The 142,500-nt window shown below is 35.5% G+C and overlaps 4 protein-coding genes and 2 long non-coding RNA genes across 8 annotated transcripts in view; 2 read left to right on the top strand and 4 right to left on the bottom strand.

Annotated features, from left to right (window-relative positions):
• The window catches only part of LOC127831400 (inositol 1,4,5-trisphosphate receptor type 3-like), a 103,014-nt gene extending 77,127 nt beyond the window's left edge, over positions 1-25,887 (bottom strand). The window contains exons 1-18 of the mRNA XM_052356386.1: positions 25,787-25,887; positions 24,064-24,137; positions 23,464-23,588; positions 21,639-21,725; positions 20,788-20,865; positions 19,379-19,459; positions 18,812-18,909; positions 18,306-18,396; positions 17,428-17,515; positions 16,788-16,895; positions 14,746-14,891; positions 12,357-12,435; positions 11,069-11,163; positions 7,778-7,903; positions 6,721-6,771; positions 1,203-1,286; positions 247-432; positions 28-150 (exon numbers count right to left, since the gene is read on the bottom strand). Coding sequence (XP_052212346.1) covers positions 28-150; positions 247-432; positions 1,203-1,286; positions 6,721-6,771; positions 7,778-7,903; positions 11,069-11,163; positions 12,357-12,435; positions 14,746-14,891; positions 16,788-16,895; positions 17,428-17,515; positions 18,306-18,396; positions 18,812-18,909; positions 19,379-19,459; positions 20,788-20,865; positions 21,639-21,725; positions 23,464-23,588; positions 24,064-24,137; positions 25,787-25,887 — 1,821 coding nt within the window. The remainder of the gene's footprint in view (positions 1-27; positions 151-246; positions 433-1,202; positions 1,287-6,720; positions 6,772-7,777; positions 7,904-11,068; positions 11,164-12,356; positions 12,436-14,745; positions 14,892-16,787; positions 16,896-17,427; positions 17,516-18,305; positions 18,397-18,811; positions 18,910-19,378; positions 19,460-20,787; positions 20,866-21,638; positions 21,726-23,463; positions 23,589-24,063; positions 24,138-25,786) is intronic.
• A 30,269-nt stretch (positions 25,888-56,156) lies between these two features.
• Positions 56,157-56,733, bottom strand: LOC127882093 (uncharacterized). Its single transcript, XR_008050402.1, has 2 exons — positions 56,577-56,733; positions 56,157-56,417 (listed from the first exon to the last, which is right to left on the bottom strand). It is a non-coding gene; the product is annotated as an uncharacterized LOC127882093 (long non-coding RNA).
• On the bottom strand, positions 56,734-70,054 carry LOC127882083 (acyl-coenzyme A thioesterase 8-like). The gene is made up of 6 exons (XM_052430521.1): positions 69,919-70,054; positions 69,006-69,151; positions 66,395-66,620; positions 59,126-59,283; positions 57,623-57,814; positions 56,734-57,202 (listed from the first exon to the last, which is right to left on the bottom strand). The coding sequence occupies exons 1-6, from the start codon at positions 70,014-70,016 to the stop codon at positions 57,090-57,092; spliced, it is 933 nt and encodes a 310-aa protein (XP_052286481.1). The 5' UTR covers positions 70,017-70,054; the 3' UTR covers positions 56,734-57,089.
• An 8,389-nt stretch (positions 70,055-78,443) lies between these two features.
• LOC127882084 (ganglioside-induced differentiation-associated protein 1-like) lies at positions 78,444-98,446 on the top strand. The gene is made up of 5 exons (XM_052430522.1): positions 78,444-78,776; positions 79,698-79,896; positions 81,779-81,952; positions 89,220-89,420; positions 91,632-98,446. Exons 1-5 carry the CDS (start codon positions 78,711-78,713, stop codon positions 91,964-91,966), a joined length of 975 nt encoding a protein of 324 aa, XP_052286482.1. The 5' UTR covers positions 78,444-78,710; the 3' UTR covers positions 91,967-98,446.
• Positions 86,811-89,210, top strand: LOC127882091 (uncharacterized). The gene is made up of 3 exons (XR_008050399.1): positions 86,811-87,204; positions 88,273-88,768; positions 88,815-89,210. It is a non-coding gene; the product is annotated as an uncharacterized LOC127882091 (long non-coding RNA).
• A 640-nt stretch (positions 98,447-99,086) lies between the features above and the next one.
• On the bottom strand, positions 99,087-110,085 carry LOC127882078 (transcription intermediary factor 1-alpha-like). 3 transcript variants are annotated; one of them, XM_052430505.1, is made up of 2 exons: positions 109,806-110,085; positions 99,087-102,072 (listed from the first exon to the last, which is right to left on the bottom strand). In XM_052430505.1, the coding sequence occupies exon 2, from the start codon at positions 101,727-101,729 to the stop codon at positions 99,516-99,518; it is 2,214 nt and encodes a 737-aa protein (XP_052286465.1). In that variant the 5' UTR covers positions 101,730-102,072; positions 109,806-110,085; the 3' UTR covers positions 99,087-99,515. The 3 variants fall into 3 exon arrangements, with proteins under 3 accessions (XP_052286465.1, XP_052286467.1, XP_052286466.1); XM_052430507.1 differs by lacking the exon at positions 109,806-110,085 and adding an exon at positions 108,964-108,985; XM_052430506.1 differs by lacking the exon at positions 109,806-110,085 and adding an exon at positions 104,210-104,330.
• Between the last annotated feature and the right edge of the window lie 32,415 nt (positions 110,086-142,500).

The raw sequence follows: 142,500 nt of genomic DNA, 5'->3' as shown, positions 1-142,500 counted from the left end.
GTCGATCTGCGACAGCGAGATACCTACCTGACTGCATTGTAGTAGGCGTACAAACTCGTCGATCTGCGAGTGCGAGATTCTGTCCACAATCTTCCTCTTGTCTCGTATCAGCTCCACTATCATCTGAGCCACGTTCAGACCGATACCTCCCTAGAACACACACGGGTGAGCAATTTGAACAATGTAATACATGTAATGAAAAGACGTCATAGTAGACATAGTAATAAATATTATTCTTCAACTGACTTTTTGCGTGAACTGTGTCTGGAAGAATTCGATGTACTTGGCGAAGTAGAGCGCGTTCTTCCGGCTCTTGCCGATCATGTACGTGTACAGGATCTCGTACGCCTCCTTGAATACGAGGATGATGTTCTGTTCGTCCGGGACGCCCTCTAGCGGGAACTGCAGGATGCGCACCAGAAGGTCGATCACCTGTAAAAACGGGGGTTAAATGTACAGTTAAATGGGACTAAACGTAAAAAACAAGCAGACATGACATAAACGTCATTCAGAACATGCTAAATTAAGAAAAAAGATTCGATTCAAACATGCTTGAAAACACACGATTACCTGGTAAACATTGGTAAAAATCCAACAAAACATACACCATCATAGTAAAGCACATTATTAAACTAAACATCCCTGTATAATATTTTACTGAATAAATAGAACCAACAGGTTCAAATATTTATATTCTGTTATACATTTGATGTATATAATTGAAAGTCTAACTGGAACAAAAGACATCGCTCATCAAAATGAAACAATGGCGTGGGTGTAGCACATGAAATATGTATATAATATACACATTCCCAAAATAAAGGTTATTTATAATGAAGAAAACATACTTTCTCGGTCATCTGTGCTCATACTAAGTCCGATGTATTTTATACTTATAATATATATAAGCAACCTTTGTAGTTTCACAAAATATAACGACAACAAAAGAACTCTCCAAATTATTCAATCGTTTCGCGTTGCAACGCTTTATAATTTTCAGGTTTTTAAATCGTCAAAAGATGCATAATATGGCTATTTTAGAGCATGGTTAATGTTCAGTATTACTGTTTCCTCACACATATCATAACTAGAACGAAAATTTGCGAATCTGAAACAACTTTTTTTTTAATTTTGTCAATTTACCAAAACGTGAAAAGGCCCCTTTAAGTGAACTAATTTAAACAAAACCATCTCAATTATACCTTCAGATTCCGCATGAGCTTCTGGCGGTTCTTGCTGGGCAGTCCGGACTTCATCAGCATGTACTTTCTTAGTTCCTCCATCGCCTTCAACGAGACACAACCGTCACAAACTCGAAACTTGTAAAATGTAATTTTTGACATTTGAAGTATGGAGCTTTTGTTGACGTTTTACCACAAAACCTGTTGAGTAAAGTAAATCTCCTGTTTGACTATTTGGGGAAAGGTTATCGTCAACATGGGGCTATTTATTCAAGAATATGTATCAAATACTTAATGATAAGACTAAGTGATTGTTTTAACTATTGTAAAGTAGTAAATTTAACTCAGAAGATTTGAGGTGTTGTCCATCATGTAAATATCACAGCAGTAATCCGACCTGTTTCTCAATAAATTATTGGGCAGGGAAATCAATCAACTATTGGACAGGGAAATCTATCAACTATTGGACAGGGAAATGTCGAAACTGATGGCGTTTCTTCTATTATTATTTTTCGATATTGATACTTTATTTACCTCGTCCATAGGTATGTGCAGGTCGAAGTTATCCTGCTCCATGCCGTACATACATTTTTGTGTTAGTATGAGTAAACAGTAAACAGTGTTGTAATCAATTGTTAGAATATAATATCCTTATACATACATAAACACTATACCAATTACAAATGTTTAAAATCTTAAAAAAACAAATAAAGTTGATCATAAAAAAATGAAGAGCAAATGTAGTGTTATGTAAAGCAGATGCACAAACTATTGTCATTGTTTAAGTATAAAAAGCTTCGGATTAGTGACAATTTTTACTGGTACTTGAGATCTTTCAAATGGTTGATTGTGGAATTTTTAAAGGATAAATAATATTCATATTATAATATTGGTTCAGCAAACAAACTAACAATTGCCCAACATAGTAGTTCTGTTTAATGACACTTAACATTGTTTTGGATTTTAAAAGACATAGTCAGGCTCATTGTTAGCCCTTGTTTGAATGAAACTATCCCCTTTCTCTGACATAGGTTTATACATTTCTTCAATTATACTAGTAGCATATGAATATTCTTTTGTCTGAGTGTTTTTGCACATTATGTGCACATAAAAATTCAACAACAGAATTCACAATTCTCTGTGTAAAACAGAAATCCCAAAACAGATGTTTTATAGTTTCCTCGTTTCCTTAACAAAAAGTGCACAGGTTATCCTTCAAAATGTTCATTTTATACAATAGAGATTTGATTCCTAGGATTCTATGTACTATTCTTGTTTGAAACCATTGAGTGTAAGTATTTTTTTTTAATATTAAAAAACGAGACTATGTACTTTTTCCATTCAATGTTGTTGAAAAAAGTATTCCACTTTGTTTGGCAAGTCGGTATATCAGAATTGATAATACACGTTGTAATAAATGCACATTCTGTGTTTGGCTTTTTAATAACTTAGAAGACAGAAAGACTGGGAAAATTCTTAAAAGTTCTAATCAATCCTTCATAAAATAAGAAGTTGATCCTTGTGCCAATATAATTCTCTAAAATAGATTGTTGTAAAAATTTTCCAGAGGTGTTTACAATATCCCTAACAAATCGAATTCCATTGTCATACATGCATTAATTATATATACTACTAAGACCTATTTTAAAATTGTGATTATAAAATAACGGCATGTTAAGTATATCTTAACATTTGCAAACAACTTTCTTACTGATATACATAATGTGGCATGTAAGAACATCTTTCCAAAAACTATTCTTTAATACTTTACAAATTTTCTCAGCATAATCTTTTCCTACATTCATCATTTTGTTAACATAAAATATTGAATAAACACGTTGAAAACATTTTCCAGTGCATAAGACAATTTTTCTTAACCTCCTCAAAAGATTGAATAGCAATACTATGCTTGATTTACGCAGGGCCATTCCAGACGAAATTATGGAACATGGTGTTAATTTGTTTCGATATTGTCTCTCCTGGGCTATGCAAGGAGATAAATAAGTGTGTAAATAGGGAAAGTTATAATGTTTTAATGACAGTTATTTTCCCTAGGGGAGTTAAATTTCTTCTATTCCAAAAATGAGTATTGTGTAATTTAGTTATTTTATTTACAAAGTTGATATCTAGCATTCTATTTAATCAACATCAAATAGAATACATAGAACTTTAACTTGAGTTGTACCCCAAACTAGTTTGTATTTTGTTTTTATGGATTGTGTACTGTACTTTTTGGAGCCAATCCATATGAAATTTATCTTGTCGTAATTTATTTTCAATGCAGAATACAATGCAAAGTCATTTAAAAGATCAAGAATAGCATTGAGTGAAGTTTCTTTGCCATCTAAAATAGTGATGTATCATCAGCAATCTGAGAGATTTTATATTCAGTGCTATTAATTTCAATTCCTTTGATAGTATTAGAATGCCGTATTTTAATTGCTAAGATTTCAGCGCATAGAATAAAAATGTATGAGCTGATGGGTTCCCATTGTCTGCAACCTCTTTCTATTGTAATGAAGTCTGAAAAGAAGCCATTAATTTGAATTGATGTTTTGGTGTTGTTGAGGAAGAGGGAAATCTATGTTTTTAATGTTTCTCTAAAATTGAAATAGTCAAGGGATTTTTCAATAAAATCAAACTCTAGAGTATCGAACGCCTTTTCAAAATCAATGGTCATCAAGAGCCCAGGGATGTTGTTATCTTCTGTATATTTCATTATGTCATATAATAATCTAGTGTTTTCCCCAATATTCCGGGTCTTTTATGAATCCCGTTTGATCGTCAGATATAAGAGTATCAAGAACAGTTTACAATTTGTTGGCAATTGTGCCATATGCTATTTTATATATAACATTAATACGTGTTAAAGGTCTTAAATTTTTAGGAAGTGTCTGGGTTAATCTTCCTTGGGTATATATGTAATAATTCCTTGTTTTTGGGTTACTGACATAGATCCACATATAAAAGCATAATTAAGGCTCCTTGCAACAAAATGACCTAAATCCTTCTAAAATTTTTAAAAAGAATTATGCAATATTAAAACCCATCTGATCCCGGGCTTTTATCACTTTTCATATTTTTTTTAAGGTTTTTGAGATTTCTTCTAATGTTAAAAGGCCTTCTCAAGATTTAGATTGCTCATTCCTCAGTTTAACAGTGTGAATATTCTTTAAATTTTCATGTATATTATAATTGACATGAGTATTATTTTTTTATACAAAACTTTGTAAAACTGTGCAGCTTCTTTTAAGATATCATTGTTATCAAATATTTTTTGACCTGCACTATTTTCAATAAAAGGAATTGTTTTATTATACGCATACTGTGTTTCAATGTTGCAGAAATATTAAGTGGGATTTTTACTTTCTTTAATCCATATTGCCCTTGCTATAATAGAAGAGTCTTTCATTTTTACATTACGAATATTTTGGAGTTCCTGGTGTAATAGATTAAGTTCTGCCATATTTTCGAGTGTTACATTTTTTTCAATTTGTTCAATTGAATTCAATAGATCACATTCTCTTTCTTTCTTTATTTATTTTTATGCCCCCTTTCGAAAAAAGGGGGCGTATAGTGATCGGACTGTCCGTCTGTCTGTTCGTCCGTCTGACCGTCTGCGGTCTTTCCTTCACACTTTGAGTTTAGGTTTCGAAAAATGCTCATAACTTCTATGTCCCTTGAGATATAACCTTCATATTTGGTATGCAGGTGTATATGGACAAGGCCTATCCATACGCACAACATTTTTTACCCCTGTGACCTTGACCTTGAACTTAGGGTCCGCGTTTAGGTTTCGAAATCTGCGTTTAGGTTTCGAAAAATGCTCATAATTTCGATCTCCCTTGTGATATAACCTTCATATTTGGTATGCATATGTAAATGGACAAGGCCTTTCCATACGCATAACATTATTTACCACTGTGACCTTTACCTTGAAGTTAGGGTCCGCGTTTAGGTTTCGAAATCTGCGTTTAGGTTTCGAAAAATGCTCATCACCTCTATGTCCCTTAAGATAAAGCCTTCATATTTGGTATGCATGTGTATATGGACAAGGCCTTTCCAAACGCACACAAATTTCGACCCCTGTGACCTTGACCTTGAACTTAGGGTCTGCGTTTAGGTTTCAAATTCTGCGTTTAGGTTTCAAAAAATGCTCATAACTTATTTGTCCCATGAGATATAACCTTCATATTTGCTATGCATGCTAATATGGACAAGGCCTTTCCATACGCATAAAGATTTTGACCCCTGCGACCTTGACCTTGAACTTAGGGTCCGCGTTTAGGTTTCGAAATCTGCGTTTAGGTTTCGAAAAATGCTATAACTTCTATAAAAGCGTTTATAGGGGGCATATGTCATCCTATGGTGACAGCTCTTGTTTGATTTGTAACTTGAATATGAGATGGTTTTGCCTCTTATTTCCATTAATAAGGTTTCAAAGAAGAGTTGGTCGTTTCTTCTATTATGATACATACGAAAGAATCAAAGAGTGACGCCAGTTTAAAATCATACAACAACTTTCAACAACTCATGATGGCATCAGATATATATTTAAATGAAAGACCAAGTCTTTACATGTACGTTAACAAAACACATATTAAATACGATACTCCGCACATAACTTATTCAACCATTTTTTTAGCAGTTTTCAAAATAATCAGACCAACAATTTATCTGTCTTATTATTCAGCATTTACTTAAGGGTTTCGGGCCCTGATTTGGAAATATTTTATTTTACAGGGAACCGATCAAGTTTTTTTTTCCAGCTGATGTGACCAGCAATTTGAAATCATTTAGATACGATATGTGATGATTCAGCTTTTTATGTTCCCCAGGCTATACCGGGGGACATTTTGTGTTTGCCCTGTCTATTTGTTGGTTTGTTTGCGACAAACTTTAACATTAGCCATAACTTTTGCAATATTTAAGATAGCAACTTGATATTTGGAATGCATGTGTATCTCATGGAGCTGAACATTGTGAGTGGTGAAATGTCAATGTCAATGTTCTCCTTCAATGACAGGTAAAATATATTGGGGGTGTGGGACATAGTTTTTCACAAACACGGCTTGTTCACTTTACTTTAAATTGTTTATTGGTTTAGGTACATCATTTTGTTCCAACCGACAGAATGCATTAAAACTTCGCACTTGCACGATTCAATAGATTAACCCATTTATGCCAAGTGGACTCTCCCATCCTTCTAAATTGGATCAATTTATTTCCAAAATTAGGGATGTCTAGTATATTTATTTCTATATTTAGAAAATTTCTTACAGAAATTCCTTTAAGCAAACAGCGCAGACCCAGATCTACGCTGTTTGCCAAGGCCTTTTTTTCTAGACGCTGGGCATAAATGGGTTAAAAACGATTTTGCGCGGAAGTTATTGGTACAGTTTGTACATATTCATTTTGTTTGCATTGCTTAATTTAAACAAAATAAATTGCGAATCTATAGAAGCTAACTTAATATGCTATACTGAAACACAACAAAAAACATTAAAACGTAACATAATTGTTTTGTAAATATCCTTACCGTCAAAAGCTGGTGCGTTTTCTTAGAATTTAATATCACGCCTTGTTGTCTCTGAAAATATACAATATATAGTATTTAAATGTTTGCAATATATTAAAAATATTAAATATTTATGTATTATTTGTAATCAACTTTTTAAAACACTAAACATATGTTTTAAATGAGAATCAATGTAGACACAAAACACCGGAGAATTATATGTTTATGGTAAGTAGTCTTTTAATATATTACATATCGTTAAGAGCAAATATAAAGCATGGTGTTGGTATATTGTCAAAATGAACACATAATATGCATATTATGTGTTAATAAAGAACATACTTTCAGACCAACCCATGCATGGAAGTAGGAGAGTTAACCCATTTATGCCTAGCGTCTAGAAAAAAAAAGGCCTTGGCAAGCAGCGTAGACCCAGATGAGACGCTGCGGCGTCTCATCTGGATCTGCGCTGTTTGCTTAAAGGGATTTCTGTAAGAAATATTCTAACTATAGAAATAAATATACTAGACATCCTTTATTTTGGAAATAAATTGATCCGCTTTAGAAGGATGGGAGTGTCCGCTAGGCATAAATGGGTTAACCAAAACCTGGTCAGATTAGCGAAACGATGAACGTAACGTGTTTAAATGGCATAAATAGACATTTAATGTCAGATCTTGCTTAAAAAACATTAACATACTAGCCTTTGTTTGTACTTATTAAAAGATCTTCACACGTACTGACTTATACGTGTTCGATACCCACTTTTTGGAAGTCCGGGTTCTACCCAGGAAACTGACTCGAGCGCGTTTCAATGAGCCTTAGGATTGCAATCGAGCATAAATAAATAGGTTTAACTCTTTCAGCGCTGGAACCGAATTTTGAAGGCCTTTTCAAACAGTTTGGATCCAAAGGAGACGCCACAAAACGTGGCGTCTCATCAGAATCCAAACTGTTTGCTATTCTTATAGTATTCTTTGAAAAAAAATCGAAGAAAATGCTTATCTAAGAAATTCGGCAGACGACATTTTAGCAGACTTCAAATTTCCCAGCATGCAAAGGGTTAAGGTATACGCACGTCTTTGATCAGATTTCGTAGGAACGGCACCATTCCGGCGACGTAGTTGAACTCGTCCACGTGTTCGTCTTCCACCATCTGGATCGTGAACGCGTCGTCATACTGGCTCTCTCCGCTAGCGGACACCTTCAGCCAAAACAAAAACAATTGATAGAGGAGAACGGAGTTTTGCACAAGTGTGTTAAGTGCCGTCCCAGATTAACCTGTGTAATCCGACACTTTCTGCTTTTTTGTACATTTCGTGTATATTAGGTTTAAAGGAGGTATCTTCTTAGCAAAATCCAGCTCAGGCGGAGAGTTTCGTCCCTGATTGGCCAGTGCGGACTGCACAAGCTTATCTGGGACGACACTTGACGCAAATGCAATTCACACAGTTTTCCCAGAAAAATACTTAAATACAGTTTTAACCTATTTATGCCTAGTGGACTCTCCCATCCTTCCAAATTGGATCAATTTATTTCCAAAATTAGGGATGTCTTGTATATTTATTTCTATATATAGAATATTTCTTACAGAAATTCCTTTAAGCAAACAGCGCAGACCCTGATGAGACGCCGCATCATGCGGCGTCTCATCTTGGTCTACGCTGTTTGCCAAGGCCTTTTCTCTAGACGCTAGGCATTGGGTTAAGGTCATATCCTAAGGGTTGAGGATATACGACATATGAACCATTTAGTTCAAATACATTTAAGTAATAGGTAACTTGTTTTGTACTGTATTGTATAGGCAGTTGGAATCTTGCCTGAAATAAATGACTTGCAGATGATTACAAGATTGTTTTGGATACACGATAAATGAAACATTCAGTTTAAATACATATTAGTAAGAGGTAAGTTGTTTTGTACTGTATTGTATAGACAGAAGGACCCTTGCCTTAAATGAAAGACTTGCAGAAGATAACGATTGTTCTCCTAATTGCTTTTTTTTCTAGAAGTTCATTATTTATATAGTTGATACCAGACAGAAGAACCACTGGAAGAAGTCTAAGACAGACAATATAGCAGTATTGTGCTTTTTTCAAACATTTAAAAATACGCTTTTTATTAAACCTTTTTCATTTACAAGTTATATGACATGTAACTTAACAGAACCGCCAGCGGAAGCCTTCAATAATGTCTGTGAGTTTTTTCCCAATAAGGTTATTATAAAACATGTTTTCGGTTAAACAAGATGTAAATAAAAATGATGTAAAACAGCATAGCTTTATCTGAGGTAGAGGGACCGCTTGCTAAGCATTAGAATAGGGAATTTATTAACAATGGTTATATATGAGCCTTGTTCTGAGAAAACTGGGCTTAATGCATGTGCGTAAAGTGTCGTCCCAGATTAGCCTGTACAGTCCGCACAGGCTAATCAGGGACAACACTTTCCGCTTTAATGACATTTTTTGTTTAAATAAAGTCTTTTCTTATCAAAAATCCAATTAAGGCGGGAAGTGTCGTCCCTGATTAGCCTGTGCGGACTGCACAGGCTATTCTGGGACGATACTTTACGCAAATACATTAAACCCCTTTTTCACAGAGCACGGCTTGCCAAGACAGTAGTAATATCATTATACCCGGAATACATATAGTATAGCCACGAGCTTCCAAACCTGCCCTGACACAAGTGTATGCAAAAAAACATTTACTTAAAATGACATTATTTCGTTAAGGTTTCATGATATGCCATCTTGTTACTAGGCAGCAGCACCGCTAGATGAAGCTTTAAATCAACGCAAAGAAACACAGGGTTTACTTCATCCCCTTCAATATTTTATCATACATATTAGCCATTCAGTATACACAATTTAATTTGAAAGGTCATATTATCTTTGTTGCTTATCTTGGTTAAAAGCAACGCCTCTGTACCGTTAACCAACGCCTTTACATTGTTGCTTTTTCATTCCAAAATATTTCTATAATATTAATATTAATGTAATCAATATATTATGCACTAAAATAGCAGATTGGCATCTTTAACATCCCACATAATGTAAATACCTGAGTTTATAAAGTTTGTCAGAATAACAGGTACATAAATAAATTTTAAATATTCGTTCTGAACATCATTGAAGACATCGCACAAAGGAAGCAATGACGCATGCTTATAAATGAAGTAAAATAGATTATTTAACAAAAAACAAGACAATTAGACCAGCGAATATATGAATGTATAAACATGATAAACGCTGCGTATTTTGTGCACAGCAAAATCACAATAAATCATTTCAACTTTAACAATAAAAAGATCGCATTGAGCCTTTGGAAAAAGCCAGGACAAATAAAGAAATAAACGGCGAAATTCTGCATGCTAATAATATTTACTAAATTATTTCAATTACACATTCATCACATATCTTCCCGCCACTGTTATTCAAATGCAAAATCCCTTAAAGAAATATGAAATACGAGCAAATGAAATAACGTCATCTATGTAACGCATTCGTTGCTTAGCGACTGACCTTCATGTCAGGATCCTGTTGGTAAATAGACAAACAACAAGGGCATAAAACTCAATGAAAGATGCAACCAGACGTTGCTCATTATACGATAAGTCAGATGCCTAATCATTAATATTAATAAGTGAGTTCATAGCGCGCCAAATATAACTATTTCAGACGAGAAGGATTTACATATATGAGTCGCGTTCTGAGAAAACTCGGCATAATGCATGTGCGTAAAGTGTCATCCCAGATTAGCCTGTGCAGTCCGCACAGGCTAATCAGGGACGACACTTTCCGCTTTTATGACATTTTTCGTTTTAATAAATTCTCTTCTTAGCAAAAATCCAATTTAGGCGGAAAGTTTCGTCCCTGATAAGCCTATGCGGACTGCACAGGCTAATCTGGGACGACACTTTACGCACATGCATTATGCCCAGTTTTCTCAGAACACGACTCATATGTAAAACTAGTAAATCTTATATGTAAACGTGTATTTTGCTTACGATTTTTAAACTGCATAAAATATGTGCTACCTCATATTTCGCGTCTGTGTGTGTTCTTCCCACACATCCTACTCTCCGTGGCTACATTCGTCTTCAAATATTCGTGCATTTACTTGTACAAGTCAGTATTTACTTACATCGTTCTCTTATTAGCTGGTCATAAGAGAAATAAATATATAATAATCACGATCCAATGGTCACCGTTGTGCGCGTAAACTACATTACCTTGAAATAACTTTATTTGATTACATTGAGTGGGTGCTATACAAAACATTTAAATGACGATTATTGCGTTGTGATCTTTAACATGTTGTTGCCATGGTGATAAGTACGCTGTTGATATTTGACGCACATGTGACCTACCTGGCGGACCATGGCGCTGTCCCATCGCAAACCTTTCAGAGTTTGGTCATTGACGTTCTCTATATCCCGGAATTTCCGGCGTATGTAGTCCTCGTCTAAAACATACAGCATTTTAATATCCCTATGTTTTGCGACCATTGACTTAAAAATCTCAGTTTTAATCGTGTGTGTGCGCTTGTTGTTTGAGTCATATTTTAGTTATACCTGTACTTTTGAAGCTCATGGTAACGTGCTGTTTACAAAAAAATGTATAGTGTAAGTATTACTTACTCAAATCGATAGCAGGTCTACACCATCACTAGGATCTTAAGTCACCCCATTATGAGTGACACATTTACGAGGTCAATCTCACCAAGGAAGCCAGATCATTCCGGCCAGTATCACATTTACGAGTTCAACCCCATCAAAAAAGCCAGATCATTCCAGGCAGTAATACATTTACGTCGTCAACCGCACCAAGGAAGCCACATCATTTCAGCCAGTAACACATTTATGTAGTCAACCCCACCAAAGAAGCCAGATCATTCCAGCCAGTAACTAATTTACGTGATCAACCCCACCATGGAAGTCTGATTATTCCGGCCAAACCAAAACTCGTATTAAATCGTCCCGTATCCCTTTTGCTCCCAGCGTGGAAAAAGAGACTCGCTATATGAGATCAACTCTCAATCCTCATTAAAGACTTAATGTATTTTAAGCCTATAGTGAATTATACCACTAAGACAGTTATATCAATACTATGTGTTGACAAAGTCCTGAACATGTCCGTTTTTGGGGTCATTAACCTATTATATTGGCGTAGAAGAAAACAAAATTGATCAGTGTCAGAAGGTGATATATTCATTCTCAGTGTCTCAAGTTTTATCTAGATGCAAACTCTTGGAGTAAATGCCACTACATAACATGCCTTCTTCTTTGACAGCGTGTAGTTACTTGTATCTTGACATAATAATTAAACAAAGACAAGACGATAATGAGAAGTTAGAAGCCTGAATTAGAAACACAGTTGCGGCAACGACATTAACATACACCCTGACCACATGCAACTAAGACTGTCATACGAGATTTCATACACCCGCCTATGTTTGTATGCATTATTTCAAACGTTCTGTACGGAATTCACAGCATAGAGAGTTGCTCAACACAATTGCCTTGTGTTTATAATTTGGTACAAGTAATATAAAGATGCCACTTTATTAAAAATGTCTACAATGAGTTTGTATTCCAATATGTTGCAGTATCACATTAAAACAATGTACAAAACGTGTCAACATATATTACAGCGTACCCTTCAGAGCATGAAGCCAAAATCCCGACAATACGTGTTCTATTCGGCAGTAGCTCTCGAACCTTATTTCATCCCTTTCCTGAAAAGATATAGAGGATATTTGTTCATGTCAGTGTAAGATCGTTTGTTATTTCACGAGTGATCATATAAAATATATTTTCACTCGTGGCTGCGCCAGTCGTGAAAATATTATTTTTCTATGATCACGAGTGAAATAACAAACGATCTTACACTGACATGAACACATTTTCTGTTTCTTGTATGCCCCTTGTTCAAGAAAATAATTAACAGCTGTTTCCCTTTCGCTGAAAAGTTACCCTTTCTCCCGTGGCGTCAATACAGGAGACAACATGTGACTCGCTCTAGGAAAACAAAGCTTAAAGCATATAGTAAATCTTGATATGATAATCTAAAATAGAAAAAGTAGTTCCGAAAATTTGTAATTTTCACCGGTGAAAAAAAACAGTTTGTTTATTCTCACTGCTGTTATTTCACTTTAGAAATGTCATATTTTATCATAAGGTATAAAAGAAATGTTTCTAATTCACATAGTTTGTATTATTTCGGTCTTCAAGAATTTATTGAATACTTTATAAGCATGAAATACAAAAAAGTAATTTATTGATATTAAGGTAATATTAACTACGGGCCTTAATGTTTTCGTGCCGAGCTAACCACGTCTATATTTCTCATGGTATAAACAACAATTAACAAAAGTTAATTGCTGAAAAACATTAAATGATTTAATTCAAATAAAAAACGTCATTATAAGTATGTATTGTTTTTCTATTAAATTAATGTTGACATTTAGGAAAGTTTATATCAAGGCATGTTGATTCATCAATGGACGTGTGTGATATGATAGGATACTACTATCAAAGCATGTTGATTCATCAACGGAGGTGTGATAGGATACTACTATCAAAGCATATTGATTCATCAACGGAGGTGTGATAGGATACTACTATCAAAGCATGTTGATTCATCAACGGAGGTGTGATATGATACTACTATCAAAGCATGTTGATTCATCAATGGAGGTGTGTAATAGGATACAACTATCAAAGCATGTTGATTCATCAACGGAGGTATTATAGGATACAGTTACATAACCTCTTCTATACATCGCAAAACTGAATTCATGTCATATTTCTAAAGCCACCATCTAATTAACCATAAACAATGTAGATAATAAGCATTTGCTGTTTTGATTCCATGCAAGTCTTCTTTGAATATATTGTACTGAAAATTTTCTCAAAGATGTAATTTGTTGCGGGTTCATCCAGTCATGATTCCTCCGGTCATGCAATTCTGGCGATTTATAAGCGATGCTGTCAATACTCCATGTGATTGCAAAATAAATGATCACGTGCGTGATCTATAACCTTGTACCTAATTAAGTGATTATCTGGGAAGATAAAAGCTAAAGCAGAAAAGCATAATTACGTTTGGCAATGCAGGCTAAAGCTCTGCAATCCATCAAGGGTTCTAAGTTTTTAGGGGAAATGTTTTTGCGTTGAAGTCATAAGTTAGTAATCATCCAAATAAATGCACTTTTGTCATGAGAGAAATAACGTCTAATAACCAAGTGGATAATATCCTATATTTGTTGTTATTGTATTGCCAAGTTGGATTGTTTGAACTTTCTTACACTGTCTTGTTTTGTTTTCACTCTGTGTAACATCGCTGAATCAATTCGTCTTGCAAAGATCACTTGGAGATTATGAATTAATGTAAAAGGTTCCAAAACAAGATATTCGCAGGCTTTCTAAACAATAAATCTAGAGGTACAATTGATTGATTTCCCTTGTGCCCCGTTAATAGCAGGTTATTCAATGCGTCTGACAAATATCTAACAATGTATAAACATTTTTTCTGGCATTGGGACGTTATCAAAACAGGCCTGTCGCAATTTGATCGTAGAAGCTCTTATATCACACAGGGGTTGGTCGATACAGGATAGATATGGAAAGACCCTCCAGTAAATGCATGGGAAGTCACGAAATTGGGATATTTAGAAAAGGATTGAATGCTCCTGCAACACGTAATGTTTAATTGAATGGTGAATGCATATCAAAAGTCATATATTTATTTCGATCCAGCGCTATTCTATTTGTATAGTTATACCGCATACACCATAGTAATGGTTTAAGTATTAATATACGTAGCTTGAAAGTTAGGAGGTGTCACCAGCATGATTTAAGGAATGGCACTGGTTGATTTGATTGACCACCGTGCAAAAAGTAATGCAGCGCATTAATCATTCACGATACATGACCGGTATACAGACTATTTACTCATCCGAAAGATTATGACAAAACTTTGCACAAATATAAGCGAAACAAACTCATGAAGAACTTATACACGAAAGGGTCATTGATAGACCTACATTTATAACGGAGTGAAGTCGGAACACTGTGCGTGGATCTTCGCAGTCGTCGATTAGAAGAATCTCACGTGAACCATCGATGCACAAGTACTTTCGGGTGGTCATGTGACGTAGGCGCACTTGCTGCTCCCATTGCAGAATATCGCCTTTATGTGGAAACATTTAACGTTGTTGTTTAAGTGGTGTATACATATTTAATAGTTTACACTTAAATGTTCCGGACAGTGTTTAAAAAGGGAAGCGGACAACGACAACGAGCGAGGCATGGTATTGTTTTGCGCATGGGGGGTTAGAGGGTTAGGGTAAGGGTTAGGGTTAGGGTTAGGGGTCGGGCTTGGGTTCGGGTTAGCCTTAACACATACCTTAACCCTAACCCGACCATTAACCCTAACCTAACCATAACCCTGGGTTATCTCCCCTATACCATGCATCGCTCGTTGTAATTGTCCTTTTCCCGTTTAAAAATAATGTATTATACGAATACTGTTGTACGTGTTTTATATAAGAATTTCAATGATGCGGTCGCAAATATAATGATGTTTTCATACCTTTGAAAATAAACTTCTCCGATATATGGTATTGATGCAGACGTATTAAAACATTTAAGTACCCTTCATTCCTCTATTTAAATTCATTCTCTCGATTCGGCCACTTTCATATATGGAGAAACTCTGACATATTTCTGATAAAACTCAAGTTATTTGTCTTTAATTCGAACATTATAGCACATATTTGCTGTCATTTTTGTTAAAACACGTAAATTATATATATTTGTATTTAAAATAATCAAATATGAGTAAAAAAACAACTTTTCTATACATGTTTTAATTTCAATAAATTTGAAAACATCAACTTTGAATTATTATGTTTATGTGTTTATTATTCTTAATTTTAAATAAGAATGATATCAAAATTATTACTGATTGATACGATTGATACGAGAGATATGTACATATCAGGGTTGCTAGGGTGCCCTCTATGTACTTATCAGGGTTGCTAGGGTGCCCTCTATGTACATATCAGGGTCAATAGGTAGCCCTCTTAGAATTCGCCTTTTAATAAATAAATGTCTTTTATGTAAACTACTGTGCACGTACCTTAAACTTTAAAACTTATATACAATGTCTGACTTCTGTTGAAATTGTATTCGTTAAGAATAAAAAGTCTATTTAACCCTTAATTGGACGAATACCGAAAAATATGTTATACATGTATATAACAATAATTAACACTACTACTACTACTACTATAACTACTACTTCTACTACTACTACTACTACTACTACTACTACTACTACTACTACACTACTACTACTACTACTACTACTACTACTACTACTACTACTACTACTACTACTACTACTACTACTACTACTATTTCTACTACTACTACTACTACTACTACTTCTACTACTACTACTACTACTTCTACTACTACTACTACTACTACTACTACTACTACTACTACTACTACTACTACTACTACTACTACTACTACTACTATGACTACTACTACTACTACTAGTATTACTACTTGTACTACTACTACTGCTACTATTACTACTTCTATTACTACTACTACTACTACTACTACTACTACTACTACTACTACTACTACTACTACTACTACTACTACCACTACTACTACTACTACTACTACTACTACTTCTACTAATACTACTAATACTACTACTACTATTACTACTACTTCTACTATTACTACTACTACTACTACTACTACTACTACTACTGCTACTACTACTACTACTACTACTACTACTACTACTACTACTACTACTACTACTACTACTACTACTACTACTACCCCTACTACTACTACTTATAATACTACTTATAATACTACTACTACTACTACTACTACTAATAATAATAATAATAATAATATAATAGTGTTGTTGTTGTTGTTATTATTGTTAATATTTTATTTTATTTTTTATTGTTATTTTCACTATTATTATCAAAATAAACATTAAACAGCCTTTAAAGATATCAATTGATGTATAAATACACTGAGCAGTTACCGTTGAAAATATTATTTTCGGCCTCTATCGTCCAGAACGTATTACCGGAAGTGGGTGGGGAAAGTGTACGTGGTTTATGCTGATCCATAACACGGATCCGGAAATGAACTGAAATCATGCCAGAATTATTATAGAATCTATAAAACTGGATTTGTTTACATAGTGGATATATGCGGACATAAGCTTAAGTCGTTATAGTAACTATGTCAATTGGAAAACGAGCCATGTCTATTTCAAATTTTAACTTGTGGACTTTGCATATAAAATCGGTCTTCATTAATCGTTAATATTTGTTAATTCCTGAACATGTGCATCGATCTAATTGACAACTCATTATAATAATTATTTGATTATTGAGAAACACTTATCTTTTTACAACATGTATTTTGAAGCGAATTGTTGTTAAATGTTTGAACTTTATTTTCCGTACACTTTTTTTTCTGCGAATTGTTATTAGAGATTAAAGTATGGAAGCCCTTTGATGTAGTTTTCAGCTACAGAAGAAGAATATGAGTTCACACTTAAACCATAATTCTTGATGCATGCATTGAGACTTTATTTTGCGAAGAATTGTATTGACGGTAGCGAGAATTTACAGCGTTGTGATACCACATGACCACGTGACCTCAATATCACGTACCGTCTTCTGCTACTTCGTCATCAAACAGTCCCTCCGCCACCATGTACGCCTCAAGTTCCTTGTGAAACAGTCGGATAACACTCCCTCCCTGTAAACAAATTCTTAGTAAAATCTTAATGAGATGAGATATTTTAATATTATTTGAATTGATGTACTAATTTATTTCAATAACGATTTTTAAGAGACTTACAACTGCAATTTTAAAATAAAACCCTGAAATCTGTCAGTGGAGTGAAGCAGTCGACCTTCGGTGCAATTTTTGTAACAAAGATATAGAACTAGTCAGAAGATAAGGTTTCAAATTGTATTTAAATTTAAAGTTTAAGGTTAATTCATATTCTTTGCGGAGTGTTTTGTAATCTTAGGCATGTTTGATAGAAATGGATTTTTTAATATTATTTGGATTTAAAGGACTTATTTACTGTTCCAGTGTTTGGCAAAATGTCAATGACATCTAAATGCCACACATTCAAAAAATAATGTCTTTATTTTAATCAAACAAGCAAATGAAATACCCCTGATAAAGAAACTGTTCAAAATATTATTTTGGATAATCATGAATCAAAGTCAGTAAAATAATTAATCGTTTATATGTTTATTTCAATAACTTGGGAAATATGTATATTATTAACACGGTGTTTAAACTTCTAACTTAATTGCTAATGCATCTACGATACAGTCAGGCGTTAGATTCTGCCATCAAATGTCATGGGTTCGAATCCGGGCTATATTTGTTCTTTTCTTTTTTGCGAATATGATAATGGCAGAATATTATATTCTTGTAATTATAAAAATCAAATGCTTTTTTATTCGAAAATATGTAAACAAGTCCTTTTTAGAGGAGAGTTCATAACCAAAGTGGGGAATAAAATCATTACCCGGACATAAAGAGCCGAGTCCTGTGTCGCCATTTTTCGGAATCGGATAAGAGTGAAACCTGACCTCTCCACACCAAGGTTAATTTCTGACCTGTAAGGTCGCATAAACATTTATAGATATAATGTGCAGAAACAATAATTCTTAATAATGAAAAAGTAGTAAAACAGAATACAGTTTGATAAGGTATGTCCTATAGTTATATTTATAGTTTGTAGAGTCCTTCAATCAATGGCGCATAAGAATTGCAAAAGGTCAATAAGTCATTTTGATGTATTTGGTACTATCAATTTTCTAATTAATGAGCACGTACACGTACAATACATAGCATTCCATGCTCGTATTAAACAGTTAAACTCTAGGTCGCTTAGACGTTTTAAAATGACATATTAAAATAGCAGGGTTCACGAAGATGACACACTTTCAAGTTTAACTCTGTTTTGCTCGATGATTTATTAGTATTGATATCAGCTGAAGTGCATGGCATAAAAGCAGTGGATAAACCCACCCCACTGTGAAGTGGTCAATCTGGAAGGCCGAGCTTGCGTGCAGGAAATGTCCTGGAGACTTGATGCTTTCAAACACGATTTGGTCGTAGATTTGTACCTGGAACAAGGCACATGTACCTAGATTACAATAATCTAGCGGTATGTCATGCAGTTTTTTCTTTCGATGGATTTGAATCATGTTTCGATATGTTCATGCAATACAATATTTAACGTAGCCATTGCAATCATGCAGACAAACTGTGGAAAGTAACAATGTTTTCCAAGTATATGTCATGTATTTTCTTTTAAAGAAGTCTTAAAATAAGCTTCTGCAGACAAAACTGTCCTCATTTTTTTATTTGTATAGACTGTATAAAGGGGTGCAATACATATTTATCAGATTAAATACTGAAAAAAAAATACATTATCACATTATTCATAAGCATAGTTAGATATTAAGTCAGAAAACAATGTTGCTAAGGCACGACTAGAATGATCTGCAATTCTAAAAGAGGCTTATAAGTTTACAAAGAAACGCATTTATATTCTCTTGTTCTATTAATTGTAAGTTATAAGTTATATCCTACCACTTCGCCCTCCGATTTGACCTTGTACTGAGGCAAAATTCGGAACTGCGCATTCTTGGCATTAAACTCTTGAAGTAGTACCTGGAAAAATACATGTTCACTGTTCAACTCATATAAGTTTTTACGGGGTCCATATTTAGATGGCGCGTTTTTCAGTTTAATAATCCATACATGGAACAAGGTTGAAAATGGAACAGGTGACTTACTTTCCATTTTTGCAAGATTTATAAAAAAATTACGAGTTTTTTGGATGTTTGTTACATTGTGTATAAAATACATTCAAAAAACTATCAGAAACTATCGTTTGTCTTTTTGTGCGTTACTTGTGATGTTTGTTTAATTCTAAAAGGCATTATTACCTAACTTAGCTCTTTATGTATTTAATACGGTAATACAATGTATACAATGTAGGTTCATAATGACCTTTTTAATTCAGATTCAATGAATAAAATATCCCAGAATGTCAAAAAACGACGAAATACTATATTATGTTGGTATTATACACGTTATACGTAAACCTTGATTACACATTATATTTGCAGACAACCACTTATGTTATTATACAACCTATTGAAAATATAATTTCGATCGACTGAATTAATACCTATTCTAGACGATGGTTAAAAAAAAAAAAGCTTTGCTTACATCACATAATTACATTTGGAATGACATTTTTACTAATTACACTACTTAAAACGGAAATATTGTCCAAACCAGACATTGATAATAGTGTTTCCCCAAACGTTTTTTTACAAACGTTGCCCCGCTGTGACTTTGACATATCCCTGCCATCATTTCATGTTGTGTTCATGTCAATAATTACTAATTGAATAGGCTTCTGAAAGTTGTTTTCACACATATGTTTCGAGAGATGAGAATGTAACAGTATTATATGCTCTACAGCTACGTATCAGTTAGACGTGTTTTACACTAAACCCTCTTTTTATATTCTGAGTTGGGCTGAAAAAATCGTTTACTGTCACACTAATGGCATTGGTAGTTAATCACATTAACAGTATCTAAGCTGACGCTCATGTTACATCATAAAAAGGGATGCCAGTTCAAACCCCGAGTGTATTGCCAGATCACCCACTCGTGTTACTTGTACTGTTTTGCCTAGGGAAAGCTTTCTGCGGATTAAAGATCAGTTACCATAATATTCAATATTTAACAACCCGATTCTTTAGCGCCGATGTTCTAATTTAGTTAAAAAGCATATCTGAAGCTACGCATTTGCGATTTCATTATATGTTTGAGAGTCCACATAAAGTGGCTTTCTCTACATCGCCGATCAGTCCTTGTTTAATTGACTTTAGATTTCAAATGTAAGCCTGGAAATTTTCGTGTTAGCTGTTTATCTAGAAAATGACCTGATTAATTTACAGTTCCATATGAAAAATATGACATACCAGCATATTGTTCTTGTCAATCTGAGACGTCTGTGAGGTCCACATATGGACGAACTTGTTCGTGAACACATGGCGTAACTGAAAACAGTGATCATGTTAATGCGATTTCGTTCCAATCCTATTCAAACATGATAATTGTATAAATGTTAGATGTAATGCTTTGTAAAACAATGTGTATTGCTTTAAATAGACATGTTTAAACTAATCATGCGAAATATATGTTACCCATAGAACGAATAATCTATGTACTCATTGAACGGTTTTAATATTGCATGTTAAATGCCGATTAATATCATATTAAATGACACGTTTGTTTTATTTGTATGAAGTTGCTGCTGTTAAGCAAATTATTCAAACATACATTAATTATGTATGTATGCTGTATTTATGCCACACATGATGCATTGAACTGAACTATTGCTATTCACAAAAGATGTGTTGACCCCATGGTCCCTGTTTGTTGATGCAAAGACGCCTTAAAACGCTCATATTAGTCTAGTGCGAAAGCTAATTTCAAAACCACATGAGCTTGTTTATATAATGGATATGTACCAATGAGTAATGTATATGGATATTTAAGTAAATTATAAAATAAATCGCCTCTCGATATTTAACAAAGGTGCCCTCTGCGTTTCACAGATAAAGATCTCTTTCGTTCTTAAAGAAAACAAATTCTCATAATTCCTAAAGTATGTTTACTGAACTTAATGGTCTTCCCGTCTTACTTATCTAACACGTTACAAACCTTAAAGATATTTAAATATTGGAACTTCCTACCAACTGATAATTATCTATTTCGACCTATTTTATTCAATAATAAAGTACGTATGCCTGCAAATAAGGTCACCAACCTGAATGATCTCCCCATATCTGACCCTCTTGCCCATCTGTCGCCGCTGCTCCTGTAAGTTGTCCGCATTCTCCGCCTCCGCTGCAAGCTACAAAACAAGAGGTAGCGGGAATAAAAGTGAGTCAATATACGAGATATCAAGGAGAACGTGTATAGTTTCAGCGAAAATACGCTTATGAATGCATGCAGGAAAGCTGTGAGTAGAGATCAAATGTCACGAGGACGCTAGATGAACGTAAGAGAGCAAAGGCTGTCTCCGCAATCTGCTAGATTTTCGAAACCCCGCTAATCAAGTTGGGTTTAAAACACACCTTACCCACTCAATATCATTTCAAAATTACAAAACGTATCATCAGTTATTATTTTTTTAAACGACGATTGATAAATAAATTGGCGTTGTTTGTGCCTAGAGATGTATTAATATAAAAAAAATCAATACGGACCTCGGACTCAAATATCCCATTAATTAATTTGTTTATATTTATTTATTTATTTAATTATCATTAATTTATGTATTTGTTTATTTATTTTTATGTACACAAAATGAATCTAAACATATGTATTTAGATCGAAAAACTAAACAAATTATTAATTAAAATAAGATGATGTCAAGATAAAGTCATTAATTTCAAAACAACGTTCGAAATTACATGTACGGTTATCGAATTCGCAGACAAAGTGTGCAATTTACCCATCAGGCTCGACGTTCCCCTGGCGTATCATCTACTTTACAGCAAACCGTTAATTTGTTGGGAATGCACCAACTGTCGCTTTTATGACTGTTTTATGTTTCTATTTAATCAGCCATGATGGAAAATGCCTTTACACATAAATAAGTTATGAGACCTTGTTGGTCATTTTTCCAAAAGACAGTTTGAGTTAACTTTAACAGATTTTAGTATGATTATTGGTTCGTGGTCGAACAAATTTGATTTTATCTTCACGTTTCTTTTTAAATTGTGATTTGTAACAATCCACAATTAAGAGGTGTATTTTCAAAATAAAACTAAAATTGACCTGCAATTTATAAGGTTTCCTTCAAATAAAATAAATTCCGTTCCATGTTTTCAAGATGGTATACGGGTCGTAATATGTTTGTCAAACAAAATTACATTCCTTTCGATGAGAACGATGTACACTCAATAAACTAAAATAAACACCCAAAAAGTATATGTCAATTGCAACCAGTTCATAACGATTGTGGATACAATTGATTAATAACAATGGTATCGATACGATATGCTATAAAATATTGTTTAATAATACATTTTTCATTTGAAAGACTAATACACAAAATAAGTTAGCTTTTTTGTTTTGATTTACTACGGCTTTTACGACATCATACATATTGATCTCTTCACAATAATAATTACATGTAATTCCGAACGCTTCGCGTGTTTTACAAGATGTGGTTAAGAGAGGAGGGCAATTACAAAGATTGCCAATTTTTGCGCACATTTGATCGAACAAACGGATGTATCAACGAACAAGAAGCAATTCATGCAACCACTGAAAACCAGCTTCATTTTGTTCACCTTTGTAGTTGGCTCGTTAAGTAGTCCCAACTCATACACGTGGCTTAAGTCACGTGATAATAGAATTCCAACGTGTCGCATAATACCATCAAATCATTTTGTCACATCCGTTAATTGATTGCGATTGACCTTGCAAGTTGTTCATAAATAGAATCAAATTATTATATGTATGTCCCTTTCATGATGATTTTAAAACCAGTAGACGTGATTATATGGCTTTGTTCAAAATAAATAACTTTACAATATGGCCAGTGTTCTAATGCAACTATAGCTATATCTGCATCAGGGTACCTTGTGTTGCGGTAAAGCGCCCGTGTCCTCCAACAGGTTACCGGAAGAACTGGCCTGTGCGAGGTACTTCCGGTACTTCTTGTTAAGCTTGTAGCGGTTCTGAATGCTCACTTGGAATACGCATGCTACCGGTGAAGAAAGTATGTTATGAGCGAAGTGCGTTGAAATTATTAACAAAGTAACTATTGGCAGCCATGAAAATATAAAAATGATGGTACATCACAATTGTTATTTTAAAAAGTGGGTTTTAGTATAACAAATACGTTGCTCAGAAGAATATCTTTTAACGTATTTATTACAATACTCATACACACGTATATCACCCAGGATAACAATGCACTGTTTATTTAAGACAATGCAATATATGTGTCCCACTGACAATATAAATGACCATGTAGCGAGCTTTATTAGACATTTTGAATGACAAATATACACAGAAGAATACAAGTGTACGCTTTAACATTGTTCCATAAAAGTAATCTGTATTGTCTATGGTATGCATTTGCAGACAGTATTCTAATTTTAAATAATTTCTCTCAGAATTATCTCTATTATGCACTTGTAGAAAGTAATGCGCCTTAAAGATGAGCCATAACGGACCTTGTGCGCATGGTATCTTGGTTGGTTTGTCCTTCTCTTGGCCTCGGTACAGGTACAGTTGGCTATGCACGGAGCTGTACGATAGAAATATATTACTTTCAACCAGGTCGAAACGACTCATATGTCATTTTGAAATATATAAATTTATTAAATATTTGTGTTGTATTGCGGTTATAACGAGGGATATCAATGACCTTTGTGCCAATAACCCGACATAACAGGTAATATAGTGTGTCTCATGCCAACACTGGCGGGCACTAAATCAAGTTCGGCGACACGACTTTTTTACCAATAAGCATGAGCCGCAAAATATGTATAATTTCTTTAAAACTGTCAAAATGTCATTTAAAGTCAAAGAAGTGTGTTTGTTTGTATTATATTGCTTACTTGTGTATACGTGCTTCAACCAGTTTATGAACATTCAAGTTTTGAAATAGGAATAGTTTCGAGGTTAGAAAACCGAAACGACCGCAATGTCAAACTAGATTTCAATAATTAATAAACCAGCAGACAATTTATTGAAATGTACATTCACAGTGGAATTGTCCAACATGGCAAACTCAATTTACCGACAGGTATTAAACAAGAATCATAATGATGACACGCAAATAAAAAGTGCCGTAAGTAAAATATTTTATACATATCACCGTAAATAATGTGTGACAATTTAATATGGTATACATGCATATGCACTGTCTAAATACGTGTGCTTTACCTATGTTTTATCCTTATTGCAATAATTTAGCTACAATTTAGTTGTTCTTCATGGGTGATGCTTTTCAAATTATTTACTATAAAAATTACACTGCTATTAGTATGGAGAGTGTGCTCCGGTGAACTTGGAACAGTAAAATTGTACACATGATAAACTATAGCAAAGTTATTAACTAACTGTCCAACTGAGGTGTGAATTTGTTACATCTGTACTTCATTAGCAAATAAACACAAAAAGTATTGGTATACTTTAAATTCTGCATTTTTTCCATATAAGTTAAGCATTTCATGAGTGAGATCATTTACAGAGCGAGTTTTTAATTGGTTAATGGGACTGTGTCCTTTAAAAAGAGCTAATGGTCAAACATTTATGATTAGCAATTATCATTTACTTAACATCGGAAAAGGGAGTTTACATGGAATGTTGTTTTAATTATTTTTAAATGGTTTAAAAGCCTTACAACTTTTAGAACGGAACAAAATACCAAACATGAAACAATCTGAGGGAGTTTAACATGAATGACGTTTTAAATGTGTGGTTGGTTATAAATCCTTAAGTGCGATGGGTTTAACAATTTAAAACGAGTCTAATGGATAATAAGACTAGCACGAATAGACATAAAAAGAGCTGACAAGGCTTGCATATTTAAAGAAAGCATGAACATACTTAAGGGGGAGAAATGTATACTACCTTACCAGGTGACTTTATGCGCACCACAAAGTTTCCGATAAATAAATACAGAGTTAATAAAAAAATGATATATTCATTAAAGCTCGAGTGTTTCTATTGTCTATGGCGTCTTTCAAGTCCGTTTCCCGGGAAGAACCAGAATTATGTGTCTTTGGAAAGATCTCGAGAACACGCAGCGAACTGGGATCGAACCGGGGACCTCCCGGTCGCAAGGGTTAATTTGATTTCCACTTAACCATTTTAGTCGAAATTCGCTTGAATATACTGTTGCTAGATACATGAGCTAAAATTATAATGTGAGCAATTATAAATACTCGCCTGCTCTGAAGACTATACGTGTACCCCTCGGTCTCCACGGAGTACAGACATATGTAGTCCCCGACGCACAGGTACTCGCCTGCGTTGGACGAGGCCAGCATCATGTTGCGCGTTCACCTTCCTTACCATGGAAACAACATTTATTAAATTAACAATACGAAAAGAAGTTTGGACAAATTTTAAACGCGCAATGCTTTTCATGTTACGTTCCATGTTGGTGACCCCAGCTTTAATAATGTTTATGTTTAAACAAGTGTTGTATCATGTTTATGTTTAAACAGTTTAAACAAGTGTTGTATAATGTTTATGTTTAAGCATGTGTTGTACAATTTTTATTTTTGTGTTGTATAATGTTTATGTTTAAACATGTGCTGTATGATGTTTATGTTTAAACAAGTGTTGTATAATGTTTATGTTTAAATATGAATTGTATACTGTTTATGTTTAAACAAGTGTTGTATGTATAGGCAATTTGTCACTTGCATACGTCTTGAGTTTCATTTATTCATTATAATATTAACTTTTTAAATATGTTCATAATACTTTAATACATTATTTAATATTATATTGTGAACTTACGTGTGGTTAGTTGACTAGTCTAGAAATGTGTATCAAAGTAATAAATCCAACCACATCATCCACTCAATCTGGATTGTTTTTAAAGACATCCGTCAAACAACACAAATAAATCTAGATTGTCATTTCATACCATTAACCATTAACTACACCATTGTTACTGATGTATAGTGTCCAAACGGTCAATGCCATTCGCCCAAGCGCAATTCTATAAACTCAAGTACACGTTATGTTTACAAGTAATCCAATTTCGATTCAGATAGAGAGTTGTTCATATGGTTCACGCATTCCCAAATTTTAGAACATGTCTTCAAATAACCCCGCCGTGTGTGGAACCCTCATATGAATGTGATTGACGCTGAACGTTTCCTATCTTCAAACCAATAGCAACCAAATACTGGCATGGTACAAGCCAGTGTCCCAATAACGACGTGGCATCATAGAAGGCGTTAAATATACGCGTGGTTTTGTAGTATGCAGGCTTCATTTCCAAAATTGTTTAACCTTTTACCTCCTTTACGTTTTCTTATGGCTGATTTTGTTGTACATTTGATTTAATAATAATACAACTGATATTTGAAAATGACGAAAGCAATAAACAGTGAAATCCATTACATTCGATTTCAAAAGAACAATTGTAAAAATGTATCTTATTTTATTTTAAGCAAAACTTTACTTGATCTCGTGTAACACATGAATTAAAAGTGCTAATTTTTGTCATTCTTAAGTAACAATATATACCGATATTCATAAAACTAGTCAAAATTTAAGATTGTAAATGTTCTATTTAAAATTCAAAACATTTCGTTTGAGATGATAAAAATTATGTACATAAGTAGTATTTAGGATTCATATAAGTTCAGAAAGAAGTAGATATATAACAGTCCAAGTTCTAAGTGTTTCCAGAAATAAAGAAATATTAAGTTTTGTTTAGACGAAGCTCTTATAATGTCCCTATAGTATGTTGCAGTAAACCAAGCAAAAACAACAGAAAAACTTTAGCTTCGTCGGCTTATGATTTTTAACAATTCTCAAATGTTGCACTCAGAAACCATCCATTTGCTGCGTACATATATTTTACAATAAAGCTATTTTAAAACAATATTTGTCCAAATGCAGTAAGATTGCTGCTGCTGTTAGGGTTCATTGTCGCCGTGCGTCTTCATAAGATGAGTCTAGCGGAAAGTTTATGAAAGCAGCAGCAGCATTATTTTTGATATAATAAAATGAAATTAAAAACATCTGTACAGATTTATGATTATAAATATGTAGATTAAAGTAAAAATTTCGTCGAAAAATTATGAATAATAACAGTGCATAATTAAATTTAATGTTATCCCAGTCTTTCATCAACAACGTAACTTTACACGCGTCAGAAAGATCGTTTTAAGTTTGAAGTACACATGTTTTTGATAAATACATTGTTGTTGACGTATAACCCTTTATTCGTGCTATACTAATAATTAAAATGTATCGTCAATGAGGTACGTTCGTGAAAAAGCTTAAGACGTCTTTCAACACGATGGAATAAAAAGTACTTTTGTAAAATGACGTTTCACAAAAAGACAAGCGGTTTATTATGTTAACGGTGCCCATTGACAATATAATCCAATATTTATCAAAATATTAATCCAACTTTACAGAATTTCGTTATATACTTTTACTCGCGCCTTTCCATTATACCCATGTTCATTAATCAACGAGTACTCTTTTTATTGGCACATGTATTTCATAGTTGATATTTCTGCTCCAATTACAGAAGGTCAGCACTCGTATAAGCACGTGCATGAAAGCTCCTTAGTCACATTATGAATTAGATTATTGCAATATGTACATCAATAATATGTTTCGTATAAAAATCGTTGATAGTGCAGGAGTTTTCTTGGCAAAACGCACCATGAGATGATGATCCCAGAGTGGAACGTCGTGTCTAGTGTTTTTCAACACGCTGTTTTTGAGACTGAGATAAGCAGATGGTACACAAGTTGGTACTTACAACGTTATAAAGGTGGACATCTGTGCCACGCTCTTTTAAAATCCTTCATTGAATGGTCGATTTAGAAATAGGACAAGCCCTTTATTGACAAAAAGAGCTATATGTAACATTTGACTTCAAAGTTTGGAAGACATAATCGATATTATGTGTTGCCTTTTGATGACAAAAAGTAACGCAACTGATGTGAATGTTGTCCTGATGATAAGTTTTATTTGGAGCTGTTGTTGATATGATAACTATAAGTATCTCTACTCTTTGGTATGGGGTTCATATGTATACATGCTAATTTTTTCTTGCACTGTGATTCCTTTAATCTTGCTAGCGGGAATAATGTCAAAAAAAAGTATATGACTTTCTTGAAAATGTATACGTAAAATCTGGTTGCGATTGTGTAATTTTATTTTATACTTTCCGGTGGTTTATAGAGAAATATCAGTGAATTCTAACTGATTATTTCACTGTTTCAAACAATGAAAATTATCAGTGAAAATTATCAATAATTTTCACTGTTTACTGTGAAAAGACGTCATTTTTTTACGAAATGACGTCATTATTTCAGCGAAATTCTTAGTTAAACTCTTTAACAATGTAAATAAACTGTGGAACAAAGTTTAAAATAAAAAGAAAATTTGTTGGATTCGGTGGAATATCGATTTTAATTCACTTGTTTTATTTTTTATGATCACTCGTGAATTAAAATCGATAATCCACCGAATCCATCAAATATCCTCTATAGATACCAATAAAATGTATCCAACATTATAATCGAAGCTGCTCGATCATTATTATTCACCAATATTTAATAAATGCAGTATTTGCCAGCATCATTAAAATTAAATAATTTAATTAATTAAACAATTCAAATTGTCCATCATCATTTTCACGTTTCATTTTTACGACGCCATCGACTGCTCTGCATAATATTGCTGTTTTTGCTATTTTGTGTTGTTGTCGTTTACATTTCATCTTAATTTTCAGCGATGTACATGACGTTCACCCCTTGAACAATAATGACTATAAGTTTAAGGACAAAACCAATCAGACGCGCTTTTTCTCGCCAAATAATTATTCTTGCACTGATGGTTTTGTTGTTTTAAGAAAATATTTGACACAAAATAATTTTTGAGTTTTTAAGTTTTTGAAAGACGATGAAGATGTTTGATCACCAATTCCAATATTAACTCCTCCGCATCACTCAGTAGGATAAGTATTGTTTTGTTGATACGTTTGTGGTAACGATGTTAACGTTATTGTGTTTTGATGTTAGGGTAACAACCCAAACGCTCACGCTTGCCAATAAAAACCGTATTAATTTATATTATTTTCTCTCGCAGTGGCTATCAATGTTCCCTCGACTCCCAAACGACCGGTCTTACATTAGCCATAATAGATATACATCCCTTTTGGAGAAACCATTACAAATGCGCTTACCATTATATGAATCACACAAGCTCTGGGGTACTCTTATATTCTTTTATCTGATAAAAATTATATCTCTACAAAGATCAACTCAATCTATAGTAGCATTCGATTCCTATCCAATTAATTTATCTGGCCAACCGATATAGGCCGTGCCTTACCGAATCACTCAGCATGTGTTTTCAGTGGCAAACACAATTGATACAATGTCATGACCGTCTGTCAGTTCATCTCATTTAGACTCATCATTGTGCTCGTGTATAAAGCTTTGACACCTAAACGACAAGTCTAACATTTAACACAATAGATATGCATGACTTTGGGCAATAAAAGCAAACTTCTAGTATTCTGAAATTCACGAAAAATTGCGGTTTAATTAATTAATTAATTAATGTGACACTCACGGTCTTCATCAGCGGTCATTTTTTATTTTCAGATGTTTTATTATGAACGGAAATGACGTTGTGCATTTCCGGCGTCAACCTTGTTTTGGCGCCCTTTCATGACTGTTTATTCCTGCACGTTACTACCATATGGTCGGTATGTCCTTAGTTTTGCCTTCCACAATTACTCCATGGTTTTGCGGTTCTCGTCCGACCCGCTGAGCTTTTCGAGTCCCATTATTTGGAAATCATCCATGGAGTGTCCGTCTGTGTAGAAATGTTCAGCTACCGGGTCACTGTGCTGTGTGCGAATACGCGACAGATTCAATAGATGTCGCTGGTACAGAGTTCCGCCGGTCTCTCCCACATACACGAACCTGCGACAGCGGCGACAGTTGACCGCGTACACAACATTGGATGATTTGCAATCAACATTGTTCCTCACGCTGTACTTCCTGCCGCTGGGATCTGTGAAATAGTCCGCCTTTATCATGTACGAGCAAATGGCGCATCTCTGCGCCCCGCAGGGCCCGCTCATATTGGGCTTCCGGAAGAACATCCTATTGTGTTTTTGTGCACTTGGATGTCTTGCAGGTTGCGTTTCCTTCTGAAGGCTACTAATGGGGGCTCAGGGAATACTTCCTTCATCCGATCTGACGTTTGCAGCGTGTGAAGGTGTCTGCGGATGATACGGCCGATGTTGGGTATTGCGCGCGAAAACGTAATCACGAGCGGAATCCTCGTATTACGCTCCGAGTTTGTCTTTCCGCGTTAAAGGTCCTGTCTATTTTTATTGTCGACCTTTATTAATTCGGTCTCCACAAACGCCCCGTCATATCCACGGTTCACGAGCTGTGTTTTCACCGCCTGTCTGTGCTTCCGGTAGGCAACCTCCTCTGAACAAATTCTTTTCGCACGCACACCCAGACCATATCGTATCGCTTTTTTGTAGAAAAAAAACGTGCAGGAATAAACAGTCACGAAAGGGCGCCAAAACAACGTTGACGCCGGAAATGCACAACATCAAATCCGTACATAAATGAAACATCTTGAAATAAAATATGGCCGCTGATGAAGACCGTGAGGTTGAAAGCTTCGGCATAAAATAAATACATCGTATATATATATATATATATATATATATATATATATATATATATATATATATATATATATATATATATATATATATATGACACCTCTTCCGTGCATAAATACATGTGTTAACGGTATTGAGGTTAAGATTGTGCGACGTATCGCAGTAGAAGACACGCAATACCATTGTTCACATCCTCAATAAGATTCACACTACGTTAACAACACTGAAGTGGAAAATAATCATCATAGATAAAATCTTTAACGCAGGAATATCACCGCTTTGGATAAGGAAACATTATCGAAATGTACTGCCAGCTATTAAGCCACGGTTATCCAAGACGCTTTCTTAAAGGAATTTGAATTTCTGAGACCGGCGTAATTTGATGAGTACTAATTAACAGCCTTGTAAATGTATAATTGGGCGTCTGTTAAATATACAAATCTAGAATGTTTTTCTTAAAAAATGTCTTTAACCTGTAATTATCAAAGTCTACACAATGAGGAATGTACAATCATAACACAAGTATTGTTTTGTTGCCATTGATATTTTTTGTAAGTAAAGATTGCAATATGTTTTCCGTGTTGCTTTCCACAAGAACAAATCGCACCTTATTTATACATGTTATATATCAAGATCTGGCCCTGTCAGAATTAAAGCATACACAAATCGATCAACGTCTGATAGATAGAAGAGTGTACCCAATTAATGACTGTTTATGTTAGACAGCAATTGCTTTTGTCAAATAGCATTTTCTCTGAGAAATAGGACATTCATTCAGTGAACATCCAGTTTTAGCGTGGGATAGCTCTAGTAGTATAATTCTCGTCTCCATCTCACAGAGTTCTTAGCCAAGGAAAGCGTGTTTTTGACCGTTCTGACTTTTTGAGTTGAAATACACTCAAGATTAGTGTGGAGCACACATATTCAGAACTGATTATTAAATAAAGTCATCTGTTAAGTTAAGTTAGCAACCGGCTTTATCCCGAAAATACTATTCTTTCAAAAATAACGGCGTTGAATTAAATATCGAGACATCATGCTCTAAATGAAATACAGTTTGGTCCACTATTCGGTATCAAACGGTAATCGCTTTTAAACAAGGTTTTAAGAAGCCTGTTTCAATTTAAAAAAAATGGTTTTATTCGCTTTATAAATCATATTATTTTGAAAGCGAATGACAGCGTTTACCGTTTTTTTTTAAACTGATGTATGTTCTATCAGCCCACTGAGTACACTTGCAGTGTAACAGGACGTAATCATTGAATAGATAATAAGAAAACATTCGAGAAGCTATTTCATGTTGTACAAACCTGTTGCAGTCTTTAAGCAAACGAGACATTATTTTACTTCTATAATATCTTAATATCTCCACACGTCCATTAAATTGCTTTTTCCAAGAGTCGAAACTGTTAAGAGAAAATATTTCAGAGCGTGGATGTGAACGAGAAAAGAAGAAAGAGAAAATGTAGGAATCACGTTGGTGAAAATAACGATTTAGCAAAACTAAAAAATAAAAGGGGCAGGGAGACTTTTTTCGTGAAAAATCGTTTGATGAAGAATTGTGTACAATTGATAGACTATTCCCCATTTGTAATATGTACCAAAAAGTGTAGGAGATCGAGAAGTATGACAAGCAAGTGGACGTGTAGGAGATATGCGATGTAGTTGAAAACGATAAACAAGTACAGCTCTATAGGAGGATATCGATGTAAGAACTATAGGAGAGGATAGGTATAGGGTCCCAAAATAGCAAGTTAAAATTATATTCAAGTAGACATTTGATAACAGTTTTATTACATGGTACAAACTGTGTGTCAAGTAGGTATTAAATGCAATTAATATAATTCACATCTTCATGTAACATTTTAGTTTTAAAAATAAGATTTTAAGAAGAATCGTACCTTACTTCAGTCAGTATAAATATGACCGTTCAGTTCGTAAGACTCGCAAACAAAGGATTTATGTAAGGCAGAATAGGTTGTAATATGACCGGTTCGCATTGAAATTAAATACCTGTAGACGTGTGCCTGTCGTTTTTCATAAATGCGCATGTGTGGTCTACCTTATTGACTTCGTAACCCAGAGATAGAAAGTTCGTGGCCTCAATTCACTTAGTCATCGTGGATCCAACAGTGCCTCAACAAAAGCTGGGAAATTCGTACACATAACATTTTTTACTTGCAGAAATATTTGCTTGTATTTTAATTATTAAAATATACTGGATAATTTTAAATACTCGAGGAATTCGAATTTATATTAATATTGACATAAAATGTGTACATTCCTAATGTACAAGACATTTTGGGCTTATGATTGCGTGTAAGCTCATGGTAAGCGTGTTTATTCGCACAACGTTACTGTAGTCCGGCAGAAAAGTGGCAATCTTTCACTAAACCCGACATTGGGGTTTATAGTAAATGTTCAAGTGTATTTTGTTAGGGAACATGCTATTGATGAAGAATCCAAATGATTCCGGGCTGGTATCTTTGGGGGTTACGAGAAATTCAAGATGGCGTCCAAGATGGCGGCCATTTTCGGTCTGAATTGTTTAAACAAATATATATGCATTAGTTGGTGTTTTTGCCATTTTGATATAGTTAAACATGTTGCATATGAAAAAAGAAATGCAAACGTGTGGTATATAAACGTAAAATGAAGATGGCGTCCAAAATGGCTGCCAGAATCGATTTTGCTGCTCAAAAATTGCTCTTAAAACTAAGATCATACCCAAATTTTCACATAATAATAATGGATATGAACAAATAAGACAATTTAGTAGCAATCAAGAGTTAAATAAGTGTTCGATTCAATGAAATCCAATGATTCATATGCATAGTATAGTATAACAAGAACATATCGACCTAATCCTGACCATTAGAGAAAAGCTATATTATCCGTGTGTACAGTAACAGCAACTTCGTCAAAGGTATAATTTGTGTTGTGAAAATACACCGGTGTCATTAATGTCATAAACAACATAATATATCAATTGAAACACCATAAAATGTATAACTCCACATTTGTTCACCAAGGTCATGATAAAGGTCACATTTTTCAAACATCATGGTATAACGTAGTATGTATACTAGCTTAGCTTATGTTGGAAGTTGTTGTCTAGCATAGAGTGATGTTCAAATGTAAATATTAGTTCAGTACCAACAATTACATAACGCAATGTACCATTCTTCTCCATCTTTCCTTCCTTATGGACAAAGTAAGTTATCGCATGGGCATGTTATTTCTGATCATTGTTAAATTGTATTTTGTTATCATGAATCTTTTGACAAGCGCATGGTAGTCGCGCTTTTTACACAAGCACCCAAGAACATTGGCTATCGCTTATACACCCGCATTATATTTTTAAGCATATTGAGTGGAAACTTAAAAAAAAATTATGCTACTGTAATTGGTTTAAGGGTGCTAGTTACATGTATTCAGGTCTGGGGCCTGCATCTAATGCATGTTTCCAAAAACACGCCTGTATGTGAACACGCTTAACATTTTCATAGGATGCTGCCGTGGTTGGCGACAATCTTTCTAGCGATGGCATTGCCTTACCTGACTCCCCTACCCTGGTTGCCCAAAGGTTCTGTCTTGTAATATACGTTTCCTCTTATCAGTATTTCCATAGCATTCTGAGACAAATATCCCATCACGTTTTCGGTCATAAAAGCTGGTATATCACCTAACAGTCTGGTGGGGTTGCCTGCGTTAAACATCTGAATAGATGTTCCTTTACCAACACCAAACAATCCAGCCACCTTAATGCATCAAATCAGCTGTTGTTTGTTCTCAGTGACACTTAGTATAATATTCTGAGTAGGTACAGAAATGTCACCCGTTAGATAAACACCCACGAGACATTGTATTGTTTACCTGACCTCGCCACACTCTTGGTGCTGAACCCTATGTATCGGCTAAACATTACGTAGACATCGCATTTTTTCAGATTTTATCTAATATAAGACTTGAAGTTGTCAATATAGTCACGCATCTTTCCGTCTAAGCGTCAATGAATGACACACAGAACACCAGTCATCTATAAATGAAAATGCGATCTGGCTTTTATGTGCCGCTCACACACTTTAATTTATTCTTCAGCCCCTATTTGTTTTTTCTTACTCTGAGTTCCCCTGTTCCAGTAAATAAAGCAGTAGGTACTGGAGCAAATACATGGTTTGGTATATGGTTATTATCGCTTTCCATAGAAGTAGGTCGTAAGCCAATCACGCTTGAATAAATCAGATTGATGTCAAACACTTCGGTGTCTGCACCTCTAATGTGCTTTTAAGACACAACCTGTGATAGAACTTTTTAAATATTGACCCATACAAATTGTTCGATCATGCGTTTTCAAATTCTATCATTTGTGTTTTACCAATATCTTTTGCTTGATCAATATTAGCATACGCATGTGCTATTGTTCCTGTCACAATGTTCGCTAGACTGGGCGGATGCTTGCTTGGATCTAACGGATCAATACATTATGTCAACTTTCTCAGAATACTTGCTTTCTCATAAGCATCTGCATAAATCATTGCCCGATCCTAAGCATCTGCATTAATCATTGCCCGCTTTTCTCTGTTGCGTTGTTCATCAGTGTCCATTAAATTGGCACTGCTCATTTCTCTCAGATCTTCTTCCATCCTGTTGCAAAAATATGCAGGCTCCAACTCAAAGTCCTAAAAATTTCAGGTTGAAGTGATGAACCTATTATTCCCTTCTTGTCATGACTATATCTTATAAAAGTTGTTTCTTTTAACATGTCGCTCCATATGGCATTACATACCCCCGGAAAATGTCTAATGACATGCTCAAGAACTTGCCTTTAGCGCTTTCATACATGTTTTCCATTATACAACAATAATGCTGCATCTTTCAGGTTTTCAAGAATGTCACAAAATAGCATCATTACTGATAATATGGGCCGTATCACCTCGAGTAGTTTGGGTGTGCAGCAGCATGAGGTATCGTAAAATGAACTTAACTGATACCAAGTGCAGCCGCCAAACACTCTTTCTGCTCGAACATACATCATTATAAGAAATCATGCCTTAATCAAATACTCAACCACCATGCTATGCTGTAAAGATACATTTCTAGATCATAAAATGTCAGAAAATTATCTTAGTGAACTATTCCTCTGTCACTATTTGTAATGCCAGTACATTCTGTTGATATTTCTCCCATTTACGAGTTTGGGGATTCCACTAATGTTCACTCATGCGCTCTTCCAATTTCCAATCCATTATTTTCCACAAGCGTTCCCACTGACCCCACAAATAATCTTTTAACACGTTGTTCTCGTCAAATGGAAGTAAACTGTAATGTAATGTCTTCAAATAATATTTTCACTCGTGGCGAAAATATATTTTCTATGATCACTCGTGAAATAACAAACGATCTTACACTGACATGAACAAATATCCTCTATTTGTTTAGGTAAAATAATACATTAAAGGGCTTTTACTGGATAGTATTAAGAGGTCTTTACAAAATACCATTCAGAAATACAATTATTTCAGTTTGAATGGCATAGTATAATAAATCCAACGAAAGCACGTATTTTTCTTCCCTTTGTATCAACGTTTCGGATTACGCCTTCATCGGGATAATACAAATAATAACAGAAAGCGGATGTTACGTCATTGACTTAACGTACATTAAATTGGGGGAAAAGGTACGTCAATAAAATGAACGTCAATTAAATGAATACTCAATATGCTAACAATTTATATATACAAATACTAATAGGAAAAAACAAAAGTAAGCTAAATTAAATTGCAGAGCTCGTTTTTTATGTTAAAAAGAACTTTGTTATTGGCAGCAGACTTGCGTATAATCTGTTATTTGATTTCGATTCATTCACTTTCAAAACATTAACCATCATAACAGCATTTTATTTTAGGCTGAAAAGATCCAAAATAATGGTAATGTCATGCTTATATCTCCATATACGTTAAAATGCTGAAAACCGCGGCCATCTTGGACGTCATCTTGGATATCTCAAAACCCCAAAGTCACCAGCCGGGCATAATTTGGATTCTTCATCCGTAGCATGTTCCCTCACAAAAAAAAGCGTTTATATTTACTATATACCACAATGTCGGGTATATGTCATTTTCTGCCGGACTACTGCTCGCTATTTAAACCAGACTGACTTAACAATTAACTAGGACCCATGTCACGGTGATACAATGAAGAAAGTTGACGGCGACTTAAATATCTAATCGGTTCATTTTGCGCATTAATAAAAAAATACCAGATTATAGTTCTACTATCATTATACAACTTGATACAAGTGAAATTCTTTAAGCATAGTCATTGCTACTATGTACCAAATAAAATAGATATTCATTTTAATGTATGCAAATTTCATTGTTAGCATAAAATAACATGATAATTTATAACTCCTCAATTTTGTTCACGCATTTTGAAGTTGATTCTTTTGATACAAAATTTTAACATGCCTATTTTCTGATTATTTTAGGCGGATATTGCCTTTTTTTCATATTGAATTTACATAATGTGCCTAATTCGCTTTTTGCGCTGCAAAAATCGAAAAATAGGTCAAAACACTAATGCTTAACAATAGTATGTTGGTTTTCTTACTAAATACGGCTAGTTTTATGGGTTTATAGGCAAAATTGCAACACAAAAAATGGACCCAATCGTTCCATGACATCAGCGTAAAGCTGTGTGGTATCAAAACTTGTTTGCCCATATCTGAATTCCCTGCTGTCCGCAAAAGACCAGGTCTCCGAAATCGCCGAAGTATTCATATATTGTCTACTGTTGTATACTGATAACCATTGTATTTTATTTTAATAATCGTATTTGTATTGTGATATGATGTATAAGGTTATAATAGACCACTACCAATTCGAACACTGTCAAGTTATGCCGATTACCTGTATTGCAAGTACATGTGTAGTATCCTTTTCCCATTGTTGTTACCAATTATCCGTCAATACCCAAATCGACCGGGCAAATATTTAATATAATATTATTTGATCTTAACGTCTTTTCATAGCATTTTGAAAATTATATAACACTTATGCATGCTTTCGGACTTGCATCGCCATGTAAAATTTTATATAATAGCATTTTTATTATATCATACCATAATTATCTCGTATTTATTGAATTCGGATCTTATAACTCCGGATCTTCTCATTTGTACCTTAACATATCATGTCTTATTGATAATAGCTCTTATGGTTTACCCGACAATGTAATGAACTTATTTTCAAATAACTAAAAAGAAAGTTATTGCATTATTTGTCGCTATATCCATGCAAGAATCGCATCCTGCGGACCGTGTGCAAAGGTACACTATTCGCCCAGATCATCTTCAGATGGATTTAACAAAAATGGTAAATAAATATTGCCTTTACTATGCAACATTTCGCATCCAATGTGCAGGTTCCCAGATCCAAGGTCAGGGTGACATACCAAGTCAAGCATGTGGGTAAAATATTGTCATGAATACATGAAGTTGTTTGTTATTACTGACAAAAATATAAACAAAACAATCGAATGACAAATAAAATCAATTTTACTGAACAATAATATTTAATCGATCATCATCACACAGTTCGTTATAATTCAGCATATTGGATTTGAGGTATACTAGGAACCAACCAAATCTCTGCGCGGACTCTTGGCTCGACTGGCAAAGACCGTATCGAAAACCAGGACCAAATTGTATCGTGCATTGGTTACAACATACGGCGATTGGTTCAGTTACAAGTGATATATATGCAAGAAAACGATTAATTGGATTGGAATCTAATAGACGCAAGGCTGATCATGATAGAGACATAATTCTATCGGAGTGAAGTGAATAATTACACCCCAGAGGATAAGTGGGTTTCGTATTGTCAAACGCATTGTTCTTTGCCAAACTAAATGTATATCTACTATGTGTAATCATAATTCGACCGTACGAGAGTCGATAAAACAATGATATTCACAGTTATGATAATATAATATTAAATCTATAATGTATTAAATTTGCTGACAGTGGTCATTATTGATTAGTGATCCTGGCTTATTGATACGTAAACAGCATAATATAAAATATCAATCTTTCAAAATTACAATAAAGGTAGCGACGGTAATCATGAGGATCAGGGTGAAAATGCAAACGTGCTTGCAATGAAAACATGTGTTCATTTAATTCAAAAATTTGCAACGGCATAGTCTGAAAATCTTTATCCTCAACACCGAATATATGTAAATACATGTAAGAGTTTGTTACACAAAAATGAAAAATCACGTGATATGTTCTAAGAGCAGTCGTTTAAGACCATCCTTACCTAAATTCAAAACCCCTGTAACGCTAACATAATATATTACTGCTCTTAAAAACACGTTATATGCAATTAAATGTGAATAATTATGAGATATAATCAACTACAACTGCAATTCATCATTTCCTTAGAACAAGATTGTTTGTATTGTTTATGACAGTCATTTACACCTATCCTTTCCAAAATACAACACTCCTGTAATGCAAACATAGTATATTACTGCTCTGGTAATGGCTGGTCGTTAATATCGATGTAGTAGCCTAATATGACGCACCATCTGATACGTCTTCTTATGATGGATGTTGTTCGATCTGCGCGACTAGCATGCATAATCAAACACGCGTTACAATCACACATTTTGGGATCTATGTATCAATCAAAATATAAACTGAGTATGTAAATAATTTTGCAATATCGTCTTATATCGACCTATTAATATTGCAGTGCTTTGAGTTTTATACTGAACAAAATGTTTTGCAGTTTTTAATGAATTAATATTTCATTACCTTTTCAAAGCGGTTTTAAAGCAAAAATGTGTATGTGACAGTTTTGACAATGGTGTAAGTGATTCATACAATTTCGTTCATTGTGTAGAGAAGGGACTTCAAGCGTTGTTTTCTAACCGATGATGCGACTTGCTTTGAATAATCTCGCGTTCGTCTTTATCATAAGCATGTTTTTACATACGTTGGTGGAAACTTTGTCCATTTGCATGTACGTGGCTGCTTAATTCTCACTGCGCGAATGAACCTTAGCCTATTTCGATATTTTAACATATAACTTCTTACCAAAGGTTGCATTAAAAACGTTAGCAAACTATTCAAACCTTATCACTTGGGATGGGGTAATTTATTTTCCAAAAGATGAACTAAATCGTGATTGTCTTTTTATGGTCTTGCGGTTAACAATTAAGCTTAATGAATGATGCATGTTACATGATTGCCTTCAGTTAAACAGGCCCTTTTTGATATAGGCTCAACAAAAGTCACATAAATATTCGCGAGTCAAAACATTGCCGATCGCAAACTGGTAACTATGCCACGAACGATGCAGTTGTTAATGATTATTGGGAAAACATAAAGTCGATGAAAAGCAAATTATTAATTAAATAATAATTGATAGACGTGACGTATGTGAAACAATAATCATAACTTGGTTTGGTATGATGTTGTTTGGCAGCGAACTAATTTGAGCAATGCTAGCAACAAATCAAATCTCTTCGAGGATGTTAGACTAGTTAGACTTACGCTGTATCGAACAGCCGACCCAATTATTTTCAACAAACGCGAATGATTCAGTTAGTCATGCATTCTTAATGTACATAACATAATTTATTGGATTGAAATCTAATAGGAACTTGTTTTATCATGACATATATATTTATATCACGTGGAAGTATATAAGCACATCCCAGGGGTTTTGTTGGTTTCATATAGTCGAACTCTTTGTTGATTGGCCCAAAATATAAGAAGATATACCATGCAACATGTAAGTTTGTCTGAAAGGAAGTCAATTTAATATAGAATATTATTAATTGTTTGATATATCATCGATTTAATGCACGAGGGATCAGAGTGTCACAAGTTGCACATCCACGAATGAAAATATTTATCATCTTTTATCACGAAAATTAAAATCAATAATCTACTAAAGCAATCACATTTCTTTTTATTTTATTATTATAATGGGAATTTCGTGGCGATAACAATAAAAATAACGTCATGACGTTAACAAACTACGTCCTTTTTAACAATACTAAAAGATTGACAATTATCAATCGTTTTCAATATTATTTTTAACCGTTTGAAACAGTGCATTATCGTACTAAAATCATGGATATTTCACAATAAATCACGCAAAAAATGCACACACAAAAAAACATTTTTAGCAATCTGCGGGAAATACATTTGCGCATAAACACTTCAATTTGATTACAGAATGCAATGTTTGGAGGTTGGCTTGGCTTCTTGATAGCTATATAGCAAACTACAAAATAATTATATAAAAAAAATGAAGCGACGCTGACAACAAGGGTAGGATAGAAAAATAATGAGTGACATGAGTGTTGGTGCAAGCGTGTATGGTATAAGGTCACATGCCAATTCTTCAGTGGCTACTGCCGCAATCCAAGTATAAATTAACATCAACACTCGAGCTTATGATTCTTTGTACGCTCACAGATGAATACAAACCATATGAAAAATGTCACTGCTATACAGCTTTCTCGCGACATATCTGATATTGAGTGTACTCAAACATATGATGTTACTTTTTGTCCTTTTGTACTAGTATACATGTAGGCTAACAATGGTTTATTGTCGTACGAAACAAATTAATGTAATTTATTCTACATATTTGACCAAATAAACTCCCCAATAGACTGCATCAAAATGGTTCAAATTAATTTATAAGGTTAATCACTTGGGACGGATTGATATATTTCCCAGAAGATGGACTGTATCATGATTGCCGTTTTATGAAGTCAATGACCATTGAACCGGCTTGCGGTTAACAACGAAGCTTAATGAATGCTGAACTGGAGTATGATTGCCATCAGATAACCGGTTCTTTCTGGAAAAACGCTGACACAAGTCAGTTAAATATTAGCGATTCGCTCCAATATATTCAAACTTTGAATGCAAAAAGTTCATGTCATTATTGCAAATGGTATATTTATACGAACTATGCGACATGGTTCCGAGTTCGTAAATCCCCTGGAATGACAAATCGTGTGTTTTTTTCATGTTTGTGCAATATTTGATAAACTTGGTTATATATACTTAAAAGAAAATGTTTTATATATGTTTCACGCATGTATTGTTCTATGTGAACTTTATCACAATATCTCTACTTTATTATTTTTTTAATTAAAACCTAATTGAATTGTTTGAATATGTCAGATTCGTATCCTAATTAAAGTTTAAAAATTCAATCAATCATCAAACAAACAATGACATTTTTAAACTTCAGACTATCAATCAATTTCTCTACGATTACTAGTTTGCTTCCTCCTGTCCAAATTTTAAATACAAACATCTGAGCCAAACGTGTTTTATATTTACTATTGTTGGCTAGAAGCTTTATAATTAGCTTTATTTCTGAAATATCTTTTTTGTTGTTTTTTTGTTATTGTTGATCATGTGTCGAAGTCTGAGAGTAAAATACGACTTAAAAAGTAATAATACATATTGTTTTAATACACTAACAGGAATTTTTAAATATGTTTCCTGTAAAGTAATACTCTAAAATATATTTTAATCTTTTTAACACGTACAATATAATTATATCATTGATATATACCACAGACAGTTTTACTTGTATATTCAATAAGATCGTATATATTCTATTATGATAATTCTTGATACAAAATGTAGTATGTATTTTACTATCATCATCTAAAGAACACATTCAAATGTGTTTAATGACTGGCTGGCTCACAGACTGGCTCATATATTTGACTCACATTTTCATGACTGTGTGTCCAAGAGTTTTGGTTTTCGGAAGACATATTTAATATTTGACGGTCGAAGGGTATTCTTGCCATTTGACAAAATTATTGATCTAGTTATTTTACACAGCATTTCATTACTCGGGACAATTTAATGTTCCGAACTATGCCAAATCGTTCACTTTTCATAATTCATCTAACATGATTTTCTATACCAAGGGTCGAATTACGTAATCCATGCATATGGCTCGAAGTTATAGTCTTGTTATCAATTTTGTCAATCATTTTTAATAAAATTATTTAAAATTGTATTACTTTTATATTAAAATCATATTAATTTATAAATTTAAATTAAATTAAAAAATATCCAAACAATTTATGTTCAGGATTAATGCATTAAATTAGACGTATGACTCAAAATTGTAAGATTTTCGTTTTATCTAAAGGTCTCTTTAAACCTTTAATTTATATCATTATTAATCCAAGTACTGACAGTACTGATGTGACGATGCTTTTGAAGAGAATGGATATAAAAGCATCAATTTAAGATTATCTACATCACCAAAATTGTGTATGTGGGTACGAACATTTTGGGTACAAAACAAAAATGAGTACGAAATTATGGGTACAAAAATTATGCCCCCCTAAAATGGTTAAAAAAAATTTGTGTAGGAAAAAAATTGGGTAGGAAAAAAAATTGGGTAGGAAAAAAATTTGGGTACGAAAAAAAATTGGTTACGCAAAAAAATTGGGTACGAAAAATTTTGGGTAAGAAAAAAATTTGGGGTACGGGGAAGAAGTACCCGTGGGGAACTTGACCCATTCAGCGAAACTGGGAGGCGGGTTTCATTCTCGATCAAATATAACAAGAAATATCTTTAAAAAGATATTCGACGTGTATTTTCTGTACCACTTATCTTTAAAAAAAAAACGTTATTTTAAAGTAAAACGTTTGTGGGTTATAACATTACGTTTCAGCCGATATATTCAAAACTTGACATGATCTTTAATTACACCATGCTCTTTAATTTCACATGTATATCATACCAAACTTTATATTTACTTGTTTTCTTTCCTAAGTTAATGATGTCATGTGTACGGACGTGATTTCACATAATTTTTCTCTTTTGATTATTGTTTTTTCTTTAACTCAATAAGCTTGGGCATTTTTGTTCGTTAAGTACGGCAATAATTTCATGATGATTCCCGAAAGTAGGTATGAGCACATAGTCGTAACAGTACTTGAATACGTGAGTTCGCCCATGAACACATGGTAAGGTTGACTAAATCTCCGCGATATGTGTTTAAAACAGCAAACAATATCCAACAAACGAATGAATTATCAAACATACTTATGTGCACTGATGTGGCTCTGTAATTACTGTTTGAAAAGTTTATTGAATATGCAAAATGAGAAAGCACGCAGAAGAGCGAGTTTCCTAAATATTACACGGCTATTATGCTGTTTATATGCCATACTCGCTACAACGTTTACAAATGGCAGGTTTGAAATAATTCGTTTTCTTTACACTCATGATCGCGTTAAACGTTAATTATACAAGTTTTCATTCGCAATTTATTTACAGAATCACTACAAATGTCAAATACAATACAGAAAATGCATAATTGTTTCATTGATCTATAAACATATAATGGATTGAATATAACTGATTTAAAATTAACGTTTTCAAACTATTATTAAATCTTTTTTCCAAGAATATGATATGCTATTTATAGCTGAGCTTCTTTTACCTTTATTAATGATAATCAGCGAGGTATGCCGATTAGAAAAATCGAGCCATCTCAATCGGACTGGCTCGGTTCTTTTACATAGGTCGCCATTGTGGAGAATTTTTCGGCATAGCTGTTTAACGTCAAGTTTGACCTTACCTAACCTGTGTAAGTGTCCAATAAAATTCAAATACAATTTTCCGCGGCTAGACACGAATGAATACACTTCATTTATTCCATAGGCTGATTTGAGTATACCACCAGAAGATTGGAAACATGTCCGCGTCTTTGTAACACTGTTTAACTGCATTGTCACATTATGGTAGGAAACAAAGTGCACATATGTACAAATAAGCTTATCGATAAGGGAGAGATTAAAGAATAGTATAGTTGACACAAGGCCGGTATGTTTGTATTGGTCAAACAAAAGTATTTATACAGATAAAACTTGTAAATATGTGGGTGGTTTGTTTATCCCGTTCCCAGGGTTTCATTGATTCAGTATCTTTAGTAATCTAGCCAATCAGCAATAAGCACGCCCAGAACACTGACCAAAGGGATTCATACCCGAGTTTCACGAAGCAAATGTTAGAGGGAAATAGTCAGTTAGCGTTTAGTTCTAGAGGTGAACAGATGGAAAAAGATACAATCATGAAGCAATCACAACGTATTTGTACAACTGAAAATATTAGATATGTCCGACATTAAACTGGATTAGAAACTGATATATGTGTTGTTGAATATTTTATCCTACATTATGCAGAGAAACCAACATTAATAAAGAGGGACGGACTTGTCCCATGCGCGACACAAGAAAATGGTAGTTAATGCAAATCTCGTCATCATGGCAATACGCGCAGGACGAGATATCGAATGATAGGCTACACACCAGTAATTTAAGAGTAATGAACATTGCTAGTAACTATGTGTCGACCATGAATGATGAACGATTACGTGACAGCATGAAACAATGGTATCTCTAATGAAAATGCTTAATAGATAGAACAGTTTTACACTCAACTCTCGACATCAATACAGTTTGTGCGTGCACCTTTTATTTTCAGAGGATTGCCAGCGCAAGAGCGTTTGTACTTAAAGGCTATGTTCTCATATTTAGTACTGACTTCCATATTCCTGTCAACATGTTAACATGTAAAAGTATAAAGAGCAGTGGAAGCGTGGCCTCACTTTAATGCATTGCAATTCAACCCGCGAGGTATCAGGGTCAGTTCGCGGCCAGTATGTGTGAATGTCAGAGTTTATTTACAGGTCATCGCTGCGTCTTCACGACTACCTTGTGTGTTGACCTGAGTTCGCGGCCAGTAAAATAATCGTTATATAATAAAGACGCTATCCGTGAACTAGGTGAACTGGAATTTTCTTTAGACCAGAAATATGTTAAATGAAGATATCCAGCGATATAATAATGGTATGTCAGTAATAGATTCTTAATGTGTTTTCAACAATACCATGATCAATATTATTTTTGATTAATTTAACATGAATTTTTCCACCATATTGACTAATGTATTAAGCATGAGCGCGATGATTCTCGATACTGTTAATAATCAAATCAAATAGCAATGCCTGACAAACCACTAAAACAGGTTTGTTCGAAGAACGCGCGCATAAATATTTAAAATATGTACGGATACTTCGCGTGTGGCCGGTTGACTCATATGTTTTAATTTCACTTCCATTCTTCTTTTGGTTTTCTGTTTTGTATCTATAGGTTTATGACCAGCAATATGTAATAATGTAAAATAAGCCGCGAAAACTCCGCGCAACATCCCGTACTGCGTGTGATGCAGCTAAGAACTGCACAGAAAAAGACATTCGCTATCTTTGATCTCATTCATTGAACTCTTTACCTTTCACAAACTCCAACCACAATCAACGCCGTATATCTTTTTATGCCCCCTTCGAAAAAGAGGGGGTATATTGTTTTGCACATGTCGGTCGGTCGGTCCGTCCACCAGATGGTTTCCGGATGTTAACTCAAGAACGCTTAGGCCTAGGATCATGAAACTTCATAGGTACTTTGATCATGACTGGCAGATGACCCCTATTGATTTTCGGGTCATTTGGTCAAAGGTCAAGGTCACAATGACTCGAAATAGTAAAATGGTTTCCGGATGATAACTCAAGAATGCTTAGGCCTAGGATCATGAAACTTCATAGGTACAGTGATCATGACTGGCAGATGACCCCTATTGATTTTCAGGTCATTAGGTCAAAGATCAAGGTCACAGTGACTCAAAATAGTAAAATGGTTTCCGGATGATAACTCAAGAATGCTTACGCCTAGGATCATGAAACTTCATAGGAACATTGATCATGACTGGCAGATGACCCCTATTGATTTTCAGGTCACTAGGTCAAAGGTCAAGGTCACAGTGACTAAAAACGTATTCACACAATGGCTGCCACAACAACTGACAGCCCATATAGGGGGCATGCATGTTTTACTAACAGCCCTTGTTTAAAGATATTTCTTGTTCCATGGTATGATAACTTAGACGAGCTGCTTCGCAGCATCGTCAAAAATTCTTTTTTGCTGAATTACTTAGCTAAAAATCAGATTGTATGACGATATAAATTGTAGTAATATTCCGTTAGGTAAACATAACGGCATGCAAGATATATTTGTGTTAATACCAGTGTTGGCGAGTAAATAGTGCTGATAATGAGCAGCCTGTTCAAATATGTTGCTTCGACAGCTTACGTCAGCCGAAAGTAGTTATTTAGCAGCTTATTATTCGGTAAAAAAGAAAAGTACAATCCGTTTGATACATTGGCTCTCGCCATATTACAACTTAAGAAAAAGGAAAACTAAGTTCTCCGATGAGTACAAGAGATTGAACTAAATGGATAAAGTACTATATGTGAAAGTTACATTAACAAATATTATATGGCTAAATGTAAAATATCCAAACAATTAGATAGATGTCGATTGACTAGTTTCAAGCGAAACAGCTGCAAAGATGACATTGACTAAAACTTGGTATATCGATTGACATGGTGTTCCGTCTTTTAAAAAAGATGAACAAGATAATTAAAATTGATTTGCAACAGCAGCTGGTAAACATACACCAAAGAACACAACAACGGCTAATGCAGTGAACACTTGTTTGAGCGGTCATCCATCGCTTGAGGTTTGGATCCACACAGAAACTGATTGTTTCGGATTTAATCAAAGTAACGAGACTTTGGAATACACAATTCATTTACAACAGCGTACTGCATTCCCAGAAGAAACCTTTGTTAATAAAGAAGATCAATTGGATATGCCCAAGCCATTGACAAGTGTATGCATGTGTTATAAAATAATAATTATGGTTTACCCCCATTTATTTCCTTTAAGTTGTTTACGTTATTTCACCCCATCGGTGCAAAAAGGTTCCATGTGCCATCTAATTTCAATGTCACATGGTATCTTTATGGAGAGGTTTATGTACGTATGTTTAAATAACTTGCATAGACAGCATCGTCAACTGAAAGCAGTTATTAAAGGGATCTTTTCACGGTTTGGTAAATTGACAAAATTGAAAAAAAGGTTGTTTCAGATTCGCAAATTTTCGGTCTAGTTATGATATTTGTGAGGAAACAGTATTACTGAACATTTGCCATGGTCTAATAAAGCAATTATAAGCATCTTTTGACGATTAAAAAACCTAAAAATTATAAAGCGTTGCAACGCGAAAGGATTGAATAATTTGGAGAGTTCTGTTGTTGTCGTTTAAATTTGTTAAACTACGAAGATTGCTTATATAACGTATAAAATACGCATATTATGTATGCTTGGCAGGATAGCTCAGTTGGCTAATTCGATTTTACTTCAGGATTTCGGGGGTCAATGGTAAGAGCCCTGCTGCGGGCTACTTTTTTTCCTTTTTTAAATTTTATTTTTGATTTTTTACTGGAGCTTTTAAAATTTAATGTTTACATTTATCAATATAAAGCATTTAATGACAAACTTCAAAACATGCAAAAATCTGTGAAAAGGCCCCTTTAAGCAGTTTATTACCAGGCAAACAACAGAAAAGTGTACTTGATTTAAACAATCAGAAGCTCAGCATGAAATGATTTTCAAATAATTATATAATTGAAAATGAATAATTAAGGCCTCTGGATGAAAGGTCCATGTATCTATTTTAAGTCATACGTGTAATTTAATAGATTCATTCTTAACATGATTACTTGTTAAAATAGTTTTAATCAAAGTACGTACATACGATGCAACCAATTAACTACTACACTTTTGGTGCGTTTTAAAGGGATCTTTTCACGTTTTGGTAAATTGACAAAATAAAAAAAAAAACTGTTTCATATTCAAACATTTTCGTTGTAGTTATGATATATGTGAGAAAACAGTAATACTGAACATTTACCATGCTCTAAAATATCCATTATATGCATCTTTTGACGATTTAAAAACCTGAACATTATAAATCGTTGCAACGCGAAACGAGTTAATCATTTGAGGAGTGTTGTTGTTGTTGTTAAATTTTGTGACACTACGAGGATTGCTTTTATAAAGTACAAACACAACAATCATAGTGTGAGCACGGATGGCCAGGTGGTCTAAGCGATAGACTTTTACTTTGAAGGTCAGTGTTTCGAGCCCAGTTGAGAGTTTGTTGTGTTTTTTTCTTTAATTTTATTCTTGTTTTTTATTGGAGCTTTTTGGATCCAATGTTTTTCTTTTACCAATATAAAACATTTAATGACAATCTTCAATACATGCAAAAAAAACTGTGAAAAAGCCCCATTAAGTATTCGTCAAATGACACTCAATTATGAAAATGTTTACATTCCTCAATTGATCCTGTCGATACCACTTCGATACACTGCTTCTGGTTGGTTTTACGGATGTTTTTCTTGCGTATTTCAGCATGTTTGACAGAGGTGAAACTCGTGGAGATCGACATCATCCATCATACGTAGACTTATCAGTTTGTACTTAATATCAGGAGACTACATAACATCGATATTTACTGCTACGGTACGTATTTACACCAATTAATTTACGGTATTTACGCAACAAGCCTTTTTGGTATTGACTTGACGGATATACATTTATGTAAATAAACAGTCTGTTAGGTTGTTGGGCTGCTATAAAGCGATCTACACAACGTGAGAGTTATATGTAATTATTTTACATTTAAAACTAATAAAAGTACGATGATGTAGCTTTAGGTTGTAAGGTTCTGTTATTGTTTAGTTGTTTGTTGTATGCTTTGAATATAAATGAGGAAACGCCCAAATCCCTTCTTTGTTAAAACCGGTCTTTATTGTTGTTATCTTTCCTACTGGTATTCAGAGTTCGGGTTCAAACAAATTGGTCGAATGATTGATACAAAGATAGAAAACGAGTTATGGTTATGACAAAATGGTATTGTCACATCCCTTTTTCAGTGATATATTTGCTATTTTGTGAATTAGAGTGGGAGATGATAGATCTAGTAGAAAAAGGACCTTAATTGATTATATTCCATGTTTGTCTCTTTTTGGATTGCATTACCATTCAAACGCGGTGACACCAGTTTTATTGACTGTATGTTCTTGTTCGTATGTTTAGCCCAGTAACATATAGCCAATGCATATCTTGTCTTATAACAGACTTTTGAGTGTTCAACAAGAATTTCTTGGCAATGTTTATGAAATTTCGTATCCTAATATTTTAGAACTAAACTGAGTTGGAGTAGATTTCGTGTCAGAAATACTGATATACAATGGCCCGAAGGTCGGTCGCATTACACCCGTAGTCTTATTCAGACTTACATTTTTAAGTTTACTGTTTTCACTGATTATGCATAGTAAAATTGATTTTACAATTTTAAAAATATTAGCGGAATCTCAGCTGGTTAGCGAGTTGCTATGATATTAATTAGTGAAAACATCATTTAGAATGAAAAATAATCAAATTATAATAAAAAATCTACTTCTCTGAAAAAATTCACTATCAAATGTGTATTTTTATAACAAGGTATTCAACTCGAAATGACCCGAAAACAGGGTGCAAAGCTTTTAACAGCCATTACTTTATCAATTTTGCAGCGATTTTCACTAATTCGGTCTTATTAAACGCAGAAATTAATTTTCATTCTGGAAATTTACATATCTTGCAGTATTTTACAAATGCTGGGTGTCAAATTTTAAGAAATAGCTCGACGTACAGCTCGCGTAACCTACCCGTCATCGATCAGACCCGATCTCAGACTGAAATCTTCACGAAGTAAATGGCATTTTCTCTGCAAAGTTCATGGACCTCGATACCATAATTCAATAAAACTTTAAAGTTCTTGCAATTACATTATGCATCAAAGCTAACTGTCCAGTGCCTTTTGAAACCTTTATTTACATACATTTCAAGTGGCCGACATGTAAACACACGAGCGATTTCATTGGCCCAACGTGAAGGGGTACCATTACGTTGTGAAGATATCATACTTCAATCGGTGACGAGTAGGTTACGCGAGTAGTGTGTCGTTTTATCTCTTAAAATTTGACCGAGCATTTGTAAAAATATTGCAAGATATGAACATTCCAGAAAAGAAAATCATTTTTGCGTTTAATAAGATCAAGTTCATGGAAATCGCTGCACAATTGATGAAGTAATGGCTATTTAAAACGATGCACCCTGTTTTCGGGTCATTTAAAGTTGAATACCTTGTTATATATAATATATTATATTTGATAGTGTAGTGAAGTATTTTTTTCAGATAAGTTGATTTTTCGTTATAATTTGATTATTTTCAATCAAAATGATGTTTTCACTCATTAATATCATAGACTCACACTAACCACCTGTGAGCGGAATACTAGTGCGCACAATACGCCATGGTTTAATCTAGTACTTTTATAAAAAGAATATGACGACGACTTCGCTATTACAAAATTATTGTTATTGGAACAGTTCTCATATTGACAGAATCATCGATTATGTGTCGCTTTAATAAGGCCTTCATATCACTCAATAAAATTGACTGCATTTGGCAACTGGCCTAATCGATTATAGAGTTCCCGTAAAACACGTGCCAAAACAATAGCCCGGTGGTTTATGCTCATCCCATAAAGAACAAGTGTTGGCTTCCCCGGGGAAATTAATGGAAATGGAGAACGAACCCCAGATGTAAAGCCCCGCCCCCAGTGTCTTCGATTGGACGGCGCGATGAAACGATTGATTTGAACTGCATGTTCTTAATTCGCTTGGGGGACTCTGCCAGTGCGTTTGCTCTTATTCTGTCAATTTAATGTGATATTTCGTATACGAGTCAAGATAGAAAATACACGTTGCATATTCTATAAACATATCGGAATTCAAGAGTACCGTGACATATAAGTCCAATAACAAGTTTCACAATAAAAATAAATAAACATCGTAGGTTCATACGATTCAAGTTCTCAGATTGAATCAAACGATCATACGTCGGTTTTCACTGGTTCTGAAAATGATCAATACATGAAGCAACACTATCTTCTATAGTGCTAATGATTGTCTTACGATCACATTGAATCGACGAAATTAATAACAGAAGATGTTCGATTTCATATAAATTGTATTTTATCTAGCGTATGTTCACACAGACATACTCATAAATTTAACATACTAACTTTACACACAATCAACATGGTAAACAAAGAAAGTGTACCGGGAAAAACATGCAAAATAATACTTGTCCATAACAATAAAAACAAAATATCAGTTAAAATGATAATAAATGAATATATATCATAAACATAAAACATAACAAAACACAAGGCAATGCCATAACAACAGACTTTAAACGTTTTAGTCATACATTTAAGTAACTGAGTAATCCCTGGCTAGGTCTGTATGCAGGCTAACTACACACACAATTTTAACGCTTTACATCATTCTGCTTTTTAAGGGCGATCTTGATTTTCCTCAATTTGGAGGTATGCTGGAATCCATATTAACGCCTGTCCTTCTGTCTGCCTGTATGTCCGTCCGTAAACACAAACTCGTCCATAGACGTTCTCCTACACTTTTCGAGGTGAAACATTCAAAAGTTCAAGAATCGTAATCATTTTACATTGCTTTACAATAACGTGTTAAAGTTCCTTGTGTTCAATGATTATAGACAGTACAATTGATGAAAGAAGGTCGCTGACAAACAAAATTCGTCTCCTCGTTTAATAAAATATGGTATGAAATCATGTCAGTTCATATTCACTTTATGAGTCCTGTTATTTGCGCGTGAGATGCCTTGCAGTATCTTTTGTGAAAGTTCATGTCTTTAATTAATTAACCATGGACAATATAACAGGACAGAGAGAAAGTAGTGAATAAAATCCTGTATGTGTGCAAAGGACTTCAGACGATTATTAAATATGAAATATTTACATAGACAATTATTTCAGCAAGTCTAACGGTTTTCAGCACAACACCTCCCTTCAATAAAACCTATTTACCGATAAAGTATTGAAGCATTATGTTGATACCTCTGAAGGATGCTTTGATGTAAGCAAGGAAATTCTGATTCCATAAATATAACAATTTTCTTTAGCTAGATAATAACAAGATGTTTATGTACATGCAATATGCAACATGCAATATGTTTTTTTCGAAAAGCTGACATATGTATGTTTTTTTTCAAAACCGTTGTATGTAACCTTTCATGTTTTTTAGTGCCTTACAACAAACCTTACAATATAAGGCTATGACAAACAACACAAAACACCCAGAAAGCTATCCTCTACTTGTATTGTACGGTTAAATAATTTTCTAGAAGGTAACTCTAAGTGTCGGTTAAACTTGTGCTTTTCATGCCTACTAGCCTTTATCAGAACGATACTGTCAATGTTGTGATCAAAGGGACATAGAAGACGAATTCCACGCCAAGTAAGGCACAGATATATACAAACTGTTTACTATGTGAAATCCATCAGTTTGTACGTTCCATACTTTATCGAACTCAACTTGTAAAATTGAAATTATAAGTTTGTGTATACATATGAAGGAAGCTCTCGCCGTGAGATATTCTATCAAAAATAATTGTGTCAAAGAAAACTCGAGTAGTTCCATACTGCCAGTGAAATTATAGATATTTTACTACGTACGGTAATATTAAGTTGTACTTATTTCTTAAATATACTTTGTCTCAAATTGTTAGATAACATTTTGTTATAACCCATAAGTTGTAATATATAGAAACATGACAGTATTTTGTGTTATATTGTGTGTTTTAAGACGATGTACATTTGTATAAGTCTTAATAAACTGTCTTTTCTGTTAAACAATGTATTCTGTTTATCAAACTCTTACATGTACACAGCGGACTACTTGTTTGGCGTTTTATTTTCGGTTCAAGGTAAAATGCAATTTGGACTTGATTTAATACGTTTAGTTGTATCAACATCCTCATCCATATGATCTAAACTTTTAATTTATACATTGATACGATATATAAATTATAAATCAGTGTACCGTTTAGGAATAATTGTCGTAAGATATGGAGTCAATACAGCGTTTCTTATAATTTTTTTACTTAATGCAAACAATATCACCCAACTGAACGCGCTTGACTGCTGAGGTAATCATGCACTTGCTTGCATGATTTAATTCAATTAAAGCGAGTGTCTGGGCAATTAGAAACGCAGTCGCATTACAATATAAAGCATTTGTGTGTTTAGGATGGATTCCAGGGCCGTACCCAGGATTTTTTTACTCGGGGGGCCCAACCGGGGAGGGTTTGGGAGGGGTCCCCCCTCCCTCTATATATACTTCTTTTTATTTGGCACTTTGCAAGGTGAATTTTAATGCTTATAAAAAACGTATTTTGTGATATAAATTAATGGAATATAACAAATAAATCAGCACATTTAAGAAGTCTTAAGCTTTAAACATTGGTGTGAATTCACAACAATATTAAAAGCTTTAGATTTCTGAAACTTACAGGTTTAAACTGACGATTATCCACATCAACTCTCGTATTGCTTCCACCATTTTTTTCACAAAACAATAACGTCACAGGTTTTTTTAATCTGATTTTTTTGGGAAAGACCTTGCCATTTTTGAGGAAAAAAAATGCGCGAAACGCCTAATTTTTGGGGGAAATAATGAAAGTCTTAAATAATCAATTTAACACCTTTTACTGTTTTCAAACAAATTCAAGGAAAGAGATAATTTAATTATACAATATTTTTCTACACTGGATCAGGTTAACTTATATAATGGGATCGATTTGTTGTTTCAATTTTCATTTTTTTACCAATGAGCCATTAATAGGTTGATATTACTCAATTCTCGGTACTCAATTATTTTAAATACTGAATTCTGCCAAATTCTTACCTGTTGCTCGGCAAATTTACGAATCTGTTTTTCTTTTAAACAAACATGTTAACCTAATCGTAGTCTTTTTCAGTGATTTCCTTTCAAAAATTATAAATACTCATTTTTAATACCTTTGTCAGTGTTTTTGTTCCGGTTCAAATTCAGGGCCCTATTCTCAATGCAAAAAGTATATATTGGGACCTTAAAATTCCCAATAAAAGTTTTCAAAAAAAACAAACTTTTAGAAGGGAAAAATACGTCTAGGGCCTTCTCAAAGAAGGAAAAAAACTTGCGTCGGCAATTATCAGACCATAGTCTACGAACTCCTGTAGCAGTTGCTTCCATTCGCTGCACGTATCAAAATACATGTTACATCAACCATCGATAGATGAAGCATTCATGATCACAATGGGGGACTGATCGGGGATGTGTTTACAAGGCGATAAGAAAACATTGCCTAGAGGCTTATCTCGATTGGCGAGCGTTAATCCCCTTGTTAATCAGGGACAATGAAACATAGCTGCTCTTTTGTTTTGAGGGAAAGTGTACTGGGGGCCTTGCACGAGAGAAAAAATTGCAGTGGGCCGATTATTAAAAAAAAAATCATAGTTCGACAGCCAGCTGGGGGGGCCCGGGCCCCTGGGCCCATGGCCTGGGTACGGGCCTGCCAATGGATTACTATAATTAAATGTGAATAAGTGTTGGAATCTCTGGCTGGAATGAAAGCTTAAAAAACTTGACCAAGATGAACATGGTGATTATGATCCATTAAAAGAGTGGGGAGCGAGAGTCAATACAGGTTTGAATTGTGTAATGCCAGTGAGCAAAAAAGTGTGTAAATATTAGAGCTGTTTGTAGAATAAAATAAACAATATTGTGGAGATAAATGCTGCAAAACTTAGTATGGAAGCTATTTTATGTTTTCTTATTTTGCTTTGCTGCAACAGTCATTTAATTTTGAACAATACCTTCTGTATTCTCCTTCAGTGTGTAACATTTGGAATGCTGATTTAATTTTAATATAATGCATATCGGTATATTGTTTGTTGTTCTCTGCTTTTGTATAGAAATCTTAGGGACTATTTCAAGCTGCGTAACCGGGAAAGATCACAAACAGTTTTATTTCATATAACTACGCTAAGTACGATTCATTCAATTAGATATGCCTTTGGCTAGCATTTTTAATGCTTTAAGTAAACTATTTTGATTGTATCAGCAAAAAATAAAATAAAACTAGAGCTTTGTCACAGACGTGGCGAATACCCTCACATGTCGCATTGACACGGAATATTTTGCATGTTGTCTTCACAAAAAACAGCGGACACCATGCTCAATGTTTAAAACGCACTAAGTGACCCCGTGACCTAGTTTTTGATCCGGCATGGCACATGTTCGAACTTGGCCTAGACATCATCTAGATACAACAACTGACCAAGTTTGGTGAAGCTCGGATGAAAACTTCTTGAATTAGAGAGCGGACACCATGCTCAATATGTTTAAAACGCACTAAGAGACCCCGTGACCTAGTTTTTGACACGGCATGACCCATATTCGAACTTGACCTAGACATCATCTAGATACAACATCTGACCAAGTTTGGTGAAGATGGGATGAAAACAACTTGAATTAGAGAGCGGACACTTAATACGAACCGACCAACAGACAGACATGCTCACTCCTATATACTTCGTTTGTGGGGGTATAACAATATTGCAGAATGGAATATAAGCCTAAGGTTAGTGTCTTTGTTGACTTGAATTATTCCGACGAAAGGCTTACATTGCTTGGCAAGCTTAGCAGTGCATTTTAACTCATCGTCGGTTAAATTCAAGAACACACAGACACTAACCTAATATCCTCTATATATACACAACTTAAAACCAATGCATAGAAGGGCATTAGATCTGTCTAACCAAGCGCAAACAGCTGGGATCCAGTCTATGACTTGGCAACTGGCTCTAGTTTGATGACACCTTCCTGAGAACCAGTCTATAACTTTGCAACTGGTTCTAGTCTGATGACAGCTTATAACCAGTCTATAACTTGGCGGCAACTGGCTCCAGTCTAATGACACCTTCCTGGGCCACCGACATTGCCAGCGTTCCATCCTGCTTCCACACACGACCGTGACAGAATGCCTTCCCATTGCCTGCAGTCAGAAACAGGCTTATCAAATATGGGACAGAAATGCAACGCTAAAAAAACATCTATGATAACTTCTAGGCCTGTGCTTTGAAAGCTACGTATCCAGTAATTACAATTAAGTCAATAGGTTGATAATAATAACTAGGGTACAAAACATGAAGTCTTCTCTTAGACTTTAATATTTGCAACATATAATAATACATGTAGTTCCTTCATATATATATATATATATATATATATACACATGTACAACATCTATGTCTCTGAGTACATTATAATAAAAACTGAAAACAGACGCTTACCCCACAAAATATTATTCTGTTTAACAATATTTGTTGATAAAATAAATTGGTTGTTTCTTTATCAAAAAATTAGCACACAGAACCATCAACTACAGTATATACCTAATATTAATTGAACCTACCTGCATGTGGACTGAATGCCTCGTACAGCATCCATTCGTCCACACGGAACGGGTTATGGAACCAGATGGTGTGATCCAGAGAGGTCATAAAGTTTATGCGATAGTTCATACCGCCAGGCTGAAGTGCGGTACCCAGCAAGGAGAAATCGGACATGTAGGCAGCCACACACTGGTGCAACTTTGTATCTTCACCTGCAGTATGCAATCACTTTTTTTTATTATTTTTTATATTTTAAACATATCTATTTAACCCATTTATGCCTACTGGACTCTCCCATCCTTCTAAATTGGATCAATCTATTTCCAAAATTAGGAATGTCTAGTATATTTATTTCTATATTTAGAATATTTCTTACAGAAATTCCTTTAAGCAAACAGCGCAGACCCTGATGAGACGCCGCATCATGCGGTGTCTCATCTGGGTCTACGCTGTTTGCCAATGCCTTTTTTCTAGATGCATGGCATACATGGTTTAAACTAGATTGCATTGAAAACCGAAGGCTTAGTGAAACGCTGTTGAGTCCCGGCCGTACCTATGACCTTCTGGTCGCTAGGCGGACACCGTATCTACAAAGCCACGGCAACCTTGTTCATAGTACAAATACAGATACAAATATGTGAAATTTTTACAGCAGTGTCAGCATGGGGCACGCAATCCATCGTCCATGTTATCAATTTGTAATGACTAATTATTGTAAACAGATCGTAGCAATATGTTTTTCCAGGGTTATCCAACAAATGCATAGCCCATTACGCAAACCTAAATACGAGCACATGTCCAAAAAGTAATTAAAAAAGGACTATTCCAATTTTATTTTTTTTATTATTTATGTGTATTGTAATGCAGCAATTGTACACATATTTCAGGCATTTATTTTACACTAGCAGAGACTGCGGACATTTATTGTCCATGCTATCTAGGTTGTCTGGGGCATGCAAAGACATGTAAATATATGATAGAATTTGCTACAGAAAATTTGTAAAAAGCACTTTTTTAAGTATGTAAATTGAAGATTTAGCCCCCTCTTCCTACTGTACATGTTTGACATTCTTACATTATTAGTATAAAAAAACTCGTTTACTCATTCACACACATGCGCACCTTTGTTTTTCTCTGTGTCGGAGATATATTTTTATGAACTAAACTATACAGCAAGTAACCACTCTGAAAAAGTAAGCTTAAAGATATGTCCTCAAGGATCAGTTATAGAGAATTTTATTTGCAATATATTTTTTTTATTAATTTTGAAAATCTCTTTTTTAAACATATTTAGGCCAAACATGTCAACACAAACATAAATAAGTTCAAAATTACTAATCATTCCGCCAGTTTTCATCCACATGACTCGCTTTGTCGTCCCAGATCTTTCTTTAAAGAAGACCATTGGATTTATTTGCCGGATTACAATCTTCAATTCATCCGCTAACACATGCTCCCAGTCTTTCTCACTCCCAGACCTGTAAGACATAACACAGGTCACCATGGGTTACACAGTGCCTTACCTATGTGTCCCGCTGCTTTCATCCATAGAAACCGCTTCGGCTCAGAGATTTTCACCCGGTAGTAACCCTCGGGGTCACATGGTCGAATAATAATCGGAAGATTTTGAGACAGCATTCGGTTTATGAACTCTTTCTCGCGGTCAGAGATTCCTTTGTTTCTGTAACAGGACGATACCTTTTCTCATGGAAAGCTATAACTTAGACTGTTAGTGACATCATATAACCTACCCATTATACAAGCCTATGGAAGATCACATTATTTTACTTTCCATGTTTCTTTTCTGATCATTTCATTTACATCATTTCAATTTATGAAAACTTTAGTAAATAGGATTAAATATATTTGAAAAAGAATACGTTCGGCAGCTTAATCTTACTAGATATAATAATTAATAAGTACATTAATAAATTCTGGATATTTATAATTGATCTTCCATGTAAAAAAAGAGATGTGTTTGTCAGAAACACAAAGCCCAATACTGCGCCGCTTTGATACATGTTTTTTTACGTTTGACCTTGAAGGATGACCTTGACCTTTCACCACTCAAAATGTGCAGCTCCATGAGATACACATGCATGCCAAATATCAAGTTGCTATGTGAAGTTATGAGCATTTTTCGAAACCTTTATGCGAAACTTAAATGCAAAGTGTGACGGAAGGACCGACGGACGGACGGTTTGATCACTATATGCCCTCCTTCGGGGTAATAAAAATGCAAATAAATGGGGAATATCTACAATCACAAATGATAAATGTAAATACATTTTTATTTACACAGTGCTCGCAACTGAGGTTGAAAATCAAGACCATTTTCTATAGAATGTCTTCGTCTTTGTTATTGAAGTTTGAGCGCATATTCGTTCATTTGCACAAATATAATACAATTTCCAAAGCGTGGGGCAGCTGGTGTGTTGGGGGGGGGGGGGGGGGGGGCAAAACCGAAGCAGGTTCATCACATTGATATTCCGTTTTAGATCCTTCCATATAAATTGATAAATGCTGGTCTTGACTATCCCCAAATTGGGAAGTGTGACGACCACGCCCAGACAAGAGGGTCCACTGTTGGCATATAGGGGAAGGACAGCCTTAGATATAGGTGTAGTTGTGCGATAAGCCAGATATGCCTGGATTATGGATTAATAAAATGCGCCTGGCTAACTGTTGCTGTTCCTACAAGAGTGCAGGAGATAATAAATTGGCACAATCATCCCCACATGAAAATACCACATATGTATTACGACAGGAAGTTACAGTAAAAAGGCGATTTTGGATGAGTGTGGCCTATGTGGCCGGGGCCCTGGGGTGGGTAATCTGGACATGGATGGTTGAGATAGACCGTGTTGTCATAAGAGACGTTCAATATTAATTTGAAGTCAATTGGAGAATGAACGAAGAAGTTATGTTAAAACAAAAAATTTCGGTGGGTGTTGTCTATAATGGCAGGGCGCCCCTGGGTTGGTAATGGGGCCATGCATAGTTGAGATTGACTGTATTGTCATAAGAGATGTTCAGTATCAATTTGAAGTAAATCAGTGTAGGAATGAAGAAGTGAATGTAAAATAACCTAAAACAAGAGGGCCCTGAATCGCTGACCTGACTAATCTTGCTACATCAACTTAAATTCTATCAGACTTTGAATTAAGTTGCACAAGTGGTCAAAAATTGAAGGTCATCAAAGTGCATAAGTTCATTTTTTAGGAATTGAGTTAAATTATACATAATCCCAACCCAGATTCAATCAAGATAAACATTCTGACTAAGTTTCATAAAGATCTGATAAACTGTGACCTCTATCATCTACAGGAAGTTTTACTATGATTTGACCAGATAAACTACTTTATGACCTCAGATGACCCATATACAATCCCAAGCCAGATTTCATCAATTAATACAATCTGACAAAATTTCATTAAGACGTGATGAAAACTGTGACCTCCTTCATCTACACAAGGTTTTACTAGAATTGGCCCGGTGACCTAATTTTTGACGCCAGATGACCCATATACGATCTAAAATCAGATATTATCAAGATAAACATTCTGACCATATTTCATTAAGATCAGATTATTACTATAACCTCTATTGTCTACACAAGGTTTTTCTATTATCTGACCTAGTGACCTAGTTTCTGACCCCAGAAGACCAAAATACAATCTCTCTCCAGATTTCATCAAGATAAACATTCTGACAAAATTTCATAATAAAAGCTGCGCCATGAGCGCATGATACGCCCGTCGTTCGCCAATGAAGTAGTAAGGTAATAAATAACCCTTTGAATAATTTTTTTACTTCAGTTTATTTGTATTTGAATACATGGTTTATTTTATAAGTACATGAGCATGGAAATCACGAAATTTTGACGAACAAAGTCCCATAACTCTGGAACGACAATTCAGAATTCCGTCAAAAACGAAAGGGGATCAGGGTTTATCAATATTAAGATTGTGTTGAAATTTGAAAAAAATCCATCGAAGGATATTTGAGCTACAGTAGGACATTCAATGAAATCACGAAATTTTGACGAACAAAGTCCCATAACTCTGGAACGACAATTCAGAATTCCGTCAAAAACGAAAGGGGATCAGGGTTTATCAATATTAAGATTGTGTTAAAATTTGAAGAAAATCTGTCAAAGGATATTTGACGTAGTGTACGACATTAACAGACGGACGGACGGACGGACGGACGGACAGACGGACGCGGGGTATACCATAATACGTCCCGTCATAGACGGGCGTATAAAAAATCCATCGGGGGATATTTGAGCTACGGTAGGATACATGAACAACAATAACATTTAAGGTCACAGTGACCTTGACCTTAGAATGAATGACCTTGAAATGACCAGTGGTCATCTAAGTGTGCTTGCAAACCTTCATGTCAAGTTTGAAGACTCTATGTCCAAGCATACCAAAGTTATAACAATTTTAACATTTTAACATTTAAGGTCACAGTGACCTTGTGTGACCTTGACCTTAGAATGAATGACCTTATAATGACCAGTGGTCATCTAAGTGTGCTTGCAAACCTTCATGTCAAGTTTGAAGACTCTATGTCCAAGCATACCAAAGTTATAACAATTTTAACATTTTAACATTTAAGGTCACAGTGACCTTGACCTTCAAATGAATGACATTGAAATGACCAGTGGTCATCTTCTAGTACTGGCCAATCTTTATTTCAAGTTTGAAGACTCTAGGTACAAGCATACCAAAGTTATAACATGAAATAAGAACTTTAACATTTTTACATTCAAGGTCACAGTGACCTTGACCTTCAAATGAATGACCTTGAAATGTCCAGGGGTTACTTACTAGTTCTGGCCAACCTTCATGTCAAGTTTCAAGACTCTAGGTCCAAGCATACCAAAGTTATAACAACTTTAACATTTTTACATTCAAGGTCACAGTGACCTTGACCTTCAAATGAATGACCTTGAAATGTCCAGTGGTTACTTACTAGTTCTGGCCAACCTTCATGTCAAGTTTCAAGACTCTAGGTCCAAGCATACCAAAGTTATAACAACTTTAACATTTTTATATAGCTACAGTAGGACATTCAATGAAATCACGAAATTTTGACGAACAAAGTCCCATAACTCTGGAACGACAATTCAGAATTCCGTCAAAAACGAAAGGGGATCAGGGTTTATCAATATTAAGATTGTGTTAAAATTTGAAGAAAATCTGTCAAAGGATATTTGACGTAGCGTACGACATTAACAGACATACGGACGGACAGACGGACGGACGGACAGACGGACGCGGGGTATACCATAATACGTCCCGTCATAGACGGGCGTATAAAAATCTGATGGTAACTGTGACCTCTATTGTCTACACAAGGTTTTTCTATGAATTGACCTAGTGACCTAGTTTTTTACCCCAGATAATCCAAATACAATCCCATCCCAGATTTTATCAAGATTAACATTCTGGCCAAATTCTATTAAGATTGGATGAAAACTGTGACCTCTACTGTTTACACGAGTCTTTTTTTTAAACTTTGACCTTGTGACCTAGTTTTTGACCCTTGATGACCTGAATAAGATACCAACCCAGATTTTAACAAGACAAACATTCTGACCATATTTAATTAAGATCTGATGAAAACTGTGACCTCTATTATCTACACAAGATTTTTGTATGATTTGACCTAGTGACCTAGTTTCTGATCCCAGATGACCCAAATAAAATCCCAATCCAGTTTTCATCAAGATAAACATTCTGACCAAATTTCATAAAGATTGGATGAAAACTGTGACCTCTATTGTCTACACAAGGTTTTCTATTATTTGACCTAGTGACCTAGTTTTTTACCCCAGATGACCCAAATACAATCCCAACCAAGATTTCATCAAGATAAACATTCTGACCAAATTTCATAAAGATTGGATGAAAACTGTGACCTCTACTGTCTACACAAACAAATTGTTGACGGACGCACGCACGCACTACGGACGACAGACATCACACAATCACATAAGCTCACTCTGTCACTTCTTGACAGGTGAGCTAAAAATGAGTGAAAATCCCTGACCCGGCCCCATTCTAGCCCCCATAACTTTTGACCAAGGGGTCAGATCAAAATTACAAATAGTGCACTGTCGCACATATTCTCATAGCTAACATTTTTTAACATGTTTTAGTTTCAAGGTTCTAGTGCTAAAAGTGTAGGAGGAGATAGTGGCCAGGACGAATAGACGGACGGACAGACGGCGGAGATAACCACAAAATCCCCCCGCTCCAATTCGGAGCGTGGGGATAATCAATGACAAATAAGAATAAAAGTACTGACAGAACTGTGTGACGAGGCTTTTAAAGAGGATGGATACAAAAAGCATCAATATAAATTTATGAACATCACCACATTTGTGTATGTGGGTACGAAAATTTTGGGTACGAAAATAATTTGGGTACAAAAATTGGGTGTACGAAAAAATTATGGAAAAAAAAAATTAGGTAGGAAAAAAAATTGGGTACAACAAAAATTTGGGTAGGAAAAATAAATTGGGTACTACAAAAAAAAATTGGGAAGGAAAAAAAATTTGAGTACGAAAATAAATTTAGAAAAAAAAAATGGGTACCAAAGAGGAAATTATGTCCTGAATGCAAACTGGGCAAAATCGACTAAATCATAACATGAGATTTCACATCGTGTGGAAGTGTCCAGGTGGAATAGCCAACCAAACGGCTGTAAACATCTTCTTTGAAAGCTATGACTACAAGCCACTGAGAGAATAAGTATGAAAGGAACCTGAGAGCCTGCAGAAGAAACTATATGAGTCGTGTTCTGAAAAAACTGGGCATAATGCATGTGCCTAAAGTGTCGTCCCAGATTAGCCTGTTTAGTCCGCACAGGCTTATCAGGGACGACACTTTCCACCTTTATGACATTTTTTGTTTAAATGAAGTCTCTTCTTAGCAAAAGTCCAATAAAGGCGAAAAGTGTCGTCCCTGATTAGCCTGTTTTCTCAGAATGCGCTAATATGGCCCTCCAGAAGTCAACCTGCTTCACCCTTGCATCCATTTCTGTGATGAATAAGATCGGGTTCATGAAAATCGCTGCACAATTGATGAAGTAATGGCTGTTGAAAGCGATGCACCCCGTCTTCGGGCGATTTCGAGTTGAATACCTTGTTACATATATATTTGATAGTGAAATTATCTTTTTCAGAAAAGTTGATTTTTCGTTATAATATAATTATTAATCATTCAAAATGATGTTTTCACTAATATCATAGCCACACACTAACCACCTGTGGTCCGGACAAACTTTCGGTTTAAAATTACAAATAGTGCACTGTCGCACATATTCTCATAGCTAACATTTTTTAACATGTTTTAGTTTCAAGGTTCTAGTGCTAAAAGTGTAGGAGGAGATAGTGGCCAGGACGAATAGACGGACGGACAGACGGCGGAGATAACCACAAAATCCCCTCGCTCCAATTCGGAGCGTGGGGATAATCAATGACAAATAAGAATAAAAGTACTGACAGAACTGTGTGACGAGGCTTTTAAAGAGGATGGATACAAAAAGCATCAATATAAATTTATGAACATCACCACATTTGTGTATGTGGGTACGAAAATTTTGGGTACGAAAATAATTTGGGTACAAAAATTGGGTGTACGAAAAAAATTATGGAAAAAAAAATTTAGGTAGGAAAAAAAATTGGGTACAACAAAAATTTGGGTAGGAAAAATAAATTGGGTACTAAAAAAAAAAATTGGGAAGGAAAAAAAATTGGAGTACAAAAATAAATTTAGAAAAAAAAAATGGGTACCAAAGAGGAGATTATGTCCTGAATGCAAACTGGGCAAAATCGACTAAATCATAACATGAGATTTCACATCGTGTGGAAGTGTCCAGGTGGAATAGCCAACCAAACGGCTGTAAACATCTTCTTTGAAAGCTATGACTACAAGCCACTGAGAGAATAAGTATGAAAGGAACCTGAGAGCCTGCAGAAGAAACTATATGAGTCGTGTTCTGAAAAAACTGGGCATAATGCATGTGCGTAAAGTGTCGTCCCAGATTAGCCTGTTTAGTCCGCACAGGCTTATCAGGGACGACACTTTCCACCTTTATGACATTTTTTGTTTAAATGAAGTCTCTTCTTAGCAAAAGTCCAATAAAGGCGAAAAGTGTCGTCCCTGATTAGCCTGTTTTCTCAGAATGCGCTAATATGGCCCTCCAGAAGTCAACCTGCTTCACCCTTGCATCCATTTCTGTGATGAATAAGATCGGGTTCATGAAAATCGCTGCACAATTGATGAAGTAATGGCTGTTGAAAGCGATGCACCCCGTCTTCAGGCGATTTCGAGTTGAATACCTTGTTATATATATATTTGATAGTGAAATTATCTTTTTCAGAAAAGTTGATTTTTCGTTATAATATAATTATTAATCATTCAAAATGATGTTTTCACTAATATCATAGCCACACACTAACCACCTGTGGTCCGGACAAACTTTCGGTTTAAAACGCACTAAGTGACCCCATGACCTAGTTTTTGACCCGGCATGACCCATATTCAAACTTGATCTAGACATCATCTAGATACAACTTCTGACCAAGTTTGGTGAAGATCTGATGAAATTTTCAGGACAGACCTACCGACAAAGTGACTCCTATACAGCCCCCATTACCAATGGTAATGGGGGCATAAAAATGGTAACTGGGATCAAGAAGAAGAATTGTTATACGTGTATGTACAGCACTGGAAATGACGATTTGAAGGAATCTCATTTCAAAAATACCCTACTTAAGTCTCAGCCTGAGAAGCTCGTCTGTGCTCATTAGCTTGTCCGGTCCTTCCACTTCAGGCATCTCCATCTGGAAGTGATAGCCCTGGGGCTCATCTTTCTTGAAAGACGTCTGCATCGTGAATATTGCCTTCCCATCTTGAGTAGCCTTCACACTTCGACTAGCGTATGTCTCACCATCTCGAGTTCGATCGACATGGTACAGTATCGGCCAGTTTGAGTTTCCTAAGTAACAAATAATATTTTTTCTTGAGACTTGAGTAACATAAATGAATATAGAAATTAGAAATAGGTTAGTTATGTTAATGAAAATAATGTATTGTTTGACATAAAAAAAACACCTTTCTTCAGTTTCAAAATAAATAAGATTATGTTTATGTAGCGATTTATGTGATCATTTTTCTGTAAGGATAAATGCCCTAAACCAAACATGAAATCATTCAGGGCTTTTTTGCTGTTTTTGTAAAGCGGCCTTGGCCCACACATTTAAAAAAAAAAATGAGTCGAGAATTTTCTCAAATTTTGAAAATAAGAGTAGCGAACTTCGTGAAATTGTGAAAAATTGAGTCGCGAATTTCCTAAAATTGTGAAAAACGGCCATTCACACAGAAGGAAAAAAAGCCCTGTCATTACAGCTGTTATGGAATTAATAAAAGTCAATTTATTCCCAAGATAGCAGTTGTAATATGCCCCGGTTGATTCATTGCATTCTTGTATAATGTACTTCGATCCTTTACAGTGCAACAGAATCTGACCAAGTAATTTAATATATGTATAAATTAACATTCATAGTAAAATAAAGTTGGTTCATTTTCCTCATTTATCGATTATTTGTTATTGACATAAAGCCACTGGCAACCAGTGCTCACGCTGCTGCCAGACATTATCGCCAATGGCGATTATTTTATCCAACTGGCTATTATTTCTTAAAATTGTCTAGAAAAAATGGCGATTATTTTATCCGCCTACATAAAAAACAAATTGCCACTAAATGTTGTCCCGCGATTGCGAAACGCCTGCAAATCGGGCCATCAAGCAGGAAAAATCGATAACGAGATTACCTGTGTACACACTCGACCCTGTGTATTGTCATACACGCGTCAATAACTTCTGCGACATTGTGGCCTAGAGCATTTTTCTCAATCAGTGTCCGACAGCAGTGATATATTTCGGAAAAACGTCTTTAATCTCCCTGTGCTTTACCAATTATCGGTAACTGTAAGATCTTTGTTAATTTTTCGCCAATTATTATTTAATCGTCATTATTGAAAATCGCCGCTAATATTGTTGGCTGGTTTTGTTTTGCACGCCGTTTTTTCTGCAATTAGATTACGTTGAACATTGCTTGATGAAATAATTATTTAATCGCCATCAACTAATTATCCCCGTAATTACCGCTGTTTGTCGTCTGCTTTAACATAATGATTCCAATTTTTAACCAGGTAACCTGGTTTTCCCAATTCAAAGGGACCCGGCATATGCCATGGTCAGCTAATTTTAACGAAACACGTGTTTGGAATAACACTAAGGTGGTGTATTTTAACTCACGCGCTGTGACGTTAATTGATGTAAACATGATCGGCATTGCGAAAGTGTTATTTTTGGAATAAATCATTTACAATTGATATTGGCCTCTGCCTACAATATTGCGGCCGATGGCAAACGCCGTACTAAGAGATAAAGTAGTCGAACGATATGCACATTTTAGATTATGCATATTAATATTTTATATTATGCATATTTCATGTGCAAAACGCGTACAATTTTTCGGATACTGTATTTTTCATTATGATTTATTTTCGAAGTTCATAACAGCAAAAATAGAATGACGAATACACATGCGGTGATACGGAAGATGTGGTTTATAATATTTCGAGTATTCACCAAAAATTGCAATTGGAAAAACTATAAAAAAAAGTATAATTAGTGCTCTGGGTGGGTTGTGGCCTCTGCCCTTAATTCTTATGTGTATGTAACTGTAGCTGAGATCTGGTTTGTTAAGTCACACCCACAACATTGATTGTATTCTTTATTGTAAAGCCATGATAATATTTTATAAGAAAATGACACACTGATATTATGCTTGTTTTTGAGTATATATATATATTATAACTTAAATCAATAGATATACATTTAATAAAACATAGATAAAATGAGATTCATGTTTTTTTCTTTCTTTTTGCCTTCAGTACCGTTTTGCGGAAAAGTCCGCATATGTTTTGGCTATTATTTTTTTAAGGAAAAAAAATATGGCTATTATTTTCTGAAGGCCAGAGTGAGCACTGGGCAACCCATATGTGAAACAAGTAAACAAAAGTAAATGCTTTGGAAAGAAGTGGCTAAATGCATGTGTGTAAAGTACCATCTAAGGCTGTGCTGTCCACACAGGCTAATCAGGGACAACAGTTTACACTTTTATGGAATGTTTTATTGAAAGGAAGTCTGTTCTAAACGAAAATACATTCTAGGGCTCTGGGCAAAAAGTGTTGTCACTTATTAGCCTGTGCATTCTGCAAAGGCTTACCTGGGACAAAACTTTACACACATGCATTACGCATGTTTTTCTTAGTAAGAACGAGGCTTAAATGTTAGTCACAAAGAAACTCAAACCTCCTCGTAAAAAGTAGCAGTGCAGACTATGGGCGTGGTGGTCGTGTGAGACTGTGTTGCATGCGGCAACTAGGGCTTGACCAACGACCTGACCACCAAATATAAACCTGCTGCCTTGAGGGTGCCAGAGGTTTTCATTTGAAGCTCTGAAATTGAACAAGAATTATCTTTTAAAAACAAGATACACAGCATTGATTATGGTTGGGGTTGATGAAGCATAAAGAGTTTTATCCAATTAACAGATGAAAATATATACAAACGGTAATTTAAACTTGAGCTCTATACTATTGCTATACTATTTTAGATCACACTCCAACAATTTGAGAATCTGTTTTTGACAACTACAGAAGAACAAAATCCTCAAAAATGCGTTATTTGATATTTATTAATGGAAAAGAAGGGGGAGGAAATAATAGGATAAATAGGCAAGCCTGCCCTTGCACTTAGTACCATGATTCTAAGCCTTGCATGATAAACTTGATCTTTATACAAAACTCACATAATATTCTGTATATCAACAAGATCAAAGATAGTGAATGGTTACTCGAGTGTAATGGTGCTTACCAGTGCTGACAATTCTAACCTTAATATAACTCTGAAACCGAGAAAATCAGTTTCATGCCTTGGCTAACAAAAAAATTATAACTGATTGTATTTATGACTGTATACATAAACAATCTCTTGAATTATTTAAGTGACTCATTCCCTTATCTATCTATATATACTGCCAAGCGCCCTTTAGAGCATTATAGGCAGAGGGACATTATCGAGTCCGTTTCCTGGGGAGAACCAGTACTAGGTGTCTATGGAGGAGATAATGAGAATGCTCCCCGATTGGAGAGCGAACCCACGAACTCCCGATCGCTAGGCGGACACCTCATCCACTACACCACCGCGATGCTTTAAGGCATACCTGAACATGTTAGGGTCTAGACTTTCTAATGTGAGAAAAGACCGTATCACTTCTCCTTTTAAATTGCTGTCAGTCTGTAATGAAGATCCGTCTGACATGTTGTTATTTAGCTTTAACACATGAGCCGGTGAAAACGTTCTCAATATTGACCTCTGCAAACACTTTGTCAACATAGCGTCAAGATTCAATCACAGAAAGTTTGTTAAATACGTCTACTGAATTTCTTTACAGGTCATTTCATTCTGAAAAAAAATGTTTAAATATTCTTCTTCGGTCTTATTAATCCAAATATTCACGTTTGACATTTACAGTTGCATTTCATCACTTTCAACGTTTCTTTGTCTTTGATAATTTTCTTGCGGCTAATACAGACGATGATTATTATATCTCGGACACAAGACAGTTTGGTTTAAAGCGGGTATATACGATCTTGTAAAATATTTTTTTATTAATATAAAATGTGTAAAAACTTATTATACATATATTTCAATATAAACTAAAATAAAAGTTAAGAAGAACATGTGTCGAAAAATGCTAAATAAGCCAGATATTAAATTCTGAAATCGAAAAAGGCTGTACAGCCGAATTCGCCAGCATGTATATCATGCATGTACGATGTGAATCTAAATTTAGTTTAACGGTTTATTTGAAATTCCTGCAGCGATATCGATTCATACGACACACGAACACTTACTAAAAAGACGAATGCATCGGTTATTGTAGGAAAATAATTACGAATTATCTTCGTCACAATCGGCTCGGGGCGCTTATTTGTATTTGCTGTATTTTATAAAATTCGTCTTAAATGTATCATTTTTCTTGCATATTGTGTGTTATTATAACATATTTGTATCAATATTTTACAATTCAGCACATATAAAAATCGTATATACCCGCTTTAATAGTCGTCTAAACTCCCGTAGAATCACCCTGGCTTGCACACACTGTCACACAACCTTTAACATTTAATTTAAACAAATGAATTCTCCAAATATAAATATTGATATCAAATGATCTTGCAAAGTTTCTCAGAAAATGTCTCTTGTAAAAATAACTTACAGGAATACCAAAATATCTAGCGCCGTACCTTTTTAAATTCAAATGATGTAATCATAAATCAATCGTTTCGCGTTGTAAAGCGTTATAATTTTCAGTTTCTAAATCGTCAAAAGATGCATATAATGGATATTTCAGAGCATGATAAATATTCAGTATTACTGTTTACTTGCAAATATCATAACTACAGCGAAAATTTGTGAATCTGAAACGTTTTTTTTTTTGTTAATTTACCAAAACGTGAAATGGCCCCTTTAAAATAGTTTTGTTATTTAATATAACTTTTTAAACTCTTTATATACACATTACATTTTAAAATGACTTAATATAGATGACTATTTTCTAAGCTGAAGTGAAGCGCATAAAACCAAAAATTGGAAAGGTATTATTATCGATTGTTTAATTAGTGATCTTATCAGAACAGAAATTTAAATAAATCAAGTTAGACATGAAGTGCATTTTACTGGCATGTTGTGGTGCAGTAAATTTCACAATTGGCGTTGGAAAATTATTTATATGAGCGAACAAAGGCCCAAATACTATAGAAAAAAGTTTGAACGTGCTCAAATCCTCCAAACTTCTTTGTTTAACCTCTTGAAAATAATATTTTAAGAAATGCATGTTGTTTTCGAGTTAAAATTATAACAAAACAAAGAAACAAAATATGTGAATTTAAATTTCATTTTCTATTTTCTTTAAAATGGTAAGGATTATGAGCATACACACGGAGCTTTCATCTGCTTTTTTCACTAATTTGATTGTTATTTAAATAAAACTCCAATCATAAAGTGGCGTTATTTCGGTGATCCAAATTTCATTCACTTCTTAATGTCTCTATGATTGTTGCACTGGAGATCGATGCAACTCTTTGGGCATTGAAGTAGAATTTTAACGCAATTTTAAAACCGTAAAATAAAAATAAAATAATACTAAACGCGCACTAAATTGATTGTTTAAAATTGTTAAATGACAATAAAAACATGCCACGGATTAAAAATATACATGTATGCATTTTTTCAAAAAATTCAAATAACATTCCTTATTTAAAATGGGTGTGCGTATGTGTGTTTATGTATGTGTCTGTGTGTCCGTGCGTGCGGGTGTGCATGTGTGTGTGCGCGCGCGTGTGAGTTCCTTAATTAATGGATCAGAATCAGAAAAATGATAATGTATTTGTAACGCTTTTAATCTTTTATAAATAATTCAGTGAATTAACGAGATAGCGTTGAAATTGCCATTCCAACTTTAAAAGCCTGCGCAGTCTAGTGATATAGCGCACGCTTTTATCTTTAGTGGCCACAGGTTCAATCCAAGCTCTGGAATGTTTTTATGCTCCGAAACATTTTCGGGGAACATATAGTTGCCAGTTTTGGGTTCCTTACTTCCTTACTTCCGTTACACTTTTGTTACAGTTTATCATAGCGCCTTCAATAATTCACCGATCTCTTACATATTTGGCATGTAGGTACCTTGCATGGACCTTTACCTTTCGATGATGTTTGAGGTCACTGGGGTCAAGGTCACAAAGGCTAATCATAGATTTTTCCTTCATAATTGTGTTACAGTTTCTCATAGCACCTTCAATATTTGTCCGATCCCTTTCATATTTGGCATGTAGGTACCTCTTATGGACCTCCACCTTTTAATGAGGTTTGAGATCACTGGGGTCATGGTCAAGGTCTCCGAGGCTAATAATAGATTTTTCTGTCACAATTTTGTTACAGTTTCTCATAGCGTCTTCAATATTTTACCGTTCCATTTCATATTTGGCATGCAGGTACCGTGCATAGACCTCTACATTTTGATGAGGTTTGAGGTCACTGGGGTGAAGGTCAAGGTCACCGCGGATAAAGATAGATTTTTCCGTCACAATTTTGTTACAGTTTCTTATAGCGTCTTCAATATTTTACCGATCTCTTAGATATTATGCATGTAGGTACCTTGCATGGACCTCTACCTTTTGATGAGGTTTGAGGTCACTAGGGTCAATGTAAATGTCACCGAGGCTAATAAAAGATTTTAAGGTGGTTATAAGCACATCGATTGACAAAGCGCATCATCGGGGAGCATCCATCAGTTTCACTGATATTCTTGTTTTATTTATGTGTTGCTTTGTTATTATAAAAAAAAATAACTATTCCCATACAACTGTGCATGTGGTGAGAATATTAGTCGAGTTAAAAACAGGATAAAAGCAGAAACATTTGATCTAAGGAAGGAACACTGATGTAGACAGCACTGATTTAAATCCAGGGATCGTAGCAGTGCTGACTACATAAGATGGAAGTGTGTTCCATTGTACAACTGTTCTTGGAAAGAAAGAAAATTTGTGGTAATCAGCTGTACTTGGTGGTAATTTGTATGCCATGTGATGGTGATGGCGTGAGTGTCTAATGTATGGAGTGAGATAGTGAAGGGGATTGAAGTCAACATGATTATATACTATTATATAGAACAAAATGAGTCTAGCTTGTTGTCTTCTTGATTGCAATGTATTTTAATTCAAATCCTTAATTATATTTGTGACCGTGCCCGGTGTCTTGCTGTAATTATTCGTTACAAATCTGGCAGCTTGACGCTGAACATTTTCAATTTTATCAATATCTTTCTGATGGTAAGGGTCCCACAAACTAGAGCATTATTCCAAGAATGGTCTAACAATGCTGTTATATGCCGCTGCCTTAGTTTCCATTTTAGAAGAATGAATGTTTCGTATTAAGAATCCTAAGCTCTGGCTTGCTTTACTACTTATTTTATTTACGTGAGGTGACCAGTTTAAAGTTGAGCTTACTTCAACGCCAAGATAAGTGGCTTGGTTTACAACAGACAGAGGTTGATTGTGAAGAATGTAGGCTGATTTTAATGGTTTACGGTTTCTCGTAACATGCATGATATGACATTTTTCTATGTTAAAAGAGATCTTCCATTTCAGCTCCCACAATGATAGACTATCTAGATCTCTCTGAAACTGAATAGTGTCAGCCAAAGTTTTTATGGATCTGTACATGGCACAATAATCCGCAAATAGACGGACGATTGACTTCACAGACGAAGGTAGATCATTAATGTATAGCAGAAACAGATGAGGCCCAAGAACTGATCCCTGGGGTTCGCCAGAAATTACAGGGGCCATGGTGGAAGTTGCCCCATCTACAACAACCTGTTGACTACGGTTACCAAGAAAAGCTTTAATACAAGAGTGTGTAGTGCCCGTGATGCCATAATGGGCTAGTTTCAGCAACAATCTACCGTGATGTACAACATCGAATTTTTGCTAAAATCCATGTTGGCAACATCCATCTGGTCGCTCTGCATGGTAGAAGCTAAGTCATTGATAAAACCCACAAATTGGGTTTCGCAAGACCGCCGGGCTCGAAAGCAATGATGGTTGTCCAACAGGATATTAAAGTTGTCAAGATGGTCTAAGATGTTACTAACAACGATATGCTCCAGCAATTTACAAGCAATACATGTTAATGAGACTGGTCTATAATTACTAGCTTGGTACTTTTCACCGTTTTAAAAATAGGAGCTATAAAAGCCATAGACCAGTCAGAAGGGACAGAACCAGAAATAAGTGATTTGCTAAAAAGACTTGTTAAAAAAGATGCAATTTCATTTGCACATTCCAGTAAGATTCTGGGTTTGATTTGGTCTGGCCCTGCGGCCTTGTAAGGATTCAGTTTGGGTAGGAGTTTCTTAAAGGGATCTTTTCACGCTTTGGTAAATTGACAAAATTGAAAAAAGTTGTTTCAGATTCGTAAGTTTTCGTTTTAGTTATGATATATGTGAGGAAACAGTAATACTGAACATTAACCATGCTCTAATATAGCCATTATATGCATCTTTTGACGATTTTAAAACCTAAAAATTATAAAGCGTTGCAACGCGAAACGATTGAATAATTTGGAGAGTTCTGTTTTTGTCGTTAAATTTTGTGAAACTACGAAGATTGCTTATATAAGGTATAAAATACGTCAAAAATGTGTACTCGGCGGAATAGCTCAGTAGGCTAAAGCGTTTTTACTTCAGGACTCTGGCAGGACTCCAGGGGTCACTGGTTCGAAACCTGCTCCGGGCCATGTTCTTTTCCTTTTTTAATCTTTTTTCTTGATTTTTTACTGGAGCTTTTATGATCCAATGTTTACATTTATCAATATAAAGCATTTAATGAATAAGTTTAAAAAATGCCAAAATCTGTGAAAAGGCCCCTTTAACACCATTTACCGTAATATTAATTGATGGCATGTTTTTATACGGGCTTTTACCAAGATCTGGAAATGAGCTGTTTGTGTCATTAGTAAAAACAGAAGAAAATTGTTTATTTAAGACTTCAGCTTTTTCCTTGGGGTTAGATTTTAAGATCACATCATCCCTCAAGGGTGCTACACCACACGAGTCTTTTTTAAGCTTTTTATGAACCCCCAAAAACGTTTAGTTGTCCCATGTTTATGTTCTGTTTCATCACATATTATGTTGTTCATGTAGTCCCAGTAAGAGTTACGAATTTTCTTTTGTATTAATGAACTGATCTTCTTAATTTTTGGAAGTAAAGTGTAATTTTTAGTCTTTTTCATTTTGCTGTCACGTTTTTTCATAAGCTTTTTAATGTCAGAATTCAGCCAATGTAGATGCTGCTTGCCAGAAACAGTTTTAGTTGGTATGTATTTTTCAACAAGTGTGTTAAGACAGACCTTAAAATTGTCCCAAAGTTTCTGGACATTCATAACATTAATATTGTTTACATTTATAAAATTTATTAAACCAGTTTTGATTTCCGACCAGTTAGCCTTGTCAAACAGAAGTATTTTCCGTTTCTCTTTCCGATTTATTCTAGCAAAGGATAAAATATCAACAAAGGGATGCAGTGATCACTAAAACCTGGAATGACCTTAACTGTTTCGGCTTAAGAAGGATAAGACAACAAAAACAGGTCAAGACATTTCTTTGTGGTATCAGATAGTCCTGTTTGTTCATCAACTATTTGGTTTAATGAATGAGTATCTGCAAAGTTTAAAATTTTGTTACATTCTGCTGGGTGTGAAGCATTAGAGTCTACAGTTTTATTTTTCCAATTGATTTCCCCCAAGGTTAAAATCGCCCCAAATTAGGGTTGTACTATATAATTTATCAGTCAGACTGATGGTACGATCCAGCTCGTCTATACATGTAAAATTCCTGTCAGGTCGGTATGCACTGCAGACCAGCAGGTCTTTTTTACCATTTTAATTCCATGGGAGCATGACTTCTTAACTTATTTGAAACCATTACAAAAACCCCGCCTCCTGTCCTACCTTTTCGATCATTTCTGTAAACATCGTAATCAGATGGTAACACTTCTGAATTTTTAGCTCATCTATTTTTTGAAAAAAAAAATATGAGCTATTGTCATCACCTTGGCGTCGGCGTCGGTGTTGGCGTTGGCGTCGGCGTCCGGTTAAGTTTTGCGTTTAGGTCCACTTTTCTCAGAAAGTATCAATGCTATTGCATTCAAACTTGGTACACTTACTAACTATCATGAGGGGACTGGGCAGGCAAAGTTAGATAACTCTGGCGTGCATTTTGACAGAATTATGTGCCCTTTTTATAGATAGAAAATTGAAAATTTTGGTTAAGTTTTGCGTTTAGGTCCACTTTTCTCAGAAAGTATCAATGCTATGGCATTCAAACTTGGTACACTTACTAACTATCATAAGGGGACTGGGCAGGCAAAGTTAGATAACTCTGGCGTGCATTTTGACAGAATTATGTGCACTTTTTATACTTAGAAAATTGAAAATTTGGTTAAGTTTTGTGTTTAGGTCCACTTAATTCCTACAGTATCAAAGCTATTGCTTTCATACTTGCAACACTTATTAACTATCATAAGGGGACTGTGCAGGCAAAGTAATGTAACTCTGACTGGCATTTTGACAGAATTATGTGCCCTTTTTATACTTAGAAAATTGAAAATTTTGTTAAGTTTTGTGTTTTGGTCCACTTTACCCCTAAAGTATCATAGATATTGCTTTCATACTTGGAACACTCGCAAACTATCATACGGGTACAGTAAAAGGACAAGTTGCATAACTCTGGTTGTCATTTTTACGGGATTATGGCCCTTTTTTGACTTAGTAACTTTGAATATATGGTTAAATTTTGTGTTTCGATCCACTTTACTTCTTAAGTATCAAGGCCATTGCTTTTTAACAGTTGGTTTTCCGTCTTTAGAAGCTGTTCTGCCAAGGCAAGAGCTGCGCATCACACAAGCCATTCTATCCAGCAAAACTGACAGTGTTGGTTTACAGAAATCAACAAAGGAGGGATTCCTGAACTATCAAAGTTTCCAAGCTATGCAGACAGTTATTAGCTGTGGTGATCTTTATTGGTTCTGTTGGTTTACTTGGATGGAACATGTGTGAACTTTTATAGAACTTTGAAAAGTCTATATCTGTCTATCTATAAACAAAAATCTGCTATGGTATAATAAGTTCAGATGTGCAAACAATGTCAAAGGGTTGTTAAATTAACAATTTGAAGGCAGTTATGCTGAAAAAATATGAAAGTTCTCATGCACATTTAGTTTGTATATCGACAAGTGTCTGCCAATAAATGTCAAACTAGTACTAGTAATACAAAACTGACCACAAGTATGTAAAAGCACTAAGTACATGTTGAGATCATTTTTAGTAAGATAGTGTAATTCTAAACAGTAGCAAATAGCTTGTTTAGTAAATGCATAATGCAATTAATATGATTTCCTTTATATTGTGTAATTAATAAATTGGTTGTTACTTGTTAATCAATGATAAATGTTTTATGGCTAGTACAAAACCAGCATTTTGTAAAAGGGAATAAAATAACACCACTTTGTAATTTCATATACGTAAATATTCGTGTACTGTAGGTTGATGACAGTGTTTTAGTATTACTCATTTTGTAACTATTATTTTATGTGCAAATAAATGATGTGAAGTGTTTTGTATCTCCACACAATACCACATACCTTTTATATATATACTGTGTTATGTGTTATTTGAATGTTTAAATAAAAAAATATGGATGATATAATATGATGCATTCTAATATTTGCATTCAAATTGAAACTATAGAGCTAAGTGTATGCAGTTTAGACTGTGATTTAAGAATTGCTACAAAATGGCTAGTTTTTTAGTGGCGACAAAATTTAAACTATTCAACAATAGTTTGCGAAAGAAAATTAGAATCCTGCCAGATACCTGTCCATGTCCATATATTTATTAAAAATACATGGTTATCAAAAAAACTTAAAAAGCTTTTGCCCGTAAATGAGGTAGCACCTATAATCAAATTATAGATAGATGAAAATTGAATATTACTAAATGGAGTTAAAATTTTCAAGATTACCGTTTTGGCCGAAGGCTGTTTTAAATAAATATATGTTATTACGATAAATGTACCTCCTGTCAAAGAGTATCTGAGCCATTCCAAAACTGTCTTAGTGGTGCACATGTTCACATTTAATATGTGACTTTTGATAAAGAACCTTTTAAATAATATCTTTTAAATTGAACATTTTAAAATATGAATAATATTTTTTCTATTCGTTAGTTTTACCGTTTCACTCTACTGAAAAACATGTTAACGTTTACATAATGACACCCCTGTGGAACCCCACCCCTGTCTGTGAAATGGAACAACCTATATACATGTCAAGTCAATATTTACATTTGGGGCCACACATGTTTTATATTTGAGTGATAATTTAATGCAGGGCAATGAAAAAAGCTTCAAGAGATCGACCCATTTTCTTTTACTTTCCCACATCCTTTTCATCACAAAAGGTGAGAAGCTCTGACTATGATTTTAATATGATTATTACTGCAGTACAAACGAAGTGACCTTCACAAACGTGCAAATATTGCTGACACAAAATCCTTAGCCTGCAACTTCTCACATTAGGGCCTAGCTGAAGGAACTTCACTGAATTGGTTTGATGCCTGATGGTACTGATAAAATCATTGAAAATTATTTTTAAAGCTATTAATTTGTTAAGTCACACATGGCCTGACCACCCCTTCCCCCATGTTGCAAATTGTCACACTTACTTACACCCCCTCCCCCCTACTGGAACGTGACATTCTTTATGTAGGGCCCTAGCTGAAGGAACTTCACTGAATTGGTTTGTTGCCTGAAAGTACTGACTGGACCTGTTTGTGTTGCGCTGTCAGGGGTAAAAAGCATCAAATGAAATATTAAGTAATGGTAGATAGAATTGACTAGGGCATGTTTAGAGGCCATTCTGCTGTGTCCTGTTAATATGCAGGACACCTTACTGGAGGCAAAATGTTCCCGGGCATGCATGACTTCAGCAATGCATTAGAAGTGCAAGTTGATGCTGTGTGATTATATTTGATGCGAATACTTTTAAGGTGAATACTTTGAGCATTCACAGTGTGGTGGCTACCATGTTTATTTGTGATTTTTTTAATCCAATTAGCAGACACTCATTCTTTTCATAGCAGATTATAGGGCTTCCCCTGGCGCGAATGTTCTCTAGCCAAATTTACTGTAGAACACAGAAATTCTTCATATTTTAATAGTATTGAAGGGCTTTATGGAGAAAAAGGTATAGCCAAATGGAAATTTCTTGAGCCAAATTGTCAAATTTGTAGCCGTTAATGGCAGAGCAGGCCCAGAGATTATCTTTGTTTTAATTATTGAGTTGTTGAATTGCACATCAGAAGTTTCACCTCAAACTGTAGGTTCTGTTTGCCCTAAATGAAAAGGATGTAGTTGTGAAGAAGAAATTGGTCAGCCTGTCATCTGGCCAACAAAACGAATCCTGGTATGTGAGACTGAATCCCGATGGCTATCACACGCCTGTTCTTAAGCATGGAGAGAATGTCATCGTGGAGCCTGATGATATCATAGACTACATCAGCCAGATAACACAGGGTGCTGGTAAGGGCTATTAACTGAGGTAGTTTGTTTTAGTTTTTAAAAAAGCCTGAATTGACCCCCTACCACTCAAATACCAATGTATTTTTTGCACTCTGTTATGTTCACAATGCTGCAATTCTTATCAGATCATAGTCCAAATTGTTGACGCTCTCACTACAGAGATCAGTACCCAGATTTAGATGAAGCTATACACTTATTTATTGATATAAAGAATAATTTATCAAGAACAATATTACTATTACCCTATGGAGAACCAGATATTCTGAAAAGTTGGTCTTAAATACAATTCATTAATACACAAAAAATATTTGAAAGTATTTTATAACATATAACAATTGTTTGTTCACAAAAAATTGTTAAAGATTCCATAGCTCAGTCATTTTGTGAAAATAAAATTGTGAAAGTTTCACTTGATTTTTAAACACAGGTCTGAAATACAAACATAGTTACAAAACTAGCATATATTATATTGAAACCATAGTCTAAAATCATGTACCGTATGTACATTTAATTTGAATAATAATCAATACAGATAATTTTTTTCTAATTGTATTTCTTCTTTGAAAATTCTGAAGAAAAGTCACTTTTTGTCCCCTTCCGGTGAAACCGTAGGGACTTATAGTTTGCTTCGTCAATCTATCTTTTTGTCTGTCCGTCACACTTTTCTGGATCCTGCGATAACTTTAAAAGTTCTTTATATTTTTTCATGAAACTTGAAACATGGATAGGTGGCAATATGGAGAATATGCACGTCATTTCATTTTGTTCCTATGTCAATAATTCTGGTTGCTATGGCAACAAATAAAAAAAAATTATTTTTTTACTGACAATGGTAGAGTTTCTCCGGTAGGGCACAATATTGCTTGGCAATCTCTTGTTGCAATTGTGACTAAAGTAGCCGAAGAGTGGTCATGATTACCGGTATGTAATCTGAAAAACCTTGTTCATGACATACCGTACTAAAATTGTGACGTCTAATTTAATCAGTTGGTTTCATTTGATATATTTGTGTTTTTATGTCCCCCACTATAGTAGTGGGGGACATATTGTTTTTGCCCTGTCTGTTGGTCTGTCTGTTGGTCTGTCTGTTGGTCTGTTTGCGCCAACGTTAACATTTTGCAATAACTTTTGCCATATTGAAGATAGCAACTTCATATTTGGCATGCATGTGTATCTCATGAAGCTGCACATTTTGAGTGGTGAAAGTTCAAGGTCAAGGTCATCCTTCAAGGTCAGAGGTCAAATATATGTGGCCAAAATCGCTCATTTTATGAATACTTTTGCAATATTGAAGATAGCAACTTGATATTTGGCATGCATGTGTATCTCATGGAGCTGCACATTTTGAGTGGTGAAAGGTCAAGGTCATCCTTCAAGGTCAGAGGTCAAATATGTGTGGCCCAAATTGCTTTTTTTATAAATACTTTTGCAATATTGAAGATAGCAACTTGATATTTGGCATGCATGTGCATCTCATGGAGCTGCACATTTTGAGTGATGAAAGGTCAAGGTCATCCTTCAAGGTCAGAGGTCAAATATATGTGGCCCAAATCACTTATTTTATGAATACTTTTGCAATATTGAAGACAGCAACTTGATATTTGGCATGCATGTGTATCTCATGGAGCTGCACATTTTCAGTGGTGAAAGGTCAAGGTCATCCTTCACAAGGTCAAGGTCATCCTTCAAGGTCAAACGTCATATAGGGGGACATTGTGTTTCACAAACATATCTTGTTGTTGTTGTTTTTTGTTGATTTTTAGTAAATATCTACAAAATATATATTTTATACATATATACTGTCATACAATTTGAGCTTTGTGGTGTAGTTTTATTTGTTTCAGACTGCTAATTACAATATAATTGATGCATTCATTGGTAGGAGGTCATCCATTAGTACCTAGCTTGGACTCAGAACTTGGTAAAAATGTCCAGCAGATGCGGAAAAAACTGGACAGTATACCAGTGGACATCCTCACATACGGGGTCATCTACCATCCACATTTGTCCACAACTGGCTGTCTCATACCCTACGCCATGCAGCGCTCTATGAAAGGTTTGAACAGTGAAACTATATTGTTTTTAATAATGGTTAACAGTTTATAGGCAGGGCATTTTATTTTAACCTTTTAAGATGTCAAAATTCTATCCCTTTTCCCCAGCAAGAATTTTGTCTCAACAGTTAATGAAGACTAACTATCGGGCAACAATTGGGCAACAATTGTCCAAAACAATGAATAATCATCAGTAAAATATGTATTTAACCCTTTGCATGCTGGGAAATTTGTAGTGTGCTAAAATGTCGTCTGCTGAATTTTTAAAATAAGCATTTTCTTCGATTTTTTTCGAAGAATACTATCAGAATAGCAAACAGTTTGGATCCTGATGAGACGCCACGTTCTGTGGCGTCTCATCAGGATCCAAACTGTTTGCAAAGGCCTTCAAAATTTGGTTCCAGCACTGAAAGGGTTAAATGTGCGTAAACATACAAATTGCCTTTGATTATTGCAAGTGTAGGAAGCCTGAAGCCCGTAAAGACCTTTCTTGATATTGTATTTGAGGTCAGTTGGGTCAAGATCATTAAAAAACAAGAGTGCCAAACTGTCACAAGATACGCCCGTTTTAAGACTTTGGACAACTTGATAACTTTACCATGACCCATATTTGAACTTGACCTACATATCATCTAGACACAACTTCTGACCAAAGTTGGTGAAGATCTGATGAAAACTACTTCAATTAGAGAGCAGACACCATGCTAAATGCTTGAAATGCACTACGGGACCTCGTGACCTAGTTTTTAACCTGGCAAGACCCATATTTGAACTTGACCTACATGTAGATATTGTCTAGACACAACTTCTGACCAAAGTTGGTGAAGATCGGATGAAAACTACTTCAATTAGAGAGCACTTGCTAAATGCTTGAAATGGTTTAAGTGACCCTGTGACCTAGTTTTTGACCTGGAATGACCCATATTCCAACTTGACCTAAATACTGTCTAGATACAACTTCTGACCAAGTTTGGTGAAGATTGGATGAAAACTACTTCAATTAGAGAGTGGACACCATGCTAAATGCTTGAAATGCACTAAGTGACCCTGTGACCTAGTTTTTGACCCAGCATGACCCATATTCGAACTTGACCTAGATATTGTCTAGATACAACTTCTGACCAAGTTTGGTGAAGATCGGATGAATACAATTTGAATTAGAGTCCGGACAAAGTGGCGCCGTTGAAAATGCACTAATTGACCCTATGACCTAGTTTTTGACCCGGCATGACCCATATTCGAACTTGGCCTATATATCAACTAGATGCAACTGCTGACCAAGTTTGGTGAAGATCGGATGAATACAATTTGAAATAGAGTCCGGACAAAGTGGCCCCTTTGAAAATGCACTTATTGACCCTATGACCTAGTTTTTGACCCGGCATGACCCATATTCGAACTTGGCCTAGATATCAACTAGATGCAACTGCTGACCAAGTTTGGTGAAGATCGGATGAATACAATTTGAATTAGAGTCCGGACAAAGTGATGCCTTCCGCCCGCCGCCCGCCGCCCGCCGCCCGCCAAGGGGTTTCACATAATACATCCCGTATTTATACGGGCGTATAAAAAGCAGACAGGTTATTGTGTGTCAATAACTTTAGTTTGCATTTACCCATCTTGATGAAACTTGGATATATTAAGCTTACATTGAGATCAGCCTTTGGACTGTAATTTGCGCAAGTTGTTGCAACTACTGGGTGAAGGATGAAGTTCAATGTTTGTAGTTAGTTTAAAAGCTAGTTGCCTCTCATTAATGTGAGTTAAGATTGAGATATTGCCCATAAAATTTGTTTTGAGGAGGCTTGCAGGAAAACCTAGTATGAATTTGGGGCAACTGAGTTCAAGGTCAAGGTCACTAAGACTGAAAATAGAAAAAAACAGGTGGCTTCCTGTTATGGCACGCCTGAACCACAAAAATGAGAAAAACTAAGTTTAAGTTACTTAAACTAGGTTTTTCTCTACTTAAATTCAATTTAAGTTACTTAATTCGAATTAACGCTGCTTAAAATGAATTTAAGTAGTTTTTGTGGTTCCCGCGGCGTTAACGCTAATTAAAACACCGAAAATGCATTAACGGTGCTTAATGGTAATTTTCTTACTTAAGTTGAATTAATTCAACTTAACAAGGATTTTCTCTATCAATTGTACTATTTTCAATTAAGTTGCGTTAAAATAGGTTTTTCTACTTAAAATATGTTTTTAGTTACACGAATTCAACTTTAGTAAGGAATTTTACTTAAGTTGTAAAGTCGAATTGTTTTGATTGGTCAGTTAATGATCCGGAAGACCTAAGCCAATCAGAAACGTCGTAACAAACGTAATCTTGAATTCAGGATAATTATGATCAAGCAATTGAGTGGTGGTTTATTTATAAGAAAAAGATGAAGCCATACTATGACTTAGCTTGTGGAATGTCATATGGCCTTCTTTTTAAGAAAACAACCCATGTGTAATCAAGGGGTACCCTTCAATTAACTAGACAATTACCAATACTGTTAAAACAACAACAAAATGTTGGTTGTTTTTAAAAAGGGAACTGAAATAACAAATACAGGATATGAAAGACAATTAACGAGCAATCACTGATCCTCATGACATTTTTAATACTGTATTATGGATTCGTTTGTTACCATTGCAATATTTACACACTCATAAAAAAATATAAATTGTTAACTGCTGCACTAAAACAACAATTAAATTCTTAATTAGGTTTATTTTGAATCTCATCAAACAATATAGGATAATATTTCGGAAGAACGAATGACATTTAACAAATGCATACATTAGTTCTTTTAATTAATATCTAAACTGGGAATATATACTGAATATATGTCTCTGTCTAAACTATTTATTTCTAAAGGGGAAAAATCAGAACACTTAAGTTAGATATGTTTCTAATTAATATGTTAACAGTACATTTTTTTCTTTTTTTACATTTAAAATTATTTTAAAAGACAATAGTGCACTCAGACTTAAAATATCACCTGGGTAATTTCTGATATGTGTACTTTTTGGGATTGTTTACTTATAAGTTCACTGCCAATACTGAGATACTGGAGACTGTTTTTTTTCCATTTAAATACTAAAATCAAAGCCAAAATTTACATGTATAGAATATAATTAAGTTGGATTCGGTGACACGATATAATCTTTAATTTCTACCTGGGACATATAATATAGTCCCAGTTTCTACATACAAGCTGGTATGACTACTCGTATACAAGACAAGTTATTACTACAGGTAAATGCGATATGACCCGGAAATATATAGACGGGCGGATCGTTTTTGATGTTTATTGCATAGTTACTGACTGTCAGCAAAATTTGATGATGAAAGGGTGTTTTGAATGTTATTCCAGACTAAAACAAATTTTAGCTGACTTAAGATTCTAATCCAAATTTATAATATCTGTATTTTTTGCTCGTACCACATGGCAATCTTTTTCTTCCGACCTCGGGCATGAATTTATTAACAAACCTGACAACCAATCAAAACGCTTGTTTCATATGCTTATTTTCGGACGCGAGTTTTGACTTAACGATAATTAATAATTCAACTTAAGTAAAAATTTTATTACTTAAGTAATAATTAAATACAATTAACGATGCGAAAGCACTTAAATTAATTTTAAGCAGCGTTAAATGCAATTTAAGTAACTTAACGGTAATAAAAATCAATTTTTGTTGTTCGGGCGCACTTAACGAGTTAAACTAAGTTTTTCTCTGCTTAATTCATTTTTCTCACATAAATAGAAAATAACTCTTCTTAACTACTTAATGCATTTAGTAGCGTTAATTCGAATTAAGTTACTTAAATTGAGTTTAAGTAGTGAAAAACTAAGTTTAAGTTACTTAAACTTAGTTTTTCTCTTTTTTGTGGTTCAGGCGTGCCATATCCTGTTAATAACTTTAGTTTTCATAAAAAATCTTGATCAAACTTGCACATAGACAGGGCATCTTGGGTTAAAGATCAAGGTCACAGATGATAAAATTAGCAAAAAGGCTAACTCTCAATAGCTTTAGTTTGGATAGAAGTTTTTTCTGAAAGTTTGTTAAAAGGTAGCCTACTTAAATACACTAGGACCCTGCTTGATATTGCATTTTGACCAGTCGTGTCAATGTTCAGTTTGCTGTTACTAAAAATATATAGATGATTTTTGGTGCATACTTAAACTTTACATTGGATAGATATTGGAGTTAAATTATGCATTTTGGTTGCTTTATGCCAACCTAGTATTGAGGTTCAACTGGAGCCAGTCAGGTTAAGTTCAAGGTCACTGATACTTAAAATAAAATAAAAAGTGTTCTTAATAATCTAAGTTTGGATGGTGATATTTTTCCTAAATTTTTAAGTTTGAATAGCTTAAATATACAACTACATTCTTATTTGGACCAGTTGGGTCATGGTCGAAGTGACTGCGTCCACGGTGTAAATGCATATGGGTGGCCTATCTGTCAAAATGCTGCCACTCTGTTCATTCTTGGCTGCCTCTCTGTCATAAACAAGAAAATGGATGATAGTAATTCACAAAACAGGTAAGAAAATCTAAAATTAAAACCCGTTAACACATGTGTGCATAAAAAGAGGTGGTCCATGAGTTGAAGCATATATCCAGCTACAGATTCACAGGTCCAAACACTTATCACAAATTCTATCGAAGATGGAATGATGAAGAGGGTGGTGGAACAATCGTGCATACATGCCACTTTGATGACTTATTAACATAGCTTTTCTGTAATATGTCAAATATCTAGTGTCATTGATATCATCTTTATGATCAAATCTTTGCGTTCAATGTAAGCTATATAGTAATTTTCATCAATTTTACTTAAAAAATGGCTACTTTCGCTTTCGTTGTGGCATGGAAAGCCTCTCGATCGGCTCACTTTTCTGGCAGTTTTTGAGTGGTAAAATTTCAAGGTGAACATCATCCTTCAAGGTCTAGGGATCAAAAAAATAAATCCAAGGGAAGTAATAAGCTTTAAATGGACATAATTATCTGACCTGCCAAATTATATATTTGTTTTAAATAAATCAAAGTGGCACAGTAGGCGGCATTGTGTTTCTAACAAACAAATCGTGGTAAAAGGTCAAGGTCATCATTCAAGGTCTAAGGTCATAAATACAAATCAAAGTGAAGTAATAAGCTTGAAAGGGAGATAATTATTCAATATTGAAATAGCAACTTGATATTTGGCATGCATGTGTATCTCATGGAGCTGCACATTGAGTGGTGAATCTACAGTCACGGTATAGTGGCTTTTAATTATTTGCTACTAAAAATAGAGAGTGGCTTTTAATTATTTGCTACTGAAAATAGAAATTTGTTAGAGACAATTATTTTCAAGGGAAGTAATTTATGTAATTATAAATCTCATATTATATATTTCCTTACCAAGAATTTAACTTCTTTTCATAGTTACTGTACAGATTTTTTATTTTGATTATTTATAACTCAAATAAATGATTTGTCAAAGTTTTTATACACCCGTTTTAAAAAAACGGGACGTATTATAGTTTCACCTTGGCGGCGGGCGGTGTCCACAGCTGTGTCCGCTCTCTAATTCAAAAAGTTTTCATCCGATCTTCACCAAACTTGGTCAGAAGTTTTATCTAGACAATATCTAGGTCAAGAACGAATATGAGTTATGCCGGGTCAAAAACTAGGTCACAGGGTCACTTAGTGCATTTCAAGCATTCAGCATGGTGTCCGCTCTCTAATTGAAGCAGTTTTTATCTGCTCTTCACCAAACATGGTCAGAAGTTGTATCTGGACAATATCTAGGTCAAGTTCAAATATGGGTCATGCCGGGTCAAAAACTATGTCATGGGGTCACTTAGTGCATTTCAAGCATTTAGCATGGTGTCCGCTCTGTAATAGAAGTAGTTTTCATCCGATAATCACCATACATGGTCAGAAGTTGTATCTAGACAATATCTAGGTCAAGTTCGAATATAGGTCATGCCGGGTTAAAAACTAGATCACGAGGTCACTTAGTGCATTTCAAGCATTAAGTATGGTGTCCGGTCTCTAATTGAAGTAGTTTTCATCCGATCTTCACCAAATTTGGTCAGAAGTTGTGTCTAGACATTATCTAGGTCAAGTTCAAATATGGGTCATGGTTAAGTTATCAAGTTGTCCAAAACCTTCAAACGAGCTTATCTTGTGACAGTTTGGCACTCTTGTTTTTTTAAATGATATAATTATCATTTCTTTACTGTACTAGTTTGTGAATGGTAGGGTTCACTACATACCTCTGGACTAATGTCTATAGGTACATGATGAACTGTGGCTATGATCTCTTTGATAAACCACAGGCCTTGGTTGTCAGTGATGTCTGACTTGGTCATTTTGACTGTCTACAGACCCCTACCCCCTGGTTGGATTGGACAAAATCCAAGGGAAGTAATAAGCTTTAAAGGGAGATGATTTGTATACCTGCCAAATGATAAATAGAAAAATTATTTTATAGCAGCGCAGTAGGGGGCATTGTGTTTCTGACGAACACATCTCTTGTTTGTCTTTGAACTTTCTTCCTCTCTGGAGGCCACATGATGACAAATGGTCCAAATTGTTATCTCTGCTAAGTTTGAATCAGGGTCATTTGCATCTGAAAACTAGGTCACCAGGTATTTGAAAACTAGGTCACCAGGTATTTGAAAACTAGGTCACCAGGTATTTGAAAACTAGGTCACCAGGTATTGAAAAACTAGGTCACCAGGTATTTGAAAACTAGGTCACCAGGTATTTGAAAACTAGGTCACCAGGTAGTGGAAAACTAGGTCACCAGGTATTTGAAAACTAGGTCACCAGGTATTTGAAAACTATGCCACCAGGTATTTGAAAACTAGGTCACCAGGTATTTGAAAACTAGGTCACCAGGTATTTGAAAACTAGGTCACCAGGTATTTGAAAATACATTTAACAAGTCTTTAATCTTGATGTATGTATTACTCAACCTCAATCAAATATTTGAACATATCAAGGACATTTGATTATGGTTAAGTTTAAAAAAAAACACTTGTCAAGTCTTCGACAATTATTGTACTTTGAACACAAATGAGTGCTATTCAGCCGTCATGGACATCTTGTTCTTAAAAAAAAAAGATTTTAGAAACTTGGGCATGAAGGTTGTTTAAATACAACTTATGTCCTTAAAGGGACAAGTACATGTTTTTAAATGCTTAATATCATCAGTTATGTAATCCTGGTATATAACTTTGTAAAACTGGATGAAATTTATTCATTAATGCACATTTTTAAGAGAACTTTGAGAAGAGGTTAAGTCTCTTGATCGAGCTGGCCACTCGGCACCCTGAGCTGCGTGACAGCTACTTGAACAAGTCGCAGCTGGCGGCCTCCAACTTCGATACGATCACCGACGTGGACCGGGTCAAGGCACAGTTGGATGACCTCATGAACTTCTTTGCTGAAGTGGAGGAACAGCTAAGAAAGATCAGAGAAGGTAGTGGTACTAGTGGCAAATATGGCTTCCCCAGGCTCAAAATTGTCTTGAGCCAATTTATTGCAGACAATTTTTAACACATTAATTCTTAATTTGATCAGTTTTATTGGGTTTAATCAACAAGAAAAATTTGTAGTCAGGTGCAATTTCTTTAGCCTAATTTGCTAGTTTGTAGCCACTGGCTAATTTGGCGAATGGCATAGGAAGCCTACATTGTAAAATTGTCTTAATAATGGTATTTATTTTTTAGCTGATCTCAGAATATAGTGCTCATTGTGATCTCTAGTGTTGGCGAGTGGCTTTCCATAAAAACATTTCTAGATTTTCACGAAACTTAAAAAACAGATCTTCAGGTGAGCTCTCTTTATAATTTAATGAAATCATTACAGTCTGCTGCATAAATACTTCGATAGATCTAAAGAAAGATCTAAAAATAAATTGAAAACAAGAGAGTTTTTAGCTTATAAGTCCCATAGGATTCTTGTTTCGTATATAGCACAAAGAGTCCCACTATAAAAAAAAATGTTGAAAATAATTCTCTGTGATATATCTTGCCATGCCCAAAGGTAACATGTTAATTTAAAAATATTCTCTCTGAGGCACAAGGCAAACAAATGTTGCTTTTTATGTGCAAAAGCAAGATTTTCTAGTTAGTTTGTGAAATGTATTACCATGGCCCCAACATTGGCCTCATGGTGGTGGTCACATGCTTACTTCTATTATTATATATACACATGTATATAGTCTTTACCACTTAGATAGGTATTTTTATGCATTTGTAGTCTCTTAGAAAGTTAAATTTCATTTAAGACCTTTCTGACTAGATTCAAGTTTTAAAAGCTTTATTTCCAACCCTAAGATACTGATTAGCAGTAAACAGCATGAAACCTGAACAGACTGTGAGTTACTGGCATGCTGTTCTGGTTTTAAGCTGTTTGCAGATAGCCATTTTCACTTAGCTTCCAAGTGGAAAAAGATTAAATTGCAAAATGACTTGACTATGATTTTAAAATATTCTTATAGGAACACACAAGGCCCAAGAGGACTCGTACTTTGAAAAGTTTGATGTAGAAGTCATCTATCAAAACGTGCTCAAATGATTCCCCATAAGTAAACATAAGCCATGCTTCAGGGATGGGCATTTGCTTTGATTTTATCAAATTACCTGGGTCTTTTAAATGGAAATTAATGAAATAAAAATATGTCTGTATTGTTCCCCCATACATTTAAGCGGGTATGCACGATTTTTATGTCCCCCACTATAGTAGTTGGGGACATATTGTTTTTGCCCTGTCTGTCTGTTGGTCTGTCTGTCTGTTTGCGCCAACTTTAACATTTTGCAATAACTTTTGCTATATTGAAGATAGCAACTTCATAGTTGGCATGCATGTGTATCTCATGAAGCTGCACATTTTGAGTGGTGAAAGGTCAAGGTCATCCTTCGAGGTCAGAGGTCAAATATATGTGGCCAAAATCGCTCATTTTATGAATACTTTTGCAATATTGAAGATAGCAACTTGATATTTGGCATGCATGTGTATCTCATGGAGCTGCACATTTTGAGTGGTGAAAGGTCAAGGTCATCCTTCAAGGTCAGAGGTCAATTATATGTGGCCAAAATCGCTCATTTTATGAATACTTTTGCAATATTGAAGATAGCAACTTGTTATAAGTGTTAAATTGTAATATATTGATAAAAATATGTTACAATAACACAAAATAGGCTAGAAAAATTATACTTTGAAGAAGAATTTCATGACATGCAGCAAAGACAAATTAGCGCCCCGAGCCGATTGTGACCTAGATATTTTGTACATATTTGCCTACAATAATCGAAGCATTCGTCTTTTTATAAGGATCAGAGTTAGTGTTCGTGTGTCATATGAATAGATATCGTTGCAGGAAATTATAATGATATGTAAAACTTAATTTAGATTCACATGGTGCATGCATGATATACATGCAGAATTAAATATCTGGCCTATTTAGCATTTTTTGACACATGTTCTTCATAGCTTTTATTTTAATTTATATTGAAATTTATGTACCGGGTATACAAAGATTTTTACACATTTTATATAAATTCAACAAAATATTTGACAAAATGGTCTATCCCCGCTTTAAATTAAAAAAACTTAGAAATTTGAAAACTTTGTTTAAAAAATTGTTCTCAAATGTTTATACTCTAATGCGCATGCACACATGTTTTAGAGGGAAGCTTCATATCGGATGAGTTGTGGTTGTTTGGGCCGATGTTCACGGCAGCAGACATTGGTCTTGCGGTCCTCCTACACCGGCTCACACTACTCGGGCTTGCACGACGATTCTTCCCTCCCGACAGGTGCCCCTGCATTCACCAGTACTTCTACCAGGTGCAGAAACGACCGGCGTTCCAGAAAATACAGCACGAGATAGGGATGTTGAGGCTGACCTTGGCCTTGCAGACTTTGAAAGCAGCTTCCCCGTATTTACTTGCTTTGGGTATAGTAGGAGTGGGAATAGGGGCTGGATATTATGTGTACAAAAAGATTAATGAATCTGAGTAAACCTGTGATTTAAGAATCTTTTTAAATAAGTGTTGTTTCAGTGATTTTTTTCCGCCTAAAAGTACAGCCTCTTACAGGCTGTTTTTCAATTGCAAAAAGTACAAAAAGTATGTTTCCCAATCGCAAAAAGTAACATTTTTCCCCAAATTTGACCGAACTTTCCCAAACATACATGTATGCCAAACTTTTCCAATTAACTAAATAATTGGTTTATTGAGTTTTTTATACTGCAATTTAAGTCTCTAGCACCTTTTAATATACACCTGTAAATGTTAGAAAGCAGTTAAACATGCACTTATAAACAGTTGGTATACTGTTATTTTTAATCATATTAATAATGTTTAAAGTTTTCCCAATTTCATGGTTAATCAAGCTTTTTATCTGTATAAAAATGGCACAGGCTGTAAAATATAAAGCAACAAAACTCACTATGTTTTTTTTATTGCTTAGGTAATTTGCTTATTGTTTATCGCTGGACCATTTGACTGTTAAGATACTTGTACTCAGTTTACTTGCCTTGTTTTGATATGTTATCAGTGATATGTAAACAATACATTACCATAGCAACTGTGATGGTCATTTTGAGTACCGGTACCAGTGTTTCAAATGGAAAATTACAAGACTATTGAAATACCAGTTTTAATCTGTCGTTGAATTCATAGGAAAACATAACAAATAACATTTTAGTAAATGTAAGGTGGTACCGTACCTTCTATTTAGCGAATCTCTTATATATAACCAATAATATTAACAGTTATATTTTGCTCATCCTGAGTGCATGCTACATGTATAGACATTAAAGACTGTTTATAATGAATGATTTTATGTTCAAAAGAACACGTTTTACTCTGTCACTTTAAAAGCATTTAAACAAATGTAGATTTTTACATTTTGTATATAGACCCATCTCTTAATGGGATTTGTTATGGGAACACCCTTGGAAGGCGGATGGATAGGTTGCTGCTTTCCTTTCTCTTCATGATACAGTTTTCATAGAATCATCACCAAATAAAACCAACCTGTCCCACCAGGAACTTTAGACATATTCATTTATTGCCAATGTTTTATAAAAAAGCAAAATTCTCTGTTTCAGCTCTGGTAACTCATTCTCCTTTCATCAAATCTTCACAAAACTATCCAGATATGGGGTCCATTTTTTACAACGAGAGAATATTTCTGTCCATGACCTTAAACCTATTTATTTTAGCTCTATGGCATCGAAAGCCTCGGGTTTATGGAAACGCTCTAGAGTCCGTTTTCTGGGCCTAGAACCAGTAATTGGTGTCTAAAGGGAGATCTAAACTTTAAAAAATGCTACCACAGTAGGGATCGAACCAGTGACCTTCCGGTCACTATCCAATACGCCATTGGGACCTTTTATCTTATGACCTCATGACGTTATTAATGATGATGATCCCTGGATCCCTATGTTAAGTGTCCTGGTTTCTGATTGTGAAATCATGATGAATTGTGTGAAATCATGATTCATTTCGCGAAATCATAATGAATTGTGTGAGATTGTGTTACAAACTGAAAACTACAATTGCATATAAGCTGAACTGTTATTCATAAGTATGAATGAAAAATATTTGTCGCAGAACTTTTTGTGCAATGTACATGGATGGCTATTGAAATTGTAAAATCATTATTGGTGTGCAAAAGTTTTCTTTGATTTTGGGGTTTACGGATCCACAAATTCAACACAGACACATTCGAAAATGACTGATTACAGATTTGACAATGCCACATTTGTGTTTTTGCATAATTTTAAATCCATGAAGTAACGAACCGATGATGGTCTTCTTTTAACCACCCAATTTCTTGCACCAGAATATGTATGATTTTACAGTATATCAGGTAGAGAAAAAGCATTCAGAGTAATTTTAGTATTAAAAAATAATTGAACCTTGGATTTTAGTGTAATTGTGTTCGAATGTATATGAGTCGTGTTCTGAGAAAACTGGGCATAATGCTTGTGCGCTAAGTGTCATCCAAGATTAGCCTGTGCAGTCCACACAGGCTAATCAGGCATGCCACTTTCCGCTTTTATGATATCTTTTGTTTAAATGAAGTCTCTTCTTAGCAAAAATCAAATTTAGGCGGAAAGTGTCGTGCCTGATTAGCCTGTGTGGACTGCACAGGCTAATCTGGGATGACACTTTACACACATGCATTATGCCCAGTTTTCTCAGAACAGACTCATGTTATTTTACTTTTTTGACCACTTCAGTGACTTTTACTAACAATAGGGACATTGATGATTGTTTATCAATTAATCTGTAAAGGCCTTTTGTTAGTACTCATGTGGGAGTTGTCATCGAGACTATGGTATATTTATATGGTGAATTTAAATGGTATAATTGTTAGATATATTTTTTCAGTATATGTGCTGTTCTTCTTTTACCATTAAATAGATAATTTGACTTTTTATGCCCCCTTTCGCAGAAAAGGGGGTATATAGTTTTCGCACTGTCTGTCAGTCAGTCTGTCTGTCAGTCTGTCACACTTTTCGTGTCCACTCTCTAACTCAAATAGTTTTCATCCGATCTTTACGAAACTTGGTCAGAAGCTGATCTAGACAATATCTACGTCAAGTTCGAATATGGGTCATGCCGGGTCTAAAACTAAGTCACGGGGTCAAAAAAACAAATCCAAGGAAAGTAATAAGCTTTAAATGGACATAATTGTCTGACCTGCCAAATTATTTATTTTTGTTAAATAAATCAAAGCAGCGCAGTAGGCGGCATTGTGTTTCTGACAAACACATCGTGGTAAAAGGTCAAGGTCAAGGTCATCCTTCAAGGTCTAAGGTAAAAAATACAAATCCAAGGGAAGTAATAAGCTTTAAAGGGAGATAATTATTCAATATTGAACACAGCAACTTGATATTTGGCAAGCATGTGTATCTCATGGAGCTGCACATTTTGAGTGGTGAATCTACAGTCACGGTAGTAGCTTTTAATTATTTGCTACTAAAAATAGAGATTTGTTAGAGACAATTATTTTCAAGGGAAGTAATTTATACAATTATAAATCTCAGAATATATATGTCCTTACCAAGAATTTAAGTTCTTTTCACAGTTACTGTTAAGATTTTTATTTTGATTTTTTATAACCCAAATGATTATTTGTCAAAGGTTGTTTTTTTAATGATATAACTATCATTTCTTTCCTGTACTTATTTGTGAATGGTAGGGTTCATTACATACCTGTGGACTTATGTCCATAGATACATGTTGAACTTTGGCTATGATCTCTTTGATAAACCACAGGCCTTGGTTGTCAATGATGTCTGACTTGGTCATTTTTAACTGTCAACAGACCCCCCCCCCCCCAGTTGGATTGGACAAAATCCAAGAGAAGTAATAAGCTTGAAAGGGAGATGATTTCTATACCTGCCAAATGATAAATATAATTTTTATTTCAAAGCGGTGCAGTAGGGGGCATTGTGTTTCTGACGAACACATCTCTTGTTAAAATATAGAACTCTTTACTACTAAGTTGGAAAAACAAAATTATTATAGTCTAAAATTTATTTATATACATAAAAATCAATACTTATGTAATAATTAGTTTTTAATTTCGCCTGAGCAAGAAAAAAAAATCATATTTATATTTGTATATCTGAGGAAGACTTTTCATTCCTTTATCTTTTGAAATTGTAAGATTTTCTTTTCTAGAGCAATTTAAATTCATTTATATTTTGGATTCAGTGTTGTGACTTATGTTTTGATGTTCACACTTTCCAAGCTTGAAGCAAATGCAAATGTTGTTTTCATTGATTATGTGTTTTGTGGATTTTGTTTCCAGAAGTTGTTTAGTCACTGGTTTGCATTTAATGCCTTGAAATTGTGTTAATTATAAAAACTAATTGCATGCCAACAAGAAAGGTGTATATATTGTTGATTTAACAGTAATTCGTATTGCACTGTTATCAATTATGAAACTACAGTATTTTATTGTGTACAATTATTTATTATGAAAAATATGTTCATAAGTACTTTTGACAAAAAAGTTAAGAAAATCGTTCACAGAGTAGCAATTTTTGGTAGCGTTTCTTGTGAATATTTGTCTAGGTAATGGACAGTTATAAACACCATCAGAAGTGTACTACCCAAATAACATTACGGAGTCCATGGCGATCACTTATTACGTATTTAAATGAGGCTTTAAGGAGAACTGTACCTTGAGATTTTTTATACACGCAGTGTGTTTAATAAGTTGCTATTTTTACACGGTACTGCAGTTTAAATTTTATTTCCACAAGACCAGCTGTGTTCCAAAGTTTGCGATTTCTGCCGAAAATTTGTCTGCATTGTTGAACGGTTTTAATTTAAATTTCGCGCCGAATTATCATGTTACCTTCCGTATTTTCAAAACGGAAGACCAACGGTACCTTTTATTTAAAAAAAAAATCTCACAGAAAGTATAAGATTCGTAACATGTATTAGTAACTCAAGTTACCGCAGCTCTCAATGGATGCTTTTTAGCTCACCTGATTGCTCAGGTGAGCTTTTGTGACCGGTCTTTGTCCGTGGTATGTCCGTACGTCCGTTAACATTTGCTCGTAAACACTCTAGAGGCCACATTTCTTGTCCCATCTTCATGAAACTTGGTCAGAAGCTTTATCCCAATGAAATCTCAGCCGAGTTTGAAACTGGGTTGTGCCGGGTCAAAAACTAGGTCACTAGGTCAAAAAAAAGAAAAACCTTGTAAACACTGTAGAAGTCACATTTCATGCCCAATCTTCATGTAACTTTGTCAAAATGTTTGTCTTAATTATATCCAGGTTTAGTTCAAAAGTGGTTTTGATCCGTTGAAAAACATGGTCGCCAGTGGGCGGGGCAGTTTTCCTTATTTGGCTATAGAGAAACCTTGTAAACACTCTAGAAGTCACAATTTTTGCCCAATCATCGTGAAAATTGGTCAAAACATTGGTCCATGTCTCGGATTTGTTTGAAAATGGTCGAGATCGGCGAAAAAACATGGCCGCCAGTGGGCGGGGCATTTTTCTCTATATGTATATAGTGGCAGTTTTCCCTATTTGGCTATAGAGAAACCTTGTAAACACTCTAGAAGTCACAATTTTTGCCCAATCATCATGAAAGTTGGTCAAAACATTGATTTTATTGATGATATCTCGGACGAGTTTGAAAATGGACAGGATCGCAGAAAAAACATGGCCACAAGTGGGCGGGGCATTTTTTCTCTATATGTATATAGTGAAAACATGTGAACACAGTAGAAGTCACATTTTTGGCCCAATTTGTATGAAGTTTGCTCAGAACAGAGTTTTTACGAGAGTTGAGTTCAAAAATGGTTCCGGTCAGTTGAAAAACATGGCTGCTGGGAGGGGGGCAGTTTTCTCATTATGCCCCCCCCCCCCCCCCCTTCGAAGAAGAGGGGGTATATTGTTTTGCTCATGTCGGTCTGTCCGTCCACCAGATGGTTTCTGGATGATCACTCAAGAGCGCTTATGCCAAGGATCAAGAAACTTCATAGGTACATTGATCAGGACTCGCAGATGACCCCTATTGATTTTCAGGTCACTAGGTCAAAGGTCAAGGTCATGATGACCCGAAATAGTAAAATGGTTTCCGAATGATAACTCAAGAACGCTTATGCCTAGGATCATGAAACTTCATAGAAACATTGATCATGACTCGCAGATGACCCCTATTGATTTTCAGGTCACTAGGTCAAAGGTCATGATGACCGGAAAAAGTAAAATCGTTTCCAGATGATATCTCAAGGACGCTTAGGCCTAGGATCATGAAACTTCATAAGTACATTGATCATGACTCGCAGATGACCCCTATTGATTATCAGGTCACTAGGTCAATGGTCAAGTTCACAGTGCCAAAAAAACGTATTCACACAATGGCTGTCAAGGTCATGGTGACTCAACTTAGAAAAATGGTTTCCGGATGATAACTCAAGAATGCTTACGCCTAGGATCATGAAACTTCATAGGTACATTGATCATGACTCGCAGATGAAATAATGATGAAACTTGACCAGAATGTTTGTCTGGACAATATCTAGGTCAAGTTTGACATTTGGTAAAGATTGAATGAACCGACTCCTCTCAGGTGAGCGAACTAGGGCCATTTTGGCCCTCTTGTTTGTTTATCATATTGGTGTCATAGAATAAAGGTTTATTAATTTTTAATCTTGAATACGCTGAAATACCGTAAACATGAAGAGTCATTATCTTGTTTACAGTACTTTTAAAAACATTTCAAGTTTATTTTCAAAGACGTTTTATCATTCGTTTACAATAAATTTCTGTGTTAACCTTATCTTGATATTTTGTTCATTCATTTTAAGTGTATTATAAACACCGTGCAATCATGACGTATTTATTTATTACGTAGTCAGTAAGTTTACGTTCGATTGTGTTTACCTATATCGTTGTTTGTGACTTCGTTTATACATAACTAGATATTTGTTAATAACAAAAGAAAAAGAAAACAATCATGTCTTTGTTGTTTGTTTTTTCAATTACATGTATTTGGAAATACTGGATAATTCAAACCGACCTTTTGAAAATATGTCGCTTTACGTATGAAACAAAACAGTGAGACAGACCGGATGTCTTTTTAATTCTACAGTAAGGCCCGAACATTTATTGAACTATTTATATCCATTGTAAATTGTAGGACATGTTTAGTTTGAGAACATAAAATACTCTCAAGTCATCACTGACAAACCCTTATAGATCGACCTGCAGACACGTTTGATTGAAATACTGGGATTCGGCAAAAACTCGTGTCTTTTTTCTAAGTATATGTAGGATGTTGCCCGGTTGGCTCAGTTGGGAGAGCGCTGTCCCGATACTCCATGGCCGCGCTGTCCTGATACTGCGTATATATACGAAATATCTTCTAAAGCTTAATCCTGTAAAGGCGGAAAGGGTCGTCCCTGATTAGCCTGTGCGGACTGAACAGGCTTATCTGGGGTGACACTTAACGCATATGCATTAAACCCCGTACGCGACACTTATGTTCACAGCTATTACTAGCAGTGTATAGCCTTGCACCCATATGCTGCACTAAATAATTTATAAACACCTTAAACGGTTTTATGTTTGATTAAAAAGATTTTTCTTCTAGAATAATAATTGTTATCTACTATTTATTAACATACCTACATAATACATGTACCGGTACATGCAGACCTAAACATTTGATAGATTGGCTCGTTGAAACAGATCCTGTACATGAGTATTGAGACAAATACGTAAGAACATGATGCCAAATATTGATATTCATGACCTTACTTGTGTTATAAATGTGATATATACAATACTTGTTGTAATAGCAACTCTGACAACGGCGATGATTATAATGATAACGTGCTTAATATGAAAATTACCAAGTACTGACCGGTCCATCAAGCGAGACACCAGAGAACAAGTAAGTAAGGCCGAATGGCTATATACGAGTTAATATACACAATAATAAAAACATTTCGAACATGTACATGTAGGAATACTGAATTGACAATCACTCCAAGATATGAAGTATCTCTCGGTTTAAAGTTTAAATTACAAGTATTTTAAAGTGATCAACACACACTCAAATTTGTCGAAGACGCACAATCTGCCGTCCGGCAGAACTGCCAACTTGTCGATTTTATGAAGTAGTTCCGGTTTTGTAAGTAACTCTTTCCGGTTTGCGGAGCGTGTTACTTGGTATAGCACATCTTGACATCCGCTTGCTTGAAAATGTACAAGCACATTTCCGAATCGATCGAATCGCGCCTCGCGAAATTCGCATCTCATCGGCGAAAGCGATTCCGACGAAAACGTAAATCTCCGAACACGTTCGGCCGTCTCCGTAATGGTCTCGCAGAAAATGTTACCCTCGAGGTCCTTACACATGGCAATGATCTCATTGTCCGGGGATTCCATAATTTTCAGCACGCTGATATCGTGCTCAGCGTGGTTCGTTGCGCACGCTACGCATTGGTTATTATATAAATGGAGTTGTTTTTGCGTGAAAGATCTTACCACAATCAGACTCCGGCTGGTGACTTCAAAGTCAAAGCATGGACCCTCTGGGATGGGGATCTTGCGCAGTTCTCCGACGACGAACTGGCCCTTCACTAGCACCGCGACGTAAATGCCCTCTGTGTCTTTTTTCGTTAAGGACCTCAGTTTCGCTTGACTTATAATGGACGAGGCATAGTGACCGGGATACACAGCGAGAATAATGGTGTCTTTGGCGCCGATTGCCAAACGGACTATGGTTCCATCCGGGAGCTTTTCGAACGTTTTCTTATACTCGTGTTCGCCGTCGACGTCAAACGAGTCCACTTCCGCTATTAGACATGGACTCGATACGGACCGCATAGAGATGCGTTTCGACGCGCGGGACATGTTTTCGCTCTCCTCGTCCATCCTAAGCCACACTGTGACCGTCTGGCCGGTCACCTTGCATGTCTTGTAAGTTTCCAGATTCCACTTGGAATCCACGAATTTCGTGAAGATCTGTGATCTCTTCAGGGAAAAGTCATTAGACATCACTGCGCGCATTTTCTTCTGAAGTTCGGACGCGTCCATCGGTCCAGGGCCTGTTGGTACGACGCTATCGAACGGTGCGGACTTCCGGCTGGTCCACGGCGATAAGGTCTGTGAGACCGTTAACGTGCCTAGCTCAGCGGACAAAACCGTTGTCAGCCTCTCATTCATGGAAAAATTCAGACCCATTTTGTATCCTTGACCAAACCTGCTTAATTTCGCCTCTTGTAGCTCCTTCCAGCGTTTGTCGATTTTTTCCTTGTACATGGTGTTTTCCGCATCCGTACCGTAGAATACCAAGTTGTCGGTCAAGTCCTGCAGCGCCTGTGCTCGCGTTCCTTTGGCATTCATTTCCGCCATGCACAAGTTTAGTCTGGACTCCACATCTTCCGCGTGCGAATGTAGTTCGTCAAGAAGTCGTTTCTTTTCCTTTAATATGTGATTGATTAATAAATCAACTTGTTCGTTTATGCGCATCACAGTCGAGTCGACGTTCTTATCGTATTCGGCGCCAATTCGCTCGATATCGTGAAGCGCTTCTTTCGTTTCGTTAATGTAATCGTTAACTCGCGTATGAATATCAGAGATGAACGTTTTCGCAGGAGCGGCTGCGTCTATCATATCAATCACCTCGTGTTTCTGATGTTTTTCGTCCTTACACTTATAGCACGCGCAACATTGGCAAGTAACGCAGTGAAACAGCACTGATTCGGTCTGGTGCACCGGGCACGCGGTGTCCCTGCGCGGCAAAGCGTCGCGCAGAATGGAGTCCTGTTTCCGGTGTATAGGAATCACCTTATTTACACCATTGTGTACATGATTACTTGCACAGTCCTCGCACATAGGCACTTTGCAGCCTACACATTTCACAGTGGCGGGAAGTTTGTTCTCGTCGCTGCAGAATTTACACGAGCCACGTGACAACGTGTTTCCATTGTCCAAAGCGTTTACCTCGCGCACTAAATCCTGATACAACACGTGCGTCGGCAAGGCACTGACGCCAGTTTCCGGCAGGCGGATCACGTGACGACACAGTGGGCACGTGACGTCATTGACAGATGGGCACTCCAGCACGTACTCGTTCAAACAAGCGGAGCAGAACACGTGACCGCAATCGACTTCCTTCGGGTCGGTTAATCGATCGTTGCAGAAGAAGCACTCGATGGACCGCAAAAGACCTTCCGTTGGCGGGATCTCACCTTCGATCTCGTGAGACCCATTCGAGATTTGGCGCTCCATATTTTATCATTCGAAATGAGCTCCAGACGGATCAAATTCTGCCGGTTTCAGAAAAGCCTGTTTCATTTCTTGATACCCGGTATGTTTAATCTTTATTTCCTTATGTACGTTTTTGGTGAATTGTAAAACCAATACACATGCATTAGCGACAAAATCGTTGCTGGCTACCTCTACTTAAAAGCGAGCACTTTGAGAACTTCATAAGGCGTTAAGAAAACTTGAAGGGTGTGAGATATTTTTTGTGCATTCTCTTATCATCGAGGGTAAACGAAGAATTTCCCTGTGCTCGGTGGTTGGTTTCGGTGAGCTCGCAGTTGTTGGACAGACGTGATGATCGATATTCCTTAAACGATAAGAAATATAATACAAATGTTGGCAGTAAAACATACACGTTTGGCAAATACATACTTAACTCCGATAAGAGCACTACAGGCGATGTTATAGATAATATTCAATATATACAATGATTAACTGTGCCAAATCTATTATGTTCCGGGTCCCCGACCACTCCTACCCTAAATCTCGTGTGTGAGTCGCGTTCTGAGAAAACTGAGCATAATAAATGTGCGTTAAGTAAAATGTCGTCCCAGATTAGCCTGTGCAGTCCACACAGGCTAATCAGGGATGACACTCTTCGCCTAAACTTTATTTTCGGTAAGGAGGGACTTCCTTGAAACTAAAATACATAAAAAAGCGGAAAGTGTCGTCCCTGATTAGCCAGTGCGGATTGCACAGGCTTATCAGGGACGACACTTTACGCACATGCATTATGCCCAGTTTTCTCAGAACGCGACTCTGTGTGTGCGTGCGCCTGCGTGTGAGTATTTCGAAGTGTCTGGGGTCCATCCGCGCCTGAGGCTGCATTAAGCGCGTAACCGGAGTGTGCCCCAGTGCTTTTACAGGCCTTTTACGCCCTATGCCACGGGTCCCATTCCAAATGCAAATCTGATTGTGTTTTTTTCCCCAATTGAAAAAAAAATCCCAAATACCCCCCCCCCCACCCAAAAAAAAATAAAATAAAATAAAATAGTTTTTTAAACCTTTAAATATTTAAGTTAACCTGATCCAGATAAAAAAACGAAATCCGGCGTTTCGCGCGATTTTTTTCACCTGAACAAAGGCCAGGCCTTTTCCCCCAAATCAGATATTAAAAAAAGCTGCACTTATCACACATGTTCATAATATTTTGTAAAAATTTAATAATATGTTAGCAAAATAGTCGTTATTTACCAGTTAACGGTTTCTTTGAAATATAAGAAACACTATTTACATGCAGGACCCTATTTGTTTGTATAGGTCCCTGTTACATGCGATTATTTTTCCCAATTGAGCCAGTTTTGCGAATATTTTTTTTCCCAAAATGGGTTTTTTCACGACGCGAAATACCCAAAATTCCAGTGTGGCGTTTTCCCAAAAAGGAGCGGAAAAGGCCTGTCTTACGTAATAAGCTTAATACTAGACTCGTAAAATTTACGACGAAATCTGAGTAAAAGCTTCAATGTCCGATTTTTTTGTACTGAAACATATTTTTGTGGCCTTTTGTTGCTGTTGTGGTGGTGGTGGGGGCGGGTTAACTTGATTATATACGCAGAGCAAAAGTTATCACGTACATTAACTATGGTAGAAAAAGAGTGTGAAGATTCCCGTCTTTGAATATCATGATTAAAGAGGAATTAAATGAAGAAAAAAAGGAAACAAGTTTCCCAACCTTCATATCTTGCTGTTTTGGCAATACATACTGGCTATATATTGGCCAAACCTGCTACAACAATTGCATTCAACTCTATAGATTCCGATAGAGTTCGAACTGTCTGGGAACTACTTACACATAATATTGTAACAGGAGACAAGAATGTAAAATGTAACTGTTCATGTCAAATAAAGTACGAATATTCTAAATGTCCATAAAAAGTGAAATACACTTTTAACGAAACATATATTGCGTGGTTATTTGTATATATATCTTTGGGTCAAATAGGTTTTCTTCTAATGAATCATTTAAGAATAACACTTTAATATCATTATTTGTACTTTTGTAAAAAAGATAACCATGTAAGGACAAATATCGTGAGAACGAAGAAACGCAGAATTCGCAGTCACATGTCGTTACAATGATATTCGTTTTGCATAACTCAAATCGTTTAAAAAAAGTGCAATCCTGAGTACAGAATTATATAAAGTTGAAGGATTATTAACCCATTTATGCCTAGTGGACTCTCCTATCCTTCTAAATTGGATCAGTTTTATTTCCAAAATTAGGGATTTCTAGTATATGTATTTCTATATTTAGAACCTTTAAGCAAACAGCGCAGAACCTGATAAGACACCGCATCATGCGGCGTCTCATCTGGGTCTACGCTGTTTGCCAAGGCCTTTTTCTAGACGCTAGGCATAAATGGGTTAAAAAAATAAAGAATTACTAAACGTATGTAGATATTTCAAGTACAAAGATACACGATTAATTGCACTACATTCAATACCTTCTATACAATGAGTTTACTTCCGTTTGTTAACAAGTGTCGCCCATACACGAATATAATTGCCAAATGAAACGATCAGCGTAAACACAGTGCTTACATAGGCGTGTATGCAGTATGTATGTACACTGCTTCTTAGTCATATGAGCGACATACGAGTCGTGTTCTGAGAAAACTATGCATAAATGCATGTGCGTGAAGTGTCGTCCCAGATTAGCGTGTGACGTAACGCGCTGTTGTTTGGTGCATGTAAAATTCGACGGATTGTTTACAACAACCTTCATACGTTACACACGTTCTTTAAAGGGGCCCTTTAACGTTTTGGTAAATTGCCAATTTTCATACGTTACACATTTTCTTTAAAGGGGCCATTTCACGTTTTGGTATATTGCCAAATTTAAAAAAAATCTGTTTCAGATTCGCACATTTTCGTTTTAGTTATGATATTTGTGCGAAAATAATAATACTGAACATTACCATGCTCTAAAATATCAATTATATGCATCTTTTGACGATTTGATACCTGAAAATTATAAAGCGTTGCAACGCGAAACGATTGAATAATTTGGTAAGTTCTGTTGTTGTCGTTATATTTTGTGAAACTTCGAGGATTACTTATATAAAGTATATAATTCGTCCACTCATAGTATGAGCACGGATGGCCGAGTGGTTACTTTTTTCTATTTTTATTTGTATTCTTGTTTTTCTTACTAGAGATTTTTAGGTCCAAAGTTTCAATTTATCAATGTAAAGCATTTAATGACAAACTGCAATAGATTCCAAAATTCTGTGAAAAGGTCCCTTTAAGGGACTTGCTCATAGATTGTTTAAGTAATTAAATGATTTCACTAACTGTAGTAGCTACTGTTTGGAATAGTTTTAAATAATTATAGTATCAATGAAAATCATATTAAACAATAAATGTCATGGGGTTCAAACCCGGGACCTCTCGTAGCAAAAGCAAATTGCGTAACCACTACACCACGCCGGTTTTAAAGGGACCTTTACACAGATTTTGGGATGTATAACGCTTTATAATTTTCAGGTTTTAAAATTTTCAAAATATGCATATAATGGATATTTTAGAGCATGGTAATTGTTCGCTATTACTGTTTTCTCACAAATAGGATAACAACAACGAAAATTTGCGAATCTAAAACTTTTTTTTAAATGTTGTCAATTAGCAGTTCGCACAGGCTAATCAGGGACGACTCTTTCCGCCTAAATTGGATTTTTGCTATGAAGAGACTTCATTTTAACGAAAAATGTCATAAAAGCGAAAGTGTCGTCCCTGATTAGCCTGTGCGGACTGCACAGGGTAATCTTGGACGACACTTTACGCACATGCATTAAGCCCCGTTGTCTCAGAACGCGACTCATTTGTATTACTAACATGGCTTTTAAGGTACACGCAAGCTCCAATGTCTCATAGGCCCAATAATAAGGCGTTTGAGTTTGCTTCCATTAGTCTCGTGTTCGAATAACGGTAAAGGCAATGCATTCATTTTATTGATTTATTATTATTAATTAAAACATGAAACAGTTATTTGTAAATGCAGTAAATACGAGATATGTGAACAATTCCCTTTAAGCTGTATACATAGAGAATAACAGGTTACTGTCCCATCGTTTTGTAATATATCAGGCGAGGCTTAGAATAATATTCTTGCCGAGCCGTAATTTTATCCGTGCCGAGCCTGATATATTACACAACGATGGGACAGTAACCTGTTTTTCTGTTTATCATACCACATTTTCCTAAATAACTGCAAAACAATCCATTTCTTTATATTTAATATGTACGGATCCCCGCTGATTTTGCTGATCCGGCTTTAACACGTTGACATAGTTTTACACGTTGACACGTTTTACACGTTGTAGAAACGGCGTTCGAAAAGACAACACGAAAAATCGCTTATTTTAAACATCGTATAGAGAAAAAAAGTTGTTTGAACTACGAATGGGAAAAGTACAACCGCTTTAATTATAAACGTCTTGAATTGGAGATCAGGAATGGACCGCAGCGACAAATTTAATCTTAGAACACACTTCACCGAATAATTTGGTGACGCCATTTTGGAGATGTGTATTGAAATTGACATTTTGATGATGGTGTCAATAATAACATAAGCGTGTTAAATCGTTTGTTTAAATAGTTGAGGATAAGCATACAGTTATCATTTGTCTTGACTTTCTGTGCAAAATTTGCGAGTGCAAAGACTATATCGATATTTAAGATTTATTGCCACATTGATGACGTCATTTAACTTATGCAGTGCGGGCTGTTGTGATTTTTTTTAAAATAAACGTTTTTGTGATTTATGACTTTAAACTAGAATAAAATATGTACGTTCTTGGTATCAAATCGTTTGTTTTGTTGAACCTGATTCATGTTGATAGAAATTGTTGACTTTATTGAAAATCCCACGTAACTCCAAACATTGACTGATACAAGAACTTCCTGTTGACCATGATATAAAAAAATATATCAGGCAACGTTATATCAGGCAGATATCAATGCGGTGGTATGATAAGTAGTATTATGAAGGCATTGTTTTTTGCAAGCTAGCATCACAGACTGTACTAATGGGTCACGATCTGCGGGGCGTATAGTATCGCAACATCCTGGTTAAAACAAGACTTTTCCTAGTACTTAAACAAATGATTCAGGAATTATAGACTTATATATTCAATACGACGCTCGCAGTGCACGATAAAAAGTCAGTACCACTTACACAAGGATACAATTCAAAAACATCTTAAAAGTGCTCTTCAAAGAAACGTTTAAAAAAACGCCTTCTTAGTGCTCTTGAATGCTTATTTCTGATACCCCGGCGACGTTGTTTGATAATGGACCATGGCAGACGAGTCATGAAAAATATTAATTAAAAGGAAGCACGAACTCCGCAATATAAGAATTTAAAATAATTGCGCTTACAGCATCTTTGAAAAGAATTTGAAAATGTCAAATGAAAACATGTTGTGGTGCCCAGTTCTGATGATGCCTAGAATTAGTGTGTTTCAACCTACCCAACCGAATACATGTTTGTGTGTGCAGAGCTTTGACTGTTAACTTCATTCTATCCTATTCGCTAAATTAACTTCACACATAAGCCGTGCTCAGTGAAAAAGGGGTTTAATGCATGTGCGTAGTGTCCGCACATGTTAATCAAGGACGACACGTTCTGCCTAAAAATAGATTTTTGCTAAGAAGAGACTTTTTTTAAACAGAAAATATCATAAAAGCGGACAGAGTCGTTCCTGATTAGCCTGTGCGGATTGCACAGGCTAATCTGGGACGACACTGTACGCACATGCATTACGCCCAGTTTTCTCAGAACGCGACTCAAATTAACTTCACACATAAACACTTGACGTTGAATACTGAATTTGTCGATTTCTGACAAGAATCTCCTTATTCAGACGAGAAATAACTTGTGTATGGAAAAATATAAGCGTTAACATTCTTATTTTATAATAGTGGCGTCCTTTGTTCGGTTTACAAAGTTTGTTCCATGAATGCACGCATACTTTTTATCAAAAATTACTTTGCAACTATATAAAGATATATTTACGCACTAAAACCTACAACGGACATTAGATGCCATATCAACTCATAGCACAACTGCTTCTATTAAAACAAAAAAGAAGTACGTGTTTTGCAAAAATGGTGATAATGTTGCCCGTTTGTTTGAAACGTATAAAATACATAATGGAGTGCATGTACTCGGTATATTGTTCTATAGTGTGATTAGCATTCCAATAAGCTTACGTTTGATTCCACATCTTCCACGTTCCCAAGATATTCTAAATGGAGCACATGGAACGTTATCAGTAAACGATCGACGATAAAACCGTATAAATAATCGAAGTTATGCCCGGGGACACCAGACAAGACGGCCTTGATCTTAATGGCATCTACATAAATTGCGCAAATAAAGGAAGTTACAAACATATAATTACCGCTCCGATAAGATCACGGAGTATTATTGTCAATGAGAGAACGTAACACCAAAATAAAATTTAAAGACACTATGTGAAATTACATACCAATGAATTCAAAATTTTGGTTACAATTTATTGGTTTCATCCCAGCTCTATAGTCTGAACAATTCGCTTTCAAGTTCGTAATGATTAATTTAACCCATTTATGCCTAGCGTCTATTAAAAAAAAGGCATTGGCAAACAGCGTAGACCCAGATAATCTGTTTGCTTAAAGGAATTTCTGTAAGAAATATTCTAAATATAAAAATAGATATACTAGACATCCCTAATTTTGGAAATAAATTGATCCAATTTAGAAGGATGGGAGAGTCCACTGTGCATATATTGATTAAATGTGTGTATTTCATGTCGGGTAGCGGGTGCAGCGGTGTCACGTGGTTAGCAATAGCAATCAGCTGAAGTACATGTTGCTCACAACGGAATCTAAATACTGCGTTATAGGGTCACAGCCTTTTTTCGGGGACAAAAAGACACAATTTTCTTTGAGGAATGAAAAATACTGAGGTAGATTGGAAATTTAGAGAAAAAAATGCATGATTTTAAAGAAATTTATGTAGTGGAAAGGGCCTTTTTGGTCAAGTGGAAGAAAAAGAGGCCCCTGGAGAAGAAGTTTTTTTTTGGCCCTGGCTTAATACAACAAATAGTAAACAACAACCAGTTTCCATTAGGCTACTGTACCATCTACAAACCACCTAAAATAAAACTATAACACTGTTATCTTGTACCCAATTGCAATATGATATGCTACTCACAAAGTCTTAAATGTAGAAAATCTGTTTCACAGAGTCTGCCACCATACGCAACCCATCACAGGCAATCGGCATTAGTTACTACCCCTACCCCTCCCCCAAGGTTCTACCCTCTCTCAGAAATCTCAAAATTGTACATTTGTTCTACAAAATTTCAAGACAAAAAAATTGGTAAAAAATAGACTTAGTTTTCTTGGATTGTTATTTTGTATAAAAAAGTACAATTTAATTTTGAGTGTTTTTTTCGGGGGGGGGGGGGGATAGAAGAGCCGGGGGGCAGTAACTAATGCCGAGTGAATGTGCAATCCGTGATCCTCGTTCTGAGAAAGCGTGGCTTAATGCATGTGCGTAATTTTTTGTCATTGATTAGCATGTGCAGTCTGCACAGGCTAACCAGGGGCGAATCTCTCCACTTTTAAGATACGTTTAGTTGAAATGATGTCTCTTTTAAACGAAAATCCGGCTGAAGCGGAAAGTGTCGTTCCACACAGCATAATCTGGGAAGACCCTTAAAAATGAAATAAGTCCGATTTTCCCAGAACGAGGATAATTTACTCAGTTAAACGATACTCAACTGTTCAAGTGGCTTTTTATGACATGTTAAATATCTAACGTTTATAGAAAGCAATGCGCGACTACCGTTAAACCTAGTCAACAAGAACATATATATAAAGCTAGATATCTATCAGTATAAACATGTCAGAACGAAAATTATCCTAATTAATAAGTAAATCACGTTTCCTGGTTGCGTTAAGTTTACTATGTGTGCATATGTTAATGGGCAAATGAAAATTAAATGATCCGTAAAACATTGAAGCAAAAAAGCAAATATAAGCAATACAAACCTGTGTAATGGTATATCCAACCACAAAACTTTAATTCACAATCAGAACCAAACTAATTGTCAATTGACTACGCTGTCCAATCCACACAGCTGTGTTTACATGATCTATTAACATCACTGTACACGCGTGACATTGTCACAATAAATAGATGGCTGTCAAATATATAAGATCACAGCTATCGTTTGGGCGTTTCTAATATTAGTAAACACAATGGGCAACATAAACTACAGGCATAAACACTAATTTCACTAAGTGCTTAGTTGGTAAAGCGTAGGTTAAACAACACTATACACGTTATTCATATGAAGTTTATCATTTAAACACGGTTGCTTTCGTGTTTTTGATTTAAGCGCAGAAGGCATATATGATATTATTATAGTTATGATGATAAACGCTGTTTAAAAACCTCCTTATAACGTGTTACCCAGTCAGGTAAATTATCATCAACGATAGCAATTTACTCCGGGCCCTCCCTTTTCCAAAGAGGACACTATATTGAGTTGCTATAAAAGCTCGCTCATGTAGCGAGGAAGTGTTCCTTATACTTCACCCTTCTACAATTACCTGATCCATTTTATTTATTTATTTTTTACGCAATTCCTTCTCTCAACTGTGGGACGTCGTACAGACAAACAAACATATGTGGTTTATTTACGTTGGGCGCTATTGCAACACAGCTAAAAAGCTTCCCGACAACATTGTAGATTGAATCCGAGCCTTCCCTGCTCCAAAGCAGACACTGCCGCGCCCCCCCCGATGAGACTTCCGAAATGTGACCCATTTTTATACCGGAACTCTGATAAAGTAGACCCATTTTGATACAAGATTTTTTAAAGCATACCCATTTGTATACGATACCATTGAGAAAGTGGACCCATTTCAATAAAAGAAGTTTGATAAACTGGACCCATTTAAATACTAGAATTTGATAAAGTAGACACATTTCATACTAGAATTTTAATCTCTTTCATATCAATACAGTATACTTATTATATTGAAATTGCTATTATATCTTTCCCGCTACTGAAATTTACTTTTTGATAACCATTTATAAACAAGAATGACATTTATCATACTCATTTTGATACTGATACTTTCAAATATATATGCAATATGCGGCAAGGCAATTTCAGTGCCCCTTATAGTTTACCAACCACATAATCAACCCTAATCGCCAACTTTCTGCTGCATGATCTTCCTCTCTAAGTACATTTTACTGCGGACAGTCTCAGTCGCTAAATTGAGGTACTTTCAAATCAGCAATGTTGGAATTCAACTTAATTATAAGCCCCGTATAAAACGTAGCACTCACTTCGTTTTAAGTCTGATGAAATTCACCAGGGACTCTGGTACACGTGACCTCATTGATGTATTTTAAATGTATGATAAATTGTGAAAACCATGGATCTGACATGAATCTTCAGCAAGCACGCCATTTGTAAGTTGAACGATATTGTGCAAGTACGCGTAGCAATACTTTGCTAATGGTTAGCGGACCTAATGTGCGTCTTAAGCAGTCACGTCATTTGTACGTTGAGCGATATTTTGCAACTGTAGCGTTGCTCTGACGTGACACTTCAGCAGTCACTGCATGTGCAAGTTTGGCGGTATTGTGCAACTGCAGCGTGGATCTGACGTGAGACTTCAGCAGTCACTTCATGTGCAAGTTCGGCGATAGTGTTTTACTGCAAAATGAATCTGACTTTAGACTCTAGCTAGCACGTCATCTGTAAGTTGTGCGATATTGTGCTACTGCAGCATGGATCTGACTTGAAACTTCAGCAAGCACGTCATCTGTAAGTTGAGCGATATTGTGCTACTGCAGCATGGATCTGACGTGAGACTTCAGCAAGCACGTCATCTATAATTTTGGCGATATTTTGCTACTCAATCAAGGATCTGACTCGAGATTTCAGCAAACACGTCATCTGTAGGTTTGGCGAGATTGTGCGACTGCATTATGGATCTGACTTTAGTCTTCATATAGCACGCCGTGTGCAAGTTCAGCGATATTGTGCTTCTGCATCATGGGTCTGACACGAGACTTCAACTAGCACGTCATCTGTTTTGCCCGCAGAACGGCCGAATTTAGGGCCGCATTTAGGGCCGCAGAGGCCGCAGAATAGTGATGTCCACAATTCAGCTTGCACGTCATTTGTAAGTTAAGCAATATTGTGCTGCTACATCATGGATCTGACTTGAGACTTCCGCAAGTACGTCATCTTTAAGATGGGTGATATTGTTCTACGGCATCATGGATCTGACTTGACACTTCAGCTAACACGTCATTTGTTAGTTGCGCGATATTGTGCTTCTGCATCATGGATCTGAATAGAGACTTCAGCTAGCACGTCATCTGTAAGTTGCGCGATATTGTGCGACTACATCATGGATCTGAGCTGAGACTTAAGCTAGCACGTCATCTGTAAGTTGCGCGATATTGTGCTACTGAAGCATGGATCTTACGCGAGACTTCAGCTAGCACGTCTTCTGTTAGTTGGGCGATATTGTGCTACTGCATTATGGGTCTTATTTGAGACTTTAGCAAGCACGTCATGTGTAAGTTGAGCGATATTGTGCTACTGCAACCTGGATCTGACTTGAGACTTGAGCTAGCACGAAATGTATTAGTTGGGCGATATTGTGCCACTGCAGCCTGAGTCTGACGCGAGACTTTAGCAAACACGTCACGTGCAAGTTGAGCGATATTGTGCTACTGCATCGTGGATCTGACATGAGACTTCACTAGCACGACATGTATTAGTTGGGCGATATTGTTCTTCTGTAGCGTGAATCTGACTTGAGACTTCAGCTAGCATGTTTGTGCAAGCTGAGCGATATTGTGCTCGTGGATCATAAATCTGACTTAAGACTTCAGTTAGCACGTCATGTGTAAGTTGAGCGATATTGTGCTACTTCATCATTGATCTGACTTGACAATTCAGCTAGCACGTCATGTGTAAGTTAAACGATATTGTGCTGCTGCATCGTGGATCTGACTTGAGACTTCAGCAAGTACGTTATCTTTACGATGGACGATATTGTTCTACTGCATCATGGATCGGACTTGACTCTTCAGCTAACACGTCATTTGTTAGTTGCGGAATGTTGTGCTTCTGCATCATGGATCTGAATAGAGACTTCGGCTAGCACGTCATCTGTAAGTTGCGCGATATTCTGCGACTACATCATGGCTCTGAGCTGAGACTTATGCTAGCACGTCATCTGTAAGTTGCGCGATAGTGTGCTACTGAAGCATGGATCTTACGCGAGACTTCATCTAGCACGTCTTCTGTTAGTTGGGCGATATTGTGCTACTGCATTATGGATCTGATTTGAGACTTGAGCAAGCACGTCATGTGAAAGTTGAGCGATATTGTGCTACTGCATCATGGATCTGACTTGAGACTTGAGCTAGCACGAAATGTATTAGTTGGGCGATATTGTGCCACTGCAGTCTGAATGTGACGCGAGACTTTCGCAAACACGTCATGTGCAAGTTGAGCGATATTGTGCTACTGCATCGTGGATCTGACTTGAGACGTCACTAGCACGACATGTATTAGTTGGGCTATATTGTTCTTCTGTAGCGCGGATCTGACTTGAGACTTCCGCTAGCATGTTTGTGCAAGCTGAGCGATATTGTGCTCGTGCATCATAAATCTGATTTGAGACTTCAGCTAGCACGTCATGTGTAAGTTGAGCGATATTGTGCGGCTGCATCATGGATCTGACTTGAGACTTCAGCAAGTACGTTATCTTTAAGATGGGCGATATTGTTCTACGGCATCATGGATCTGACTTGACACTTCAGCTAACACGTCATTTGTTAGTTGCGCGATATTGTGCTTCTGCATCATGGATCTGAATAGAGACTTCAGCTAGCACGTCATCTGTAAGTTGCGAAATATTGCGCGACAACATCATGGATCTGACGTGAGACTTCAGTTATCACGCCATCTGTAAGTTTTTCGATATTGTGCTACTGAAGCATGGATCTTACGCGAGACTTCAGCTAGCACGTCTTCTGTTAGTTGGGCGATATTGTGCAACTGCATCATGGATCTGATTTGAGACTTCAGCAAACACGTCATGTGTAAGTTGAGCGATATTGTGCTACTGCATCATGGATCTGACTTGAGACTTGAGCTAGCACGACATGTATTAGTTGGGCGATATTGTGCCACTGCAGCCTGAGTCTGACGCGAGACTTTAGCAAACACGTCATATGCAAGTTGAGCGATATTGTGCTACTGCATCGTGGATCTGACTTGAGACTTCAGCTAGCACGACATGTATTAGTTTGGGCGATATTGTTCTTCTGTAGCGTGGATCTGACTTGAGACTTCAGCTAGCATGTTAGTGCAAGCTGAGCGAAATTTTGTCTAGTGCATCATGGGTCTGACTTAAGACTTCGGCTAGCACGTCATGTGTAAGTTGAGCGATATTGTGCTACTTCATCATGGATCTGACTTGACTCTTCAGCTAACACGTCATGTGTAAGTTGAGCGATATTTTGCTGCTGCATCATGGATCTGACTTGAGACTTCAGCAAGTACGTCATCTTTAAGATGGGCGGTATTGATCTACTGCATCATTGATCTTACTGAACAAGAGACTTCAGCTAGCACGTCATTTGTAAGTTGCGCAATATTGTGCGACTACATCATCGATCTGACTTGAGACTTCAGCAAGCACGCCATGTGTTAGTTGATCGATATTGTTCTACTGCATCATGGGTCTGACTCGCGACTTCAGCTAGCACATTATCTGTAAGTTGAGAGATATTGCGCTACTGCGTCATGGATCTGACTTGAGACTTCAGCTAGCACGTCATGTGTTATTTGGGCGATATTATGTTACTGCGTCATGGATCTGACTTGAGACTCCAGCAAACACGTCGTGTGTTAGTTGGGTGATATTGTGCTAATGAAGCATGGACTAAAACGTGATTCTTTTGTAAGTACGTCATGTGTAAGGTGGGCGATATTTCGCTTCTAAAATATATTTTGAAAAACGGTGGCAAAAGCGCTGTTTTCCAAACACTGCACACCGAAGCATATGAGTATTAAGGTATATTGCAATGGAGACATTATGTAGAAGCATTAAAAATACTTAGACATTGAGTTCTAAGCAAGAAATAAACAAAAGCGCTATCCATTATTCAACTGCCCTAATAATATATATACCGGTACGTTTTGATATTGTTCGACAACATCAATGTAGTACTCTTGAACTCAATAGGCATAACTTATGCGCATAGATTGTATCACATATTTGCATTTGGTTTTGTTCGGAAAATGAGGCTATTACAGTTTACGTTGTGACGCACGTTTCAATCCAATTACATCGCTTCCATTACGGAAACGAATATATGCATCGTTACGTTATTAATATTTTCTGACATGAAAGTCGGTGCAAGGTTCATATTTGCAAGCTATTAGAGCCTATTAGAATATGTATACGTGTCCTCTACAACATACCAGCATTGTTAATGACACACACGTAATCAAGATTCGTGTACGTCTTCCAAGAAAGTAAATGCGCTAGAAACGACATCATAGCTATGGGCCTGAAGTTTATATGACATGTAATGTAGCTACGTTTTAACATGCAATATAGCTACGTTTCATGTCATGCAAATTACAAGCATATTAATTCAGTAAGTACAATATGTCTGCATACGCCTCTGCGCGTGTTAAATATTTAAATTTATGATATACAGTCTTGTGACTGTGAATAGATAATTAATGCGGATTTTTATCACATGAGTATGGTGACTGATTTATGCTATGGCAACTTTATATGCGATTAAACGAAAGCACGTCAGACGACGGATACCTGGTGTTTCGTATAGGCGGACTTGTTTAACGTTCTGATGTGACTGCGTGTTTGCGGCCTTCTTAGGCATCCGCACATCACATATTAAAATAAGATAAAACAATACGACAAAACAATACGATAAAACAATACGCCACCTTTGTATGCACCAGAATGACCACGCGTATGACACTTTAGATAGTTCGTTATGGCGTTTCTTAATAGGCATGTTTGAGCCTCAAATTATTTGCTCTAAATCGACAACACGCCAGAGCCACAAGTAATGACATTCAATTTTGATTCTGTTACCGATATATCGTTCCCAGCCGGGTATGTTTTCGGTTGACCAAACCAAAAAACAAAAACTTTAAGAATGCTGGAACTCCAGCTATGATAGAATATTCATAAAATGTCCAAAACAACATGTTTGCTAACAATACCCAAGCAATTAAATAACAAGAGGTTCAAAATTGCCTTATATCGCTTATCTGGGAAATTACTTACTATGATTTAACCCATTTATGCCTAGTGGACTCTCCCATCCTTCCGAATTGGATCAATTCATTTCCAAAATTAGGGATGTCTAGTATATTTATTTCTATATTTAGAATATTTATTTTTTTACATTAATTCCTTTAAGCAAACAGCGGAGACCCTGATGAGACGCCGCATCATGCGGCGTCTCATCTGGGTCTACGATGTTTGCCAAGGCATTTTTTCTAGACGCTAGGCATAAATGGGTCAAACAATTGATGTCATATATCAAATATCAAAGATTTGTCGCTTTAAAGAAGATTATTGTCTTAAGCTAGTCAATATGACTAAGTCTATATAAGTCATGTGATCCCTGGGGCGTGGTCAGATTGGACCCAGACGCCTGGTGTGAGTTTTGACGAGGACTTAAATAATTATTAAACCCCCATATATTGTGGTTTAAGAGAATAAAAGGTTTCCTCAAGTCTATTTTAGCTCTAAAAGACCAACACTTACAGCAGAGCATAACATTTTCTTGAACCACCTGTAAAAAAAGGTCGCCCGTTGATAATTCTTGTGAGTCTCGTGAAAACCTGAACATCTGTTCAGGAAGAGATGCCGTTTACTAACGCACAACGTGCAACGGACAATGTCCACAGTTCGGAGGTGGAGATATTTAGACTTTTGCCTTTTTACCAAAAGGACAATATTTCGAGCACTGCTCCGGACAAACATGCTTGTATTTATTTATTTCTCAACTTATAATCATGTTCTTAAAATTAAGTTTTACAGTTCCGTGGTAAAATCCAGTTATTTAAGGCATTTACTGACACAGACAAATAATCTAATCTGTGAATAAGTCCCTTCATATAAGAACTTTTAGTTTGCTTTTATTGTTTTCAATATTTCTGTTGTTTTTTTTCTTTTCCATAAAATATCGTATTTGGGTGAATATTTGATTAGGTTCCATATACTGTCCATATTCAACAATTATCTAAATGGTAGACATTAACAGAGATAAGTTTAATAATTACAATGTTAAATACTATGTAAACAATATTAGATAAGAGTTCTTAGCAGATCACACGCGTAAAGCAGTTTTATGCTTTGTCGAATCAACTAACCCCCATGTATTTTAGTAACGGTGTGTTGTCCGAATTCTTAAAGGGTAATTTTCTTGATTGTTTTTATAAAAGAATGTCAAACGAAAAAAAAACAACATATGGAGCTAAATATATTTAAACTTAACTTAATAACAGTTACATTTAGTAGCTTTATATGCAGAATATTTATAAATGGTCAGTTATGGCTCTGTCCGTAATTTTTCAAGTCGACACCGTTACGAAGAAAATTTCATTTACCGCACGGGAATTATACGGGGATACAACTTTTTCCGAAAAGTAAACATTCTTTCAACCTTTTACGTCATAATTAAGCAATGAAAAGATCGCGAAAAATGTGAAAATCATCAAAAAGGAACTAAAATATTGAACGTACTTTTATTCAGTGTCAACACCGTTCTTCCATTTTCTTTGCTATTTCCACTTCCCGATCTTTTATGATTTCAAATATTATGTATTCTTAGATGCCACAGAATAATGTGTGCGTAATGTGTTTTTGAGAGTAGCATGCTGTTTGTGGATGATCAAATGCCTGAATGTCATCACCGTTACAGTCCAAACCGTTACGCTGAATGAGTAACGCCACGGTGATGACGACATCGTAACGGTGTTATACACACATTATGGTGTGAATAAACTTCGTTTTCATATCGCCGATTGTTTTTTAAAAAAAATCATAGCAAATTTTACATGGAATTTATCAGACAAAAATGGAGAATTAATACAATTGGAATTAGTTCTGTCAGAATTCCCGAATGTCATCACCGTTACGTTCCACACCGTTACGTTCCACACCGTTTCGCTGAATGAGAAACGGTGTTGACAACGGTGTGGAGAAATTTATACAAACAATATGATGCGTATAAAGTTCGTATTCATATCGCCGATTGTCTTTCAAACAACATCACAAATTTTACATGGAACTTATCTGACATACTTTCTAGTAAAAAAACACGATGCGAATAAACAAGAATATGAAAGTATAAGATAATCTGTCCACACCGTTACAAATGTGACAACACCGTTACGCCGCATAAAAAAGAAGACTTTTATATACATTAAGATAAAAAAACAACTGCAAACGTGTTTTAACATCATAAAGTATTCAGAAAGGTGTCCAATGAAAGAAGAATTTAGCATATAAACATGTACCCACACATTGTTATAAAAATTCTTAAAGTTGTAAAACGTAATTAAAATGTGTAAATTTACACCGTTACGCACTTAATGTTCTGAAAAGTCACTGACGATTTGGAATTGATGTAATAGCCACTCATGATCACTTTATACAATGAAACAACGCCAAAAATCATTTAAATTAAGTTGAAATAAAATAATGTTATCAAACAAGTATTTATGTCCGTAACGGTGTTCTCTTCACAGCTTTTGACGTGCGTCAAATAAGCCTTCATAATCGCGATCTGGGCCACATTAGGTCGCGCCCAGCTTAGATTGACGTCCGTCTGACATGTACCTAACTGATAAACGGTCTGTCGACACTGCTATACTAATTGTGTTTTTGAATATTTTTTTTTAATTAAGAATGGAACCTTATCAACTATTCACCCATTTAATTCTATAAGCATTAAAGATATATTGGTAATTGCACTTTACTATACGTCATGTCTTATAATATAACGTCTGAGATACTATAATGAAATTATTTAATTATAATCCGTACAATTGCGTTACTTTTGTTTATTTATCAGGTACTCACATTTACCCCTAATGTTGCTTATGTTTTATAATTTGCCTAAATGGATTTTTATATATAGTTACATATTACCCAAGAGATGTTAGACTGTATCATATGCAATACATTAAAATCAATAAATAAATCAATAAATAAATAAATCAATAAATAAATCAATATATATATATATATATATATATATATATATATATATATATATATATATATATATATATATATATATATATATATATATATATATATATATACATATATAAATACATTTGTAGTTTAAACATAAGTTCGTGAACATTAATTAAAAAAAATGGGGTCGTTTTATCCAAAGACTTATAGAATATATGTATTCTATAGGTCTTTGTTTTATCACATTTAATTTGAGACTGTGGTCGTTTTTAATTGGGGCCATTTCGACTGCTTACTCCGTTCAATTACCAACGAACGATAACTCTTTTAAGGAAATTGCCTGGGTTAGTTCAGTTTTCACGGAAGTTGTCCGGTTACTAGATTTACCGAAAGCTGTCGATTAATTTGCATATGAAAATATAAACTACGCCATTAACTGCACCGTTTTTCAGACGTATCGTATAAATACAGGTAGATATGGTTTAAACCATTATGTGATTGTATAATTAAACAAAGCAATCTTATTATAGTTCATCTTTTAGCCACGGATTGTCTATTTTAAGATTGCAAATGACGCAGAACAAATTGATTCTAAATTAAAATAATGTGGCTATGTATTCTAAGTTTTTCTTTGGAAGTTATTTGGATGCAATGTTTGTTGTTTACAAAGTTTTATATTAAAACTTTGCATATGCATGTCTTTATTTGTAGTTCTTATTTCAGAGCCCAGTGTTTGTAAATGACCTTCAAATTCATGGTCAAGTCTAGTTTCATGCTGCCCCCCAACAGTTATTGGTATATTCACAAATCAAATTTCCTCCTCATAAAGCATAGAGTAAACATGATCGGAAGACTATACTGACAAGTCCACAAAATAAAACAATAAATTAGCCGTATTCTTTGCAAGGCTTTCCACAGGCCATTTAACAATCCCTCGCCGGGGCGCTTGAATTTCGAAATCAGAGTCCCTGGGGCGCTTGACATTTTCCGATCAGTGTATTTTTCAGTAAAAGAAAGTGGAGATTGTAAAAAAAACTCAAGGCTTCTCTATCAGTGTATCAATTTTCCCTGTATTGTCATAGCCAGCTCGTCGTGTTGTGTCTTTCCGCCGTGCGGCGTCCCCCGTGCTAAAACCCTAACATTGGCTCTAAAATCACATTGGCTCTAAAATCAAAGTGCTTCCACCTACAACTTTGAAACTTTGTATGTATATGCACCTTGATGAGTTCTACAGGACACACCCATTTTTTGGTCGCTAGGGCAAGGTCACTGTGACCGCTTAAAAAGATTCTGACAATCTTTCATTTATTCAAAACTGCACCCGCAGCCGAGCGTTGGTACCCGTTATGCGGTGCTCTTGTTTACATTTATAAAAAGAAATACGTTGAAAAGATATACAGCTTTAACTGTGGTTGGTATTGAAAGATCAAAAGTTATATTTATAAGATCAAAGATAGCGCATGCCTTTTCTGTGCAGTTATTAGTCATATATCTGTAGATACAGATTATAAAAACACAGGAAGAATGAAAATAAATGAAAACATATCAGTCAACATGCCACACACGAATCATTCGCAGTATTTGTTTTAGTGGTTTGTCGGACATTATTATTTAATTTAATTGTTAACAGTATCGTGAATCATCGTGCTAATGCTTAATAAATTGGTCTATATGGTGGAATATTTATAATTACATTATTCAAATTCAAACTGGAACTCATCATTGAATTGTTGAAAACACATTAGGAAACTATATTTGATCATAATACTACCGCTGATCATTTTGTTTAAGATCTTTCTGGTCAAAACAAACTTCAAGTTCACCTAGTTAACGCGAGAGCGTTCCATAACGATTCTGTGACTGACTGCGGAACTGACCTTGTTGTCTTGCGGGTAAGAATGCAATGCAAATAAATAGCAGTGCTCCAGCTAGAATAAATGGAAGGGCACCCACCCTGCCCTTCCGAAGCCCATCCTGCCCTTCCGAAGCCCTGCCCTGCCCTTTAATTATATTTTTTGTCTTTTTTTTTTTTTTTTTAAGACATTATAATTTATAAATCTCTTGTTACATTGTAATTAATGTATTCCTCATTGTAGACATTTTTTTATTTTCATGGTATAATAATTATGAAAATAATATATTCTAACAATAATAAATAACATAAAAAAATCAATATGCAACGGAATACTACGGCACGCTCGCAAAGTGCACTTTTGACAAAATTCTGCGCGTTGAAAGTGCTCTTTGGACAAAATCATACCTGTCCTTTTCAAATCATATTTGGAGCACTGAGTGAGGTAACGATTCCACTCCTGTAACAACGGCTTGTTTAAAGCTTTATACACTTACATGTATAATGGTCAATTTCGAAAACAATTTAAAATATTATCGTCTAAGCATGCGTCAGGATAGGGAACAACAATACTTATAACTTTATATGATGGAAAACATATGAGTGCACAGAATGCAATACGGTAATAATATCTGAATATGAGAACACTGCCTTTAAGTACAAATGCTCCGTAGCTGTCAAACTTCTAAATATAATGGGGCCGACACAAACTTTTGAGATTTTGAGAGTTTAGTGTAAAACTGTAGAGATCAAATTGTTTCATGCTGAACAGGCAGTTAAGATCGTTGCAAAACGATGTTTAGTATCCCTTTTTATACCCTATATTTACCAAAAATAGAAAATCAATTAAATAACATAATTAATGTACATGTAAATGTGAAAACTGTTTGTAGATGCTGTAGATGCACATTTTGTGTTTCGAAAAGAGTCAATCCTACCAGCTTGAAATTGTATATTCAAATTCAGTGGACGGTAACAAAGGCCAGCTACTTGTAAGGTGCAAAGCTGGGTTAAACAGCTAGGCCGTAAAAATGATGTTATTTGGCGCGTAATTACTCTTAAAAAAAGCTAGTGATATATTGTTTAATTGTTTTTAGCTCACCTGAGCACAACGTGCTCATGGTGAGCTTTTGTGATAGCCTTTTGTCCATCGTGCATCGTCCGTTGTGCGGCGTCAACATTTGCCTTGTTAACTCTCTAGAGGCCATATTTATTGTCCAATCTTTATGAAATTTGGTCAGAAGATTGGTCTCAATGATATCTTGGATGAGTTCGAAAATGGTTATGTTTGCTTGAAAAACATGGCTGCCAAGGGGCAGTGCATTTTTCCTTATATGGCTATATATAGCTATAGTAAAATCTTGTTAACACTCTAGAGACCACATTTATTGTCCAATCTTCATGAAACTTGTTCAGATGATTCATCCCAATAATATTTTGGACGAGTTTGAAAATGATGCCGGTTGGTTGAAAAACATGGCCGCCAGGGGGCGGGCATTTTTCCTAATACGGCTATAGTAAAACCTTGTTAACACTCTAGAGGCCACATTTATTTTTTGTTCATGAAACTTGCTCAAATGATTTGTCTCGATGATATCTTGGATGAGTTCAGAAATGGTATCCTTTGCTTGAAAAACATGGCTGCCAAGGGGCAGGGCATTTTTCCTTATACGGCTTTAAATATAATATGGCTATAGTAAAATCTTGTTAACACTCTCGAGGCCACATTTATTGTCCAATCTTCATGAAACTTGGTCAGAAGATTCATCCCAATGATATCTTGGACGAGTTTGAAAATGACGTCGGTTGGTTGAAAAACATGGCCGCCAGGGGGGCGGGGCATTTTTCCTTATATGGCTTCATATGGCTATAGTAAAATCTTGTTAACACTCTAGAGGCCACATTTATTGTCTGATCTTCATGAAACTTGGTCAGAAGATTCATCTCAATAGTATCTTGAAGGAGTTAAAAAAGGATGCCCTTTGGTTGAAAAACATGGCTGCCAGGGGGCGGGGCATTTTTCCTTATATGGCTATAGTAAAACCTTGTTAACACTCTAGAGGCCACATTTATTTTCCGATCTTCATGAAACTTGGTCAGAAGATTTATCCTAATGATATCTTAGATGAGTTTGAAAATGGTTTTGGTTTCTTTAAAATATGGCCACCAGGGGACGGGGCATTTTTCCTAATATGGCTAGATATCATGCTTTAATAAAAACATTGTTAACACTCTAGAGGCCACATGTATTGTCGGATCATCATGAAACTTGGTCAGATAATTTGTCCCAATGATATCTTGGATGAGTTCGAAAATGGTTCCGTTTGGTTGAAAAACATGGCTGCCAAGGGGGCGTGGCATTTTTCCTGATATAGCTATAGTAAAACCTTGTTAACACTTTAGAAGCCATATTTAGTGTACGATCATCATGAAACTTTGTCAGAAGATTTGTCCCAATAATATTTGGGACAAGTTCGAAAATGGTTCCAGTTGCTTGAAAAACATGGCCACCAGTGGGCAGGGCATTTTTCCTTATATGGACTTATTAATCTTCATGAAACTTTGTCAGTATATTTGTTTAAATGATATCTTGGATGTGTATGAAAACGTTTATGATCTGTTGAAAAACGTGGCTGCCAGGATGTTACTAGTCATGAAAGTAGGTTATAACATTTTGTTTTATTGACATCTAGGGCTGCACAGAACAGGTCAGTTCCTTTGAATCTCAGGTGAGCGACTTTGGGCCTGTCAGGCCCTCTTGTTAACAAAGCGTAGTCCGAACCAGTCTCCTACGGGTTTTATACCTTGATTTGGATAACGTCGGCATTATTTGTGTGCACAATATTCTCCGTGTTGTTCAGGTGCTTATTATATTTGCAATGAAATTCAAGCGTTTTGTGATTTGGCTGACTGGAAAACAAAGATTTCGTGCAATTCGAAATATTACGTGAAAAAGATTCCTAAACAAAACCCATGCGGCAAAATGAAAACTGTTGATTTTTTAAGCAAGTGTAATTAAAATTTATAAACATCGTCAAGAAGTACAAGTCTTCCCATTGAAACTCCTTCCATTGTAAATGATAGTAATTTAATAACAAGTGACTCTTTTTGCATCGTCATCGTTGATTTCCGAAAGCAAAGTGCTGACTGATATTCAACATGTTGAAAGCAGTAGTTCTTCAGAAGAAGATGAAGCGCCTCCTAATAAAATGGTGCCTTATTTGACTGAAGACCTTGTGTGAGCTTATAATTCCGAAAACTATTGATCATGGTGGAGTTTGTGATTAAAGATGCTGAACTAATTCATTTACAGTCAAACCTGAGAACAGCGGTCAGTCAAGGGAAATGGCCAAAGTGACCGTTAAATTCGAATCACAATTTTAAGATGGTTTGTCAGTTGGTAATTGCTACGTTGTTAATCCATCCAGTCGTTTGCATACAGTGTAAAAAAATGCTCATTGCTGTTAACTAAGCATAATAACAGAAATAACTTACGTGTGTACATTTAATAATACAGAATAATATCTTATAGATTGATTTAATTTTTAATTTCATATTGTTAAACTAAAGCAATTACTTAATCAACGCTGGTATAATTGTTTACTCATGCATCTCTTTCATTCAGTAAATAAAGCTTGTCATGTGCCGTTGACGTCACATCCGTAAAAGTCTAAAAAGCGGATTCTCTGTCATAAACCGATAGTACGGTGTAATTGTACTGTTCTAATTCAAAGAAAAAGACACAAACAGTTTGTTAAAATTTATTTGTACGCAAACATCACACAAAAAGCATTTTAATGCAACAAGTTCATACAAACATTCAACCCGCTGTATTCCGTGTCATATTTTGGAGCTCACTTGCTTATTACACGCGAACTTTTTCCAGATTCAAATAGTTTCAAACACTTGACTCAATCCTCTTATGTGATGAACTTACGTTTACCACTCATTGTTATTTCGTGATTTAATATTCCGATTGCTTTTAAAAGTGTTGTGTACGCTAAAAAGCTCTTTTAAAGAATGATCCGAAAATGTTATTTTCAAATCAATACTCAATGTTGTAAGTACAATGTACTAATTAGTGGTCATTTAATTAGCAATAATTACTTTAAACGTGTCACAAACTCTGACATATTTTCTTTTGAAGATACCCCCACAATTATCCGCGGAAAACAAACCGTCTCAACATCTTACTATTTGTTTACTCGCAGCGGGCCGCTTTTATAATATCAAAGACAATTACCGCTATCAGACTCTTAAACTGCAAAATAGACAGACAAATGATGTGCTGTGTTTTCAATTTTCGCGACTCGAGACGACTGATGCCTGACAGTTGATTTTTGGTCAAACATGAATTTCGGAGTGGAATATAGTGGCTGTTGGCCGTTATGGACAGGTTGCCATTAAATTCAAGTGTAATATAGTGTTTTTCTTTGGGGGGATTTGGGCCAGACTGACCGTTGTCTGCAGGTGACCGGTAAATTCAGGTGGCCGTTAGGTCAGTTTCGACTGTAGTTTTAAATCCCAATATATTTTCCCAATTTCTTGAAAATGTCGATAAAATTCACAATTTCAAAGCCATGAGCTATCTTCCCAAAAAGCTGAAAAAAGCCCTGATGGTCAGAAGATTTGTCTTATTGATATCTTGGATGGGTTCGAAAATGGTTACGTTTGCTTGAAAAACATGGCTGCCATGGGGCGGGGCATTTTTCCTTATCTGGCTATATATGGCTGTAGTAAAATCTTGTTAACACTCTAGAAACCACATTTATAGTCCAATCTTCATGAAACTTGGTCAGAAGATTCATCCCAATAATATCTTGGACGAGTTCAAAAATTATGCCGGTTGGTTGAAAAACATGGCCACCACGGGGCGGGGCATTTTTCCTTATATGACTTAAGTAAAACCTTGTTAACACTCTTAGAGGTCACATTTATTTTCCAATCATCATGAAAGATGGTCAGAAGATTTGTCCCAATGGTATCTTGCATGAGTTTGAAAATGGTTTTGGTTGCTTTAAAAACATGGCCACCAGGGGTGGGGCATTTTTCCTTTTGTGACTATATATGGCTATAGTAAAACCTTGTTAACACTCTATAGGCCACATTTATTGTCCAATCTTCGTGAAACTTGGTCAGAAGATTTGTCCCAATAATATCTTGTTATCTCAGGTGAGCGACTTTGGGCCTTTCAGGCCCTATTGTTTAAACGATTGTTGTTGCACTTTGAGTTACCTTCTTAGATATGTTTAATCCCAACTTGATCGATTTCCAGGCCAATTTTTTTGCCGGGTCTTCATGAAACTTGGTCAGAAGATTTTTCTTAATGATATCTTAAATGAGTGTGAAAATGGTTCTGGTTGGTTGAAAAACATGGCTTCCAATGGATAGGGCCTTTTTTATAATATGTCTAAAAAACGTGTTAATACTCTAGAAGCCACAATGACATTTATGGTCCAATCTTCATGAAATTTGGTCAGAGGATGTGTCCCCATGATAACCTTGACGACTTGTTGAGTCTGAAAATGATTCCGGTTTGTTGACAATGGCCGTCAGGGGTAGGGGGCAATAATCTATAGATTCATAAATACAACATTTAAACATAGCCTCTTTCTGAGAGCAGGTCAGTCCCCAAAGTCTCAGACGAGCCACCATGGGCCCCTGACCCTCTTGTTCAAAATTGAGTTTATTTTAAAAATTGGATTTAAGTACTTGACACAATGGTAATACAACTAAGATATGTACTTAATGCACTGGAACTAATATTTCTTAGATATGAAGCTTACATGTTAGCAACATATTCTGATTCATTCAATACATGTTCATTTTTTGAAGCGTGTAACCCTTTTTTAGTTAACTACCGGTAATTTTTTTACAGGTCTGTGTGCATATGTAGCTGTCAAAACACCCATTGTTATATCTGCCAACTATACAAGGCTGATAATGTTTGGGCCACTGACGGAGCAATCAACATTCAAAAGTCGGCAATGGTTTTACTTTTAGCAAATTAACCTTCAAGCAAGGCAAAATTGGACCATTTACCCCCATGCTTTGAAAAGTGGGGGTATTTATAGCCATGGGTAAAAAATTATCTATAACGCTGCCTTAGAGGTAGGTAAGAAAGTTGCAATGCAAGATGCAATGTCTTATAATTGTTTACTTTTTGGTGCCAAGTTATTTTAGTATCCCTCTATATGTATTTATGGCAAAGTAATGAATGAGGCAGAAATAAATATGCAAGCTGTTTTGTGACCAAATTTGACCTAAACACTAAAAAAGACATTGACCTTTGATGTTAGGAGATAGGTGCTACAGGCAACTTGACAGATATATGGCAAAGTTATAGCTCAGACAGGAAATGTCACACTGACTTAAAAATGGTCAGTGTGGCTGCTACACACCGCTTTTGGCATAAAGACTATCACATATCAATACCACACAAATGACACCACTATGTTAAGGTTCATGTAAAGTCCCAAAATGACCCCACATAGAAGAAATTTTAAACAAGGGCTGTTTGTAAAACATGCCCCCCTATATGGGCTATAAGTTGTAGTAGCAGCCATTGTGTGAATACGTTTTTTGTCACTGCGAACGGTGGTGGTGGTGGTGGTGGTGGTGGTGGTGTAGTAGTAGTAATAGTAGTAGTAGTAGTAGTAGGTTGGTGGTGGTGGTGGTGGTGGTGGTGGTGGTGGTGGTGGTGGTGGTTGAGCGATATTTTGCTGCTGCATCATGGATCTGACTTGAGACTTCAGCAAGTACGTCATCTTTAAGATGGGCGGTATTGATCTACTGCATCATTGATCTGACTGAACAAGAGACTTCAGCTAGCACGTCATTTGTAAGTTGCGCAATATTGTGCGACTACATCATCGATCTGACTTGAGACTTCAGCAAGCACGCCATGTGTTAGTTGATCGATATTGTTCTACTGCATCATGGGTCTGACTCGCGACTTCAGCTAGCACATTATCTGTAAGTTGAGAGATATTGCGCTACTGCGTCATGGATCTGACTTGAGACTTCAGCTAGCACGTCATGTGTTATTTGGGCGATATTATGTTACTGCGTCATGGATCTGACTTGAGACTCTAGCAAACACGTCGTGTGTTAGTTGGGCGATATTGTGCTAATGAAGCATGGACTAAAACGTGATTCTTTTGTAAGTACGTCATGTGTAAGGTGGGCGATATTTCGCTTCTAAAATATATTTTGAAAAACGGTGGCAAAAGCGCTGTTTTCCAAACACTGCACACCGAAGCATATGAGTATTAAGGTATATTGCAATGGAGACATTATGTAGAAGCATTAAAAATACTTAGGCATTGAGTTCTAAGCAAGAAATAAACAAAAGCGCTATCCATTATTCAACTGCCCTAATAATATATATACCGGTACGTTTTGATATTGTTCGACAACATCAATGTAGTACTCTTGAACTCAATAGGCATAACTTATGCGCATAGATTGTATCACATATTTGCATTTGGTTTTGTTCGGAAAATGAGGCTATTACAGTTTACGTTGTGACGCACGTTTCAATCCAATTACATCGCTTCCATTACGGAAACGAATATATGCATCGTTACGTTATTAATATTTTCTGACATGAAAGTCGGTGCAAGGTTCATATTTGCAAGCTATTAGAGCCTATTAGAATATGTATACGTGTCCTCTACAACATACCAGCATTGTTAATGACACACACGTAATCAAGATTCGTGTACGTCTTCCAAGAAAGTAAATGCGCTAGAAACGACATCATAGCTATGGGCCTGAAGTTTATATGACATGTAATATAGCTACGTTTTAACATGCAATATAGCTACGTTTCATGTCATGCAAATTACAAGCATATTAATTCAGTAAGTACAATATGTCTGCATACGCCTCTGCGCGTGTTAAATATTTAAATTTATGATATACAGTCTTGTGACTGTGAATAGATAATTAATGCGGATTTTTATCACATGAGTATGGTGACTGATTTATGCCATGGCAACTTTTATATCAAATATATGCGATTACCGGTAAACGAAAGCACGTCAGACGACGGATACCTGATGTTTCGTATAGGCGGACTTGTTTAACGTTCTGATGTGACTGCGTGTTTGCGGCCTTCTTAGGCATCCGCACATCACATATTAAAATAAGTTAAAACAATACGATAAAACAATACGCCACCTTTGTATGCACCAGAATGACCACGCGTATGACACTTCAGATAGTTCGTTATGGCGTTTCTTAATAGGCATGTTTGAGCCTCAAATTATTTGCTCTAAAGCGACAACACGCCAGAGCCACAAGTAATGACACTCAATTTTGATTCTGTATACCGATATATCGTTCCCAGCCGGGTATGTTTTCGGTTGACCAAACCAAAAAACAAAAATTTTAGAATGCTGGAACTCCAGCTATGATAGAATATTCATAAAATGTCAAAAACAACATGTTTGCTAACAATACCCAAGCAATTAAATAACAAGAGGTTCAAAATTGCCTTATATCGCTTATCTGGGAAATTACGTACTGAGCGGTATGATTTAACCCATTTATGCCTAGTGGACTCTCCCATTCTTCTAAATTGGATCAATTCATTTCCAAAATTAGGGATGTCTAATATATTTATTTCTATATTTAGAATATTATTTTTTTACATTAATTCTTTTAAGCAAACAGCGGAGACCCTGATGAGACGCCGCATCATGCGGCGTCTCACTTGGGACTACGATGTTTGCCAAGGCATTTTTTATAGACGCTAGGCATAAATGGGTCAAACAATGTGATGTCATATATCATATATCAAAGATTTGTCGCTTTAAAGAAGATTATTGTCTTAAGCTAGTCAATATGACCAAGTCTATATAAGTCATGTGATCCCTGGGGCGTGGTTAGATTGGACCCAGACGCCTGGTGTGAGTTTTGACCAGGACTTAAATAATTATTAAACCCCCATATATTGTGGTTTAAGAGAATAAAAGGTTTCCTCAAGTCTATTTTTAGCTCTTAAAGACCTACACTTACAGCAGAGCATAACATTTTCTTGAACCACTTGTAAAAAAGGTCGCCCATGGATAATTCTTGTGAGTCTCATGAAAACCTGACCATCTGTTCAGGAAGAGATGCCGTTTACTAACGCACAACGTGCAACGGACAATGTCCACAGTTTGGAGGTGGAGATGTTTAGACTATTGCCTTTTTACCAAAAGGACAATATGTCGAGCCCTGCTCCGGACAAACATGCTTGTATTTATTTATTTCTCAACTTATAATCGTGTTCTTACAATTAAGTTTTACAGTTCCGTGATAAAATCCAGTTATTTAAGGCATTTACTGATACAGAAAATGATCTAATCTGTGAATAAGTCCCTTCATATAAGAATTTTTAGTTTGCTTTTATTGTTTTCAACATTTCTGTTATTTTTCTTTCCTATAAAATATCGTATTGGGGTGAATATTTGATTAGTTTCCATTTACTGTCCATATTCAACAATTATCTAAATGGTAGACATTAACAGAGATAAGTTTCATAATTACAATGTTAAATAATATGTAAACAATATTAGATAAGAGTTCTTAGCAGATCACACGCTTAAAGCAGTTTTATGCTTTGTCCAAGCAACTTACTCCCATGTATTTTAGTAACGGTGTGTTGTCCAAATTCTTCAAGGGTATTTTTCTTGATTGTTTTATAAAAGAATGTCAAACGAAAATATAAAAAAACAACCATATGGAGCTAAATATATTTAAACTTAAATTAATAACAGTTACATTTAGTAGCTTTATATGCAGAATATTTATAAATGGTCAGTTATGGCTCTGTCTGTAATTTTTCAAGTCGACACCGTTACGAAGAAAATTTCATCTACCGCACGGGAATGATACGGGGATACAACTTTTTCCGAAAAGTAAACATTCTTTCAACCTTTTACGTCATAATTAAGCAATGAAAAGATCGCGAAAAATTTGAAAATCATCAAAAAAGGAAGTAAAATATTGAACGTACTTTTATTCAGCGTCAACACCGTTCTTCCATTTTCTTTGCTACTTCCACTTCCTGATCTTTTATGATTTTCAAATATTATGTATTCTTAGATGCCACAGAATAATGTGTGCGTAATGTGTTTTTGATAGTAGCATGCTGTTTGTGGATGATCAAATGCATGAATGTCATCACCGTTACAGTCCACACCGTTACGCAGAATGAGTAACGCCACGGTGATGACAACATCGTAACGGTGTGCACAAATATATACACACATTATGGTGTGAATAAACTTCGTTTTCATACCGCCGATTGTTTTTCAAAAAACAACGCAAATTTTACATGGAATTTATCAGACAAAAATGGAGAATTAATACAATTGGAATCAGTTCTGTCAGAATTCCCGAATGTCATCACCGTTACGTTCCACACCGTTACGCTGAATGAGGAACGGTGTTGACAACATCGTAACGGTGTGGAGAAATTTATACAAACAATATGATGCGAATAAAGTTCGTATTCATATCGCAGATTGTCTTTCAAACAACATCACAAATTTTACATGGAACTTATCTGACATACTTTCAGTAAAAAACACGATGCGAATAAACAAGAATATGAAAGTATAAGATAATCTGTCCACACCTTTACAAATGTGACAACACCGTTACGCCGCATAAAAAAGAAGACTTTTATATACAATAAGATTCAACAAAAACTGCAAACGTGTTTTAACATAATAAAGTCTTCAAAAAGGTGTCCAATGAAAGAAGAATTTAGTATATAAACATGTACCCACACATTTTATAGAAATTCTTAAAGTTGTAAAACGTAATTAAAATGTGTGTTTACACCGTTACGCACTTAATGTTCTGAAAAGTCACTGACGATTTGGAATTGATGTAATAGCCACTCATGATCACTTTATACAATGAAACAACGCCAAAAAATTCATTTAAATTAAGTTGAAATAAAATAATGTTATCAAACAAGTATTTATGTCCGTAACGGTGTTCTCGTCACAGATTTTGACTTGCGTCAAATAAGCCTTCATAATCGCGATCTGGGTCACATTAGGTCGTGCCCAGCTTAGGTTGACGTCCGTCTGACATGTACCTAACTGATAAACGGTCCGTCGACACTGCTATACTAATTGTGTTTTTGAATATTTTTTTTATTAAGAATGGAACCTTATCAAATATTCACCCATTTAATTCTAAAAGCATTAAAGATATATTGGTAATTGCACTTTTCTATACTTCATGTCTTATAATATAACGTCTGAGATACTATAATGAAATTATTCAATTACGTACAATTGCGTTACTTTTGTTTATTTATCAGGTACTCACATTTACCCCTAATGTTGCTTATGTTTTATAATTTGCCTAAATGGATTTTTATACAGTTACATATTACCCAAGAGATGTTAGGCTGTATCATATGCAATACATTAAAATGAATAAATAAATAAATAAATAAATCAATCAATCAATCAATCAATAAATAAATCAATAAATAAATAAATAAACAAATGAATAAATACATATATATACATTTACTACATTTGTAGTTTAAACATAAGTTCGTGTACATTAATTTTAAAAAATTGGGGTCGTTTTATCCAAAGACTTATAGAATATATCAGGGACCTATACAAACATAGGTATAGGTCCCTGAATATATGTATTCTATAGGTCTTTGTTTTATCACATTTAATTTGAGACTGTGGTAGTTTTTAATTGGGGCCATTTCGACTGCTTACTCCGTTCAATTACCAACGAACGATAACTCTTTTAAGGAAATTGCCTGGGTTAGTTCAGTTTTCACGGAAGTTGTCCGGTTACTAGATTTACCGAAAGCTGTCGATTGATTTGCATATGAAAATATAAACTACGCCATTAACTGCACCGTTTTTCAGACGTATCGTATAAATACAGGTAGATATGGTTTAAACCATTATGTGATTGTATAATTAAACAAAGCAATCTTATTATAGTTCATCTTTTAGCCACGGATTGTCTATTTTAAGATTGCAAATGACGCAGAACAAATTGATTCTAAATTAAAATAATGTGGCTATGCATTCTAAGTTTTTCTTTTGAAGTTATTTGGATGCAATGTTTGTTGTTTACAAAGTTTTATATTAAAACTTTGCATATGCATGTCTTTATTTGTAGTTCTTATTTCAGAGCCCAGTGTTTGTGAATGACCTTCAAATTCATGGTCAAGTCTAGTTCCATGCTGCCCCCTAGTTCTGGCTACCATAACTTTAAATGTAGCTTTTTATGATTTTTGACTGGCACGACTATAGTTATGGACCAACCCCATTAGGAAAGTCAACTAGTCAATATAAATTGCCGCCATAGAGTCTTTTGATGATTTTTGCTTTGGCAGACTCTTGGCGTCAATAGTCCACTCTATCTTTTTAATAGCAAAAGTTTTCCTTCTTTGTCTTTATTGATGCGCAAGGAATTTGGTGCGCAACATTCAAGCCCGATATCAGACAGTTAATATCAACGGATTGCAATAATATTTACATACCTGTGTAGATAATTCATTCCTCAATAATGTTCCGTAAGAATTATGTAATGAACCTTTCAATTTTGCACGCCTGACCAATTTAAATCAACACACTACTCACATTTTCCATTCCAATCACTGTGCCCGCTGTATACCGCAGGTAGATTTTAATCGATAACGCAGCCTATTACCCTGTAATGCCTTCTTCTGATTGGTTGATATTTAAATATTTCATAACATGACGAGAGGTCAGTGATTGTATTGTGATTTAAGCAGAAGTTTAACTGAAACAAAGCATGCCTTCTAATTTCAATTCGATGCTATTTGAGGTAAAAATGGACTTCTTAACTAAAACTTTATGAGTTGGTTATGTTATTTTGCAATTTTAAGCATATTGATATAATAGCATTGTATTCATTTTTCGTTACAGTTTTTACAGATTGGAGTTTCAGCGTTCAGATTTATTCTGAACGTGAATTATTTCAGCTAGAAAGTCAACCAGAAATTCCCGAAAAGTTGACAGTCAACAAAGACCGGTCCAAAACAGCTTTTAAATGCAGTTGTTGGCCCAAATCAACCACTTGATTGGAAAGATTGACATTTTTCACATTTAACTGATATATTCTTTCACAAAATACTATCTTAAATATTTAAAATGTATCTATTCTGCTCTTACATATCGAGAAAAACAGCGATGTGACAGACTTTCTTGAAATGCGAATCTCCCGAGATTTCACGGTCATATGACGCTATTTCTATTTTTAGTAACAAACCATGTGCTCAAGTGTTTTCAAATTCAGAATGACATTTCCCGGTATTTTAATTATTCTGGCTTATTTTGTAAACAAATTGTAGTGTCAATACAGAGTCAAAGTAAATATTATATAAAACGACCTGATTCACAATGAAATCAGTCTAATAATCCACCAGACGTAAGTTGTTAATCACAAATAATAGATTTCAGAAAACGAAAGTAATGTTTACAATTTCAACATAACATGTCAAGGTCGATCCCAAAGTATCCAAATGAAAACTCGTCACGTGACAAAGCGACAATGGCGTCGAAATTGTGAATTTCAGACTGATGAGAGTTATTTTCATCTATTGTAAGATGCATTTGAAACATTTGAACCTTAAAATATTCCTCGATGCAGTAATTTATATTAATTCACCAATATATGTAGATATGTATCCAAGCAAATGAGCTTTCTTTGATTTATAGCGTGACATAAATATGTTACGACTCTGGTTGACTTTCGATACAGGGTTAGCTTCAGCGTACAGGTATGTCAATACTATATAAACTGTACGCTGAAGTTTCTTTAGCTAGCCGCCCCCCAACAGTTATTGGTTTATTCACAAATAAAATTTCCTCCTCATAAAGCATAAAGTAAACGTGATCGAAAGACTAAATACTGACAAGTCCACAGAATAAAACAATAAATTAGCCGTATTCTTTCCAGGGATTTCCACAGGCCATTTAACAATCCCTCGCCGAGGCGCTTGAATTTCGAAATCAGAGTCCCCGGGGCGCTTGAAATTTTCCGATCAGTGTATTTTTCAGTAAAAGAAAGTGGAGATTGTAAAAAAGTGTATCAATTTTCCCTGTATTGTCATAGCCAGCTCGTCGTGTCGTGTCTTTCCGCCGTGCGGCGTCCCCTGTGCTAAAACCTTAACATTGGCTCTAAAATCAAAGTGCTTCCACCTACAACTTTGAAAATTTATATGTATATGCACCTTGATGAGTTCTACAGGCCACACCTATTTTTGGGTCACTAGGTCAAGGTCACTGTGACCGCTTTAAAAAAAATTCTGACAATCTTTCATTTATTCAAAACTGCATCCGCAGCCGAGCGTTGGTACCCGTTATGCGGTGCTCTTGTTTACATTTATAAAAAGAAATACCTTGAAAAGATATACAACTGTGGTTGGTATTGAAAGATCAAAAGTTATATTTATAAGATCAAAGATAGCGCATGCCTTTTCTGTGCAAATCTTAGTCATATATCTGTAGATACAGATTATAAAAACACAGGAAGAATGAAAATGAATGAAAACATATCAGTCAACATGCCACACACGAATCATTCGCAGTATTTGTTTTAGTGGTTTGTCGGACATTATTATTTAATTTGATTGTTAACAGTATCGTGAATCATTGTGCTAATGCTTAATAAATTGGTCTATATGGTGGAATATTTATAATTACATTATTCAAATGCAAACTGGAACTCATCATTGAATTGTTGAAAACACATTAGGAAACTATAATTGACCATAATACTACCGCTGATCATTTTGTTTAAGATCTTTCTGGTCAAAACAAACTTCAAGTTCACCTAGTTAACGCGAGAGCGATACATAACGATTCTGTGACTGACCGCGGAACTGACCTTGTTGTCTTGCGGGTAAGAATGCAATGCATTTAAGTGAGCAGTGCTCCGGCTAGGATAAATGGAAGGGCACCCACCCTGCCCTTCCGAAGCCCATCCTGTCCTTTCGAAGCCCTGCCCTGCCCTTTAATTAATTTTTTTTTTTAAGACATTATAATTTATAAATCGCTTGTTACATTGTAATTAAAGAAATCCTCATTGTAGACATTTTTTTATTTGCATGGTATAATAATTATGAAAATAATATATTCTAACAATAATAAATAACATAAAAATCAATATGCAACAGAATACTACGGCATGCTCGCAAAGTGCACTTTTGACAAAATTCTGCCCATTGAAAGTGCTCTTTTGACAAAATAGCCCCGCACCTGTCCTTTTCAAATCCTATTTGGAGCACTGAGTGAGGTAAGATTCCACTTGTGTAACGACTGCTTGTTTAAAGCTTTATACACTTACATGTATAATGGTCAATTTCGAAAACAATTAAAAATATTATCGTCTAAGCATGCGTCAGGATAGGGAACATCAATACTTATAATTTTATATGATGGAAAACATATGAGTGCACAGAATGCAATACGGTAATAATTACTGAATATGAGAACACTGCCTTTAAGTACAAATGCTCTGTAGCTGTCAAACTTTTAAATATAATGGGGCCGACCCAAACTTTTGAGATTTTGAGAGTTTAGTGTAAAACTGTAGAGATCAAATTGTTTCATGCTGAACACACAGTTGAGGTCGTTGCAAAACGTTGTTTAGTATCCCTTTTTATACCCTATACTTACCAAAAAAAGAAAATCAATTAAATAACATAATTAATGTACATGTAAATGTGAAAACTGTTTGTAGATGCACATTTTGTATTTCGAAAAGAGTCGATCCTACCAGCTGGAAATTGTATATTCAAATTCAGTGGACGGTTACAAAGGCCAGCTAAGATGCAAAGCTGGGTTAAACAGCTACGCTGTAAAAATGATGTTATTTGGTGCGTAATGACTCTTAAAAAAGCTAGTGATATATTGTTTAATTGTTTTTAGCTCACCTGAGCACAACGTGCTCATGGTGAGCTTTTGTGGTCGCCTTTTGTCCATCGTGCATCGTCCGTTGTGCGGCGTCAACATTTGCCTTGTTAACTCTCTAAAGGCCACATTTATTGTCCAATCTTTATGAACTTTGGTCAGAAGATTGGTCTCAATGATATCTTGGATGAGTTCGAAAATGGTTACGTTTGCTTGAAAAACATGGCTGCCAAGGGGCGGGGCATTTTTCCTTATATGGCTATATATAGCTAAAGTAACATCTTGTTAACACTCTAGAGACCATATTTATTGTCCAATCTTCATGAAACTTGTTCAAAAGATTCATCCCAATAATATTTTGGACAAGTTCAAAAATGATGCCGGTTGGTTGAAAAACATGGCCTCCAGGACGTGGGCATTTTTCCTTATACGGCTATAGTAAAACCTTGTTAACACTCTAGAGGCCACATTTATTTTTTTATCATGAAACTTGCTCAGATGATTTTTCTCTATGATATCTTGGATGAGTTCGAAAATAGTTACGTTTGCTTAAAAAACATGGCTGCTAAGGGGCAGGGCATTTTTCCTTATATGGCTATATATAGCTATAGTAAAATCTTGTTGACACTCTAGAGACCACATTTATTGTCCAATCTTCATGAAACTTGGTCAGAAGATTCATCCCAATGATATCTTGGACGAGTTTAAAAATGACGCCGGTTGGTTGAAAACATGGCCGCAAGGGGGCGGGGCATTTTTCCTTATATGGCTATAGTAAACCTTGTTAACACTCTAGAGGACACATTTATTTTCTGATCGTCATGAACTTGGTCAGAAGATTTGTCCCAATGATATCTTGGATGAGTTTGAAAATGGTAACCTTTGCTTGAAAAACATGGGTTCCAAGGGGCGGGGCATTTTTCTTATATGGCTATATACATGGCTAAAGTAAATACTGTGAATACTCTAGAGGCCACATTCATTGTCCAATCTTCATGAAACTTGGTCAGAAGATTCCTCTCAATAGTATCTTGGACGAGTTAAAAAAATGATGCCCTTTGGTTGAAAAACATGGCCGCAAGGGAGGGCGGGGTATTTTTCCTTATATGGCTATAGTAAAACCTTGTTAACACTCTAGAGGCCACATGTATTTTCCGATCTTCATGAAACTTGGTCAAAAGATTTGTCCCAATGATATCTTTGATGAGTTCGAAAATGGTTTTGGTTTCTTTAAAAACATGGCCACCAGGGGGCGGGGCATTTTTTCTTATATGGCTATATATAGCTTTTGTAAAACCTTGTTAACACTCTAGAGGCCACATTTATAGTCCAATCTTCATGAAATATGGTCAGGTTTTATTTTGGCCCTATTTTATAGCAGAAATTTGGCTGTATTCCCAATTGCAAAAAGTATACTTTTTCCCCAAAATTTGCTAAAAAATTCCCAATTGGGAAAAAAACGTCAATGCTATCGGCTGTTTCGATTTTTAGCTCACCTGAGCACAACGTGCTCATGGTGAGCTTTTGTGATTGCTTTTTGTCCGTCGTGCGTCGTCCGTCGTGCATCGTCAACATTTTGTCTTGTGAACACTCTAGAGGCCACATTTATTGTCTGATCTTCATGAAATTTGGTCAGAACATTTGCCCCATTGATACCTCGACTGAGTTCGAAACTGGGTCATGCTAGGTCAAAAACTAGGTCACTAGGTCAAAAAAAGAAAAACCTTGTGAACACTGTAGAAGTCACATTTGATGCCTAATCTTCATGTAACTTTGTAAAAATGTTTGTCTAAATGGTATGTTGGTTGAGTTCAAAAATGCTTCCAGTCCGTTGAAAAACATGGCTGCCAGGGGGCGGGGCAGTATTCCTTATATGGCTATAGAGAAACCTTGTGAACACTCTAGAAGACACAATTTTTGCTCAATCATCATGAAACTTGGTCAAAACATTGGTTTTATTGATATCTCGGACAAGTTCGAAAATGGTACAGATTGGTGAAAAAAACATGGCCGCCGGGGGCGGGGCAGTTTTCTTATTTGTCTATAGTAAAACCTTGTAAACACTCTAGAGGCCACATTTATTTTCCAATGTTCATGAAATTTGGTCGGAAGATTGGTCTCAATGATATCTTGGATGAGTTCAAAAATGGTTACATTTGCTTTAAAAACATGGCTGCCAAGGGGCGGGGCATTTTTCCTTATATGGCTATATATGGCTATAGTAAATTCTTGTTAACACTCTAGAGGCCACATTCATTGTCCGATCTTCATGAAACTTGGTCAGAAGATTCATCCCAATAATATCATGGACGAGTTCAAAAATGATCCTGGTTGGTTAAAAACATGGGTGCCGTGGGGTGGGGCATTTTCCTTATATGGCTATAGTAAAACCTTGTTAACACTCTAGAGGCCACATTTATTTTCAATCTTCATGAAACTTGGTCAGAAGATTTGTCCTAATGATATTCGATGAGTTCAAAAATGGTTTCGGTTGCTTAAAAATCATGGCCACCAGGGGGCGGGGAATTTTTCCTAATATGGCTATTTATTATGCTTTAGTTAAAACCATGTTAACACTCTAGAGGCCACATTTATTGTCTGATCTTCATGAAACTTGGTCAGATGATTTGTCCCAATGAAATCTTGGATGAGTTCGAAAATGGTTCCGTTTGGTGTAAAAACATGGCCGCCAAGGGGGCGTGGCATTTTTCCTTATATAGCTATAGTTAAACCTTGTTAACACATTAGAAGCCATATTTATTGTACGATATTATAAAACTTTGTCAGAAGATTTGTCCTTATAATATTTTGGACAAGTTTGAAAATAGTTCCAGTTGCTTGAAAACATGGCCACCATTGGCCGGGCAATTTTCCTTGTATGGACTTATGAATCTTCATAAAACTTTGTCAGTATATTTGTTTAAATGATATCTTGGATAAGTATGAAAACGTTCATGGTCTGTTTGAAAACGTGGCTGCCAGGGTGTTCACTAGTCATGAAAGTAGGTAATAACATTTTGTTTTTAATGTCATCTTGGGCTGCACAGAACAGGTCAGTTCTTTGAATCTCAAAAAGCGGATTCACTGTCATAAACCGATACGGTGTAATTGTACTGTTCTTATTCAAAGAAAAAGACGCAAACAGTTTGTTAAAATTTATTTTGTACGCAAACATCACACAAAAAGCATTTTAATGCAACAAGCTCATACAAAATACAAACATTCAACCCGCTGTGGAGCTCACTTGCTATTACACCGCGAACTTTTTTCAGATTCAAACAGTTTCAAACACTTGACCCGCTCCTCTAATGTGATGAACTTACGTTTACCACTCATTGTTATTCCGTGATTTAATATTCCGATTGCTTTTAAAAGTGTTGTGTACGCTAGAAAGCTCTTTTAAAGAATGATCCGAATATGTTATTTTCAAAACTCATGTTGTAAGTACAATGTACTAATTAGTGGTCATTTAATTAGCAATAATTACTTCTAAACATGTCACAAAAACTCTGACATATTTCTTTTGAAGATACCCCCACATTATCCCCCGGAAAACAAACCATCTCAAAAACATTCTTATTTTGTTTCCTCGCAGCGAGCCGCTTTATAATATCAAAGACAATTACACCGCTATCAGACGCTTTAACCGCAAATAGCCAGACAAATGATGTGCTGTTTTTTTCAATTTCGCGACTTGAGACGACTGACGCTGACCATTGATTTTAGGTCAATACATGAATTTCAGAGTGGAATATAGTAGCAGTTGGCCGTTATGGACATGTGGCCGTTAAATTCAAGTGGTAATATTGTGTTTTTCGTCGGGGGAATTCCAGACTGACCGTTGTCTGCAGGTGACCAGTAATTCAGGTGGCGTTAGGTCAGTTTCGACTGTAGTTTTTAATCCCAATTATTTTCCCAATTTCTGAAAATGCAGATAAACTTCGCTAGTAAAAAAGCCTGCTTGAAAAAAGCCCTCCTGATGGTCAGAAGATTTGTCTTTATTGATAGCTTGGATGGGTTCGAAATGGTTACGTTTGCTTGATTAACATGGCTGCCAAGGGGCAGGGCATTTTTCCTATCTGCTATATATGGCTTAGAGACCACACTTTATAGTCTGATCTTCATGAAACTTGGGTCAAAAGATTCTTCCCAATAATATCTTGGACGAGTTCAAAAATGATGTGGTTGGTTGAAAACATGGCCACCAACAGGGGGCGGGGCATTTTTTATATATGGCTTAAGTAAAACCTTGTTAACACTCTTAGAGGTCACATTTAATTTTCCGATCATCAGGGATTTCAATAGATTTTAAAACCAGGAGTCAATGACCCCTGGACTGAAATTTTGAGGGAGTCAAATTGAAAAAGGGTGGGGTCCAATTTTGAAGCGGGGTTAATTTTGTTTTTGTCTGTATTATTCAATTTTTTAGATAAAAAAAAGATGCTCTAAGAGTAACACAATATCTTAAAAAATTATACTGCTTTATTAATAACAATACCATGAAACACAACATATTTTAATGAATTGGGTACATTAAAAAATGTAAATATACTTCCTAAGTTTATAACACATTTAAGTCTTTTAAACATTTAAGTAATTAAGATATGTACCGGTAGCACCTTTTCATCACATATTTATCATCATTATATTATCATCATCCCTATGAAAGCTTTTCTTACAAAACACAATCGAAATACATGGAACATTTAGTATATCTATTACGGTTATTCCGAATACTATACATGCCGGAATATGTACACTGTGGAATGCCTTACCTGTAGTAGTTTTACTTTAATAATCCAAAGTTTTTCTGGTTGTTTTCGGGTTTAACAACCTTATCAAATGTTTGTTAAATCAGTTAATGCTTTCTCCATTATTGAATCCCCATTACTTGCAATTTGAAGCCCAGCTTTGAAGGAACGCGGGTTGAATGTTTAGTCCGCCATTACAATGTCGAAGGTCATGACGCAGCAATTTAATTCTACTCGGTAAATTTATTCTTATCATGAAATGTGTTTTCTCAAGGTTTATTGTGTTTTATTACGTGTTAGTATAAAAAATGAACTGTGATTCCCAGCAGGGCCGAATTTAACTTTTTGTTCTACTTGCATAACATTGCGAGCAGCTTTAATACTAACTCGCAAAATCAAAAACATTCTCGCAAGTTTAGTTTTATAGTAAGCTTTTTTCACTTTTATTCCGTTGTTTTTTTTAACTCAACGGTTTACTTTGCTTTATCTTCCGTTTGTTTTTCCGTCTGTGGGCAACAAAAAACGAGTTATTTTTTGCTCGATGCCAGCCTGTTCAAGTTCAATGAACACGTGTGAGTAATCGACTTTTCACGTTCTCTGTACCAATACCATCCGCATATCTGTACTATAAGTATTCAGTCTACCAAAAGGTGCGCGCTTAAGCATACGGGTATTCGGAAGTTCTATAAATGACCTACGATTTCAGTGTTCATGACGTCGAGCGATTACGCAATATTACTCTTTTTTTCCGCGTAGCTGTATTAAGCCAGCTTTTCACCTTACCTTCCTGTGTAAGTGTCCAATAAAATTCAAATAATATTCCCGCGGCTAAGGTACGAATGAATACACTTCATTAATTCCATTGGCTGCTTTGAGTAATAACACCAAATTGGAAACATATCCGTGTTTTTGTA

Source organism: Dreissena polymorpha, chromosome 5 (assembly GCF_020536995.1).
Source record: "Dreissena polymorpha isolate Duluth1 chromosome 5, UMN_Dpol_1.0, whole genome shotgun sequence".
Classification (NCBI taxonomy): domain Eukaryota; kingdom Metazoa; phylum Mollusca; class Bivalvia; order Myida; family Dreissenidae; genus Dreissena; species Dreissena polymorpha.
Note: the sequence above shows the minus strand (reverse complement) of the source record. Positions and strands in the feature narration are given on the sequence as shown.

Bases quoted from the DNA above. Each gene is read 5' to 3' on its own strand.
- LOC127882078 (XM_052430505.1), bottom strand. From the start codon at position 101,729: ATGGAGCGCCAAATCTCGAATGGGTCTCACGAGATCGAAGGTGAGATC.
- LOC127882083 (XM_052430521.1), bottom strand. From the start codon at position 70,016: ATGTCAGACGGATCTTCATTACAGACTGACAGCAATTTAAAAGGAGAA. The intron at 69,152-69,918 runs GTATGCCTTAAA...GTTCAATTTCAG, and splicing joins CTAGACCCTAACATGTTCAG to AGCTTCAAATGAAAACCTCT. The intron at 57,815-59,125 runs GTAAGGCACTGT...TGCATACTGCAG, and splicing joins GAAAGCAGCGGGACACATAG to GTGAAGATACAAAGTTGCAC.
- LOC127882084 (XM_052430522.1), top strand. From the start codon at position 78,711: ATGAAAAAAGCTTCAAGAGATCGACCCATTTTCTTTTACTTTCCCACA. The intron at 78,777-79,697 runs GTGAGAAGCTCT...CTCAAACTGTAG, and splicing joins CATCCTTTTCATCACAAAAG to GTTCTGTTTGCCCTAAATGA. The intron at 89,421-91,631 runs GTAGTGGTACTA...CACATGTTTTAG, and splicing joins GCTAAGAAAGATCAGAGAAG to AGGGAAGCTTCATATCGGAT.